Source organism: Gasterosteus aculeatus, chromosome 8, assembly GCF_964276395.1.
Source record: "Gasterosteus aculeatus chromosome 8, fGasAcu3.hap1.1, whole genome shotgun sequence".
Classification (NCBI taxonomy): Eukaryota; Metazoa; Chordata; class Actinopteri; order Perciformes; family Gasterosteidae; genus Gasterosteus; species Gasterosteus aculeatus.
The window spans coordinates 10,811,338-10,955,516 of record NC_135695.1 but is presented as its reverse complement, the minus strand read 5'-3'; the positions used below and the strand labels follow the sequence as shown (position 1 = coordinate 10,955,516).

Sequence of the window (144,179 nt, the reverse complement as noted above, 5' to 3'; positions counted from 1 at the left end):
TCGGGAGTGCCAACCCTTAACCCTCAGCATTGGGCCGTGTGAACGGGACAGATGGATACGTGGACTCACACAGACAGAGACATACATGCGAGAGACCATGGTGGGGCCTGGCGTACCAGACAGACATCTGACACCCTGCCGATCACCAACAACCCCAATCCCCTTTGCCCACTGACCCTCCTCCTCCTCCGGCTTCTTTTGTATCACACAAATGTCCATCATTGTAGGCTGGCTGTGTCCACACAGCACTGCAGCGAGGATCTAAAGACTTTATCTTCAAACCTCCAAATTAAGGGACGATTTGGAAGTTGAAGCTGAGTAATGAAAAAAGAGGCATTTATTTTCTTCCCCCTACTATTCATTGTACAATATGATTACATATGAATATGATAAGTAAAGATGTAATTAGATGCTATAAAAGTTAGTCTTGTGTTGATCAAGATCTATACATCTTTCTATGTTTGGTAAATAATGGTGTTTTGTGCCTTTTTGGACTGGCCAAGTGTTTAGCCTGACAGGGAAATATAATTAACTAAGTAATAAATAGTTAGTAGTTGTAGTATCATTATAGCAATGGTTTAAATAGCAATATTACGTTCATTCTTCTCAAAGCTCTTTTACCAATGAAAGAATTGATCTCATTGAGGAATGAGGTGTCAAAACAATTGAGCTAGTATAAATGGATGAGGCTCATAATCCATCATGTGCAAGTCAACGACACTTCTGAATTTAGAATATTTACAATTTCAGATTTAAAGCCCATGTGAAACAGTACATAGGCAACGGAATGTTGTTCTTGTGATATAAACATCCCTAACCAATGACTGCAAATGAGTTAGCTTACAAACGCTTTCATATTTAATGTATTTTAACACATTATGCTCACTAGGATAGTGTAATATGTGCCAATGAATATTCTTAAATGATCAAAACACATCTACAACATCCAGTCTGGTCTGTACGCTATTAAATGCATCAGTAGTGGTCACCTTCTGAGAAGGGTTAGCAACAAACCCGATGGTGCAGGGACATGTATCTCAATCCGTTGAGGTTTTATGTGGTGTTGGAGCCACTGTGAGCCCTGCGGGGAGGTGCATAGCATCTCTCCATACTTCCGCTATGGCTGGCCATGTTTCCCACCGCTAAAACCTTGACCCTGACACCGGGACAGTCACCGGATCCGGTAATACCGCGACGAGTCATCACATGTTACACAAGCGCTCTCCACGTCCCGCGTGCGATCCCCCATGCCACGTTCCCCGGGGGGGGGGGGGACGCTTACCTGAGCTGTCCATGGTGCTGCAGTCCTCCTCTCTCAGGGAGCCAGCCTTCGGTCCGAGGGTTGACGCTGTGGTGCTCGCGACTGCGCCGCCGCCGCCGCTGCCGCTGCCGCTGCTCCCTCTGCCGACGCCGAAGCTGTCTCCGCCGCTATCGACCAGCTGCAAAGATTCATAGCCATCATAACTAGTCTTTTTCTTGTAGGCCCCTAACAGGCTCATTACCAAAGCGCACAAAAAAAAGAAAAAGGAAAAAAAAATCCGTTAAAGACAAAAGAAGCTGCAAAGACGTAAAGGCTGCGCCGCGCCGTCACCGCGTCGGGCGCCGCACCGCCGCCGCTGCTGCTGCTACTGCCGCTGCTGGGTGCGCCGCATGTCCGAGCAGGAGAGGACGACCCTCCTTTCTCCTCTGTTTTATGGGAAGATAAGTATTTTGCCGGTCGGTCGGTGTCTCCGTCTCTTCCCCCCCCCCCTCTCTCTCTCTCTCTCTCTCTCTCTCTCTCCCCCGCTCTCTCTCGCTCTCTCCCCCTCCCCTCGCCTCCTCTTTCCTCAGCAGCACCGCATTTTACTACGACGCTTCTGTCGCTGCTGCTGCTGCTGCCTGTGGACGTAGACTCTAATCGTCTCATGTTATGCTGCATCTAGCTGTGGCTTCTGTTTCTGTAAAGGAGGATTTGTCATATTAAGAAAGTACAAAAATATGGTACCGTAAGAAAATATGCTTCGGGACTTCGCCTATTGAGCAGCACATAACAATATAATTAACCATCAGGAAGTTAATAGATATGTCATAATGATGGCGATATTAAAATGGATTAAAATAGTTCAACACATTGCTTTCTTGATTCATTGAATGCTAGAAAAGAATGGCCATCACAAGTCTTCAAATTCCTCATAGCACATCTATCATAAAGCGATAATACATTTACATTGATATTACACAGAGATATAAATAATAAATATTTGGTTAACATTATGCATTTGGGCCCTTAAAAGGCTGGCCTTGTCGGTATAAAAGTTCAAATGAGAGGAGTCGTCAGCATTGCATGAAAACAGCGCCATGCTTGACTCAAAGGAAACTGCCACTGCATCAAGGGAAATGTTCTCAGTACTGCAGCAGCCTCGGAATATTAACCGGCTCTTTGTGATTTAATTAAAAGCTTAAAGATTTGTAATCTTAGCTCTAAATGTTGTCTTGTTCGGGTCCCAATATTTTGTTAAATGATCCTGGATTCATGAAGGACAGAACATTGACCATTATATGGCATGCTTCCTTCCTTGGCCTTGTCCCCTGGCAACAGAAACCCTGCATGGTTCTGAAAAGAGGACATGAGCCTGGGAAACTCTTTTAGGGGAGCAAACTGGAGCTCAAAGCACAGCGGGAACGGAATGTCCAAAAGGGAAGGAAAGATACCCCCACCGTCACCGGACATGACGGGTTGCTGCTGCTTTGTTGCCATGAAGCTTCCTGTCCAAACTGTGCCAACCGTGTTGAGGATACAGCAGGTGTGTTAAGGACGTCACAGTTTCTGCCCCGATCAAAGGTTTTCACACAATGCCAAGTCCAAACCCAGGAGGAAAAACTAAATCGAGCTGAGATAAGTTAATGCTGCATGGGTTCATGGACAGAAAAAAAATCAATATAAATCACCATGAAAAATTAAAATGGACATAACCCACTTATTCTTACATTGCATTGAGAAAATAAGTCTAAATAAAATATACAAAATATATAATAATATACATATGGTGGATTTTGAGTTATGATGCCAGTTGTGGCATTCATTTGCATCCCTTATAAGATTCTCAAGAAGCCTTTAGATGCAACGTACAGTGAATTTTCAACTGTTTAATAATTGTGATACAGCATATGGCCTCATGGTAATTAGTTATTACCATCAGTTGTAAGGATGCATTAAGGGTTAATGATTACTCCTCTCGGTTAAAGTAGCATCCAGGAATCTGCTGGACCAGCTGTAAGACTCAATGGAGGAGACAAAGGACTTGAATCAGTGAGACTTTAATACAAGGATTCTTGTTCTGTTTGATAAAAACTGAAACATAAAAGATGATAAAAAGCAACATGTCTTTATAGAGGAACGACAACGTGCATGCTGCCCTGCTCAATAGCAATTACAATGAGTGAAATATTGTAGAGTACTTGAAAATGTAGAGGCCACATCTTTGCTTCGCTAGTTTGTGTAGATCTTGTGTAGAGCTTCAGGCTTTGACCCAGCTTGGACTTGGGGGTAGTTCGACTGATACCTTGTATGTCTTAGAGAAATGACTAGAGTGGAGATGACTTATATTTGTAGTAAAGAAGTTAGCATTGCAGTGGTGCACAGAAAGCTGCACGGGAATTTGGAATTATTGCTGAAACTAAGCCATTTCAAGTTTAGGAATAAAATCGCTTTTAGGGTTTTTAAGCGTCAACGTAATAGGCAGAAATGAAAACGCCACCGCTATGCTATAGATTAACGACACCGTGGTCACATAGGCTGTAATAAAGGATGGCTGGCGTGCTGAAGTTTAGCTACCACATTATTTAAAGTAACTTCAGAGTTTAAGAATTCAGGAAAGGGGCATTTTTACTGAAGTATATTTTTTAGAACAAAACTTTGAAATCTCGGAAGATTGTGTTAACCAAAAAACTTATTTCAGGCATTTTAGCAAAAACTCATGAAACAAAACATTGACGTAAGGATGTGGGTTCAAAACTGAAAATGTTATATCAATCCCACATACTCTTCTGAATTTAATTCCACTTCCATGTTTTGGGTCTCAATCCTGAAGCTTTCTAATATTCAACATTGAAAAAAATAAATAAATAAAAATTACGTAGTTAATGAGAGAATATTGGGAATAAATTACCATTGCCAGTGCATAAAACCTCACGAGCTGTGTTAAGCTGCTCACGTGACCTGCGCGCCATATTGGGGATGTGACGTGCTGAACAAAACAAGAAAGGGGGCTGTGCGCGCAATGTAGAGCCATGATGAAGACGGTGGTCTTGATAACACTGATAATCAATACAACTACCAATACACATCGATCACGTCCAAATAGCCATACTAGTAAATAATAAAGGAAGCTCGTGCCGTCACTAAATCGACCCGCGGACAGGCTGCTGGTGCCTCTCGCGGGTGACCCGATGATGTCATTACTGTAACGACATCATCAGCTGACAGAAAAGCCCCCTAGACGTGAAATCAGTCCAGCCGTTCATCGAAAGCCACAGCACAGCAATGACTATAAAACAGAAAATAATCGACACCTGCTGAACCAAAAATAACCCGACAGATGCCACTCGTGCTGCTCGCGAATTGCACGAGCATCAAAACCACGAAGAGGCCACACGTTTGTGTTTTTAGATAAGGATGTCCCAGCAACATATTTACAGACAAGAGCGTGTTGGTGCTAAAAACATGTGTCCATCTGGCGGGGGAAGGGTGGGGGTGGAGGGGAGGATGTAGTGGAGTAAAGTGCAGTTCCAGAGGCAGCGCAATATTACGTAACATCCATCCACACACGGAGCATGATGCGCTCTCCTTTTCCCCCCCCCCCAGATGTAGGCCACGATATGCGTCTCATCAATCACATCAAATGAAAAGAAACCGATGACATTACCTGACAGACTGCTTTCATTCATCGGATGTTTCCGTCTGGTGTCGTGGTGGAGATGCGCTTTTTGAGACCGGGTTGCGTTTACAGGCAAACCGACCTTTGATTTGTCATGCGCCTCCTGTCAAAGGTCAAAGCATAAAACGTCCTTGCGAGATCCACCCTTCTGCAAGGATTGCCCGGAATCTCCCACGTTAACCTCTCGGTAAATTGACAGAACGACAGACGTTACGGCATCACATTTTGGCACGAGCGCACCAAACAGAGTGATCGGCGGTGGCGATTGGTGGATCTGCAAATGATGCGGCTGCGCGTAAAACGACGTGCAAGGTGCAACGGTCACAGTGGAAACTGCGCCGCTCAGCGAGCTTTGCGCGAGTCGCCTGCACAGCCTCGAAAAAACGTGGAATGGAGCTCAGGGAAAACTGGCTGATTGCTTTGACGGTCCCGCTGCTGCGCGCAGGTGCTGCAGGAGAAAAGAAAACTGCGGTAATCTAGAAAGCAATACTGCTGATGAGTTCCGATTAGAACATAATTGTCGTGGAGATTATAGATTTCTTTTCTTCTTTTTTTAAATTAGGTCACCAAAGGATTTAGGACCGCTGTCCAACGGTAGAGGTCCCCATAACAACAACAACAACAACAGAGACCATATGGCCTGTGAAAACAAACACTGACTGAAATGCAACACCACATTGTGCTGCATTTCAGGGTTTGGTCAGACCTGATCTAAATCTGCTTCGTGGTCACCGGCTATAGTGCTGCACCCTCTGTGGAAGGTAAACACAGCAGATGGGAGCGTAATCCGAGATTCTGATGCACGTGGGGTTTATTTAATAGGTGTTGTGTTGAAGGAGAAGTGTTCACACGTTCCTCCTGCTGCTCCTTGTTTTTCTCACATGATATGAAAGACCAAGGAGCAAAGAAGGGAGGAGCAATGCATTAGTTACTTGCACTGGACTGGAAAGGGAAAAAAGAAAGTCTCTCATAACCAAGGATTTGAATGAATACCCAGATATTCTTTGACGTTTTAATTTAACATGCCATCTTAATTATTTAAAATACCAAGATATTTATCATGTTAGTTTTTCGCCTACACTGCCCTATTGCTAACAGTATCTTCAGACTAGGAAAACACATTGAAAGCTTCTGTTTGCACCCAAGAATGAATGAGCTGTCCTTCTTCCACAAAATAAGATACATACAATAACATAAGACTACACGATTAGTACACACAAAGACACAAAGGCAGCCTTTGGTAAAATTGTTTTATTAATCTGAGAATGTAACACAATCGGGAAACCGAGCATTCAAAATGAGGAAGGAAAATCCCACAACACTGTGGTTACATAACAGCAGTTGGGTGTGGTCCCATGTAACATAGCACTTTTACTCCAAGCCCTTTCATTCGGCCACACAGACTGGCATATCGCGCTCCCCAACATGAAACCAAAGCGTGGATCAGATGCGGCGACAAAGACCCATCACCCCACAGACTCGCCCCATCCACACAAATCCACAGACATCTTGTCCTCTTGTTATTGAAGACAAATGATTAATTTGTATCTTTGGTCTGCCATCTCCCAGGTCTCCAACACCACCCACTTAGACCATAAGGAAACCGAGAACGAGGCTAATTTGTTCATATAATAAATTATTATTTTAAAAAACTTTGAATTTTTGTATTATTTCAAAACCTTTACCAATCACTTGTAAAATGCATTAACACATACATTCAATCAGAAAGACAGATATACACTTCATATGATTAATGCTCCTGAATCATAAAATGTACTGATATTTAACTGACTTAACGTTACAAAAACAGAGCAAAATACTATTTGATTTTGATGATTCAAATCTATAAGCAACCATAAAAATAAAAAAGATATGTAATAGCATAGAATGCGATATATATTCTGTGCATTGGTCTTTATCGCAGCCCGAGAGTGTTGTGGGGTGACTGTGAGTTTTTTTAAAATCTTGTGCAAGTCCAGCAGCTGCGTCCTGCACTGCATGTTATTAGTTGCAGATTGCGTAATATTCTTCAGCATTTCAGTATAGCTGTTTATACAACGCGCAGTGTTTGTTTAATTGATAGATATTTTAGTAAAACAATCACAAACTGGTTTGCAGGTTTGTTGCATTTGTTCCAGCAGACTTGTAGGCATTATATTCAGCATGTTACACAAGACAAGGGTTGGTTTTGCAAGTGAAGGCTGTGGGGATGAACTTGTCATGTGTAATAGCGTTGTTGTTTTTAACCACTTAAACAAAGAGTTGTTGTTTTCATATGCGGTCATTTCACTCCCAAACTGTACAGAGTTCTTTAATCAATAAAGTGACAACTTGATAGTTTACTTGAATATGAAAATCGAAAGTTCCAAGTGTTTGAGTTCATATCAATATTTTACCTATCATACCCATTTTACCTTTCCCCTGTATTGTGTACTTATTTTCTCAATACAATGTATTGTGTATGTATATATATATATATATATATATATATAGGGAGAGAGAGCTCTACAATCAAGCTTCCCTCAACACACATTATTTAAATGTGTGGAACAAAGTGTTGTCTGATGCAGGTACTAAAATTTGGATGAATAGTCAACGTGATCTCCAAAACCTGTTCGTAAAAATGTATACGAAATATTTGACATAGAAATTCGTAACAATACATACGAACTGGCGGTGGTTAACCACGCCCCTTGAGTGAACGTCTCTCCGCCATGTTGGATTCTTGAGTGAACGTCTCTCCGCCATGTTGGATTCTTGAGTGAACGTCTCTCCGCCATGTTGGATTCTTGAGTGAACGTCTCTCCGCCATGTTGGATTTTTTGAGGGGGTTAGGGTTAGTATTGTAAAAATGCAAAATTCAAATGCATGTTGAAATGAAAATGAAATGTTTCAAAATAGTGCATAAATCAACACAATCAATAAAGCTCTAGAATTGCATATAACCGTTCATTTGATAAAAACACCTGGCAACTGAACTACAAATTTGTTTGAAGACTACAGTTTTGTTCGGTGCACTTAAATTTCAACAAGAAGGAAACTAAGAACTGAGGCACACGTGTCAAAACATCAGCCCCACCTGCTAGAAATAAGGTTCTGTTTTCTACTGGGTCTTTTCATTCAGAATGTCAGGGTCTCTGCGTTTGGACGTAATCTGACGGCTGCGTGTGCATCCTTGTGCTGAGGAGGGAATTGATATAAGGCCAAATACGGTCTGTGTCTGTACCGGAGAATGAGTGCAGGATTCCCTGTGACCTGAGAAAAATAAACAAATGAACAGTTAAACATTGTGAAGCATTTCTGGATCACATTTCTGTATTGATTGATTAAATGGCAGAAATTGGCTGACACACATTCCTCTTCCTCGTCAAAAACGGGGCCTACAGTATATGTACACATTGCCACTCAGGATCAGAGATCTTGTTAGCCGCTGATGTGGCAGAATAGACGCACTTTATGAAACTAGGAAATACACAATAGATTTATTTTATGAATTTAATGTTTTGTTATTGATTGACATCTGGGTTTAATTTTAAGTGCAACATTGCTTGTGACTCCGTGACTTTGTTGTAACCAAAGACGATTTATCTGCTGAAACATCTATTTAATTTATTCTGATTTCATATTTAGTGGAAAAACTGACTTCACTGGCTTCACTGGCTATGAAGTGAAGAATGCTAGATGAAATGAAAGTATTTACTGACTTGTACAGGTCCATGACGGGCTTGGCGACATCTTTGTAGTGTCTCAGTCTGGCCATCAGGGCTTCCGGCTTGTCATCATCATGCTGAATCAGTGGCTCCCCGGTGATGTCATCCTTACCCTGATACAACACAAGGTAACACATGCAGTGATGTAAAACAATCCAATTGAAATCTCATGGCAATATGAGTTAAACGCAGTTAAATCCCACTGCATGTAGACACTGCATTGTTGTCCTTTGGAGCTCATGCATTATAAAGATATCAATAACACCACCACACCATCAACATTGCAACAAAAGGAGTAAACTCATAACTCAGAGCATATCTGTGAATGAGAGATTGCCTCAAGACTGTGGTTCAGGACAGAGTTATCAACTCCCCCCCCCCGTATGAGAGCTGGGCAAAGCGGTGTCAAATAGCGAGCCATTGGGGCCCGCACACAGGGACTCACTTGTACTTAAACGCAATGAGAAGGTCAGATGACAACAAAGAGGAGGATAACAACTTCCTTCAGTCATCAGGTAGACATAACTCCATACCTTTAAGTACCAAATGTTAAACTACTAGACGCAAGAAATTTTGACATGTAAAGGGATATATTGATTGTGTATGTCAGACATGCTCTTATGTTGTAAGTACTGTTTTATCCACTTCTATGTATGTAAAGCAACATACATGTTGTTTGTGACTACTACAGACTTACTTAATTTAAGAAACATAACAATTCAAAATGTCTTTTAATTCAACAACGGGGACTTTTGAAGTGAAATAAAAAGCAGCGGGAGTGTTGTTGCTGGTCTGCGAGATGCTAGGCCGATGAATACATCTGGTTCCAATCTCTCCTTTTGACAGGCCTCCAGCCGGCTGCAGCCAAACATTAAATGAATACCAGCTTAAGAATACTACATACATGATCTTGTGAGGAAGAAACTTACCCCCAGGAAAATCAATGGTCACAAAAAACAAAACAAGAAAAGAGCTGAATATTTTAGGGACTGTAACTCTAATGTCTTTTGAAGACTTTTCAGACCTGCACTCGTGGTGGGTTGAAGCCCATGTTGTAGACCCGCCCACTGGCTTGATGGACCCAGCGGGCGCTCAATCTCTCCTTCAGAGTCTCGAAGGGGATGTTGAGGCTGATGACCATGTCCATCTGGCACAGATCGTTCATGGCGTTGGCCTGCGACAGAGTGCGGGGGAAACCTAAAGAGAGAGCAGGTGGAGAAGGAGGAATGTGTCAGCGTCCACCACCAGGAAAACATTTTGTTATAATAATAATAATAACCAAATACATAAAGAAAACATACTCTGCATGAATACTATGCAGTTTCACACTTTCTTACATCCATCAGTTGCTGATAGCAAGTGAACATGCACTCAAGTTGTTTTGATTTGAGATAACCTGTAGAAGTGACACGATAACAATATCATGTTCATGTGAATTAACTTCCCAGAAGAAGAAAAATGAATGCTTTCAGTTACATGAACCACCAGCCGCAACGAGAAGATGAGACGGTCACAGTAGTAGTAGTAGTAATTAGCACTAAACAAAAAGTACAGCTGAGGCCCATTGGAATGTTATTACTTTCAAACAGTATTTGGTTGTAAACCACAGTATTGGGAAGACATGACCACATGTTGATTCTGGAGGAACCTAAGGGAGACATGAATGTCTGCAGCTTATCTGTTGGCAATCACTCCAAAAGCTGTTGAGAAATTTCACCAAACCCAGAGGTGCAAGATATGAAGTCTCCTTCTCACCACCAAGATGTTGTCCGGGAATCATGAACCTCAGTATCAAATGCAACACAAATGATCAAGGAGGGACGATGTAGTACATCTGTTCTAAATATTCTCTGCAATCAAACCGTACGCTTTAAGTCCATTTTCTCTCTTTTGTTTTGGTATGAATGCATTTTGGCTCGTCTTCAATGCATTGCTTCCTTGTGTGTTACACCGGAAGCTGGCAGTCACTTGGTATGTTCCATTGTGTGGTCACGTGAGAGCTGTTAGATGCCTCCAACCACAAAAACATCATGCTGCACGCCGATGAGCGATGGGAAAACACCAGTCAGAGTTTACAAGATTGAAGAGACGGTATATATTTAACTTTTAGACCTGAGATAAATGAAGGCACGCTGTGTGCCCGTGTGTGTGTGTGTGTGTGCGTCTGACCAACCTTGATTTGTTTGCTATTTCTTGTGTGCCCCAAAAAGTATATGTTTACTGATCATGTTTCAAGGTTTAAACGCGTGTGACACCAACTGGTCTGTTTCGTCAATGTTTGGCATCTCTCTTAGCGATTTGGATAATATTTTACTTGCAAGAGAAATAGCTATGTGCTGAGTTTGTCATCTCCGGTTATCTCATATGCAACTCTATACTAAGGAAAGACAGTATTCTGTTTCGTAACATCCTATTATAACACACACCAGCACTGCTATTTTTGTTATTGCACGGTAAAAATGTCAATGATCGTGTATCATGTACACACAAACGTAACGTGTCAATTGTAATAATATGACTATACATGTTATCTCCTCATAGTGACTTGATCTCTACTATAAGGAAATACATATCAACTAGTTTTTTTCCTTAGTAATAAATGTTGGATCAAAGGTCACTTGGCACTCAGAATTATAAGTTGGGAGAACTTATTACACACCTGTTGTTACTAAAGAAAATCTGCTAATCCTCTTTGAAAGATGAAGCTCAACGTATATTGAACCAGGAAGAAAATCTTAATGCTTATTCCAGTCACAATTCTTTTTCCTCACTCCACTCCTCTTGCTGCTTTTGGGCGTTCACTTTTTTTTGTTCATTCATCAATAATTCAGGTTGAGCTCATCAGAAGTCCACTCCTCATGGCATCCAGATCCGCAGCATTCTTCTCCACCCCCGCAAATGATATGACAAGGTTCTATCCACCAGAGGTTATACGCATGTCTCCCCCTTTGGTGCACGTGTCCATGAACATGTATGCTCGCACAGAATCAAGTACCGCCTGATGTAACTGTAAGTTGAAAAACAGAAGAGCGCACGTCCCCTGAAAGCCTGCTGGTACTGTATTCAGCAATAATTATCCACAGATGTAGGACGAAGTAGTACGTACTTTTCCACTTACCTACTCAAAGACACACTGGTTATGGCACTTCGGGGACCATGTTTCTAAGCATGCAGAGGTGTAGAAAATGCCTGCCTGGAGGCTTAAACCCAGTCTGGGGGTTTTGGGGGTGGCAACTGGAGGGGCCAATCAGATTTAAAGGGCTGGAAGTTCCCATTGCTGGACCATGACTCCTCAACCAATAACTATTCCCTCACTACAAATGATGAAGACAATGGATGCGGGCTGCTTTTACGTAATGAAATGTGTACTACAGAATATAGAATAGACGGTGCTCTCTGATAGTAAACAAATTTTCATACCATCCAGCAGCCAGCTTTGGTCAATCAGCTGTTCCAGTCTGGGCAACATCAGTCTGGTCATCACGTGGTCGGGCACCAACATGCTTCTTTCTACATAGGTCCTCACCAGCGCACCTGCCTCTGAAACACATCAGACAGGTTAAGATACAGTCGCCAACGCATGACGGCTTCCCGCTTCCAAAGGTAAAAAGACACACAAATCTATCAGATCTTATGACTCATTTAAAATGACGCTGATTTATAAATCATTTCACTTCCGGAAGGAAAAACGCCTAGTTATTAGATCCAGCAGGTCTCGTCCTTTCAGTGAGGCCAACCGAGAACACGTGATTTTACACGCACTACACTGAGCTCCAATTAAATGATCACTACACGGACTTGGCACGTCCTTAAATGAACTCCAGTTGGGTAGCTAATGAGGAAGTTTAAAATGATGCAATCGATGTAAGTTTGGGGAAACGTTCAATAAAGCCATTGGACGGGACACTCCTCCACAAGATGGCAATCAGATGATGAAAAACGTTTTACCCAATCGTCTCTTATTTTATGGCTTATGGTTTGAATCATGAAAGTTTACTGTCGAACGAACTTCTGCATAACCACTGCGGATCAAACCATCGGCACATCGCACTTTACTCTGCAACCATATTTTTTTATATCTACGATTTTTAGATGGATATTGACATGCAACATTGCAAATAGTGTCTTGGTGTTTGCGGGCAGATGTGTCCTACCTGTATTCGCCGCTATGCTCTCTCTTAGGTAGTGGCCGCTGGACAGATATTGCAGGCCAAAGCTTTGTGCAATCCTCCTGGATATCGTTCCTTTCCCCGATCCCGGTGGACCCATGATAGCAGCTCGGAACAACTTGGCCATGGCTTCCGAAAAAAAAAAAAAAAGACGGCAAATAAAATAATTTCTTTTTAAAACTCTGAGATGGATCGCTTTTAGTGTTTGGTAACGCTTTCCTGTTATGCGCGCGAGGGAAGGAAGTAAATAACCGCCGAATTAAATCCCCCCGATCGAATGTGCGCGTGAGCGACGCAAGTGGTCCAAAGCTCAAAGCGTCTGAATGGGTCTCTCCAACGCAAACGCCTGTGTGTCTGCGGGGGTCTGCGGCTCTCACGGCAGAGCCCACTCTGTGCGCATGTTGGGGCTTTCCTGTGCTATGACTCGGATCAAGTCAAAGCGATCCTTTTTTCCTTTTTTCTTTTTCTCTCTCTCTCTCTCTCTCTCTCTCTCGGTTCTCTTAAGGACACACTGCACCCACCTACGTCTTTACGGACAGAGACTTTTCTCTGCGAATGAATGAGAGAGTCTCAACAACGCCCTATTTTTTTTTTTTTGCACACATCATCCAGAAAAAATGCGGATGGCTGAGTCGCACGAACTTTGCGGGGTAAACTGGTTACTGTAGTTTTTGTTTTACCAGTGACGTGAAAACAACAATATTTGACAAGCAAATGGATGCGACGCGACAAACATCCGTCCAGCTATTTAATGATGTCTATTGATGAGGAGTTGGGAGAAGGTGTATGTAAGCCAAATGTCTATACTTTCTGTACTGGTTCGTTTTTACAGTTTGTTTCAGGAGTTTGATATCCTGCAGGAAATAAGATAATCAAACCTTAAATCCACGTTGAAGCTCGACACATAACGCAGACAAGCAGCCATTCGCAACTTTTATTACATGCTAAAAGTGGCGCGCGCTCGACAGCCACTTTTATATCGCCTATTCCTAAGTGATATTAGCAATGTAAATAGATCATTAAAATAATTTGCGTTATGCAAAAAGTTTCAATTTCCAGACAAATATGCCGCAAATAAAGTACAGTCAATAATGCCAAAAATGTCTTGGATTCCAGCACTCGCTGTCGCCGTCGTCGTTGTACGTCTCCCCCATCGGAGCTTTGCAATACTCGTAATAATGGTTCATGTGGGGGGTTTCATTTTCTACCGCTCTGTACTGCGGGCCGACTGGCGCAGGAATGCACGCGTCGCCGTCATCCCGCGCAACGTTTGCGGACGGGCGGAATCCAGCGAAGTCTACTTGTTGCGATCAGCCGCGCGGCTGCAGAAGCGTCCCGGAGCTGTCAGGCGTTGCGCGCAGCTCCCTCAGACCTCCAGTCCGCGGAGTGACCACACACTAATCCCGCAGACAAACAACTCGGGAGATTAACCTTCTTCGGCCTCGTAAAAGTAGTTTTCGTCTGCGCACCCGGAAGCCTGTTTTTCTTTTTTTTTCTTTTTTATTTCGCGATTATTTTTGTCACATGGCTTTGGAGAATTCAATAACAACAAAAAATGGCGACACTCACGTTGCTCTGTACGGTCTTGCTGCGTCATTAAACATATTCACGTAAACGCGGCGAATCGAACGGGGGAATTGCAGGTAAGTAAGTGTAATACGTGTTATATATCGCATGTGGACTGAATGTAATCGAGAATTAATGATTATAATTCATTGTTACAGCATGGTGTTTGTTTTCGCCCAGAAAAGGGGTGTGTATGCAATGCTGGGCGTTAACGTTTGGCTGCACAATATCCACAGAACATCGCACTTATATTTCGCCTGGCAGCTCATTAAAGAGCATGTTCATCCCAAATAAAGCAGGTATGTCATGATTATGTAACGACACCCATAGCGGCGTTGTTATTGTGTGATTTGGGTAACTTTTGTTTGCGTAGAATACAGCAACAAGCGTTTATCTCAACCATCGACGTTGCACTATTTGAGCCATTTGTGTGTCTGTACCAGTGCCAGTTACCTTCCCAGTTGGTAGGTCATAAGGCGCGCCACTGTTATTTATTAATGGGTTTATGTAATATGCACGCGGTTTCCCCACAGAGTCTCTCGTTACGGTCGTTCATGGCTCCGAATGGCGCGTTCAGTCGTGACTACGTGTTTTCCCGCTGCCATATTTAGTTATTTTCCGCATGTGGGTTTGCTTTCCTGACAGCAGCGGGGTTTTTTCGGCCAGTGTCCTGAGCCACGGGCTAATGGAGTTGTTTTCATGAAGTGAAGGAGGGCGGACTGTCGAGGAGGCGGAGCCGCGACGTCGGCTCGTCGAGACGCCGCTACCGCCAGAAGGGGGCGGAGCCTGCCAGGAGAATCATAACAAGTCTGACGTCACTTGGCCTTGTGGTTTGTATGAATAATATACTGGTCTCTAGCAGCAAAATGGTTTGGTGGAAGAAAAAAAAGGAATAGAAAGTGGATGTCGTTGTTAAAATGGAAATGATGAAAATAATGAGAAAAAAAACTTTCTATGTGGATAAAATAACTAGATCTTATCAAATACACGAGAACAAGCTTCCTTCAATTTACAAGAGCCGTAGTGTTGTTTGAATGATATATTAATAGTGTGGGTGACGTTTCACCATGTCGGCTGATGGACTAAAGTTAGTCATTTTGCACTATAGAATAAATGGTCAAGGCTAGTAATAATATGCAATAGCAAAACCCTTATTGATGTGTGCATGTCAGCTTTCTTCTTGAACTTCCATGACTCACTGCTGAGCCTATTTCTCAGAATCTGGAGTTTTCTATAAACATATCCGCCTCAAACAGCAGCATGTAGTACGAATGACACCTGGATCAGGATTTTATGAGCCTGTGTAAGGATTTGTTCATTTCTGTTCCCTTGATCCAACTACGAAAAATAGTTTACGCTCTGTTCTTTCCTTCTTGAAACTCCACTTGCATATGTTCTAATGAGATACCACCATCTATGATGCAAAAATACAAAAAGCAGATTGTTGTATTCAAACCTGGTGGCCTGGACGGTGGACGATGACTGGAACAAAGATCTGCCAGATTTGTCAGGCTGCCCTGGTTCAGTTATCACAGTGCTGATGCTGTCCCCATCGAAGGTACAGTACTGTGATAACTGAAGGATGGCTGCCAACTTTACACAAGTGCGGTTAATCGAAGCCTAACAAAAACGTGTGAGTATGTTTACAAAAATGTATTTTTTTGTGGAATAGGATATTGTAAAAGTCCATGTTTCTACTTTCAAAATGATTTTGACTCACTGAATCTATCACTGGATTGTGTCATGCACAGTTAAAATCTTTTAAGCTCTAATGTTTATATGAATATAAAAATAATTAACCCCTAGATAAGCATGCACTTCTTTAACTTCTGCTGCACAATACTAAATAAAGGGAACTGTACTTTATTAAAAATGGTATTGTCCTTTATTCATCTTTACCTTATCCAAATCTTATTTATTATTATGATCTTTTGAGATTACACTGAAGACATTGTCATAGCTATTTCAATAGCTTTACTAGCAAAGCTAATTTAGCATTAAAAAAGAAAATCATACAAACTTCAACACATACAAAAGAAAACCTACATTTAGTGTGTCCTTTATTGACCTCCCCCTATAGGAACCTTACAATGCAACATAAGTCCTCACGCTTTATGAATATAAAGTGTGTCTTGAGGTTTGGTCCTAATGAGACTATTAGGACTGATCTGAACTGTTCATCAATGGTATGCAGGCTGAAAGGGAAAGTAGCTCTGAATGGTTGTTCCACACTGTTGTCAGTAGAGAGAGCTAAAGATCTATAAATTGTGTGCTTTGGAGTCTAAATAACATAACTGTTCTTGTAAACCTTGGTTTATGAATATGATGATTACAAAATTAAGTGCTAATTTGTCACTTTGTCACTTATTTCTCCAAGTTCAGTTTTGGTAGCAAAAAAATATTTTGTTTTTGCCAGAATTAAGCAGGGGAGTTGAACATGATTAATTATAGCTATAGTCTCCATTTTATATAAATTGTCATTGTTGCTTTCAAGAACCTTATAGGAACAGTCCAATATGTACAATTGATATGTCACAGTACAAGTGTGCGTTGTGTCTGGTGTCAGCACGTTGTAGTGAATTGTTTTTTCAGAAACTTGTTTTAGATAATACATGCACCCTTTGATTCATGTCTGATAAACCACAGGTCAAAGCACCTGTCCGTAAAATGTTTCACTGAAAGGGTGCATACTGTAGCTGCTGTGGAAATCCCCGGTCATGATACATAATTTGTTTTTGTCTCACTCTAACCTCAATATGTTCAACTCGCCTGGTTTTTTTTGACTCTCTGTGTAGATTGTGGTAAAGCTTACCTTTTTGGTAATACAACTTAAAAGTAAGGTTTACATTTCTTGAACTAACTAACTAACCTGTCTAGATGTGATGGGGGGCATTTAAAACCTCTAAACTGTTGTACATTATATACAGCAAATCTAATGGCAGTGAACTATGGGGAATATCTGGCATACCTCTTTGAAAGTAAGACGGTACATGTTTATTTTCTAATTTTTTTTAATACTCCCAGGCGTCGGAGAAAATGTTAGCAACTAGTTAGCAAATTTGGGTGAAAGAGTAAAATTATACAAAATAATTATACAGAAAAAAAACAAATTAAAGCCATGAAGAGGAATTAGTTTTTGAAATATGTTATTCGTTTCTACCACTGATAACACTACATGAAAGGGCGAACCAGCCCACTGCCTTTACACAAACTTCTTAGACTTTTGTGTCCATGGTTCTTATTTATCTCTTTGTTAAAATGTTCCTCTTAAATAATACACTACGAGCAGTCATACAACAGAATATCATGACGCAGTGTGTTCCATACCTTTAACACTATTAGGATACTGCCAAATACACCATGGCACTCACAGTCTCCACTATGATAATCACATCAAAAGGGCAGTTATGCACATGTACAAGTGATGTGATTATTGCAAACAATGGAAAGAAACTTGTTTTGATGATACATGCACTGTTTGATTCATGTCTGATAAATGGCTATGACTATCAGTTATATGTATAAAGTTGCATAGTATGGAAATAATCTTGTAAATGTCGTCTCAGCCTTGTACTTAAGCACCATACGGAAGAGCGGGTCATCCACTAATGGCCAGTGGTTTGATCCCCCGCTCATTCTGTCTGTGTGTCAAAGGATCCCAAAGACATTTGGGATTCATCTGTGTGCGTTTTGTGTGTGTGTGTGTGTGTGTGTGTGTGTGTGTGTGTGTGCGTGCGTGTATATCTGTGTCTGTTCATGACTATCAAAACCGGTGATCCCTTGAATGGCAGCTTCTTTGAGTTGTCTGAAGACCACCTGGTCAGAACCATGAGTTTTTTAGATATTTGGGATCTGTACACAACCAGAATGGATTTAAAATAAAAAAAAAGAAATGTGCTTAGAGTGCAGACTTTGAGCTTGAATTTGGAACTGGTTCCATTGGCAGACAAACGTGTCCAAGCACTACCTCCACTGTGCTTCACTGATGAGGTGGTATGCTTTGGATCATGAGCAGTTCCTTCTCTCCTCCATACTCTTTTCCCATCATTCCGGTACAAGTCTATCTTTGTATCATTTGTCGAAAGGATTTTTATTTATTTTTTAAATGATTTTTGACAAACTCTTATCTTGTGTTCCTGTTTTTGATGCTCAGCAACAGTTTTAATCTTGCGGGGAACTCTCTGCGGCTACTCTGGTGAATCTTCTCTACATTGTTGACTTTGACACAAATACATCTTCTGGAGAGCGTATTTGATCTGGCCAACTGCTGTGAAGGGGTTTTCTTTATGTGAATAATTCTTTGATCATGAACCACTTTGTTTTTTCTGGTCTTCAGAGAGGTTTTCCTGAGCTCACTGTTGCTTTCTTTGTTATTAAGAACGTACCAACAGTTAATTTGGCTTTTGGATAATTTGGATTTTTTTTACGCCTAATGATGGCGTGCGTCACTTTGGACTTATTGAGACAAATTGAGAGTTGACAGCAACAGGTTTCACATGGAAATCCCACACTCAAAACGAACTCTGGACCTTTATGTGCTCTGATGTAATAAAATAATGAGGGAATAACACGCCATGGATCAGCTGACCAGCCATTTTCCTAAATATTATTTTCCCCTTCAAAGGGGGAGGGACCATGTATAAAATGTATTATGATTCATACACAGTCCCCTAATTGGGAGGTAAATACCCTCACATTCTGCTGACACACTCGCACTGTATCTCATGGAGCATGTTGGCGGTTCGAGCCCCGGCTGCTTCTCCTTCTTCAGGTTTTTGGGGGGCGACGTAGAGACGGTGCGCCGGTGACCGCAGGGTGGGCGGTTCGAGCCCCGGCTGCTCCATCTCCCACGTCGAAGTGTCCCTGAGCAAGACACCTCACCTTTAACTGCTCCCCGGGCGCCTTTCCGGTAGCCCTCTGCTCCCAGTGCGTGGGATGGGTTAAGTGCAGAGAACAATTTCCTGTATGTGTAATATAATACTTGGCAATAAAAATGGCTTCTTCTTCTGAGTCTGCTACTCAAAGCACATCTTCATTGTCATTTCAAACCAAATGTGTACTGTCGAAATGCTGATAATTTGGTCAATCTCCAGTAAATATGTCGAGTTAACATTTAGCGAGTAAGTAAAATCACTCTGGCTGCTACAATAGAAACACACACCGGCATCAAAGAGTTAATGTTTCATTTTGAGTGACGGGTTAAACAGCCAATCAGCAGCCGATTCCTACAGCGGTCCCTTGCGTTGCTTTCGGGAAAGAGGTTGTCACTTGTCAGGAAGGGTTAGCGAGAACGTAGGAGGATTGCGTCTTTGCTCGTACTACCAACCATTGACAAATTCCATTTAATTAATCTAATATTTCTCTACCTTTCGGGGCTGAACATTTTTGGGCTCGGCAACGTTTTGGAATCAAGAAGCCGAGAAACGATCGGCGCTACAACTCGGCCGAGGCGTCTAATGTACTGAACGAAACGGAAGTAACTTGCCAGCTGTCTGGCGAAGCTCTCGAGGTGAGTTACGTTAAATGTCAGTTAACCGCGTACAGACGGTTCTCCACCGAGAAAAATATCTCCCCTGGTTCATTCAACGTACACGCGTTTGTTTTCAGTCGTTCGTTGTTGTTGTTGCCAAGTGGGGAGAATCCGCTGTGGTTTCCCGTGACTTCAGTTGATAGCTAACTAACGTTAGCTGCGTTAACGTTGCTAACACGCTTTACGTCAACGATGTCAACCGACGCTCGTGCGCTTTGGCATAAAAATGCCCGGCGGTCAGTTACGGTGAGGCTGTTTTTATTATCGGATTGGAGTATGTTGATTTTGGTTCACCTTTAAACCAAACTGTCGTTATTCGAAAAATTAATATTTGTGAAATAGTCGCATTGATTGTCTGTAAGGAGGAAAAGTGAAACCTGCTGTGGGACAGGATTTCAATAACACGCCGAGGCCGAGGCTTCGTGTTGTATTGTAAATGCGAATTTAGCCAACAGGAAAAGGAAAATCGTGTGTCACTTTTGTGTCCCACTACTGTAATTTGAGGTTTGACCATTGGTACATTTCTATTTGATTCCATAAACACACTTTTTTACATTTTATTTTCCAGACAGACCTGGCAAATATTTACAGATTCAACTTAATAACTTAATACTTTATTTAGTTATGATTATCCAATAATAACCAGTGGTTATTATTTATCCAATCACAACCATTTAACACACATTTCTAATTTGATGAAACAATGAAGGGATTTAATACACCGATGTAATCTGTTAATTGACTGCTACAAGGCTGTTATTTTATTTTACGGTTGACACCCGTTTCTTAATTTTGTTTATGCCTGAGGAGATCAATGTACATGCTTGTGTTGTGTAAGGTAATTTTTCTTCATAGACTTGTATTTTTGGGTATTTTGGGATTAGTCAGAGGAATTGAACTTTTAAATGCTTCATGATAATGAGATAATAATCGCGCAAAAGTATTCATAGTAGTTCTGTTTTTAAGTTCGGAGGTTTATTACAGTTTAACAAAATGGATTTCCCCATGATGCAATGTTATCAAACATGAAAGAGCATCACATTTATCACTATTTTTTAACATTTCTTGTAATTACTAAGTGCCCTCTGATGCTATTACCTACCAGCCTCATTGTCTGCCCACAATTTCCCCTTCGGGCATATTGGTGATGACACTTGAAATGTAATAAAAATTATAATAATAATAATAATTCTTTGATCATGAACCACTTTGTTTTTTCTGGTCTTCAGAGAGGTTTTCCTGAGCTCACTGTTGCTTTCTTTCTTATTAAGAACGTACCAACAGTTAATTTGGCTTTTGGATAATTTGGATTTTTTTTACGCCTAATGATGGCGTGCGTCACTTTGGACTTATTGAGACAAATTGAGAGTTGACAGCAACAGGTTTCACATGGAAATCCCACACTCAAAACGAACTCTGGACCTTTATGTGCTCACAATTTCCCCTTCGGGCATATTGGTGATGACACTTGAAATGTAATAAAAATTATAAACATTTGATGCTTTTGTTAGATTATGTCTTTCTAACCGGGGTAAAGCTCAAAACTAAATGAAAGTGTAAAGAGCATTGTTAACATCTTGATGCTATTGCCCACTTTTTAATGTATTATTTGAGCGCCGCAATATGGTCACAGCACAAACGCTGCTTTAAAACAGGGGGCAGGCATTTAGACTGGTTGTTCTTATAATAACAAAGTGAATCCACAAGTGAAAGTCTTCTACAAGTTATTAAACAAACATAAAAGCCTGTAACTAAATGGTAGTGAAGTACCATTTAAACACAACCATTATTACATTTGAGTGTCAGGGCTCAGGATCGTTATCTGGGATTCTCGCTCCAACTTTGGAATTTTGGCGCCATAATTGGTGGTTGTCTTTGTGTTCATACAAAATGCTACGCTGTTTAATGCACATGCTTTTGTGGATTTCTTATTCACTTGTGTGGTCGAAAGCCAGAAAATAATATCTGGATGTGATTTTGAGTTCTGTTCAGTGCTCTAGTTTATCCAATGCTTAAATCAAACTGTAACTCAACACAAGTTGGCAATGTATACCTCTTCTTGATGGAGGATGTTTGTGTTAAATATTGAATGTTATATGTGCTATAGGAAGTTTTGAATTAATGAAAGGTTAATTAATGAAAATGACTAAGGTTTTAATGGGGAAAATGAGGCTAATATTCTTTCAGCTCCAAATTTGACTTTGTCTGTAATTTACTCACCAAGAGTCACACAGATGACTCATCGGAAATCTTTTCTCAAGAAATGCAGCTGTACTAAATGAGAAAAAACAGTGATGACCGTAACAGCCCACTGGCCTCGGTGACTACATCCCCAATGATTCTGTAAAATGAAGCTAATGGAATTGACAACAAGCAAAAAACGCCATCGATAAAACCGATGAACCAATGCTCATCTTAGTTAAAATTCTTACGTGTGTGACTTCGTAGTCATGCTGCAGTGTTTCGCTGTGGCTGCTGTCAACACAAGGAGTGTGCACCGCAACACAGCGCGTGACGTGCTGCTTCTGTTACACAGCCGGCGTAGAGGCTCTTTGCTGAGGTCTGCACTGCTCGCTGTCCCTTCCATCCGTCCTTCGTGTGATGTCATCGGCTCGGTTCAGAGGCTGACGTCATCGCTGTGTTCTGTGGCTATGGCACTCTTTAGACATGAGTCATTGAACTCTGCTGATGTTTGCTGAGCTCACAATCACCTTAACCTCTCGGGCACTAGTTTGGGTATCTTAACTACATAGGGATCACCCTGAGGGAGAAGATTATAACATAAGGCAGGGACGCTCATGATTGTTTTAAAGCCATCGGTTAAAAACAGTTTTAAGGCTGTCAGCTAATAATGATAGTCGTACGACTTAGTAGAACATTGGTTGTCTCAAATTCAAGGCAAAGCTTTGGTGCACACGTTATATAATCCCCAAAATGTAAACCCACATCCCCCCGACTCTAAAATGTTTCTTTTTAACCTCACCTGCCAGTGTCTGAATGCCAACTCCGTGGGTGATGGAGCTGAGCAGGCAACTCTGTGGGAAGATGAGGAGGTCCAGTAAAAGGGCCCAACTTTCCTCCTCTCCTACTTCCACTCGGGGCCTGGAGATCCACTTTTACACACCAGATGTGCGCCAGCTGCTGTACTTGAAGGGCTGCTACACCGCGTTGGACCTCTGCGTGGATGCTGCCAAGAAATGCTGTGAGTGACCGACGAGTCGGCTACTTATTGTCTACCCGTGTTGTGAACAGCAGGGGGTCAAGTTCATTTTATTTAGGAGTATTGTCATTTTTGGTTAACAATAATTATATTTCTTAAAATGAAATATTGATATCATGGATGTTAGTAATTTACATGGTACTATAGTGTAAATTATTCGGTGCTTCTTAGAGTACTCATGACCCTCCCTATTATTAATTCCCAACGCATATAGTTGCAGTTTGACTAATTTGCCAAAAAAAGCAACTTCACACACAATACAAAAAGGTAAAAGGGGTTGATTGCATTTAGTTTTTATATTATTATCTTTATGTATATATTGTTCTTGTGAATTTGTTTGGCACAATCCTCCTGATTACAACATATTTGTTTGGTTTGTTATTTAGCAATACAGAATACCCTGGGTATGTTGCAATTCCTACGGCGACGACATAGTGATAACATCCTGTTCTTTACTGTTTTAACATGAATTGCTAAATGTGCCAGATCGTTTTTTAGAACCCAGATAACACTGATATTCACAGAGGCCTGCAAATCAACTGTGCGCTCAATCAATCCCTCGTCTGAATATGAATCTCTTTTTGTTCTTTTCTTCTCCCCTTCACAGCAATCTCTCCCTTGTGCCATAATCTGTTTGCCCTGTATGATGAGGCTACTGGCATGTGGTATCCTCCCAACTATGAAATCAATATCACGGACGAAACCAGTTTCAAGTTGCACTATCGCATGAGGTAAGACTGCATTGGAGTTCCAATCCACGATCATAACATAACAAAGGGCACTGGATGACTACGTTCTTCAAGCACTCACAGGGTTATTAGAGCTCAATTCTCAAAACTTGAAGAATAAGGCGTGTAGCTCTTTAAGAAGGTATTTTGGAAATGGATTAAACCATTATGTAATCTCAGTAAAGGCATGGAATGCAATTGGAAAGGGAAGACTGACAACTTTCTCATTTACAAGCATTTCAAACTGTTGATTAGGAGCTAAGCTTGTCATTACACTCTGATTTTGAGGGTAAAAATGTACTTTATAGGGTTAGTGTCAAGTTAGGAGAGAAAGCAACGTCACATTTGTTACTAAGTGGATGCATTTTCACAGAATCAAATCTTCAGAGATCCGATTCAACACGTTATGCAGCATTTCATGTGAAGGGAGGAGGGCATGACTGGTGTCAAGGCCACTTCCTCTTTCTCTCTGCTCTGCTTTGTCAGTTGCTAGTGGAGAGAAACGCGAGTGTGCATTAAGCCTAACTGACGTGGACCCAGTGTCGATGTTTTTGCATTTCTAAACACTGCATATAAAAAAGGAGACAATAGACAACTTCATGTTGAATTGTTGCACGCAGACAAAGTTCATGTATAAAGCGCGTTGTTTCAATTTTTCTTTCGCTAGAGGCCAAAACCTTATCAATGCAAACTGCATTGATGAGAAATGCAAAAGTTTACTTTTTTATGGCTAGAACCTTCTTCATCCCTTCAATAAAGAATTTCCAAATCCAGTAGCAGTGGATTCCTTGTTTCTTGTAAGGCCACTGTGTACACGCCTTTCAAAGACATTCATACCGTTGCTATTTTACTAACTGGTTTTTGTTCTCTCCATAATTAGGTTTTATTTTAGAAACTGGCATGGCACCACTGAAGGAGAGTCTCCAGTTTGGAGACACTGCCTCAGTAAACTCCGAGGCGGTCTCAGCCCACAGAAAACACCAGAAGGAACTCCCCTACTGGATGCTGCCTCTCTCGACTATCTGTTTGCCCAGGTAAAGGAAATATGAATTACTAATGACCAATCAAGTATAAAGTATATAGGAAGCTTAAATTGTCAATTGACCAAAATATACGACATCCCTCTTCAATTGTTTAAAATAAATGTATGTTATATATGCTGTGTGTGTGTCATATATATATATATATATATATATATATATATATATATATATATATATATCTCTATATATATCTATATATATCTATATATCTCTCTCTATATATATATATATATATATATATATAAAATATGACACATAGGCACACACAACTGTTCAAAAGTTAAAAATAGATCATCTTAAATAAATCAGAAATACACTCAATACATTGTTAATGTGGTAAATTACTATTTTAGGTGGAAACGTCTGTTTTTTAATAAAATATCTACATGCTACAGGTGTATAGAGGCCAATTTCCATCAACTATGCCTCCAGTGTTGTACTGGTACATTGTGTTTTCTAATCGCCTTAGAAGACTAATGGATGATTAGAAAACCCTTGTACAATTAAGTTAGCACAGCTGAAAACAATTATGCTTAAGAAGCTATAAGACTGGCCTTCCTTTGGGCTGATGGAGTATCTGGAGCATCTGTGGCTTTGATTAAACTCTCAAAATGGCCAGAAAAAGAGAACTTTCATGTGAAACTCGCCAGTCTATTCTTGTTCTTAGAAATGAAGGCTATTCCATGGGATAAATTGCGAAGAAACTGAAAATGTCCTGCAGCGATGTGAACTCGTCCCCAGAGAACAGCACGAACAGGCTAGAGTAGAAAGAGAAGGGTGAAGCCCCGGTGCACAACTCAGCAAGAAGACAAGAATGTTAGAAAGTCTCACAGGTCCTCAACCGACAGCGTCTTTAAATGGTACTGACTCTGGGATGCTGGCCTTCTAGGCAGAGTGGCAAAGAAAAAGCCAGATCTGAGACAATAAATATCAATAAATATTGATATGGGCAGAGGAAGATTGGAAAAAAGTGTTCTGGACAGACAAATCCAAGTTTGAGGTTTTCGAATCACACAGAAGAAGAAGAACAAGTGAAAAGATGCTGGAAAAGACATCTGCCAAACACGGTGGAGGTGATGTGGGGCCTCTTTGGTGCTGGTAAAGTGGGAGATTTGTAAAAGGGATTTTAAACAAGGAAGGCTATCATTCCATTTTGCAAGTACTGCCAAGTCAAATTCCTTGTATGTTTGACATATTATGGCAATAAATGTTTCCTGATCCCTGTGGACAGCGCTTCAGCCAATTTTGCTCCTACAACAGGACTTTTTATTATTAAACTATTTAGGGAAGAAGCATGCAGCTGGTATGCTGTCTGTATGGAGAGGCCACAAAGTCTTGACTGTAGGGTACGCAAGAAGTGCCCACCAAGCCAATCCAACTTGTGGGAGGTGCTTCAGGAAGCGTGCAGTGACATTTCTACAGATTATCTCAACAAATTAACAGCTAGAATGCAAAAGGTCTGCAATGCTGTAATTACTGCAAATGGAGCATTCTTTGACTAAAGCATAAGTTTGAAGAACAAAATGAATATTTCAAATAAAAATTATTATTTCTATGAAAAAAAACACGAAATTGTCTGGGTGACCCAAAACTTTTAAAAGGTTGTGTGCATATAAATGATATAATGTGTGTATGTTTGTTCTGCAGGGGCAGCATGATTTTCAGACTGGCCTGGTCCCACTGAGGGCGTCTTCCTCAGAAGCAGAGCAACACGAGATAGAAAATGAGTGTTTGGGCATGGCGGTGCTTGCTATCACTCACTATACCACAAACATGGATATGACCCTTACAACTGCTGCAAATGAAAGCAGGTAATGCATTAGATTTCCTAACAAAGCTGGGATGGTGCTACTTCAGCAGCCTTTTGATTGGGATGTTAAAATAGCCACATTTAAGAAGGATAGTGGCCAGACCTTTCCAATGTCATCCGCCAAATGTATATGACATGTACTTGCTGGTTCTGTGTGTCGCATATCAGATTGGTGCTCAGCCCACATGCTGAAATTCTGATTCTTTTTTTTATTTTGCCTTCAAAACACTTAGAAACGCATAGAAAGTAAAACCAGAGGAATTGTTAATACATTCCCTTCTATTATCTTCATCCCACCAGTTACAAACGCTTCATCCCAGAGTCACTGAACCGCAACATCAAACAGCGCAACTTCTTGACACGCATCCGCATCAACAACGTCTTCAAGAAATTCCTCAGTGAATTCAACCGCCGCACAATAAAGGACAGCAAAATAACCCCGTACGACCTGAAGATCAAGTACCTGGCCACTCTGGAGGGCCTGACCAGCGGCCTGGGCAGCGAGCTGTTTGAGCCCGTCTCGCTGGTTTTAACGCAGGAGGGCGATCTCTGCAATGGAAGTTATGGCTACGGTAAGAATTGATCAACATTATGGAGGGATAGTTATGATTTAGTTCGGAGGCAGTGAGCCAGATTCGTGGCGTGCAACGGCTCAGTCTTTTTTTTTTGTTGGAGTCAATTACAGAAGATTATGATGACAAAGAAATATCTTTTATTTTTTTACCAGGAAAATTCTTGTCAGATTTGATGTAAAAGCAGTAGAGGAAAACTTGCTGAATTGACAATTTTAGATAAAAGATATCGTTGCCACCATTTATGACTTATTTGCAATATATTCAGTTGTATGGTGGTTGTGTGGTTACTTTAGTGTGTTTCTAAAAAAACAACATAGCGTTGTTGACATCCAAAGATACTTAAAACATGGAGGGTGTTTGTGCAGATGGTGAAAACCAAAAGTGAAAGGAACAAGACATGATGCATTCACCCATGTATCACGTATCACAGGCCACACCCTGGATGACTCCAACCAATGTGTGATGTCTTCAAGCGCACACACACACACACACACAGAGCTGGGGGTCAAGATAAACCTACAGTTGCCAATAAGACGTGAAATTTCCAATGATCCATTTGCCTATAGTCCTTGTGTCCTGAAGCAGCTGCATTGATATATTTGGGCTGTACGTGTAACTGTTGATGTTTGCGTGCTGTTTCTAGGTTACAGTAACCAGGGCCAGGAAGAGGTCCAAAAGCCGAACATGAAGACCAGCCATGACATGCACGTCCTGGTTACTGGCACCAACGGCATTTCCTGGAGGAAGAAGCCTGCGACAGTGAGTCAAACTGAACAAGACGGTGTTTGAAATAACCTGCAGTTACAACAACTGTCAAACGTCGTATAAGAGAAAATACCATATTACTTTTTTTTGCAATCTGCAATTCTTCATTCCTATCTGTGTGCTATGGATATGACAAATTGTATCATTATTTTTCTGTTGAAAAACAATGAAACTCTGTTTGAATTAAATATAGTAAATGAAAAATAAATAACTCGTAGCCATAAAATACAAGTTGTTTCCTTTATGAACATTTCTGTTCATATAGTTTAGGAGAGGTACAAACGTAAAGTATGTTAAACTAAGTACAAAGTCACTGAATTGAATCAGAAGTCCTTATACCGGTTTAATATTGCTATATACAGAAAAGACAGTGAAGTGAGTGAGTGGGTCAGAATTAGTATTTTATGATAACATTTGACATTATTGGGAGAACTTTTCCTAAATTGTGTGTGTACATGTTTGTATATCTTTTAAACTAGTCAATGGGGATCAGCAAAGAAAAGGGCAAGTTGAAGAAGGTCAAGTTGGATGGAAAACAGAAAAATGGCAAAAGCATGGAAGCGAATGAAGACTGGGTGGTGTTCTGTGACTTCCATGAGATCACACACACTGTCATCAAAGAGACTATGGTCACTGTCTATAGACAGGACAACAAGAGAATGGTAAGGCACCCGCATCAAAAACACTGTTTAATGTCAAATCTGTTTGGAAAACCTTTTTTGAGCATTGTCTAATGTTTTCTGATTTCAGAAAGCTAAACTACAAAAACAATCCCATCAGCTAAAAAATGTTAAAAGCCATGGGTTAAAGCAGCCTTTGCTCGACACTATATTTATTTCATGCCATATTCCTTTTGAATAATGGTCAATCAATAAGATGTATTTTTTATTTAATAACACATGGCAGCTGCTTTAGACTGCCCTTCTGGAATAGTGTGGCTTAATAAGAGCTCCTGTAGTCATTGTTACCGCTTTCCTCCCTTCTTCTCTGGCTCCCCCCGTCTCATCTCTTTTCAGGAGCTGCATATGGCTTCTAGGGGTGAGGCTCTCTCCTTCGCAGCCCTCGTGGACGGGTACTTCAGGCTGACTGTGGATGCTCACCACTTCCTGTGCAAGGAGGTGGCCCCATCTTCAGTGGTGTTCAACATAAACAACGGCTGTCACGGACCCATCTGGTTTGTACAGTTTTATGTGTTTTCATGCATGTCTCAAAAACACAGTTGTTTATATTCGACCGAGACACCACGGATGTTGCGCGAGCTACGAGTACAAATTGCAGTATTATCCAATATCCAGGAGGGCATAAAAACTAAATGTAGTACTAGCAAGAAGGCAACCAGTGATACTTGCAAAATGTCATAAACCAACCTCCTCAATGCAGAGAAGCAGGTGCGATTAGACGGAGTCAGAATAAAAATGATACATTTTTTATTTTGTGTGAACCTTGAGAGGTCCCTGGTAATCCCAGCTAATTATGCATCTGTAAACGGCAGAATGAGAAGTTAGCTGTGGACGGACACAAAGGTGCACACTCGCTCACCCACGCACACAGACAGGCGAGGAATGGCATTGCCACTGCCCTCATTCGTCACGCTTTCTCCTCCACAGCACGGAGTATGCCACCCACAAACTGCGCCAGGAAGGCCACGAGGAGGGCACCTACATACTGCGCTGGAGCTGCACTGATTACGAGTACATTATCATCACCGTGGTCTGCAATGAGGTAGTGTACACTTCTTCATCAGTTTTTAGGAATCTGCATTCTGTCCGTGCACGGTAATGGCTAGGAAGCCAGTGATGTACTGGAAAAGTTTTCTGTCGATTATTGGCCAGTCAGAGGTCATGACACACGCACACAGAAGAAGCACCAAACCAAATATTGGAGGCTTATTTGTTTTGGCTGGTTGGATTATGACAGGTTGTATGTTTCATGTGTCTGTATGAGAGGAAACATACACACATGCAGAAGGATAACCCACTACGTAATCTTAAGCCTGATTTATGCTTCTGCGTTTTCAGAGCGACGCAGACGCAAGCCCCCCTTGCGTGTCCCTTGCGTCGCTTTTCACACCTCCTTGCGTCCTTGCGTGTGTCGAGCCATTTTTCTAGGCTTGCGTCGAAAGCGATGCAAGCAACGCAAGCCTCCCGCAGCGCACCAGGCTGCGATTGGTCCGCTAACTACGTCCTTTACGGAGTCTCACATTTCCGCTTTCATAGCCCGATACCGCCATTATTAAAACGAAGAATGTTTACGAGAGAACGGATCAGATTGAAGAACTTTTGTCGGAAGAAATGCGCAAATATGACCGCTTATACAAGCCGTCACTGGCGGGTCGTAGAAGCGGGTTGGATTTACGGAGGGAGATCGCCGCAAACGCCGGTTTGCCGGTCGAGAGGTGCGCAAAGTTGTGGAGGAAAATACGGGCGTGTGTCCGCGATGAAAAGCAGCAGTGGCGATGCACGGGGCAATAAAGTCTATGATAAATAAATAAATAGACGTGACTCTCTAGGTCGTCTTCAACAAAAACACGTTACTCCGCCTGTTGTTCTGGCGGTGAATTACTCTGCAACACACGCAGAACCATGAATTGAAACGAGTGTGTCGACGCAACGACGCAGAGGCAAACGCAGAAGCATGCGCTGGCCTTTAGTCACTGTTTATGTTACAGTTTACTGTATGAATGAATACAAGTTAGTGTAATACAGGAGTGACGCAATGTTTTTAGACGAAGAAAACTGTATAGATATGATTTTGGAAACCAAACACCTAACCTCTGTCTTTTGTTTCTAAGATGTTTCCTTCCACTGCTGCTATCTGTTCCTACCTGCTCTTCCCCATTTAATATTCCCAATTCAATCTTTTTCCCTCTTCTTATGTGAAAATATCTTCTTTCCTTCTCTAGGTCATTTGATCTCTCCTTCAGTATAATTTCCCTCTATATTTGATTATTATCATGTTCCAGTTAGAAAACTCTCTCTCTCTACATCCAGATCGACCTGAATGAGTCTCGCCCTGTGCGTCAGTATAAGAACTTCCAGATTGAGGTGGCTTCCAATGGGTTCCGCCTTTACGGCACTGAGACGTTTCGGGCCACTCTCACTGAACTGCTGGAGCACCTTAAGGGCCAAAGCCTTCGCACCGACAACCTCCAGTTCCGGTTGCTGCACTGCTGCCCTCCCCAGCCGAGAGGTAAACTCAAATCTTGCTTAAGTACTACAAATTCACTTGGCGAGAAAAGGCACGGCACGGGGGGAGAGGGAGAGGGAGAGGGAGAGGGAGAGGGAGAGGGGGAGGGAGACGGAGACTGAGACTGTTTTCCTGGCTACCATAGGGTAACTGAAACTGACATAAACAGTCTGTGTGAAATTGTGTCAGTGTAGAAGAAAGTTGTAAATGTGGGTTTCCGGAGCTAAACTAGCACTCTTGTATTTACTTCACTCAGGAAAAGGTGGAGCCGTGTGCGCATGTGTGCCCGTATGTGTTAGCTGTTTATGTTCTTTGAGGCTGTGTGGTTTTTATTATTATCATAAGGCTTGCCTATGAGACTGGCATGCTGTGTTGTTTTCTCAGAAGATGTTCATGTTGAGTTACGCAACCTTCTTGCTAGAATAGTGTAACACTGGTATTCCAACATCCTGAGAATAGTGCACAAACCATTTACATTTAGTTTACTTTAGAGTCCATGCAGGATCTTTAACTGTTGTGAAAATACAACGCAAGTATTTGATGGCAGATGGGGGAGAGAAGGCGCCATGGTTTGGGTTTTTTTTGTGCAGCTGGACTGTGCATATAAGCATGTCTGAATAAGACCATTCTAGCTGAGTGTAAAGCCTAGTTTATGCTTCTGCGTTTTCAGAGCGACGCGTGCCCTTGCGTGTCCCTTGCGTGCCTTTTCACACCTCCGTGCGTCGACCCATTTTTCTAGGCTTGCGTCGAAAGCGCCACAAGCACCACAAGTCTCCTGCAGCGCTGTGATTGGTCTGCTAACTACGTCCTTTACGGAGTCTCACATTTTGGTTTTCATAGCACAATACAGCCATTATTAAAACGAAGAATGTTTTACGAGATAATTAATCAGATTGAAGAGCTTTCGGAAGAAATGCGTAAATATGACCGCTAATTGCTCTGCAACACGCGCACGCCTTTTAGAACCATGAATTGAAACGAGTGCGTCGACACAGCGGTGCGTAAAGACGCAGAAGCATGCGCCAACCTTAAGACTATGATACGCTCCAGGGGTTAAGGAGTGGGTGCAGTGTAGTACGTGGGAGCAGGATGTTTATGTTTCATCATAAAAACTCAGATTGCATTTTACAAACGGGGAATGTAGGGTGAGCTGATTGAGTGAAGATACTCTCTCTCTCCCCCAAAAACCACATGCTGCTGGTTTTGTCACAACATTAAACACCCAGACCCATGCGTACACGCATGCATAGTACGGCAACGGGCACGAAGAAACATTTTTGCTTCATCCTCCCACACAAAGCTCTGTGTGTGTATATACAAGAATACGCTGAATCAGTTTAGCAGCCCGACCTGGATGGCTGTGCACATCATTGCCACATAAACGTGGTAATTCACTTCATCTTTTTTTTTACCACATGTGAAAAAGTTGCCTTTTCCTGGAGTGAATGCAGTGCAGACTATTCTTATCCATCTTAACTTTTGACAGTGTTACAATAATATGACCTAGAACACGACAGTAGCAAGCGCAACATTCTTGTTAAGAGACTATCCAGCACTCACAACCTTCAAGTCTCTGCAGTTTGACTTTAACAAAGAAGAATCTGAAAAAGTCATGCTTTGTAGTTTGCACAACTTCATACAAAACCCCTGGTGTGGCTCTTTTTAAATGTATGTTTTTGCGTTGCAGAGGTTTCCAACCTGCTGGTGGTCACTAAAGATCGAGCACCGGCCACTCAGACACCCATGCAGGAGAGTCAGCTTAGCTTCCATCGCATTCTCAAGGAAGAGATTGAACAGGTACACCCTCTCGGATCTCCATGTCCTGCAATGGTAATGCTTAGAATGGATGTAAAGATGAAGGATACAAAACTCTCTCGAATAAATGAGTTAAATGTAATTCAAAGTTATTATAAATTATTTAGCATGCAATTTAGGGGTAACGTGTGCAACACGTTATGTATGTAAACTATTAGAGATAATTTTATTGTGGCCCTCAATAAAAAAAGTCTATAAAAGAATTAGGAAACGATACAATAAAGTACAGAAAACATACCACGGATGAGCCAACACACAAACCCTCTTTGTGTGGCGCTATCGCTGTCTTGGTGTCAAGCCCAGGCCCAGAAGGTATGGGCCCCCCTTCATTTGCATGAATCCACACTTAATCTTTTCTCTTTTTTTAAATAAAAGGAATCCCTTAAATTTGCATCACTTGTGTAATATATTTTGTATGCCATGAGAACGTCTACCTACCTCTTCATTTTTAATAAGTTTATCCTCCTGGATAATTCCATGTGTCCCATGAAATCACGTAACTTTGAGACTTCTTCTCTGGAAAATATATTTAATAAAGGTTTTGTCCTATTCTTGGATAAATTCTGTAACCCCCCCACCCCACCGTTGTGTTAACCAGGAGGAGCACCTTGGACCAGGCACAAGAACCAACATCTTTTCAGGCACACTGAGGGTGAAGAGTGAGGAGGAGGAGGATGCAGGTTACTCATCCTTCCAGGAGGTGAAGGTGGTCCTGAAGGTGCTGGGCTCTGGACACAGGGACATCTCCCTGGTGAGACACAATCAAATATCTTGCACATCCTGTTCTAATGAGGACTACACCCCTCCTGTAACATCTAACTATACTGAAACTCATTAGGTGTTCGCAGCAAGCTGGTTCCAAATCTTACCGGGCCCCAAACGTTTCTGTAATGTGCTTTGCACTCAGTCATCTTCGTCTTCTGTTGACAGGCGTTCTTTGAAACAGCCAGCATGATGCGACAAGTGTCTCATAAACACATAGTGCTGCTGTATGGAGTGTGTGTTCGTCACCAGGAAAGTAAGTGCATTTTAAGAAGTGCGTGCATGTTTATGCGAGTGTTGGGCCGTTTCATACACCTTTTTGCTTCTTTGTGTGGATCAGACATCATGGTAGAAGAGTTTGTCCAGCCAGGACCACTGGACTTATTTATGAAGAGACAGCAGAGCCCACTGGACACACTGTGGAAGTTCCAGGTGGCCAAGCAGCTGGCCTCAGCTCTCAGCTACTTGGTGGGGAAAACACACACACACAATCTATAGAAATGTAATTGTGTGTTTCATGGCTCCTTGATGAATGAATGAAGGGGGGCCCATACCTTCTGGAACATGTTGAAACCATTTTTATAAACTAATTCTTTGGATTGGCCCTCTTGTGTTCGGAATAATAGATTTGTTTTTCTGTGTGTGTGTGTGACGTTTGTAGGAGGACAAAAAGCTGGTTCATGGGTTTGTGTGTGCCAAAAACATCCTGCTTGCCAGAGACGGCCTGGACGCCGATATGGGAGGGCCCTTCATCAAGCTCAGTGACCCAGGAATACCAATCACTGTACTCACTAGAGAGGGTGAGTGCAAAGTCTTGGCCTCTTTCACATTCTCCCTGGGCTCCTTTCTCTCTCTATCTCTCTGGGTTACTGAAAGTGAAACTTAAATGTGGAAAAGTGAAACTAGTCCCAGTCAGCTTTAAATGATTTCTGTAAAACCAAATTGCTGACTGATAAATTTGGATGCCAAAACTACAGACTTGTTGACACTTGTCAACCTGAGTCTGATGATGATGATGATTGAGCTGCTTCTTCGGACTGTCCTGTCTGAGTTGAATTTCCGATCAAGCTTCTAACAAAGCTGACGTTATCAGCAGAAGGACTGAAATTTGTCACATAATCAATACACATTGCATTGGGCAGATTTCCTCCCTGACTAACTTATTTTGTAAAAGCTAAATCAAGGTTGAGGAAAAATGGCACAATAATAAGGACGTTTCTCAGATTGGACAGTTCCCCTCTAATGGCCGCCTCATGTTTCTGTCTACAAGAGCTGCGAGTTGTGCGATCTAAAATAGTGTGGTTGCGCAGATGGATCTGCAAACCACAGGACAAACTGGAAATGTTTCTCTGCAAGTGTTCACGGCTCCACCCTCCTGGGAATCCTCCTCCCTCTTTTATTCGTTCCCAGAAATCTTAACATTCTTCTCACTTGGCTGATGGACAGAACTTCCAGTTACGCCTCAATGTCCTTATAGATTTTATTGAACAAAAAGTGGGTTACGTGCTGAGAAATCTGCTGGGAGTGTTCTTCCCTTTTCCCGGCAGTCTCTGATTGCTGTCATACCCATTTATTACCGTTTTTCCTTTTTGTCTTTTTCTTGCTCTCAATTATCCCCCTCCAAGGTGCTATTTTGTCTCCATCTTCCCCCTTCACTCCACTCAGCCCCTCCACTGCTTCTTTTCTGCTTTACTCCTCCTCCTCCTCCTCCTCCTCCTCCTAACCATGTGTTCCAATGTGAGTTTGAATGCACTCTCTAACATACACAGCTCAGTTGATGTTATGGATTTGTGGCGCCAAGAAGCCATTGTGGAGGTCAGCCAATCAGTTAGCCTGTCTTCCAGTCAGGCTATATTTCAGCCGTCTGAAGCAGAGGCTTTTTAGAATAGTGGATGCAGTCAGTCAATGTTTTTAAGCCCAATAGCCCGTCGGGGCTGTACTAAATATTTGGTTCTTGGCTGAGAGTATGTTGGATCAGATGCATGAGATTAGCATATGTTTTTTTAAGCAAAATAAACTCATGTAGAGCCTAAATAATACATTACTCAATATTCTGAGACCAATGACCGTGATAAATCAAAGTTGTGAAAAAACTACCAACATTTTTTGTGATGAAGAAGATCATAAGAGTCGACGGTGGCGCATGGGGTAGAGAGGGTGAGCTGGGAACCGCAAGGTTGGTGGCTTGAGCCCCGGCTGCTCCATGTCCCATGTCGAAGTGTCTCTGAGCAAATGTAAAAGCCATAGATTAAAAATGCAATGTAAGTCGCTTTGGATAAAATCGTCAGCTAAACGACCTGTAATGTAATAAGAAGGATTCCTTTTGTAGGACAGCAAGACATTCAATTGCTGCAATATACATATAAGAGAAATAACAATATTGCATAACAGAATTGATTGGTACATCATGATCAGGATAAATAAGTCTGTTATTATATTTCAGTCTGAAGGTGTTTTTGTGTGAGAAGGCCAATGAGAAAAGGTTTTCTTCACTTCACTTCACAAAGTCTGTAAATAACACACGGTGATATATGAGGACTAATACTTCCTCTGAGGACGTCATCGCTCATCTTCACATCGGTTATGTCAAACATCATTGCAATTAATGTATTTGCTTTCTGTTTTTATGAAGACACCAACCAATGTGTACGTACCAGTAATTGATCCACTGTTGCTCAAGCTGACTTTGTTTGCCTCTGCAGAGTGTGTGCGTCGTATCCCATGGATCGCTCCGGAGTGTGTGAAGAGCGCGTCTTCCCTAAGCGTTGCAGCTGACAAGTGGGGCTTTGGTACCACTCTGTGGGAGATCTGTTATGATGGAGAGGTCCCCCTCAAAGACAAGAAACTCACAGAGGTAGAAGCCACACACAGAGACTGAAGGAGGAATTATATAGTCATACATACAACCAAAAAACGTCTTTTGCATCAAATCTAATTGTAATATATAATAATGTAAATGTAATTGTTTTTCTGGATCATAACACATCTATGTTTTTGTCTTTGTGCTGAGCAGAAGGAGATGTTTTATGTAAGCGAGTGCCAACTGGCTACCCCAGAGTGCAAAGAGCTGGCTGAACTGATGACCCACTGCATGACCTACGACCCCAAGAAGAGACCTTTCTTCAGGGCTATCGTCAGAGACATAGACATGCTAGAGGAAAAGAGTATGTATTGTGTGCACTGTACATTCTACAGTGTTGTATGATGTTATGATTTGTTTCTCAACATTTTTAATGTGTGTCACAGCCAGCCGCAACCCAGTAAGTGAGAAAGAGAGAGAGAGAGAGAGAGAGAGAGAGTTGTTTACTCAACTCCGATTATGTTCATGAGGAAGTTCACTCGGTGCGTTCTCTGCCCCTTAGCTGGGCCCCATGGCAGCAAAATAGGCTGCTCTTCCACCTGCTGGATAGAATTGCATACTGTAGTCCGTCTTACTACGGCTTATACCTTATTACCGTGTTTTTATAAAGTCTCTATTTGTAATAATTGTTAATTACTTATTCAGAACGAGTTTAGCTTGCGAATTATTATGCCAACAAAAATGAACCATTTCTGTTCAAACCAGGCAAGCACACAGTTACCTAACCGCATGCAATTCTGTTGAAAATGTTTAAGCTGTCAACCACAAAACACTTCCTATGACGCAAGTCTTCTTATGTTGCGTAAAAGACAAGTTTGACCCGGCATGTTTAATGTAACATTTTTTATTTTTCTATCTCCCAGACCCCTCCATCAAACCTCAGCCTACACCAGACGTGGACCCAACTTTGTTTGAAAAGAGATTCCTTAAGAAGATCAGAGAACTGGGAGAGGTAAACCATTCATGATCAATTCATGTTTTTGTTTTTTTATCTGTGTAATTTTTTTAATTTATGAGAATGATCAAACTGACAATGCTCAGTTAACATGCATTGGTAGATAATTTGAATTGCCATTAAATCAATAGTAGTTTGGTATCTATGGGCTTTTTTTAGGGCTATTAAAAAGTATAATCATCCTTGTGATCCTTCATAACCTAAAATGAGCTGTAGGTATACGTAAAAGAAATATGTCTATCTATGGCAGTGGTTCCCCAACCTTTCCTGTCACGCCTCTATATGATGATATAGGAACATAAAATTCACATGAATTGCATGTGAAGCCCAGGGACTGATATGCCGTGTTATATATTTCTACCTTAACCTTCCTACAGCAGTTAAAAATGTGTCCATCATTGCACATCACGTCCTTATCTCTCTTTCTTGCCCTTTCCTCTCTCCCCCGCTCTGGGGGCGTGGTTGCAACACAATGCATGTCACGTCGGTTCTGCTTAATTTCCTTTTTTTGCAACCATATAATATAGTGCCCTATCTTTACAACTTGTTTGCAATTGTATTTTTTTTATATGTGTATTTCATATAGTTTTACCTGTGTGTGTTTGCCTGCGTGTGACCAGCGCTTGTTCATTAACATCCAAATAACTTCAACACACACTAACACTTCTTGCATGTTCCTCACGGGCAGGGCCACTTTGGAAAGGTGGAGCTGTGTCGCTATGATCCTCGTGGAGATAAAACCGGTGAGCTGGTGGCAGTGAAATCCCTAAAGTCGGAGAACCGTGAGGAGCAGAGCAACAACCTCTCGCGGGAGATCGACATCCTGAAAGCACTCTACCACGAAAACATTGTCAAATACAAAGGCATCTGCCAAGAGGAAGGTAAGATGGAAGGAGTGCACGCACAAAAATGACATTTTATTTTGTTTAGTTGAAGGCAAATGGAAACCCATTTACAGGTTCACTTCAGTCACTCACCACTGCTTCGGTATTGTCACACAACTAACCATTTGTACCAAAAATTATGCTTTGGTGGATTGATTTTCAAATCAATAGGGTAAAACCGCAGGAAAGAACAAATCTCTAAATTGGAGTAGCAAACCCTAATTAGCACCTAAAGTAAACATATTTTATTCTGTACCCCTTTCATTTGTTTGTTCATTCTAGAGATCATGCACAGCTCTAATAATGGTACGAGAAACAATGAACCACCCTTAAAAAAAGGTTAGCAACCCTTACACAGCAGCAACTTTCGTTAAACGGCCTCTTAATATTTTTATATAATCCCATTATTTATGTAAAAGCTCTGTGACTTCAGTGTCAGGGTAATTATGGTAAGGTATTGTTTAAATACTACAAAATGAAAAAGTGATACAGGTGCTAAAAGAGTGCTTTATTTGATATCGATCATGTGAATGAGCATTCAATTGTGTACATTTTTATCAGATGCCGCGGCGTGCACTAAAGTCCTAAACCTTTTGGTGGTATCTTGGCCTGCCAATTATGTATATTTATTGATGCGCGCAGAAGATGTAAATTTGATGTATAAATTGAGCTATATTAATAAAGTTTGAATGATTGAATGTGTACTGAGGGTCCCCCTAATAGCAATACAGAAGAGGCTCAAACTGTGGTTGGCATGCATTACACGCCACACACAACTTCTCCGTATATATTCAAGCACAATCGATGCTGATGAGTTTGTCTGCCTCTGATCTGATCATTTGTAGGTTGTCAGGCCAATAAGCTGATCATGGAGTACCTTCCACTGGGCAGTTTGAAGGATTATCTACCCAGGAACAAAAACAAGACCAGCCTGAAGACCTTACTCAGCTACTCTGTCCAGATATGCGAGGTACCACAGTTTGTTTCCTCTGACCACCATACAGTTAAATAAAATGGTGAACCCCTTCCTGTTTGGATCATCGTTGCACAGGGCCTTTTCAAAACTCTGGTCGGATGTGAACAGATCAATTTCATCTGGAACTTTCCAATGGTTATTGTTAATGGTTGTTGTTGTTTTTTTCAGGGAATGGATTATTTGGGATCGCGAAATTACATTCACAGAGACCTGGCTGCCCGAAATGTTTTGGTGGAAAGCGAGAGGACGGTGAAGATCGGAGATTTTGGCCTCACCAAAAGTATCAAAGACAACGAGGGTTATTACACCGTCAAAGATGAGAATGAGAGCCCGGTTTTCTGGTGAGTCAGAGAGGGGATGAATGTTAGAAAACGCTAAATTCTATCTAACTGAGAACTTATTGTTAAGAGAGACTTTGTGAAGCACTGAGAGAATAAAAAGGGGAGGAGCCAGTAAATTGAATGCGTGAATGAGGACACAGACGCTGTGCAGGAGAAATATAGAAAACATTGCAAACCATTCAAGCTACTGGTAATGAGATTTTATTCCTTTTCATCGTCACAACATAGAAAAGAGTTGAATAGTTTGCCTTTTCTTCTTCAGCCACAAAGAGTTTTTCTCATTGGCTTTTAAAGCAAACGTACACTACTGCTGCTACTCAGTGTTTCCCCTACCATCAGTACGTTTACAGTTCTCACCCATTATTATACCCCCACCCCAGTCGGTCCATCCATACGTAGCCCCCCCCCCCCCCCTCCCCCACCCCCACCCACCTAACTCCCCACCCGCCGGTCTGTCTGCCCACAACCCCACATTGTTTTTATGACTTATTATGACACAATGTATTATGACTCACTTTAAGTACTACGCTTTTATAAAATACTGTGGGCCTATTAGGACTTCTTATAGATGTTTTATAACATACACTAGTATCACTTTTAATTTATTTTTTTTAATGACCCATTCAAACATGGCTTTTGTGACATATTATATTTCTTATTTTTTTCAAGGTATGCGCCCGAGTGTCTGACCCACTGCAAGTTCTACCTTGCCTCAGACGTTTGGTCCTTTGGTGTGACGATGTATGAACTCATCACCTACTGCGATACGTCCAAGAGCCCAATGCAGGTCCTTATTTTTATAGATACTCCCGCACTGATGTTCAACCGATGCTTCTAATGAGTAGTATGTATTTTAGGAAGCTTAATACGTGGTCTTGCGGTAATAAATTCATTCATCTGTCTATCAAAGCATTAGACATACGCACACAAAAGGATTTGTATGGAGCATATTGTCGGTCCTTGACGTTGACAGATCAACATACGCTGAGAGCTTAGTTTATAATTAGTAATTAAAGTCCATGTTAAAAAGGAGACCAGTTAAAATATGCGAAAGAAGCTAAAAGGTATTACATTTTAACCCCAGTAACTGCATGACTTTGTATATGAGTTTTTTTCTGGATTTTATTGTTGTGTTCAGGAATAGTAAAGCCAGTATATATTATTGGATATTGTTAATCTTGAACCCTTCCTTGTTTTACCCACGCAGCTCTTCCATGGTATGATTGGTCGATCTCAGGGCCAGATGACCATCATCAGATTGGTAAAGGCGTTGGCAGAAGGAAAAAGGTTGCCCCGTCCGCTGGAGGGCTGCCCCGAGCCTGTAAGTCGCTTCCCTGAAGGATCTGGAATATTGCTAGTAATACTGGCAATCCTACAGTATTAGGTTTTGCATTCTATGAGTAGATTATTCATTTAGGCTTATAGTATTTGTTGAACCTGCCACATTAGTTTTATTAGTCATAAAATCAGCTACATTCCTGTCGGGCCGCTGACCAAATGTTTAGCTACAACGATCTAGTCAAATACTTCTACCTGTTGTCTAACACAATTCCCGGCCCACAGGTGTACGAGCTGATGCGCAAGTGCTGGGAGAACGCACCCGAAAATAGAATCTCCTTCAAGAACCTGGTGGACGAGCTGACCAGGATGCAGCAACGCCTCCAACCACAAAACAGCCTTTAAACTCCCTGCTTTGTTCACTGGGAATGACATTGGCTTGCAGACTCTGGACCAAATGTGAATGGCAAAACTGAGAACTTCAGATCAGTATCTGCTTGTGAAGCATGATTGTACTGTGGGATCAAAGCTCCACACCAAGCATTGCTCCCGCAAACTCGCATACACCTTCCACAACCACGGCAAGACTTTCCGTCATGTTTGTATTTCTCCGTTTTGTTTTTAACTAGTCTTATATTTCCTGATTTCAGTTGAGTATTTTGTCCTATTGAATCTCGTTGCCTTTGCCCATGTTAAATGTGATCTGCTGGTTGTACTGTGTCCAGGGGATTTAACTGCAGGGCCAGACATGTCCCACTCACACTGACGGCCACTATTATCATTTGCTCCAAAGGCCTTTCAGATGGTGTGAGGTTGATTCGGCTCTCACTGATGGACCTTTTGAAGGCGGGAGAGCAGAGAAAGAACGGTTTAATGCCTGCTCAAACAGTTAAGGCGCTGTTTGCCATTTGAGTGGCCCATGTGATGGATCGTATTTGATAAGATCTTGGATGGATGGATACAAATGGAGTCTTTTTACTTTCTAATTTTCTTTAGCCCAATTTTCTGTTGATGTATTTAGAGATGCTGTCAGCCAGCGAGCAGTAGGAAACGTTCCCTTTCACTGTTATTTGATCGAGCTGAAAGGCCAAACATTCTTTGATTATAGCTTCCACATTTTGAGATACTTCTGCTGGACGAGCAATTTCTAGACATTGCATTTTAGATCTGGCACAGGTAGGTTTCAACGGAAAGTAATACAGATTAAGAACAGATTACTAGGCGTTGCGAAGTGACCAGACTCCAATGAGAATACGGACTGCGTAAAAGAACAGAAAATCTGCTTTCTTTTCTGTCAGTTTTTTCTAATCATGAGATTTCTCCCCTAGTCAAATGTCCTGGGATCATCTCTGCACTTTTAGAGTCCTCTCATAGTTTGAGGTGATTTTAGTTTATAAACTCTAATCGAGTACGGTTCTTTAAATGTACCGAATATTTTATGGAGAACTAAATGCAACAAATTAGTCTTCTATATCAAATATACAGCACTTAATAACTTGTTAGTTGAGGGAAGAATTAAGATGTACCACTGAGATCCACCTGGGGGCAGTAAGGAGTCACTTTTGTTCTCTTAACGCTTAATGCTATGCTAAATATAAAAATTGCCATTATTGCTTATTGTGAATGGAATAACAAATATGATACACAGGCTTTGAAGTAAGATGCTGATGGCTTTTTACCTTGTTTTTTCAGTGACTGTTGCTATTGTGTGTGTGCATTTTATTTGTAACGTTTTTTTAATTTCAATATGCCAGAACATTTATGAAAGTTATGAGTATGCTAAATGGTTTGAGCAGAGGGTTTTTTCTTTTTGAATTCAGTACATGTGAGTCACATTTTTGTTGTTCATGTAAACATAACTTTTTTGCATTATAATTGGATGTAAAAGACAATTCCTTCTGCTCAACAAAATAAATATATATTTTTCAAAAAACAAGATAAAATTTGACTTATGGAAGGTAAGTATCCTTAAATACATCATGAAAAATAAATAAAAATCAGTGTATGTGGTGTTCCTTCTGTCACTCACTCGGTCCAAATGCAAATGAATAACTTAATTTTACTATACAACTTTTAGGACTTTTTATAATATACCATCACGATTCTTTCCTACATTCTACGAAATAAGTTTTATCCTATGACTACGTACTATACCTTTTTACTTTTAAAATATATAAACATCTGCAATACTGACTGATTACTTTTGAATCCCTTTTTATAAAAATGCACACACTTGAAAACTACATTTTTTTTAAAATAACACATTTGACGATAGTATGACTTTTTACTTTTTAAACATAATAGACTATGACCATTTTACGATTCTTATTTTGAATATAGTATTTTTTTCTGACATTTCCCCACATACGTTGACTTCATTTGCCTGGATGCAAAGAGCCCCGCAAAGACCTGCTAAATGAAATAAGAAAATAATGCAGCTGCAACATGTACTGTAACCATGACAACGTCAAAACAATTTGGGTTATTATTTATATTGCTGTGATTTAAGGGTGGCGTGGTGGTTAGCACTGTCGCCTCACAGCAAGAAGGTCCTGGGTTTGACGCCCAGTGGCCTTTCTGTGTGGAGTCTGCATGTTCTCCCCGTGTCTGCGTGGGTTCTCTCCGGGTTCTCCGGCTTCCTCCCACAGTCCAAAGACATGTTAATTGGGGACTCTAAATTGCCCGTAGATGTGTGAATGGTTGTGTGTCTCTGTGTTAGCCCTGCGATTGGCTGGCGACCAATCCAGGGTGTACCCTGTTGGACTCCAGCCCCCCCGCGACCCTGTGTGCGGGATAAGCGGTTTGACGATGGATGCTGTGATTTAAACATCCTTCAGGATCTTTCCTCACAAGATTCGGTCATTTAAAATAAGCTATATTGATTATATTCAGCACCATTTATGTACATTTTATTTGTAATGTCTTTCTGGTAATGTGGGTAATATGTTATTGTGTGAAATCATTTGAGCACAGGCTTTTTAGATCAGTCAATACGAGTTGTAAAATGACTCATGAATTATCACATAACTGGATGGTTTTACTCCGAGTGTTAGCGGAGGAAAAGAGTAGTGTAAAGACGACAAAGCTGCGCTGCAGTGCACTTTTTATTTAGGAATGTAAAAGACAATTCCTTCTGCTCAAAACAAGAAAATAAATATATATTTTTCAAAAATAAGACATAACTATGAATTATGAAGAGTCAAAGTATCCATGAATACACAATGAAAGAAAATAAGCAAATCGATGTTCATATTTCATCTTTGTCAGTCCAAAATGCCTTATATTACCAACTAATGAAAGCAGTTTTATATGTTACAGTTGTAAATACGCATGCTAGAATTTCCCTAGAAATACCTTATTCACAGTAAAACAATAGCAATGTCATTGTGTATAAACTTTTTTGCAAAATCTACAGTATATTTCAGGTCAGAAACAAAATGCACATACTCTTTGAAAGGAAGAAGCTTGACTAATTTAGAAATATCTAGAGCCATTAATATGTGTCAAAATCAGATACTTCAGTATTGCAATGCCTTGTGATCAGTGCGCACCCCCCTCACACACACACACGATTTTCTCGTCCGTTAGTGAACGCTCAAAAAATAAAAACTATTATGTCGAAATATTTCCATCAACGACTAAATACCAACAAAAAATAAGCTAATGTTGAATTCAAACGCTGACTGGTGAAGATTATCAGCGTAAAAACAGATTTAACAACCGCCCCCCCCCGCTAGTATTTTTATACTATCACACTGAGAATGTTGGTGGCAGTTTAGAGATAGTGTTGCAACTGTGCAAAATTGTCTAATAAGTGAATACTAAGTCCTTTGTTTAAAATACACACATTGGAGACTTGAGTCAGACATGTAAATGATCCTTTGGGACTTGAAGCACGAGTACAAAATGTCAATCAACTAAAGAGTAGTATTTAAAAGAAAAGGTTACCTATATGAACACTTCTGTTCCGTTACACAATACAAACAAAACCACCTATAGGGACCATGTAGACCTTTGTCTACATGCCACTTTCTGTGCACACAACATGTCCAGGTTTCTGACAAGAAGGAAACTTTAGTATTTATATCCTGCACTGGTTTGACCTTCTAAATTCTCCAAATTCAGATTATAAAAAAGATGCAATTCATCTGATCAGTGTGAAGCTCTCTTGATCCATTGCTCCTACAATCAATTTTCAACAAACAAATCCCAAATCAATGAAGGGATAATACTGATGAGTCTATCAAACGCTTGATTTACATTCTTCAGTGTTACAGATCTTCATTGTTGTACAATATATAAAACACATGAGCCGTACTGTGATCGATATCCACTGGAGCACCAAATGTGTTTTAATCCACATCGGTAAACTGTCCAATACAAATCTGTTAAGGAAGTACCGTAACAAGCTTTATATCTGAGACCGGATGAATGTCGTCAGTAGAACAAATGGGGTTTGGGCTGAAAACGGTCAGAAAGAAAGGAACACACATTTTTTGGCAGGTGTTGACAAATCACATTAAAAGAACAAAGTATCATCCTTATCCTTCCACTGGGGTTTGTGTGTGGAAGCTCTACAGGTACTTGCAACATGCAGGAGTCTGGCAGACCTGACCGATATACCGAATACCGATAGCAGACATAAGAGGGGAATGACGCAAAGAAGAATAAAAAAGTCCCTACAGGCTGAGAGCCGCTGGAGTTGTTTTCCCGCCTTCCTCTCTTTACACCCAGTACCTGCCAAGAGCAGATTTTGAAAGGTGCTGCACCGACAGAAACACACAAACAATTAGTAGCTCGCACACAAACAAATCACCAGTTGAACAACAGGTTCAACCCAACGAGAAAGCAAAGGAAAACTATTGCAGGAAGACGAGGAAGTGTGAGAGAGGACAAAAACTACAATTTCGTTGTGTGAGCGGTTCTGGCTGAAATTCAGTCCAGCAAAACAATATTTGTTTTCTTATTCACTTTAAATATGTGGCGGTTTTCTTCGAAAAATCTGAAAAATGAGTTTGTCATTTTAGGAACTAAACTTGACCCCAACACGTCCAACGGTAAAATACAGGCTGGATTCTACATCTGGACATTCTTCTGTCAGAGACACAAAGACAAATGGCAGCAGCTAATGGGCGGCTTTCTAACCCATTTCACACCTGTTGAGTTACAGGTTTTACATGGGCAGCACATGAACAGGATTCGGGGTTGAGACAAACTGGATTGATTCTTCAAGGAGGTCCTAAAGCATCCGCTACATTACTGGTTCCCGTGTTTAGGTATGTGCTCCTTTGTATTCTTAAATCTATATGACACACACACACACACACACACACACACACACACACACACACCCCTTCCAATCCAACGGAGGCTTCAGACATTCAATCAGTCGAGGGGAAAGCGTCTCATGAAACGTGACTGTGGTTAACTTGGATTCGGGGGGTATTTTCAATATAAAAGTTAAATGGCCTCTTCAGCACAGAAGACAACTTGTAGAGTCTCTTCCTCCTCCTTTTTAACCAAACTGAGAAATGAACTGCATCGCTAACCTTTCCCAAAAACGGGAATAATTTACTGATTCAGGAAAGAATCATCAACCAACCGACAGGTGCGGTGTTGGTGTGACACCGCAAAGAAGATTTGAAAGAATTAGAGAACTAATAAGAGAACTACAACTCAAACCAAAATATGGTTTGATGCTGCATTAAATCAAATGCATGTTGAGTGTGCTTATATATTATATGTTGTCTTTTATTTGACTGACAATGTGATCAGGATAAATTGGCAACATTTTCCAGGATATGAATTCAATTTATAAATGTGATTTTACTGAACTGGTTGGAGGAATTTAAAGTGCATTTTCAAATAGGAATTCAGTTGCAACAACAAATGTAAAAAAAAAAAAGTAAAAAAAAAAAGAAAATTGGAATAGATATTTGCAATATTTTTAGGTGGGAATTTGGAGTAACTTATAGAAATATATCAATTTACACATTTAAACAGATGTGTTGTTTGTTTTGATGTGTAAACATAGATTTTAATAACATTTTGTGGGTCTAAAGGAGAAAAAAAACTCTCCAAAATAGCAACATTTTGAACTAACACCACAAGTCCCAGTCAGAATCAATACAGGAAACATTCAGACCAGTTAGTGAGAAGTGAGAAGAACAAATTAAATTTAAAAACTAAAACAACATGTAAGCTCATGATATATGAAAGAAAAGCAGGGATGTAGAAGTAAAAACAACAGTTATAAGCTAAAGATTAATATATTTTGTGATTTGTATAAAATAAAGGTTCTAGGATCAGTGGGATAAAAGAACAAAAAGGGGGAAAAAGCATTATGATTATTATCTACATGGTGCACAAATAAACTTTGATCAGCAGCAACCTGATTCTTTCACTGCTTGTATTTTCTCTTTGTATTCTCATCGTCACCCGGACGTGTAATTGGATCAAGAGCCAACGGCAAAAAGAGTCAAAGAGGAACAAAGAGTAGAGGGATGTTAGGTATTGCCCTTAAGTTTTACATTTAGCATTATATATATATTATATAACATTCACTATAACTACCGTATTAGGAACCTTAGTTATTGCCGGTTTGTGCACATAGAAAAACCGATGACCATGCGGTTATACTGTATGAAAATACAAGTTCATTTGCTTCCTTTTGTAAATGACGTGTAATTAAGTCCGCAGCCTTTGCTCTAATAAAAGAAAACAAAACCTCAAAAGATGTCCATTTTCACAAGGAATATAAAATCAAGGTGCAGTAATTCTACGGTGTTCATCACACATTCAACGGTAGCATCACACAGTGGCTTTTTATAGTAGCAAGGGATGAGCAAGAAACAGCATTGCACAAGTTTTTGATGTTAAAGATCCTATAAATAAATAATTAAATAATATTGCGTCCCTATCGGATACTACAAACCAACAGTGTACAGTAAAGACAAATCTCAATATAGTGCCAGTATACAAACGCATACGTTACCGTTCAGAATGGACATAGCCCTAATATTTAAATGGCTTAAATGTTAAAAACTAAACCACCCAACTACATTTAAGTCAACAGTTTGATTCAATATTCATTAATTGCCTTAGATTATAATTATATTAGGTTACAAATATATAACGGTATAGAATAACAGATACAAATCGGACAATAAAAGATTTTTGTGTCATATTAGAGCCGGAGAAGGTCCGTCCAATGAGATATTGTCTGTTACGCATGGCTTAATATATTGTGTATGACACACTGTGTTTACACCAGCCTTTTTATTTCCCATCCGCTCTTTATAAAGAGGAGTCCATTCACAGAGGGAAGCTATTGTAAAGTCACCACAATTAAGGGATTTGATTGGTTCAGGCCCTTTTTCGTACCTGATATGCTCCCAAACCTTGGGATTGAAATGGCTGACACTTCCTACAGAAACAAAACATCAAGACGCATAAACATAAACACACACACACACACACACACACACACACACACACACACACACACACACTACCTCACTAAAGAAGAAACCTGGACAATGCCAGGAAAGGAGAAAAGACACTGAAGCGGGACACAAACCGATGTCAGTTTGACTGACTAATCAAAGCGTTAGAAAGGAGACAGAGAGCAAGACACCTGACCAGGTCCCCCGGCTGCAGATACAAATGCAGCTTATACATACACATACAGTATAATTTAGTTTATATTAGATTAGAAAACATTTATAAGATAATATTAGTTGATTACAGTTGACATATTGACTGAGAAACGACAGTTTAAGTTAAAGAGTTAAGGCTTGAATGGGACAAAAGCAACGCTGTCATTGTGCGCGTGTGTGTGTGTGTGTGTGTGTGTGTGTGTGTGTGTGTGTGTGTAAATAGGTGCACTATGGCTTGCTTTCATTTGAGCCATATGCAACCCCAAATGATATTAAACTCCACACTAAACTGAGTAGGGAAGCCATAGAAAGGCCACTAGAGGGAGCTGTGACATCCAGTGGATGCTGTGTGTGCGCCTGCCTCCACGAGCTGTAGGCTTTCAGGTGTTTTGGTTCATACTAGAGCCTCTTCCTCTTAAAGTAGTCAGCGTACTGCCCTCCAAGGCCCTGGGAGTGCTGCCCGATGTAGGCGCCATCTGATGATGTCACTTCCTGCACTGCCAGCTGAGGGTACTCCCTCTTGTGGCCCCTCGTCTGGTTCTGACGAGACAGAGGAGAGAAGAGAGGGATCAGTTAAAGGTGAAGAAACAGCTGAAACTGAAAATTTCATACAACATCTTGGACCAAATTATATTCACCACTCAGTGTTTGTACCTCAAACCGGTTTCTACCTTAAACCTTTCAAATAAAATGTAGGGAAGTAAGTAATTGACAAATAGGTATTAAGCAAAGTAAAAGATGTACCCGAGTAGTTGAACTTACCACGGAGGTATTTGCATTACAGCGTGTATTTGCCCTACTTACATAGTAGTAGGTGTTCCAGTCCGTGGCGGCAGTGGGTGTGTGCGTGACGGCGCTCGCCGTGGCCGCCGCCGGGTGCGGCGCCCCGAGGAAGCCGGGCATCAACGGCAGGGCGCCGTAGGCCGGCAGCACAGCGGCAGCCGGCAGGACGGCCGGAGGGGCGGAGCCGTTGCTGACCGCGTGCAGAGAGACGCCGAGAGGCTTACACGCCTCTGCTTCCTGAAAGACACACACACACACACTTACATTGAAGTACACAATAAAGAAAAAACATTACCTAAAACCCTTATTTTAAAGTAAATGTATTTGACAAATTCAAACCCACATTCTTTTATTCATTCACATCTTCTCTCTGGGCCTCGTACACGGGTATTATGACACATACTGTCTATGGGTTCAGTCCCTCTCCTGCTGTCCTCAGTATGTGTTTCTTGAGGACAAACAGCCAACACTAAATCCTACAGTCGGAAGTCAGAAAGCCATTGTGTCCTTTTCTCCACCAACACTGAGCCAAGTCGACCAGAATGCAATGCGGCCGCATCTTGAAGCCCTTCTCACACACACGCACACACAGGCTGCAGGAGGTGATAAGCCCGGTGCTGGTTGCTCAGGCTGTGTGGACACGTCTGCTTTGTCTAGTGATGCATTCCCTCTAAACGTCCTCAGTGTCTCCAGTGGGACAAAGTGCATCTCAGGTCACGTAAACTCTCTGCAGGACACAATGTTTTACTTGTTTTAAGGAGCTTTTGGTTTTTGTATGAATTAAGTGTGATGAGTGAAATGCTCTGCTTATTGTTTGAAAAACGTCCTTTGTTAATTCCAAACAACTTCATTAATTTGAGTGACAAATGATCAATTTCCATCCACTTTCCGACCCTCCTGGCACACGCTGGGCTTCAATGTCGTCATCATACACAAATGCAGATGCTCATCACTTGACATGTTGGCATGTGAGATCTGTTTGAAGGTTAAGACTTGTCCCCGGGGGTTTAGGTTCTAATGGTGTCCTGGTTGTGTTTTAATTTGTGTGTGTGTGTGTGTGTGTGTGTACCTTGCTGGCATAGGCTTGGTTTGCAGGTGCAGGCTGGGAGTAGTACTGAGCGACCGCCTGCATGTAGGAACTGTAATCGGCGTAGGTCGACACGGGAGGAGCCTAAAACACAACGAGGTGAATTAACTAATTCTGTGGCAAATTAAGTCTTCTGTAGTAGTAGGAAAACCGTATATTTCTATCTAAAGATCCAATGATTTGTTTATATGTATTACACATTAAAAATATAAAGTTTGTGATAATAAATTTAGTAAATTACTCCTCATTTATACCTTCACTAATAGTTAGAAGACATTCTAAGCTGTCTTTCCCATCTGAGGATCTACACAGAAAAGTTGACCAAACTGCTACTTTTTGGTAAAAAAAAACACCAAAAGTAGCTTTGCCCTTAGAGATGAGTGCGAGCGTTACCTGCGCGTGCTCCTTGGCGTAGTCTGTGGCAGCGCTGTCCTGTGAAGCAGCAGTGGCGTAGGTGTGGGCTTGTGCTTGATAGTGCTGGTACCACTGCTGCATGGCCTCCTACGATACACAAATCAGATGCACGCAGATGGATGTTTGCTCGACAATATTCTTGTCATTGCAGATTTTTATTTGTCTTGCTTTGGAATGAAATAACTTTTCTTCTTGCCAACGCCTCATTGCTGTTCTCTTTGTCTCGTCCTCCCAGACAAAATTAAACACACTTTTTTATAGTGATTTAATTCGGATTCATTTGTTTGCATGAGTAGATCGTAATTAACATTTGAAATTGGGTTTGCATCCCGCTGCAAATATCAGATGTGTCACTGACTGCTGGAGGAGGCTGCAGCTACAGCCGAGGAGAAATGCAGACCAACAGCCAGTAGGGAGGCTTTACGACTCCTTCACAGTGGAGTGTTTAGAGAGACGAGGGAACCGGGACAGACGGAAAGACACAGTGCCAAGTTCTCTCTCATACCGTCTGTCCAAATATACATACTAATTCTCATCTCTTCCACCACCCTGCCTCCCATAGCTACAGCTCACTGCATCTCTCCTCCACCCGTCTCCATCTATCCACTCGTTATCTGCTGGGCTATAACTGGACTGCTTCACTGGGATCGCTGTTTATCGTGTCTGTGTGAGCGTTGGTACCTGTGAGTAGGCCTGGTTGTACTGGCTGTAGTCAGTGGAGGTGTCGGCGCTGTACTGGGCGGTGGTTGTAGCCGCCGTGCTGTGGGAGAAGGAGCCGGAGCCCTGGGAGACGACGGGAGCAACCGAGCTGCCGTACATCCCGGAGGGAGGATGCCCTCCCTGCACTTTACTCCCCACTGACCCTGAGCAAACAGCGCACAGCGAGTCGGAGGGGGTCAAATCACACTAACGAACACATCGACGTGGTAAAATATCTCAAAGATGCTCACCTTGCAGCACCACCCCCGGCATCACACTGGCCAGGTTCAGATAAGGATTGGAGGGCAGTCTGACTTCTTTAGGAGGGTCGCCCAGAAGGGAGCCCTGACCGCCGCTTACCTGTCCAAAGACAAACACATTCCAATGGTATTATTCAAGTTTTAACGGCCAAAGAAACAAAAAAACACTGCTGTGTTTGTGTAGGTTTCACAAAAGTTGAATTACTGGACGGTCAACCTCTTAATCCCTCCTATCCTCACTCTGAATTTGTGTTAAGATTTCAGCTGGCTTTGCAAAAATGACAAAACCTTAGGCTATGCAACTGAAAAAAGTACATTTTCCCAACCACACAAACATTGACGTGCGGATTTTAATGTTAATATTCGCATGAACTGCAGAGGAGGCTGTGCAACCCCGAGAGTATTGCACTGTTTAATTACACTTTCCCTCCATTAAAGACACTTAAAAGAAGACAGCGCCGGGACTGATATCAGTTCCCTCTAGAACTTTAGCCCTGTGATTATCTTTGTACAATTAGTTATAACGGATTATGATGTTAGCTTAGCAACTTTATATTTAAAACAGGCTGTGAAGGAGCAGAAAGGCAGACTGTCAGTCGGTGTGTGGAGAAAGGTGGTGAGGAGGTGAGGTAGACAACTCATACTGTGGGACAGAAGTGCATTATGGGAAATGCCCAAAGGCAGAGCAGTTGAGGGACGGAGGCTGTGTTATGAGGCTAAATCAGGAATAAATAATTGTTCACAAGAGACAGACGGGTAGAAAGATCTGTTGACATTATTGTGTTTCCTAGAAAATTGCAAAAGATGTTTATGTTTACACAACATTTGTTGGTGCACACAACCCATTAAGAGGAAATAGAAATACATATTTAAAAAAAGTCATTAACATGAATATGTCCACTAAAACTTCACTTTAATTATTGGACAAACTATTCTAGCAATACAATAAATACTCATGAAAGAACATAAACAAACAAAAACAAAACTGGTGCGGCTGCTAACCTCTTTGCATGTAGCTTTAACCTCACTGTTTAAGTAGCCATCATGAGTCTATTCAAGCCTACAATTGGTAAATAGACTGTACTTGTATAGTGCATTAACTCTTCACGTCATCATTCACACACTGATGACGGCAGCTTCCCGCGCACGCGCGCGCGCACGCACGCACGCACGCACGCACGCACGCACACACACACACACACACACACACACACACACACACACACACACACACACACACACACACACACACACACACACACACACACACACACACACACACACACACACACACACACACACACACACACCAGCAGTAACCTGCGTTCACGCGCAGTAGTCACAGCTACAGGAGCAACGTCGGGGGTTAAATGTCTTGCTCGTGGACGCATTGCCACGCGGGTCAGCAGGACCTAGAATGCAACCTTCAATCGTCTGATTGGAGGACGCACGCGCTCTCCGCTCACCCCACAGTTGCCCGCACAAGACCAAAAAAAAACAGTGGTGTCAGCAAGAGACGCCATTTTCATGAAACTAAAAAAAAACATAATCATCAAATGTGCAACCTTGTGGACAGCTTTCCATAAACAGGAGAGTTCTATTAGTCACAAGTGTGTGTGTGTGTGTGTGTGTGTGTGTGTGTGTGGAGCTCACCATGCTAGCCAGGGGGCATCCATCGCTGCTGTTATGATGGCCCAGTGACGTATAAATTCCTCCGGGGGGTTTAGGTGGAGGCGGCCCGAGGCCTGAATTACTGATACCCAGGGAGTAGCCCTGTCCCTGCGGATGGGAGCTCATTAAGGTGCCTGGAGGAGCCGGCTGCCTGTCACAGGAGGCAGAGGAGGAGGCCGAATGGTTTGTGGAGAGAGAGTGGGTGCTGTTTGGTTCTCCGGCTCCGCCTCGACCGTGGAGGTACGGCACCACACCTGCCGCAGATACCACCGCTGTGGCATTGTGGGTAGAGGGCTGGGGCACCGCCTCGTGTCCCAACTCTGTAAGAGGAGGGAAAAGGGAATGAAATCAGTAGACAGGGACTGAAGAGAAAGACAACAGGAAGGGAAGCTACAGGATAAAAACAAGACGCGCCGAGGCTAGGGAAACAAAACTAAAGAGAAAATATGAAAAATATAGAAAGAAGAAAAAGCAGCACAAAATATGGCAGCAAAAAGGAAAAATCAAATGAAGGGAAACAAAAGCAAGGAGAAGAGACAAAACCTGCAAATTGTGACCATCATTAGCTTGACTGAAGACCGAAATCACTCGCGCTCAGCCCGACCGTCTCTCAAGAGCCAGTTACATTGTTTGAAAATGGTGTAGTTACTCGTACGGCGTCACTTATTATGTTTACTTATACGTTACTTCACACTTCCATTACTTCACTCACTCCAGGCTTTAATAAACAAATATCTACACTCACATAAGCAAAAAATACAGATAAATACATAAAAACACAATTTAAAGAGGCAGACACAGTTAAAGGTGTACACACAATCACATTTAATATATATCCAATAATGCTGTGACAAATGGCCTCAACAGCACAATAAGATCAGCTCTAACAAGCCTGAAGCGAACAATACCAGTAGACACATCAGCAGTAAGAATCCAACACACACACACACACACACACACACACACACAATCAAAGAGGCAGACAAACACTTCAGCCCACTTATTCACACCGCTAGAGTCTGCGATATATCATTCCCAATTTAAACAACACAGCCTCTTTCAGACGGAGATTTGAATTGTAAATATACTTCATATTTCAGACCAACGCAGAGGTGCACGCTGAATCTACACGTGCACGCACTGGTGCAACCGATCGCATGATCCTCCAAGCTGAGATAAACGTTAGTAAAGCATCAATGTGAAGCGTCTTTATTGACATAACTGTATGTGCCACCTGTCCCCATAAAGAGAGGAACGTGCTGCTTTGTCTTACAGCATAAAATACAAACAAGGTGCAGTTATCAGAACCGATTGGGTTCTATTACAACGACTAAAGAACGGGAGGTGAACTAAGGTGAACGCATCATTACAAATACCACACTGTGCTCTGATTAATTTGCATTAAGGACATTTGACGACGCTCAGCCCGGCTCACCGGGAGGCGAATCTCCCAGGAGGCCTTTGCCGAGCTGCATCAGGCCCGGATGCCGCAGAGACAAAGCTTTCTGCATCAGCAGCCTGGACGGGTCCCCGAGCAGACTGGAGACCTGTGGAGGAGAGAAAGAGATACGTAATATGGAGGTTACGCAAAGACAAAAGGAGGAAAAAAAGGAAAAGGTTCAAGTATCGTGCAAATTGTAATTACGTTAAATGTTAACAATATACATCATGTTTTCTGCTTCTAAAATCATTCTCCTCTGCATTACAACACATTTTATTTGGAGAGACATTAAAATTGATCAGGTAAACAATGAAAATGAAAAGTGGGGGATGATGGAGGGCAAAAACAACTGTCTTACACTGCTGATGCGTTTGTCTTTGATGTGAAGAAGCTGCTGCTGTGCGAGCTGCATATGCAAGAGGTTCTGGAGGACTAGTCCATTACCCAGCATAGCATTCTGCAAGGTAAAGACGAAGACATCATTGTAACAAACACATCAACACACACACACACACACACACACACACACGCGCACACGCGCACACACGCGTGTCAGGACCTGGTGCACTTTTCCCAGCGTGAGCAGCGCTGTGGTGAGAGACGGTCTGAGGAACGGCAGGCTGGTGTGACGCCCGTACTTCCCTAAACACACAAACAACAAATGAAAACATCCACCAGTGCTTCTCTCCCTCTCTGATATTCATTTAGTATTTCATATTTCAAATCGTCTTCTCAACCAGCTTAAGGATTATGCGAGCGATGGTGGCGCATGGAGTAGAGAGGGTCCGCTAGGAACCACGGGGTTGGCGGTTCGAACCCCGGCTGCTCCATGTCCCTGAGCAAGACACTTGACCTCTAACTGCTCCCTGGGCCCAATGTAAACACCATGGGTAAAATGCAACGTAAGTCGCTTTGGATAAAAGCGTCAGCTATATGACCTGTAATGTAATTATGCAGACAACCAAACAATCGGTTAATTAAAGCGCACTTCAAAACATAAATTCTGTCTGATAAAAAGGAAAAGTAAAGCAATATCGGGGTATTATGTTGGTACAAAGCAAACTTTCTCCCCTCATAACTTTCTCCAAGTTTAAACCTAATTTTGAAGTTGAAGACACGGTTGGAAAGAGGCTCACGCAAACAAAAAGACGGCAGAAAAATAAAACAAACTGTCTGTCTTTATTAAAGTGTACCGACAGTTTCCTGAAACATAAAAAAAAAGAGACTCAAGCTTCAGCCTCTAACTGCTTGTAGGAGCGGTCAGTAAATCAACGCTCCTTTTACTGCACAACAGCAATAGGAACTCATGAAATGAAACTCAAAACTCGCTTTAGCCGTAGCCCAAACACACACCCGGCTGTACCGAGGACACGTCTAAATGTAGGTAACGCCCCCTGACGTCATTTCAGCAACGCAATATCAACAGAATTGCATTACGATCAGCATAATTTAATGCGTAGGCGGTAGCATGATTAGGATTAAGTCACTTGGATAGGGTATAATACCGGTTTAAGATATAATCTGAAACATTAATTTAATAGAAAAAAGCGTGAATAGATTTTGTTTGATAGACGGATATATTTGTGCACATTTAACACGTTGTAATAAGCTGTTTTTGTGATTCTACCCTACATCGATGCACAAAGAGTCCACACACACACACACACACACACACACACACACACACACACACACACACACACACACACACACACACACACACACACACACACACACACACACACACACTTTTGGCTTTTGGATCAGTGTGCATTTCCAGGGGGCTGCTTGTAATAGATGTGGAAGCCAATACTAATGGTAGCTTCTTCCAGACTAGGTAGAGAAAGTTTAACATTTAATCAAGGACCTAATTTTAGACTTTAATATTGTGGGCTTTGCTCCTCCTCCCCATCTTCTCCCCTTCCTGTTCTCATTTGGTCCACTAACATCAAATGATTTCATTTTAATACCTGATTAGCCATTTATCAAATAATGAAGCCGTTGACGAGGTGATTACAGTACGTAGGAGAGACAGGCTTTCACACTGCCTTTTTTTATTATTATCCGAGACTACTTAAAGGACAAGTTGATATATAATGTGCAGTACAGGTTATTTTGATATAATATAACAATGTCAACGTGAAAGTTCAAGTTGCATGTTACTAATGGAGCTTCACCAGCTGCAAATACAATTTATTATCAATTACCTCCCAAAAAAAACACAATTTACACTTTATTTACACTAACTTTCCTTCTGCGCTTTCAAGTTAAATTTCACAGCCATCTTCTGCAGATATTACATAAGAGCCATCACACGGTTTCTCCCCCTGCTGCTATTTTAATGTACAGGTGCTTATTGCTTTTTTTTAAACCAGACCTTTATCTTTAAAGACTGACTTCTGCTATGGCAGTCTGATTTCTGTCAACCCTCCTCTCCATTGCACACTTCATTCGGCTCGAGGTGAAGTTGGTCAGGGCGGGCTTGCATTTGAAAAGTCAGCAGAACCTGCAGGCATAAAATGCTGGCCCGGCTGCTTCTGGCTTCTTCAAGAACCTTCACACCGGAGAGATTCGATTCTGCTTCCAGTTGGCTTCCAGTTGGCTACCTGCTCGCGTTGACTCCAAGGGAGGGAAGTTTGAGGGAAGACATGCTTTGTACTCATACCTCCTCTTTTCCCCGTGTGGTACGGCCTCATAAGGATCTGCAGGGCAGCAGGGTTGGTCATACTGGTCAGCAGCTGGGCCAGGTTGGGTTCCGGTAGCAGACCTTTCCTGTTACTCAGAATCTAGAGAACCAAAAATAGAAGCGCGTTCAGGAGTTAGAGACGGAAAGAGGAGACTGTGCGTGTGTTTTTGAGTGTGAACAGGGTGTAAAGTTTTGATCTCGTCGTCCCTGATGGTCGTACTAATCCTTGCACTAGTTTACATCAGCAGGAGATGCCTGCAATGTCCACAGAGGGACATCTATCTGGGAGACAAAAGGGGGGGGAAAAGCACCGAAACATAATAAATCTCATGGAAAGACGTACTACAGGGCACATCCCCAAATAATGAAATCACTCATTAAGCTCCGAAATATAATTGAAGGGACTCAAACTAAATCCTGCTGAATTAGACCGCGTCAAATCAAATCAGCAAATCGGCGATGGCAGCGCAGCGGCCGCGCTCGCTGTCTGGCCCGAAGACACGGCTATTTAAAACGACACGAGCAGGGTGGTGATATTTCCTCCCGGTCCGCCCCCGAGCTTCAGCGCCACTTCGGCTCGAGTCAACCTTGTTTCCTGCCTGTCACATCCTGGAGGGAGAGTATCACTGGCGACGACGGAGAGGGTCCGACTCCAGCCTGTCAGCCGTCAGCAGGAGGGTTTGCTGCACAAATACAGCGTGTGCATTTGTGTGTTGTAGCAGGGGAAACTGGTGTGTGTGTGTGTGTGTGTGTGTGTGTGTGTGCGTGCAAGCATGTGTGAATGGGCTGGTTTTAAGTAAGGCCAGTCGTAGCTGACAGCGTCTTTCAAGAGGAAGAGTGGGGAGGTGGTGGAGGAGGAGGAGGAGAGCTGTGTTGTTTCTTTTCTTTCTGCCGGAGAAAAACGTCAGCATGCATCAGTATGTTCTGCTACTGACACACATTCCCGCCACACACCCACACATTTACGCACGCCGGGGAGGTAAGGGGAGCTGAGAAGAAGGAAAGGCAAGAAGAGAAGGCGAGAAATGTCGCGGAAGGAGAGGGATGGAGGGAAGAGGAAGGAGGAGGAGGCCCGTCTGGTTTCATATTAAATGAAAAACAGCCTGAGAGAAGAACAGTAGCCAGGAGGTCCTGATCTCCTTCTGAAGGTCCCATGTTTCCTACGTTTCCTTTTTCCCACTGCAGAAATGCACTGCAATAATCGTAAAAATAGCCTCGGGGTTGTATCGTAAATGTTTTCTGTCCCCTCCATCCCATTTGTGTCCCTTGCTGAACCAACTCCCCCCCCCCCCCCCCCCCCCCTTTTAGTTTATGTACTCCTTCCTCCTCAGGTCTGCCACGTCTTCCTCAGCTCATTTATTGAGACACACATTTTTCTCTCAATGCCTTTTCATCCTCTTCGAAACCAGATCAGACTCTGTGGCCGTCACGGCTCTCCTTTTTTCAACCTGTACATTTTCATCACAAGGCCAAGACCTCTATTAGTGCAGCTAATATTTCTTGTTCTGCAACAGCCGGGAAGGAAACCTCACATTCAGAATAAACTGACAATTGGTTGGATGCATGATTTCATTTTCTGAATGAGTAAATTAAAGTACATCTGTCAGAATCAGTGTTGCAGTTTGGGTCTACAAACTACAAACTCTTCAAGCCGTCGCCTCCCACAACCTCAATTAGCCTAATCTGAAATAGTGATCACGTAATGAGAATAAAGCTCTCCTATAAGAAACTCATAATGAACCATAAACTTGCAGTTGATGTATAAGAAAAGTCAAAGCTTTCTGTGTGACAGCAGTAATATTGTATTATAAGTTGTTTCTAGTCTGTTAAATGTCCTAAACAAAGCTGTGTGCCATTGTGTGTCATTATTAACACTGGGTTAATACACTGTACTCAATGTAAAGCCCTATTAAAGCAAACACATATACATTTTAAAATAATCTCAGTAGAAGACGATTGAAAATTGAGTTCATGTAAATACTATGCCAAGCAGTTTGTTAAAAGAATGAATAAAACCTTTAACAAGAGAGCATTTACCAGTCTATTTGTCCACTGACAACCATTATCAACAGTCTGATCAGCTGGTGAAAATACTGTACATTTAGTCAAGCACCAGTTTCTCTCTGAACAACCACTACTCTGCAGAGACTATGAGGCAGAAGAGTGCGAATGCATCCAGCCATTTAGCTTTTGGTGCTCTAATGTAAGACAGCCACGTGTTTAAATGAAATTAGAAACTAGCATGTTTCTCAGGCTTCGGTCAGTCTCACTCCTTTGCTTAAACAAGAACAGACAAGCGCATCACTACTCAATCCATTGGGTTTGCATGTGAGTGGCGTACTGCGCTGTGTGGTTGGTTTATTTTAGGCAGTTGGAGCCTCATCAGTCTACAGAACTGTAATTATCATGCAAGTGTCTCTCTCTGCTGCCACGGTGCAGTGTGGGAGGGATAACACAGCTTCAAAGACCATTTCAGCCATAGGATATATGGATATGGATATTTGAACTGAAGATGTGCAATAACCGGGTGCCACTGCTTGTTTGGTTCTTTATGTGTTACTTAGACGTACGATGTTTTGCTGCTCCTCGTTATGGACCTCAAGCTTTGCGGACTTTGTTTCTACAGAGAAATGTCATGTTGTCAATGCTCATTGCTTGGTACTCACCATACCCTGGGCGGCGATGAGTGCAGCCAGGGTGCTTCTCCCAGAGGTGCCGGGCGTACAGAGTGACAGACGGATCTCCTGTCCTCCCACCAGCGTTCGGTCCATCTCGATCAGCGACGCCTCCGCCTGCTCCGCGCTCTCATACTCCACCACACCGAAACCTCGGACCGGGCTGCCCTCATCCTGAGCCAGCTGCAACACAACGGCGTTAAGATGGCGCTGCAAGTGAGTTCTGACAGTCAGAGATCGGAGAAACGTAAACGTTTTATTTAACCAACGCGATTATTCATGTTTCTGCAGCAGCTCTGTGATTGAATAAAACTTTATTCAAACGTCCAGTTTTATTTTCTTTACTTCTGCAAGTTGTTTCATTTTACTCAGATGTTTTTCCTGCTCTATCGTTTAGTAGAATAACTACGACTGTCTCGGACCAGTTGGAGGTTTGGACTGCGAACCAGTTCTGTATTCACGTTTTCTAGAACCAGGGCTTTTGGTTTTCCAACATAGTCCAGGGAAGATGTGGGTTAAGTGATCTGAATAAAAGTGACTGTGAATGTGTGTGTCAGTCAAGTGATAAACTGTCCCCTGCAACCCAGAGCAGAAGACGTAGTTACAGATATGCAGATAATGAGAACTGCCTCGCTGGAGATGCTCATATTAGGGAGCAAGCAGGGAAAATGAAAACGCAGAATAATCTGTTGGTGCCAGCAGTTCAAAAACAAGAACTGTGCCAAATGCAAAACATCACATGGAGTGTTTGGAAGGAAATGGATATCTTTGTCTCATCAAAGATGGATTTCATTTTTCCTTTCATAAGTCCTTACTTATGACACTAAACCCCAACATCTATTGCCCATTTCTACTTTCAGGTCTCCCGTTATCTGCAGGAACAAAAAAAAAGTTAAGAGCTTTTTGAACGTGGTGAGGGCTTTCTCTTTAACATGCAACAAGACACTTATAATTCTTATGATTTAATATAAGATGCATGTTGCTTATGCTTGTTTTTCCCCTCACAACAATGAATGAAATGCCTGGAAATATTACTCTCATTTTTAAATTGTCAGAAGAAACAAATCAGGTCCCTGCAAACCGCTGCGACTACAATGATTATACCATTTATCTGGAAAGTTAACTGGTGGCCTGGTGTGTTATATATGGATTAAATTGCAAAATCTGCCCCAGAGCAGAGAGCGTGTGTGTGTGTGTGTGTGTGTGTGTGTGTGTGTGTGTGTGGGGGGGGGGGTTTGTGTGTGTTTCAGACAGTAACGTGCTTATTGTGGAGCTCGTCTTAGTCTTAAAACGATATCATTCCTCTTGCTCTTCACTGCTTCAGTGTGTAGCACACACACACACCACAAATTTACTATTGTGTGTAAAAGTAACCAAAATATGGACTGGAGTAATCCAAATAATGTAATCCTGATATCAATTTGGAGACCATATCCAGTAAACATTATGGAAAGCTGATGATTTTGAAGGTAAATGGTCAATAAAATGGATTTTCCCCGGTCAGACAAACTGCTGACCAGCAACAATAATTCAGAAACGGAAAACACTTTTCTGTCAAGGAGGTTCAGTCATTCCAGTGTGTGAGGAGCTAAATAATGCAGGCAGGCTAATAGCTAATGGCTGATGTTGGATAATCACAGTGGCTAGAAGCTAATGGCGTACGTACTATTTCACCGAGTGCTGCTAGTGACTGACAAGAAATACTGCAAAAATACACAAGCAGTGCCTGATTTAGCTAAACTTTCAACGGATACGAGCACTTTTTGGAACTGTAATCTGGTGCTCAGATTTAGGCAACCTGAGCAAATGTATTTAAATTCAATTGATGTTTAATGGCTTGATAAATGCAATTGAAGGATTTGGTTGTAAACAATGTAAGATACACTGAGCATTTAGAGTAAAGCTAGATGCACAAATTGTCCCAAATCATTCCACAGCTAATGATAGATTATTGCAGATAAAACAGCCATTTTGATCATGGACAACCGATAAAAACCTCAGAACAGAAACATCGAAGATATGTTGATGGAAATTATAATCATTTTTACCCAAGAACTAATAAATGCTGCACTTATTATGATCAGTGTAATTCATTTTTAGTCTGTTTGGAAGTCAGATTCTTCAATATATTGAAAGCGGATCCTTCATAAGGATGCTAGAAATACAATTAATTACAATTTCATGATAGATTAATTTACTAATTACTTTTAAAATGTATTTGGTCTACAGAATATTGGAAAATAACTAATCTGCAAATGTACATGTTTTGTTCAATCAGCCTACAATCCAAATATATTCTACGTAATTATCGTAAGTAGGCTACCACAGGACTTTTTATACTTTGCCATAATGACGGTTGATTAGTTTTAGATTGCAATTAAACATGATAAAACTTAATTAATCACATATGCAGCAAAATCATCAGAAACTTTCATTGTAAAAAAAGGACAGATTACGAATCAGTGGGAGACAAATGTATTTGGACTTTCTCAGCCTGAGAGCGGATGCGCGCTTTCCATCAGTGCTCAGTCGAGTTCCACTTTCTCCCTCCACCCCTCCTTCACCCGTCTGCCGTTCCCTCTGGTCTGAACAGAGGACGGACGGATGGAGGGAAGGAGGAAGAAAAATGGATCAACGTGCTGAGGAGCAGGTCGATAGGCCATTATCATCAGCATACATTAAGCAAACTGTATGGGATCTGAACCACTTTCGACGGATGGAAGAAGAGGAGAGTGTGAGATTGAGGAGACGACAGTGAGAAAGATGGAGAGAAAGGAAGGAGAAAAACATCAGTGATTGATGAAGGGAGAGAAGATATGAGCAGGGAAAACAAAGAAAAACATGCTAATCATTTGTTGTGTAAGTGGTCTGGATTGGAAGTGGGTACACTGTAAAAATAAATGATATATCAAATTGGATTGTGCGCGAATGACATTCAGGATACCATAAACTATGAGTGTTTACGTTAATGCGCGAGTAATAATGTGAAGACTGAGCGAGAAAATCGCTTCAGAAATCTTTATAAGAAACAGCTCTGTAAATTTAAAATAGGCCTGCGTGCAGCGTATAGGAGCCTTGCGTATATGACAGCCGTGATTTGGGTTCATGTGTATCTGAAAGACAAAGTAAAGTAGCTTTGACACCATTAACACAAATAAGACAGCTGCAAAGAGAAGTGTCGTGCACATTCTCAGTCAGCTCTGAAGAGCTGCTAATGAGTGTTTCTTCATCTTCTCACAGCACTGTCTGAAATTGCATGAGGTTGCATGAAAATAACAATGTTACAATGAAAAATGTTTCAACCCCTTTTGGAATGTTGACTTTTTTTATGTCTTGCCATAATGCCTGACGGGTGCTTTGCCTTGTCCTCAAGGTATGATTTAGAAAACATTAAGAGTAATTAACCTAAATTGTAACGGCCCATTATCAGTCCAATAAACAGAATGAAATTTGTCCTGTTTTGGCAAACAGGTTGGCAAAATTGGAATAAACAATTAAACTAATCCACCGCAAATTAAGGTTGACGTCATAGTGAGTAAATCACAGCAGCTTTTTGTGTCATTATGCAATTTGTCCAAAGTGAGTAGCGTATGCTATGTATAAATATGACAAATAAGTACGTCATTACTGTGATTTTGACATTTTCTAAAGAGCTGTTATCAGGCTTCCACTGTGTGGAAATGTCACGTTAAAAGTAACATCAGAATCATTTTTTCCATCATGATAAACTTCGCAAAAGATCAAAAGCTCACATATAATAAAACCTCTAAAATCCTGGTACGTTAAGTTGGAAAGTTTTACATTCAGATGTAAAAGCTCCCCCGAGCTCATCGTCATTTGATTTGCCTGTCTCAAGTCACCTCACGTCATCCAAATAATTCCATTTTCTGACATCAGCAAGTACAACTGGTTATACAGAAGAAATAAGAAATAGAACGTTTTCCCCCTCAATGTATTTTGTACAGTAAACTCTGTATCTATGCATATGTGTGTGTGTGTGTGGTGTGTGTGAGCCAAAAAGAAACCAAAGATGCTAAGCTAGTTATCAGGGTTCTTGACAGCTCTTGACCTCGAGTCGTGGTCCCCGGCTAAGAGATGCTGACCGATGCCCCGGCAGGGTTGGTGCGGGTGTCTTTAAGGGTCTGAACAGCCACATCAACTGTCTGAACTGAGTGACGAGGTCACGAGATCACCGTCACGGCCTACTGTGGAGAAAGGTACGTGACCCATCGCAAATAACCCGTTAAATGTTGTGTCTTGTTTGTACATGCAAACAAAAAAACGGTACAGGCCCTTATTTCTTTCATGAGAAATCCAGAAATGCAGCCTGATGAAACAAAATGTTACGTGAACGCATCGTATCTCCTTACGTTTCTCTTAGAACTTCATCCAAGTGCTGTAACAGAGACACAACGGATGCGTAATGCTATCCACGGAGACCCTGTCCTATTTGGGGACAGTCATGAGGGTAGCTTATGTGCTGCTTTCAGGAAGGTCCGTAGTGTGTGGATGAGGGAGACAGAGAGAGAAAATACACTCACCGCATCCAGCAGTGACGGGGATTAATAATGGTAGTAAATTTACAGTGCAGTGTTTTGTTCCTCTTGCTCTCATCGGCACATGGAACGCCGTGATCAGTAACCAGGTAACCAGTGTTTATCATTATATATATATACACACACACACACGCACACACACACACACACACACTTCTCCGTGCTCATGTAAACCTCATATTCACAATATGATGCTAACAGGTATAATCCTCATGAATGGCTTGTTGTCCATGAACACAGTGAGGGACCCGTTTAATTGCACAGATCTTTGTGAAGAGCCCCAAAGGATGCGCGCGTGTGTGTGTGTGTGTGTGTGTGTGAGAGAGGTAAAAACTGAGTTGGTGAAAGTGTGATTATATAGAAAGAACTATGGGGGATAAAACAATCAACCATTAGTCTTGAGATTATAAACATTAATGTTCTGTTGCTTCTGAAATAAACAATTCAACTGCATTGTCAAAAAGTGTGGTAGTTTATCAATTTCTAGTCAGTGTTTCATAATCCTGCAGTATTTTTTCAAAGTAACAAGAAATATCGATGATTCCTCCCTTATTCTGTTCCACTAGCTTCTGAGAGAAACATTGTATTGCTCAGCCAAAGTGATGCCTTTTGACTGTGCTTGTCATTTAAAACCTGTTGCCATCAGCTGGACATTACTGCCCTGCTGTTTTTATTAATGGCTGCTTCACATTATTAAATGGAATAATTATTTATGTTTGGTGCATCATGGTATATATATATTAGCATGTATCTTGTTAGGGTTATGTTATAAGCTGCTATAAACTGTTGCATATACCGGTAGTTGTTGATACAGAACATATTTGAAACAACAAAACCAATAAATGTGGGTTTTCTTACACTGTGAGAATCATTGTGCGAACACATGACATGAACAAGCTATTTAGCCGTAAGAGTAACTGGTTGTTGACTAAAAGTTGATGGTTGCTTTCATGAATTTGTCTCTATACCTTTAACATCCATCACACTCCTCTAAATCCTTTTGCAGATACAGATAATTAGTGACCAAATGTGTTCTTAGTTTTCTGCTTGTCAGCAGTTATCATTAAATCACCCAATATGCAAACAATCTCTTAACGCGACTGATGAGTCTCCCTCCCTCCCCCGTTCCCCTCCAGCTCTCCACCCCCCTCCGTCTCCACCCGTCGCCCCATTAGTGGTGACACTGTCGGCCCTCTCCTCCCTCGCTCCGTCTTCTCTCAAATAGGTCTGACATTCTCAGCACTGTCCTCTCCTTCCCATCCCTCCATACTGTCTCCCATCCGGCTGTCCCTCTATTATGGTTGACATTCTATCCCCTTTCCTCGCTCCATCCCTCCTTGAGGACCTAAACTAAAGTGCTGCCCGGAGGGTCCTTACGTGGGTAGCAGAATTATAGCGCCCGGGGCCAAGGACACAGGTTAAATGCACTCCGCACAGAACAAAAAGTAACAAGACGGCTGAGGTCCGTGTGCACAGAGGAGGAATGGCTCTTCTGTATGACAAACTGCATTTGACGCCAGCAAGGTACGAGACAATAATAGAAGAAGAAAAAATGTATTTGCAGCAAACAAAGGAGCAAGAGTTCTACCATGCAAAAGGGTCTGCATGGTTTTCATCAAACCGGGGATGTTGCACCTTGATCTCTGGATGCACAGATATATCAAACAGATTAAAGCGGCATAAGCAGAGTGCGCCCCTTATAACAGAGCTGGCCCAACAGGAGTGTCCCACCGAGTATCAGAGCAGAGCAGCTGAGAGACGTGCACGTAGAGTGTGTCCAATGAATACAAAACAGCAGTTATGATTAAAATGGCAGCGCAGCCCTCTCCCACACAGGCGTGGTTAAATAATACCCCGGTGACTCATTTAAGGCTACCGTGGATGTTTTTATATCCCTGTATATGTTGTTTTAGAGAACATCCTTTTCATTGATGGGTTTCAGAAGCCGTGTGCAGAAACACACACGCACATATTTGCAAGCACATAGCGTACAAAAAACAACGCTGAACCATAGGTCAAAGCCTGCTGGCTCTGCAACAGTGAAGCAACATGAGCTAAACACCCACAAAGCATCATGGGACCAGGATGATGTGGGTGTATTGATTTCTATGTGGGAGGGGAGGGGGGGGGGGCAAAGAGGTGGAGCTAAAACTGGAAATGCAGCAGATGACAAATACCCATTGAGTGATGTCTAAATAGGAAGGTGGGGGTGCTGTGGACGTAATGGGGCAGGGCGGTCTATAACTCAGCTGACCTGAAACCCAGCAGAGTGCACGGAGGGAGCTGAAGGGTGGAGCTGGCGTCATGACTCACCATGGAAACCGTTGCTTGGCGATACTGTGAGATTGGCCAATGGAGACCCTGAATTTCATACCGGCGCATCTCACCTGGAGGCCTGGTTGGTTCGTGTGTGTGGAATTTCTAAGCGGCATAGCGGTTTTAAGCACTTTGGGGGAATTAGTCAGACCTGATCAATGAATATAAGTTTCTTTTAGAGTGTCTGCCACAACATGGGGCTCTAAGAAAGACAGAACCTGTACCTTAAACTTTGGTTTCACAGCGCAGACATTTCAATGAGCGCGGACCTCTCTGATCGATCCGTTTGCGCAACTAATCTTATGAGGAGTGAAAAGGAAAAGCCCCAGTGTCATTTTGTCGAGACCGTTATTATGATCACACATACACACACCTGGCAGAAGACCGGTTTGTAGGTTTCCGAGAAGAGCTGGGTGAGTTCTTCAGAGTCGCAGAGATCCAGCGGCAGCCGGTTTATGCACAGACACTTTGAGTGCAGGTTCTCCTCTTGGCTCAGCTGATTGACGTCCATCCACTGCACCATCAACGAGCGATCGTCCTGCACAACCACAGCAGGGGGTCGGATTCTCAACACCCAGAACTCGCTTTCCACTCAGACATGTATAAGTACCCATTAGGTTCCTCATTTATTTTGAGAAAATGACAGTGAATGTAACTTGTGATGATACATTCCCCCTCTTGGCTGGAAAGTGTTTATTTTGAAAGCTCATCAGCCCTTAAAGCTGCACACTTCCCTCTACAGTTTTGCTTTAATGATTGAGCCAATCTAAAAGGCAAGGTCAGACTATCTTTGGTAAATACAAGTAAAGTATGCTGCACTAAAATTAGACGAGATGTTTGTTGTTCAGCGTTTCCACCTTCAGATCATTTTATGTTCATATTTTGTACCAAACAAAAGTCATCTGGCAGAACCAGTATTTATTTTGATTATCTGATCTCTTTATGGTTTCGCTTACAAGTTCATGCCTGGTTTTGTGTAAATAAGTAACTAAAAGTGAGTATGTGACTAAAAACAGCTTTGTTTGTTTTGTGAACTGGTCTGTGTTGGCCAGTAGTGTAATCCAAAGAATCAAATCCTTTGTTACAATAAATTACCGTAAAAGAATGTGGGGTAATAATTGAGATCACGTATACTGTGGTCAAATCGCGCCAATTGAAGTCAATTCAATTAAAGTTTAGTCCTGATGCAACTTTGCGCTTTGACAGATCCTTTTCCCCAAAGATATTTCAGTCTTACAGATAGAAATTAAGCAATTACATGAAATAATCAAACAGGACAAGATAATCCTAATAACCGCCCCGACATACCAGAGGTCGGCCCAGCAGCTCAGAACGGGCCCGTGAGGCAGAATCCTTCTTCATGTATTCAACAAACCCGTATCCTTTGGAGTGGCCCGTCAGCTCGCTGTACACCAGGAAGGAGCGCTCGATATTCCCGTAGGCGCGCACCAGCTCCTCAAACTGCTGCGCGGTGAAGGTGTGGGGGAGGTTGGTGAGGCAGAGCAGGGAGTCGGTGGGCTGCAGCGTGACGTTGATCAGGCGTCCCCGGACAGAGCTATGGTGGAGGGAGCGGATGGCATCCTGAGCCTGGTCCCCGTTCAGCAAAGTCACAAAAGCTGGAGGAGGGGACATTATGGAGACGGCGACGAGGAGAAAAGACGCACAAGAGACGAGAACGGACCCAAAGAAAGAGACGCACGGACATAACGGACGTGTGAAAGGCGAGCAGACACAGACAAACGTGAACATACATTTAAAAAAAACAGTATGTGGAGATGCAGGATGGAGACAAAATGCATGCAACAAAAAAAACAAAAAACTCACGTGAAAAGTGAGGAAAATAAATGACAGGCCGAATGTGAGTGACAAAAAAAATAGGGGGATCAAAGTTTGGGGACAAAGAAACCAAATTGACAGACGGACAGTAATAAAGACAGACAGACACACAGAGAGAAAGACAACACATTAGCTAGAAAGCCAATAGGGAGCCACTGTGTGGGGGAATCCACTGACACACACATAAACACCTCGTCTAGTTGGAAAAAGGATATATGTATCAGGGAAACAATAATACTAAATATACAGGCAATTAGAACAAAAGACCATTCCTATGTCAGTTATAATATTTATTGATATCACAGGCGTAAAATCTCTCTCTCATCCAATCACTGAGTCTCATGTTTGTTTTCTCTTTCCAGAATATCAACCTCTCTTCCTTTCCTGAAACAGTCCACTGTGTTTTAAAGAATATTCATTTTGGTCCAACTAATCAAATAAAATGTATAAAATTACTGCCCACAAAAATTTGAGTATGGACAAGGCTTTGATATTTATTAGTAAGTTTGTCGTGAAAAACCCTCAATCTTAAACAGCCTTCAGGATTCATGGACTGTGAAATGAGGTGTTAATAATGTATGTGCAGCGTGTAGCTACAACCTAATGTGTGTAACAAAAAAAGGTCCGTTAAGGTTTGTGTTGCAAATCTTGCATATTGAAAAGCAAGAAAACTACTAAATTTGTTTAAATGATATAAAAAAAACATGATCACAGAATCATTGATTTCAATAACAGTTGGGAAAATACAAGTAAAACGGAAAGGTGAAGGAGACTTCACACTGAGCGAAGTACAACGTTTCTGCTGCCCCACTGGAACTGCTCAAGAGGCTTTCTGACAGAATTAATTTGCATTGTAAACATGGGCATAAGTTCAGTTAAAACACACGCGCATATACATAAAAATGACAACCTCAGATGTCCAGTGTAACCACAATGATGAAGTTAAAATGCTTCGTGATGAGCAACTTCTTTCAAAACCGACTGAATTACAAAACATCTCGGAATAAAGATTAGGAGATGAGAATAAATATTCATAGTACAGGGGAAATATACCAGGCGAATTTCCACGCTGACCAAACAACTCTTTAATTTCAATGTTTGCTCTGTGAGCCTCGGACGCGACTGTTTATCGAAGATCCAAACTCACCTGCTGCTATTCTGAACCTCAAGTCCTGCACGTGGTACATTAGGATGTAACCATTGTTCCCACCAGCTCCCATCATCACGTGTGTGTTTTAGAAACAACTAACACAAAGATTATACATGTTGTTGCCTTTTATGAAGCCAATGATTATCCAATTCTACCACTTTAAACCCAAACTATAAGCCAATGTCATTCTATAGGCAAATTAATGTACGTTCAAGCGTTTGTGTCTGCTGCGTTCAGGTGCACACGCTCCGCGGGCGAAATGGAAAAGACCCCCAGAAACCACCAGACCCGAAATAACGATTGAGGTACGACTTGATTTATAAACGTTGGCTCCTGTTCCTGCGCACACACTCTTTGAAAACAGACTTAAGAGCCGTTTGTGAGATTTCCTCACTCGGGTGCATATGAGGAGCAGACAGGCGATCTGGCAGTGGCTTAAAAACATCTAACACAGTACGACGCCAATGACCTGCACGAACATCCCCTCTTCCATTTCACTTCAAAGCTACAATCTGTATCTAGAAAAACAAACAATTCCTCAACAGAGATGTTTGAAATGATTTTGTCTGGAAAGTAGTAACACATTATAAAATATATGCAGGCAACGATGACTCATAAGCGCTGGAGCGTTGGATGGAAAATATTAGAAATCTCTCCTGACCTCCCTGTACCTTTGCTTGCGTTTACTGCATCTGCATCGATCTCTCCATTTTTTGCCCTCTCTTCTCAGCTTCCTGCTCGCTCACTCCGGTATTTCTTCCCATCTACTGGCTTAGTTGTCCGTCATTCCTTTGCGCTCTCTCACTACTTCACCAGTTTCCCCTTCTCCATTTCTATGTTCTTCTATCCGTGTTCAGATGCCGCCTCCACCCAAATCAATGACTTCTAACCCGCTGACACACACTCTGTAATGGCTCTCCTACACTAACATGAGAGCCTAATCTGGTTTAACCCACTGAGTACGACGCCTAACAGATAGAATCACATTCTGCCCATTCTCTCTCTCTCTCTCCCTCTACAAAGTGCTGCCTGCGAGCGGGAGGAGGGTGACGACAAATCCAGCTCAATACTTTCTCAAGCAGTGAAAAGGCAAAGTCCATGATGCTAAAACATCTTACAAAACCATATAATAATAATTCACAGCTTGGCAATCGTTAACTGGGTTTCCATTTAGAAAAGCGCGTACGTCTTAATTATGGGTTTGAACATGCCGATTGCATGTTCCTGTGAGGAGCAGAGGCAAAGAGAAGACAAATCATTTAGTTGAAATCACCTCGAAGGCTGCAATTCTGCTGCCACGTTCCCTGTTGAAAGAGCTAATTAAAAACAGGGCAGTTCCGGGCGCAGCGCTGTGTGGAAAGTGATCCCGCTGCTTCATCTCGGCCCCGAGGAGAGCAGAGGTGCCAAAAGTATTCACATTTATTACTCAAGTAGAAGTACAGATACTAGGGTTTAAAAAGACTCCTGTAGAAGTTGAAGTACCAACTAAAGCTTTTTACTTAAGTAAAAGTATAAAAGTACTGGTTTCAAAACTACTTAAAGTATAAAAGTAATGTAAGGACAAACTCTTAATGCGTAACCTCGCTCGCACAACACGTCAGTCCGTTACAATGTGATCAGAAGGTGCCTACAGATCACGTGACCTGCCGTTGGGATGAAACAACAACAACAACAACAAATGTATCAGACTTAAACAGATAAAACCACAACCCAGCGGTCGGTTATCAGTATTTTCAGGCTTCATGAACAAATACAGAATCCCTTTGTGTTCATTTCCAAAGCCGCATTAAGACGCACATCACTTTATTTAATACGCCACTTGCAAGTCGCTGTGTTGTGCCAGACTCTCAATAAAACATTTAGGACAAACCCACGGTCACAAAGTCACTCATTTAACGTTACATGGACTCTGCGTGAGGAAGAGGAGGAAGAGGAGGAGGGTCCATGTCGCTAAATACCAACTTTCCACCGACCACTTTTCCCACCCGCTCCGATCTGCCGGCGCATCGCGGAGAAAACCAATCGGGTGTCTGGATGCTAAATGTTTATACTTCTCATCCAACCACAATCAAATTCACTGTCCGGATGGCGCCATTCATCTAGATGGGTTCTTTTTGTGTTTGTGTTTGTGAACTGCGACAAGCCGGAAGTAACAAGACAAGACAAGTTTTTAAAATGTAAGGAGTAGAAAGTACAGATATTTGCGTTAAAATGTAAGGAGTAGAAGTAAAAAGTTGTCTGAAAAATAAATACTCCAGTATAGATACCCAAAATTTCTACTTACAGTAACGAAGTATTTGTACTTTACTTGTATCGTTACTTGACACCTCTGGAGGAGAGTCACAGGAATAAAAAGCTCAGTGGACTAACAGGAATCAGAATATTCAGATAATCCATAGGTAATTGCTTTCTTGGTAACTCTTTTATCTCTACTTAGGTTTAAAAATGTTGTTTTGTCACGTTAAGATGGACCCCGTTTTTAGGGATGTGAAATGTAGGAGGGTCTACACCTCCACCAAAATGATTAGAACTGAAATCTATACGAGGGATTCAAGGATGCCCTTTTTACTGGGTTATTTCTTCATCAATGCCAGCGATACTTAATAGTAATGAACAGATGGGGCCTGTTAACAAGGTGGTGTCAGACTGACGTTATATCGCAGTTATTAGTTTACAACTTAAATAAATGTTAATTAATATTGTTCCCAACATAACTTATAATACATAACTTAACACTGGCGTCAGACTAATTTAGAACATTTATGGTAATTAAACCCACAAATAATGAATGTAATGTCATAGTTCAGTATTTTAAATCTATAAAAGACAATCTCAGTCATCATGAAACCTTCTTGAGTTGTCGGTTCTCTCAATTCTTAACCTATTTGTTACCTATTCCAACTACATCCGTTATAACCTAAAAGCGTTAAAAGCGTCAGCTAAATGACATGTAATGTAATATCAACAGGGTAAACATCTAATCTGTGGCACATTTCTTATGATATTCAATAAATTAGGTCGACCCTGGAGAGAGAATTTTCAGAGCTAATTTAGATTTTTTTTTTTATGAGACCTTGACAAGTAAAATTCTAAATTATAATCCAAGAGCAACATTACAAAAAAAAAAGAAATTGAAAAAATGATGCCATCCATTTCAGCCTTCCTCTGTGCGAAAGGTCAGAAGTTGCTTGAGCAATGATGTCGACGATTTCAGTTTACTCAAGAGATGAAAGGAAGATCGTAGCAAACCAAGCAGCCGAGGACAGTTTAGAAATTCCATCATCATCGCAGTTTCAACCGAAACTAAAAGGGAATAATATCTGTGTGTTTGAGCAAAGGCTGACAGGCCGTGAAGGATGAGCTCTCCATAGCTGCTCTTTCCTCATCTCTGACAAGCAAAAAGATTTCACAAATAATGTACAGGTAAAAACCCAAACAGCAAATATAAACACGCGGCGCAAATGAGCTTTGAGGCAGCCGCCATTGTGCCTCGTGTTTCTGTGGCACCAACAGGCCCTCGTCCTCGTTGGCGTCTCTGTGGCTTTATATTCCTCCCGGCCGCTCTGCTACAGCATCTACATGAGTAAACACTTCCGACGAGCTGCATCCTCCCCTCTCATCCTCCGTTGCTCTCTCGAGCGCTCCTCTCATCCTTGGAGCCTTTTGTCTTTTAACACATCGGCCTTTCCTTCCTCTCCATTATCACCTCTTCTTCCTCCCCCTTCTTCCCCTCCTCCTCCTGATTCTGCTCCCATTCTCCCGTCTATTTCATTGTTTCCATCAATCAGTCCTCCCACCAATCCTGCCGTCACCACACTCACCACTTCCACTGCAGTCTTTAGATGCACATTGGGGCTTAATTATTTCTCAGCTCAATAGATTTGAATTATCATTATTTAAGAAATATGCCTTACTTTTGACTTGTGCAATACTGCGCCAGACCAGGTCCTTTAGTTTTCTACTATCTCAACTTGAATGAGTGTTGTGGATGGTGTGATTCTGACGGGCCTGAACCTGCCTACAAGCACCACTCATTGTTCCCCATCAGGTCCTGTAGGACTTCCCAGCATTGGTGGCTGCTCATGCAAGTGGACAGGCTGCTATCAATTCACAATTATTTAATATTACAGTCACTGTGTTTAAGTGGACATACGTGCAGAAAGACTGAAGTATTTTTTAATTGTAATCATCGTTGTGACTGATTTATTTTCCACCTCCAGCCTCATTTAAGCTCAAAACGGTTCAAGCTTGGACTCGTCTTATTGTGAAGAGGTATCTGCAGCTTACACTGTAGGTCACATGGGTTTGGGTTCAATCAAGTGAGGAGTTCCACGTCCTCCCAGCTTAAATTACAAAGTTGTCAAAACTGACGTTAAAAATGTCTCATCTGAGTCTGACGTCTGTGAGAAACTCTTAAACCTGATGTCGAATTGGTCGCTGCTATAATGAATTCAGTTTAACTACCTAGAGTCCAGCCTGTGTGTAAAATAATAAAAAACGGAGGAAACGGACGAGGGTGGAGCACGATGCAGGCACGCGGGGAGCAAGAAATGCGGACGCTTGAATGAAACATAAATGTAGTAGATGCCAAATGTAACCAAATCCTAAAGTCAGTTAAAATTGTAAAGAAAAAAGAGGATATTAACATTAAGAAGTAGTGACTTGATTATCATATTCTTCTGGAAAATTCTTGTTTTTTCCCAAAATGTGTGATTATGTTGGATGTTATCAGCCGTGGCATTTAAAATGCTACAGTGAAGCACGTGTGGTTGGTGGGTGTTTGATGTGGACGGACAGACGGACGAGGAAACGGAGGGATGAGACGCACAAGAGGCAGTCGTGTGTGGATCCACCACTCAGCGGCTCTTCATGCGGCCGCCCACTCACCCACCCACAGTTGCATTGTTCACTCGCCACTCTGGTCCCTCAACATCTCACTGGAAAGATGGCTGCTGCATCATCCGACATATTCAATGTTGTGAGCTTTTATACACTGTTGTATTCAAATAAATGCTAGCGAGGAAAAAAATGTCAAAGAAAATTGGCTACTACGTCTGCAGATTGAAGAAACTATTTGCCACAAACACTTTGTGAAAAACAGTGAAATGAATTGTTAGTGCTTCCTAATCCCGCCTGTGCCAGCTATTGGGACACTAATTCAACCGTTCACCTCCTTAACGTCCCGCCATTCTACACGGAGCATTTACTCTCCTACTTTGTTTCCTTCTCTTCTTTGACAGTGAGTAAAAAAATGAATCAAAAAAATTATTAATCACCTAATTATCTAAATGAAAAACAAATCTTACAACACAAAACTGCAGGTTGAAAAACAGATGTGTCAGTATGAGCAGACGCCAAATCTACTAATTATCACTAATAACCTTTGACGGATTAAACACTGAATAAACACACACATAAAAAGGAAAGCACAGGCGAAAAACGTGAAAGATGATATCACAAACTTACATATTCAGTCAACCTAACAGCCGGAGCTACAGGGTAACAGGGTGTGTGCAGCCCAGTGTGTGAGAGTGCGTGTTGGGTTTGAACAAAGATAACAACCCCATCTCGCTGCCGACGCCAATGCTGATTTACATTTAGTGATTCACAAGGTGACAGATGGACGGATGATGACAGAGAGTGGGAAAAAGAGAAGAGGGGAAAAGGGAGAGAGTGTGAGACAAGCTGCTGTCCCAGGAAGCAATTAAAAGGACTCGGACTCTGTCAGGCTGGAAAACGGAGAAGCGAAATAGTGGCTTTGAGTCTCAAAATGCTTCTGTTAGCAGAAGTGACACAAATAGAAGAATACCCGTTCTGATGTTTTTGGAATATGTTCGCCGACACGAGTGGTGCTGAGAAAGCAGTCGCGCAGCAGTGCAAGTGCAGCCGTCCAGACGTCAAACCACTAACAGCCAAGTTAAATCACTTCAGCAGCATCATTACCAAAGAAAGACAACAACAGCAGCGCAAATTCATTCATCTTAGTGGGGGGAGATGAAAGAAATCGCTTATTGGGGTAAACACAAAAGGACATAGCACTGAAACTGTTTTAGTGGCAAAACCACACGTCAGACAGTTCATATGATGTGTGGTGCGACTTTGCAGGACCACTGAACCTGTACTCATCGCTCCGCTTGTGCACTTCATCCTCCTGCGTTGCACACAAACACACTAACACAAAGCGACGGGCCAGCGAGCTCTATGGAAGCACGTGTTGTCTTCATTACTGGACAGTGAACACAAAAGAGCCTCCGTTGAAAGGGCCGGGATTCCCATGATAAACCACCGCCATTGTATTCCCAGATCCCTGGTTCCGCAGCACAGTCAAATTAGCACACATGCCTCTGGAGCTCGTGTGGAAGCGGCCGGGTCACTGAGGCTGGTTGGCAGGCTGGCTGAGTGGTTGTGTGGTCGGATCGATTGATGGACGGACTGCGGGTGCACATTGTGCGTAAACGTGTGCATCTGTGTGCCGGTCAAGATACCCGTGTGGTTTGTTGTCTGTGGTCTCAATTGAGAGCAGAAGACACCTGAAACCGAAACAAGCCTCACACTTCTCACTATATCCATCATGATACGGCTGTGCATTTTTCATTGTTTCATTTATCTCTGACAATTGTTCCTGAAAAAAAAGAGATTTATTGAGAAGCCAAACATATTTTCTACAGCACAGTGGCTATAAATAAAAAGGTTGATTAAATATGAAGACTGCCTTGGGTCATTTCAAATAATGGCTGTAGAAATGGATCATGTGAGATAGAATCTAAGAATAAGAAATAAAACATTTGAACCCAGTAATCTGAATTTACATGTTTTTTTGTTTGGCCTCTTCTGATATGGTTTAATAATGACAGACATCATTCATTAAAGGCCTCCGGTGAGTTGAATCATTTGAGATGTGAAGGCTAAAATTATAACTAGAGTCGGAGTCGGATACTCTGCGCCGCTAACGAGATTTTACCCACCGCTCGAAACCCCACGAGATAGTGATGTGTGTATGGAGACAGATAATGACTGGTGCTTCGGTTTTTTTAAACATGGGCCACGAGCCAGCTAACAAGCTGCTGGTAAAGTGCCTCCAGTTTGCTGATGGTGAAGCAATAGTTTGAGAAAGGAAGGAAGCAAAGGGGGAAAGGGACCGAGGGACAAAGGGCACTACTGCCAAAGTACGGACTGGGGATTAGATACTTTATTAAAGCGTGTCTCAGATGAAACAAACTAAATGCCAAGATCTCAGTGTTAACTGAGGTGATGGTACTCGAATGTGTGTGTTCAGAGGACGGGTGTTTATGGGAAAATCATCATGAAGCAGCAGCCCGAAGCAAAGCCGTAAATGGAGACGGAGTTTTATGCGCGCGCACACGCACACGCACACACAGGCAGTACACACCCCCGACCGACACGTAAACAGTCCCATCGGTATGGCCTAATAAGTCCAACGGTGGAGGCCAGCTCGGCGGGCTGATGCAGTCATGAGGTGCAGACGCATGCCAAAGCCTCTCTGAGCAGTATTCTTCAATTAGAGCAAAGGTCCGAGACGAGCCAAGAGAGGTCCCGCCAGCTAAACAACACAAAGAGTGAGAACGCAACGGAGTATTACAAGACACATCGAGGACGGCAGTTTTTTCCACGGTAATCTTTTTTCCGTTACACCCAGAAAGTCCAATTAGGGCAAAAGCAGAGAAAAGAAATGTGTAATGTGGCATAATTACCACAGGGTCAATCACTTATGTGTCCCTAGTCCCTCCTTTAGTGAAATTAACACCTTTCTCACCTGACGGAAAACAACTTCACAACGCAGTCACACAAACAAAGTCTTGACAGAGCCAAGTAAGGTCAGAACGTTTACTTGCACTAACTTGCACCCTCACCCACCAAAACTCTGAACCACACACAATTGGTTGGTGGTTGAAATGTTTCTTTCAATGCTAAGAACTAGGAAATAAACTGACTTAAGAATTTTATAATATATAGTTATATAGTTCTATCTTTTAAATTCTTAAATGTACATAATACGTATTAATTATTTGAATACTGATCAATCCAATGCTCAGAGAGAAAAGGGTCAAACAAGAAACTATCCAGCCGGGATATGGTGGAATAACTAATACAAAATAACACAGTTTTCCATTAAAATGTGCAACAGGGTTGTGTATGTGAAGTAATTCCTGTCTCTTATTAGGTCTCATAAACACTAACGTGAAAATGAAACGGGTGTAAAAACAGCAGCCCGGTCTTCTCCCCGTTATTATAGACTTGACAGCTGGAATCCCCAAACACAGACAAACGTTACCTTTTCAGAACAAACAGACACTCACACTCCCAAGTGGCATCCAGGATGTCTGCTGCATGCTTGACTGTTTTTGTGCGTTTGTGGGAAACTCTCAGCTCAGGTGATGTGTGTGCATTTCACACCAGTTATAATAACCTCTCTGCACACAATGAAACCACAATAAATCCTCTCAGTTATGCTCATATGGCCTAAAAAAACATCTTTTATATTGGCTCAGTTCATTTCGCAGAGTTTATGTTTATTAATAACATATTGAAGATTCCGCAGTAATCTAGGCATTGATTGTGACCATCTATAAATTATGAAAATAATAAAAACAATAATTCCACATTAGGACAATTATTTTCAAATAAAACATTAAACCCATAAACTTGAACCCATCTGAGGACAATACAACCGTGTGTGAGAAGTTCCACTTTCACTTCTTTCATAGGACTATTATTTTATTATGTTTTTATTACAGAACAGACGGATATGAAACAAATTGAATAATTTAAGCCAGTTTAAACCGATAGAAACTGTGGTCTGCCTTAAAATGACAAAGCATGGCTTCTATTGAGTACTGTGATGAAACATCTGATCAACAAATGTACTCTTAATTCCAAGTGCATTTTTATAATTCCACTCTGCAGTGAAAAGTGACCTGTTGATGCCATCTGCTATTTAAGATACACATTACATTTATGTCAGTTATGTACTGCAAAATAGATGAACAGATTACCTAGATGTGCTAAAGCAAATTCAATGCAGAACATGAGCTAAATATTGATTACGTTCCATCTGTTCGTCCTCTTCCAATTCCAATCTCCTATTAATCCATCTAGCCTAAGAACCTCCCTAGTTATGGATTAGCGTCTGATCTTCATACGAGGGGGTTGAACAATGAGCAAATGTTCCAAGACAAGGACTCTCTTTCACTACCTGCTGATTTTAAGCATATTATTTTAGATTGTCCTAGTTAATTTCATTAGGAATGTCCTTCTTCCTTCTAAAGTCTTATATAAAAGTGCCTTATGGGTGCATTTTGTGTCAAGAACAGAAAGATGTGTGATGTTATTCTTAAATGCCAACAGGGGATTCCTTTCATCACAGTTTCTGTTGATATGAGGTACCACGTAGTTTATTTAATCCCCATAATGAATCAGTGGTGTTTCTAGTGAGAAGAGAAGGCTGTTTATGTGTGTGTGCGCGAGCAAAAGAAGCAATAAATAACATTTGAAGTGTTCACTCTACAAAACAAGCCATCCAGACTAGAACATCCTGGATTCTAAGCCTCTGTAGTGTCCGGTCGGGCTTTTCAGGGTTCGTGTTCTGTTTCACAGACTCATCAAGCAACAATCTCCATCCCATAATCCAGTAAAACAAAAGGAGGACGTTCAGAAAACCCCTCAGTGGTGAGAAGCAGTGAGCGACACAAGCAGAAGCCTTTGAGACATGAAAGTAACAAGAACAACCAAGTGGAGAAATTCCCTCTCGTTAAGACTTTTCGAAAATAACAGAAAACATCAAAGAACATTTTCAACATAATCTCCCAATTTTCTATTTCACTATAAATTGCCATATATATATATATATATATATATATATTGTAATAATTCACGAAATGTAAATTCACTTTCCTCCCCCACACTGAAACAATGTCACAATACTCCTGAGTCTGTGGCTCTCCGTATGCAATGGACACATAATTCACACCGCGCTCAGTTTGCCGTTCTGAATTCACCATTTCAGCTCATTCAGAGGCCACACTTCAAACTGCCTCAACTGCTGCAAACACGCAGAAGGAATGTCTTTATTTTCCAAAGTTGCGAGACTTTGAGAGGCAGGAAGGGTGAAAGGGTGACAGAGAGAAAAGAGACGGCGGGAGAGACGAAGGAGAGCAGTGAGTCACACTGTAAACACTTGGCTGGAGGGATGTTACCCAGATGCTGTGCAAACTGTTCAATGGTAAACAAGTTCATTCTGACCGCTGTGTCTCACACACACACACACAGAAACGACCAACACTTCTCATAAACGCACAGGATACACAGCTTTACATTTGTTATCACACACACAATGAACACACACTCCGTTGAATCACACGGTGAGGTTAAATAGAGGTCTGTGTGTTGTGAAAGGCTAGAGAGGTTTGATATCAACCCTCCACATCTCCAACTAAACTAGTCGGAAATCACACACACACACACACACACACACACACACACACACACACACACACACACACACACACACACACACACACACACACACACACACACACACACACACACACCCTCGACTGTTCAGGCGAACATTTTCCAAAGTACATTAAAAAGAGGTGCTATTCAAATGCGGTCCAATTACAACTCATGACGTACAGTGTGATGGTATGTTTGCGTACTGGTTTAGTAACCAGTAAGCTGTCCCAATGGGTTTGTTGGCAGAAATGTTGTGAGGACCGTGGAGCCGGATTCCCGTCGCACATCTCAGCGAAACGCACAACACAGCCGTCTGATTGGTGGAGCGCCGCGGCTGCTGGTCCAACGAGGGCCCGTGTTTCATCCTGCTCTCGTCTGTTCGTCCAAACCCCGTTAACCTCTAAGACATGCTGGTGCTTTGACAGGTCAGCTGTACACGGCTCCTACTGCTTTCCAGCAGCATTAAGTTCCAGGTGCTTGGCTGACTGCATGGACTAAATATAGGCACTGTGCAGGACGTTTCCCTGGAAAGGGACACGCATTAGGGCCCAGGGTCTCTGTGTGCCTGTGTGTGTGTACATGACTGACTTCTTGTGTTTCCGTGCGTATCAGAACCTAAACGTACTCAGAATGTGAGTAGGATGTGTGAGTCTGTGCACAATGTACTTGTGTTACATTAGATTTGACAAGCTACGCACCCGTCAACTGTAACATGTCCTCCATTTTATCTCAAGAAAAATGCTGCCAATCAAATGCTTTGAGAAACATAAGTGCTCTATTTAACAGACAATTAGACTGAGACCATGACCGTCATCATGACAGTCTGCGAATGCTTAAATTAATCGGCAATTTTGAAAATCACTTCTTCCCACCAGCTAGTTTGTTTTTAGCAGGCATCACTGCAGACACCCTCCATCCTTAGACTCTCCATGCAAATTAGAAAGTCGCTCCGAAAATCCCCTCAACAGAAGAGATAAACTGTAGACATTTTGCAGAGTGTGATCCTGTCTCCTGCGCTCAGTCACCAGTTGATTAGGTGCATCTAGCTAAAAGTAATGCAGTCCTAATACAACAGATTTGGCAAAAAAAACTCCCTTCATGGAGGTTATAATTAGTCGAAACAGCTTTCCAGCTTCGTAGACATTTCGGAGGCTGTAATTGTAACAAACTACAATTTTTAAAATATCAAAATGATCCTAGATAATCCAGCATTTACAGCAAGTACAGGCTGCATCAGTACCTATTCGATTGTCGAGTATTTCATCTTCACATTTAAGCAAGTTGGATTTCCATTTGTTTGACTCAATTCAGAGACCAATCAGTATCAATAACAAACTAACAAGTCAACTATAAATGGAGATTTGTCACCTAACTGCATTTTATACATTGCAGAAATTTTAAACAAAAAAAAGAAAACTGTCCTGAATGTAATGAGTAATGAAACGTGTTGATCACTGATGTCACAGTGTGACCTCTGCACTATTTCTACAGCGTGTAAAACAAGTGCTTCAGTCATGCAAACACCACCTCACTGCTTTCCATATCACTATAAATACAGCGTTGTAATGATACATACCACATAGCTGCTTGAGCTCAATAGGTGCTCTTGTACTTGTTTATCTTTGTAGGAAGCAGTCAGGGTTTCACTTGAGGACATTTGGGATTGGACATTTCTATTCGTTACCTGGCTGGTTTAGGGTAGGTATTAGGTCAAATGTATGGTACATGCTTTTGTTTGGATGGTTAAAAGGTTACGGATAAGGTATTGTGAGGGTGCACAGATATAAGAGTTTGTTTGATTGTCTGGTGGGAGTCTTACCGGTGCCTTTGTTGCGGTCCACGAAGCAGTATTTCAGCTCATATTCCTTCAGAATCTCATGGACTTCCTGCAAAGAGAAATAAAAAGAGAAACACAAGACTTGAGCCGAGAGATCAACAAGAGGCCGGATCTACAGCGCATTATCAAACCTAAACCAAAATGTATTGAACACAAATGGCACAAGATGTTAAAGTAATGTCTTCAAATGGGCATTTACACCGACGTAAAATTAGGCCGTCAGTTTCATTGCAGTGAATCAAGTAATCTGTTAACAATTTTGCCAATACTTGATTGATATGATAAAAAAAAAAATGGTCAGCAAATACAATTCTGTAGTAACTCAGCGGAGGTAAGTCAGTATCTCATGACGGAACTCGTTATCATTAACAAACCAGCTGTTTTACATCCGTAAGAATATTCAAATATTCACATTTTGAATTTCTGTAAACCTTATGGAAATAGATTTATTCGTCAATCACAGCGACAAGACCTTGTTTTTCAACTCTTGAGAAAAGCATTTTTCTTCACAGTAAACTGATCAGACACTTCTCTGCGTGTGTTTTTTTTTGTCTCCTGTCAGGTTCATAATCACCTTTTTGAATGTATCCTTAAAAGTATATTGTAGTCCGAGAGATCCTCCCACCTTATTTGAGTGGCTCCACTGCGAACGCCTCATGGGTTTCACTGTTACACAGAGTCTCTACTGCATACAGGCCGGCCACAGCTTGGCAGCGAGTTGTATTATTTCAGATACGCTCCTGTGAAACGAGTAACCTTGTGGATCTGCTCGCAGTCAAAACCTGTCCAACAATTCCGGGTCCGACGGGAGCACAGTGTAGGCGTTAGAACGCAGCGGTGAGCAACAAAAATAAATAAATAAATGAATAAAATCAACAACCGCAGCGCTGCAACCATCCACGGGCCGAGCTCTTAACTCTGACGCTGAAAAGGCCACTTCAGCATGAAGCAATTAGTGTGAAGTGGCACCAGAGACGAGACTGTACGATGCTCACAGTCACAATGTTTTACCCAACTCTGAATTCACCATCTGTATGAAATAAAGACACTCCTTATTTTGTCCTTTCCACTTCTTTGTCTTATTATTTTACCGTTCAATTCCATTTAAAACATTTTAAATACAGTAATCACATGCAAGTATCTTTTTCAGTTTAATGGATGGTAACGGGACCTTAAACGGGACCCTGTGTGGATAAAATGACAATGGAAGTGAATCTTTCACTGATTTTGGAGGATCTGGTTGCCGTGTATTGTCAGATAATGTTGTCGAAACTCTCTGCTTTTTCCAGTTTCATTTAATGTCGGCCATATTCTCCCGCTTCTATTCAAAGAATTAAAAAAACAAATGATACAATATATATAATAGAAAACATATCCAATCCCATTTATTTTTTATTTTTATTTCTCTCCGGCACCGATGCGGCTCAGTTATGAACACAGTGAGCAGGAATGTGCCGGATCAGTGAAGGCCATGCGAGGAAGCCCACGCAGAGGGTCAAGCTCACCCGCCCTCACATGTAGAGCAGAGCAACACAATGCAGGTTTCTAGAAAGGGGGAGGGGGGGGACTTTGTATTCACTACCATCTGACATAAAAAGGTACCAGACGAAAGGACATCTTAATTTCCCGAGTGCGTGAAATAAGGAGCTTAGAAGACGAGAAACAAAAACGGAACATGGGGGAATCAAGTAAAGCAGCGTGCAAGAAATAAAAACAAATAATTTTCTTCCTGCTTCTGAAAGGGAGTCCTAGCAGTACTAAACGGGTCGCACACAGTGACTTAGCAGAGCACTTTGTGGATGTCCGACCTCGGTTGAATTATGTCATTATGTCAGGGGTCACACTCTCTCCCTTTCTCTCTCTGTGGTGGCGTTTCATTACTCGTCCACATGCCATTCTGTACTTAGATCGGGCTGAACGTTTGTTACGCGCGGCTCTGGCTGATGACAAGACGCTCAAAGACTATTTTTAGGAGTCCAAAACGGTCCAGCCTCGCTTCTCAGCCAAACAATTTACCAGTTGAGCGCCGCACGTTTTTATGATTTCTTACATATTTAAAAAAAGACACCCGTCTCCCCATTGCGAGTCTTTATGCCCGACAGGGATTACATGGAAATGGTGGAGATGGTGCTGTTGTGCAGCTGCAGCACCCGTGTGCAGATGTGACGAAAAAAAATGGAAATACGAGACTGAACGCTTGGTCACCAGTGGAAGCCGATCCGTTACAAACCATAGGCTTTGATTTCCAGTGTGGATCTTGTGTCCACATAAGGAATAAGTGAGTACTCGACTGGGTTCAATGCTACGCCAAAAGTGACCCCCCCCCCCCCCCCCCCCAAACCTGTTGTTATTTAATATCAAGCCACTGCTGCAGCTGACTAACGCTCACACTAAATGCACTTTGTAGATATGATACAGAAAGCATTCCCCTTCTTTTCCCTCTTACTCTAATCTCTTTTTTTTGGACTGTGCACTAATAATCACGTGCAACCATGAAGGCTTCTCTTCGCACCTCATTCAAACATTGAAGTCTCTGCCAAACTATTGACTGTATTTTCATTGAAATCCAGCTTTCTGTTTGAAGAAAAATAAAAGACACAGCTACTCGAACATACGATTGTGGACACGCGGACATGTCCAAGCCCAAACGCTACACAACCAGCACACACCTAAAGATGAGCACCTCTCCCCTTTAAATGTCACAGGTGAGTGTAGATTACACTTTCAGTGAACTCTCAACTGTCCTTTCAGAACCAGCTCTACTCTGAATTTCCTATAAATAAAGAGCAAACCAAATACAAATAGCCTTTGGATTCTTCAGTCCGTCAGCCTGTTTGCCAGTTTAGATATTTTTAATTCCTCTGTGGCACTTTGTAAGTCTCTCTAACGGACTCGTGTGCAGTGGAAAGTGTACAAGGTGATGCAAACTGAAGGTGAGAGGAAAGAGTGACAGAGGAACATGTGTTTACACCTGTTGACGTTTAGGGGACAAACACAAACTGCATGGCCTCCTTACCAGCAGTGACTGTGTCCTTGACCCACTGATGCACTGAAATGTGCCACAGAGGGGGACGCGAACAGAATGCCTCACACATCACCACAACTATTGGTGTCGCAAGAGCACAATTTTCATGACTCACATTTGGTAATACAAGCACTGCATTAATGCCAATGCTTTTAGTAGTACTGTACTTTTATAAGCAGAGTAAGCTGCTGCCGTCTGGGAGGGAAACACAGTTTAAGAATGTGCTACTTATTCATTGCAAAAATATTTTTTCCCTACTTGGTCCACGCCAGGCTTTGTGTGTGTGACACAGGTGGCTCAAACCATGCAGAGCACTGAATGCCTCCCAGGAGAGCTGAAAATGTATGCATCTTTGCATATTGACAAGAGATGAACAAACATACAGACAAGTGCAGAGATCTCTTTTTCTGTTGGTCCGGTCTCTCTCAGGCACATCCCAAGAGGTGTCACACCTTAAGCCTAACAACCTCGGTCTGCTCTGGTGGGATCCCTTGTTTTGTTTTTTTATTGATCTTCGGTTCACTTCCTTCATCTTTCTCAACCTTCGCCCTGTCCTTGGGCTTCCCATCAATCTCATTTCTCTTTTCCCTCAGAATTTTTTACGCAACTACAAATGATTTGAAATTAAGTTAGAAATGTTTGGTTGGTGTAGCCTTTCAGCTCAATTCAATTTATATAAGAAAAGAAAGTTTAGGAATTACATCAATTTTTTAACAGTCATCCACAATTTTAGAGGCTCATAAATAATCGAAAAATTGTTTGGCAGACAGTTTCATGGTCCGGTGAATTTAGGCAGCTACAGTGTACGTCTGGCACAAGCATCCGAGCAGTTTTTCACATTTCTGAAAAAAAAAAAATAGTTTAAGCTCGGCGCTGATACGCGGGTGGAGCTGCGGTGCGAGAAGCTCACAAGTCGTCATCATGTGTGATTGACTCGACCATACAAAAACACGTCTTTCTCTTTATGACTTAACGCTTAAATAAACACGATACTGTATGTGGCAGATATCACATTTGCATTTGGTGTGGGAGGTTGGGAGGTGTCCATCGGGCCGTTTAATCACAGAGCAGCAGGTGAGGGGACAGAACCGGTGGGCTGAGGGAAGCAGGTGGCTCGCCCCAAAGGCAGGACTCATTTTGCCGTCACCCTGTGTGACCCCCACCTCCCTCCGCCCACAGCAACACGTCTACGTGGGGCTGAGGGCCCCGAAGCCACGGGCCTCACTGGGAAGGCAGTCAGTCTTCACACATCAACAGAGACATGCAGACAACGGACATGTCAAAACACAATTTTTACAATATTTGGCATTTTTGATTGCAGTAACCAACTTGTTAGGCGTGCAACATGATACAAAGTCAAATGAATTAAATTAAAGTGCAACCACAATAGGACTGTAGACAACCAAATATATTGTTATTTCTACAGCCAATCGACCAGAAGGTGTGAAGTATTTGAGGGCGAGAATTTTCCCTCCGTATGAGATGAAGTGTTAAATATTATCGTCCACATAAAATAACCTATAAGCTGTTGAAGAAACATTTTTCATTGGCATTATCATCCATTTTGGGCATGTTGAAGTACTTTTGCATCAATCTCTGCCAATCTGCAACCGCAGGGATGTGTGGAGACTGGCAGAGAAGCTCGGAGACAAAAAAGATAAATGGCCTGTTTGTTGTTATTCATACGCGTTGTAACATGTTGCATTTTGACAGGTGGACTTTATTAATAAATGCAAGTAAAGTTCTCTTTTTGTATTGTGCTTACTATAGGGACATTTGTATTCTTTTTTTTAACCTGACAGAATGGCAGATCCCATTGCTCCCCATTGGTAGAATATAAATATGAAATTGATTTATAAAAATAACCCTTTGACGTGTGGGAGGATGGATGGGTTCATGCTGATAACTGGCTCTGCCACCGGCATCTCACTGGATGAAACTGAAATCCATCAGACTGAGCAATGAGCCCTTTCTGCTCCCTAATCATTGCTTGCTATAGTTGCTGTATGCTTTTACGTTCATGGGTAAGAAGTGGGACTCGGAAAGGCCTCCTCTTGTATTCTGTTTGACCTCTTTTATCAACGGATCCAATGACAGGAGTTTACGTTCATATATAGTCCAACATCAATTACAATAAGCGTCTTCTGTGTAATCATCAGGTTCCCCGTGTGTATCAAACCATAATCATCTGTTTTTCTGCTGCTGCATCAACGGATCCTGAGCTCCAGTCAAAAGGAAGCCAGCAGGATCCGGAACAGCTACTACATCGCACTGACCTCGCTGTCACATGTCAGCAGCCATGATTACTCTTTAGTAGTCTACATGAAAGTGTATCTCTGGTTCAACAAAGACTTTTTCTGCACCATTATGTACCGTGTATGAAAATAAGCCTCCGGATCTAAATCTCCAGATCTGGAGTTTATCCACATCACGTCTCCTCCTCTCTGCCATCGCATAGGAGCCACAGGAGGTCACGAGTACAGCTCATCATCGAACCCAAAAGAAGGGCTGCATCAGCCTACTGGTCTGTCCGGGTTGCAGTAATGAGTCAAACAAGTGTGTCTTGAATGCCTGCAGCATAATTGGGGCACCAACATCTGGGAAATTTGAGGTAATGCCAGTGAACGGTGACACACACACACACACACACACACACACACACACACACACACACACACACACACACACACACACACACACACACACACACACACAGTATGTAAAGGGAGAGGAGGAAGTGGGTGGATAGAAACAGCTCTGGCACACGCTGCTTTGTGACATTTACATGTATCCGTGTTTACCTGTGCACATGCAAACACCCCTGTACACGCACACACACAAACACACAGCTGTTCTAAGTACATACAAACATCCACATGTTGCAGAACTTGTGTGTGTTTCTGAGATAATAATTCAGACTCATCAGAAGTCCTTGGAAGCGAACACAACAAATGCAATATTATTTTACCCTGCAAAGCATCTGCAAATATGCTTTCACACAACGTCCTATAGGGTTTGTTTAAACATCACTCTCTTTTTTTATTAATTCCAAGTTGAGTCGGAGATGAAGGCGAGAATTTTGCCTTCACCCCAGCTGTGCACCAAGACCTTGGGCCGGCTTCCCCAACTTGGAAAATGTACATTATTTAGTCACTTGAAAGTGTTGGAGCCTTTCACCACACTCAACTCTTCTGTCTTCCCGTCTCATTGCACGATTTTCTCCGTTCTCTCTGGGACGAGGGGGGTCAGAGGGGCCGTATATTAAACACAGTGAGCCATCGTCTCTTGACACACACACACACACACACACATAAGTCCAATCTACGACACGGCGTTCGCTAATGGGGCAGCGGGTATGAGAGGAATGGGAGAGGGAGCCGGATGGGCGAGTCCATCAGACAAGTTATACGAGACAGTGAAGAGGACTTGAATCTATAACCTTATGGGAGACACTGTAAGGTAACACAACACTGCCAAACCTTACATTTAAGAAGCTGGATTGTTGTGAGGGTTTCCTATCAATGTCATTTTTAATCTTCCTGGCCATCAAATAATCATTGAATTATAGATACATAAGCTGAGGCTACAGGACCTGGGTCGTCACTCAGCAGCTCTGGAGCCTTTCCAGCAGATACCACAGCGGCAATTGGCACATTCACTGCAAGATCAACAACAACATTTGATGGTAACAGTATTTTAAAAGGTTTGTCAAATCACTCCTCAGCCACATGGCTGAAACGCCTGCACAGATACACTGTTGAAGCTTACGTATTGTGACTGCCAGTCGATGGGCAGGATCCTTTGGATGGATACCTTCATGCTCGTGTTGAGCGGAGCTTCACCCGACTGCTCCGCTCAAGCTCACAAAACACATCACACTGCTTCTGACCCGCCAATAAGGAGGGAGATTCAGAGCAGGACAGAGAGAGAGAATAGTGTCCGTCCCTTCTATTCTTCTGCAGAGGGACCGTTGATTCTCCTTAAAAAAAAATACAACCGTCAAATCTACTCATGACAAACGCTTTTTCAAATGTTGCAACAGTTGCACTGCACACTTCTTCAATTAAGGGTTGGAATAGCTGCGAGCAGGCCGTGGACCGACTGCCGGGACACTACCGACCACAGCAGCGCCTGGAAGCCCGCCTGAGCTTAATTGTCGAGGAGCCCGGGCTACTGAAAGCTATTTTATTGAGTTTCTTCTCGAGGTTGACAGGGGTAATAAAGATACTGATAAGGACTGAGAGCATCCTTGTTGTTGTACACTGTAGGGTCATTTATGGATATGTCTTTTCCGCACAAACGGGATTTGTTGATTGTCAGGTGAAAGAAAGCTAGGATAAATCAAACTTTCCACCACGTAATATTCACGTTCTCTATGGAAAAAATATATATTATCAAGACAATTAAAACCCCAAAAGGCTCCCTGAGGGCCACATTCATACCAAACCAGGCGTTGCTGCCAAAACACCAGTCCTCCCATTCTTTCAAGTGGGTTGTTAATTTAGCTGTGGCGTCGGGGACTAAAAGAATTCTGCATTCTACGTCAGTTTCAGTACTTTTGGAGAAACGGAAGTCGTGCAGTGGCCCTTTTGTGTGGACCCAAAGACGCCCACGGGACGAAGGGGCGGCGTGCAGACGACGCTTTTAGTCACTCAATCCGAGCACCCGAGGCCGGGATCCTGGTTAGTTGTTGGAATGCATTAACGATGCATTCCAAGTATTGTTCTTCGAATCTTTATTTCCGACTTATTAGTTGGAATGCTTTAAGCATTCCAAGTATTGTTCTTCTAATCTTTATTTAGTTGGAATGCTTTAAGCATTCCAAGTATTGTTCTTCTAATCTTTATTTCAACTTATTCTTATTCTATTTCTTCCGTGCCACCTTTCAACTGCTTCCCATTTTCAGCTATTTAAACCGTTCAAATATTAAAATATTCAGCTCCTTTCTGGCTTGAGGGCTATGTATGTTCAGCTTTCTACCTCTTAAGCTTGAATTTATATAAATCAGTAATCATGAATATTTCGTCTAATGGTTTTCCTATGGAGATCGTGTTTAAATCCTCTTCAACTTCTTCAACTTTCAGATTTTTCAGCTTCGCAAATCTTTCAGCTACAGACACCATTTCAACTCTCAAATGTTCACACAAGTCTCAACTATTTTATGAAAAAAACTGCTTCTTCATATCTATTGTACTTTTTTTATAATCACTGATTATGTTTCACTAGTTCTTCGCTCCGTTTCTGACTTTTACATGAGTGTGTATTGCGTCTGCTAGAGGCGGGACCTCGCAGGCTAGAGTGTGGGGCATCGCAGAAATCTGGTTAAAAAAATATGGAACTTCTGTCCTTGCAGCCAAAGTATACACTCTAGAGGCTTCATTTCTTCAGATTAATGAGGGTATGGTTGTGCTGATTGGATTAATGTGTTCATGGAATCCCAGAGTTTTTTAGTTTTGGCGCAAGGAGTGTTTGAGTGACACAACCTCTGCCAAAAGCCCCATAGGCTCCAATACAAATCTGCCGACATATTTCTCACAAAAATCCACAAGGTACACGTTTTGTAAACGGCCATAGGAGCCGTATTTATTACCGGACAGACATAAAAACACATCCACGCGTTCGGTAGAGTCTTGGGTCTCATACAAACGCCGTATTTTTTAGATAGCTGTTATAGTTTTTCGCTGGTTCCCATTTGTCTGAGGTGTGGATTCTGTGTAACTTGCTGCCATGTCTCCCCTTTTGCAGCCGCACAGGTGCGGCGTTGTCGTGGTTACGAGCACTCACACGCCGCAGGATCTGTCTGTGACTCACAGCTGCTCCTTGTGACGTGATTAGTGGAGTCACATGACGCAGCTATGCTTTCTGTCAACAGACCAATATGATAAAGACACTGGCCCCCCCTCCCCCCTCCACCCTGACCTCTCACTGTTTATCACTCAGTCAGTCAGTATGTCTGTCTATCTCTCCTCTCTCTCTCTCTCCCTCTATCTCTTCCTCACCACCCCTCCCTTCCTCACCCTCTCACCCTCCCTCCCTCTATCTACACCCCCCCACCCCACCCAATCCAATAATTTCAAAACAAAAGCCCCATGGAGGGAATTTTTACTGTAATGTTTGTGATGAGGCCTATTAATTAAAAACTTCTTAGTTTGAATAACAAACATTCTGTCTCCCAACCCCCCCTCACCCAATTCCATCATTACAAACTAAAAGCCTCAATGATTATCTGTACCTTAACCATGAAGCGGTTTTGTTGAAATACGCATTGCTCTTTCAAATACTACTATAACCACTACGAATATTACCAGTACTTCTAGTAGAACTACAACTGATACTTCTACTACCATACTACTAGTATTTCTACTGCTATTAATACAACTACTACTAATGTTATTAAAAATACTACTATGGCTAATAGTATCAGTATTCCAGCTGTTTCTACTGCTATTGATACTAAACCGACTTCTACTGCTAGTACTAATACCCAAATTACAACTAACATTACTACAAACAATTTTAAACCTCTTTTTATTCATCTCAGCTTTTGTTATTTCTGTACTTTTTAAAATTCATTTAAGCTCCTGCAACTTCTGTTTTGCAATATTTCACATTTATTTCAGCTGTTTTCATTTCTGCTTTTTCAGCAAATCTATTGAAATTCCTTTCAGCTTCTCCCATTTCTGTATTTTCAACTATTTCAAATTAATTTCAGCTTTTCTAATATCTTTTATTTCAGCAAATGTATTCAAATTCCCTTCAACTTTCTGTATTTTCAGCTATTTTCAAATATTCAGCAAATGTACTCAAATTCCCTTCAACTTTCTGTATTTTCAGCTATTTTTAAATATTCAGCAAATGTATTCAAATTCCCTTCAACTTTCTGTATTTTCAGCTATTTTTAAATATTCAGTGCAGCTTTCAGCTTTTTGCATTCCAACGCATTTTCAGCAGGAAATGCTTTTTCTAGTTCAACTTATTCTTATTCTATTTCTTCCGTGCCACCTTTCAACTGCTTCCCATTTTCAGCTATTTAAACCGTTCAAATATTAAAATATTCAGCTCCTTTCTGGCTTGAGGGCTATGTATGTTCAGCTTTCTACCTCTTAAGCTTGAATTTATATAAATCAGTAATCATGAATATTTCGTCTAATGGTTTTCCTATGGAGATCGTGTTTAAATCCTCTTCAACTTCTTCAACTTTCAGATTTTTCAGCTTCGCAAATCTTTCAGCTACAGACACCATTTCAACTCTCAAATGTTCACACAAGTCTCAACTATTTTATGAAAAAAACTGCTTCTTCATATCTATTGTACTTTTTTTATAATCACTGATTATGTTTCACTAGTTCTTCGCTCCGTTTCTGACTTTTACATGAGTGTGTATTGCGTCTGCTAGAGGCGGGACCTCGCAGGCTAGAGTGTGGGGCATCGCAGGAATCTGGTTAAAAAAATATGGAACTTCTGTCCTTGCAGCCAAAGTATACACTCTAGAGGCTTCATTTCTTCAGATTAATGAGGGTATGGTTGTGCTGATTGGATTAATGTGTTCATGGAATCCCAGAGTTTTTTAGTTTTGGCGCAAGGAGTGTTTGAGTGACACAACCTCTGCCAAAAGCCCCATAGGCTCCAATACAAATCTGCCGACATATTTCTCACAAAAATCCACAAGGTACACGTTTTGTAAACGGCCATAGGAGCCGTATTTATTACCGGACAGACATAAAAACACATCCACGCGTTCGGTAGAGTCTTGGGTCTCATACAAACGCCGTATTTTTTAGATAGCTGTTATAGTTTTTCGCTGGTTCCCATTTGTCTGAGGTGTGGATTCTGTGTAACTTGCTGCCATGTCTCCCCTTTTGCAGCCGCACAGGTGCGGCGTTGTCGTGGTTACGAGCACTCACACGCCGCAGGATCTGTCTGTGACTCACAGCTGCTCCTTGTGACGTGATTAGTGGAGTCACATGACGCAGCTATGCTTTCTGTCAACAGACCAATATGATAAAGACACTGGCCCCCCCTCCCCCCTCCACCCTGACCTCTCACTGTTTATCACTCAGTCAGTCAGTATGTCTGTCTATCTCTCCTCTCTCTCTCTCTCCCTCTATCTCTTCCTCACCACCCCTCCCTTCCTCACCCTCTCACCCTCCCTCCCTCTATCTACACCCCCCCACCCCACCCAATCCAATAATTTCAAAACAAAAGCCCCATGGAGGGAATTTTTACTGTAATGTTTGTGATGAGGCCTATTAATTAAAAACTTCTTAGTTTGAATAACAAACATTCTGTCTCCCAACCCCCCCTCACCCAATTCCATCATTACAAACTAAAAGCCTCAATGATTATCTGTACCTTAACCATGAAGCGGTTTTGTTGAAATACGCATTGCTCTTTCAAATACTACTATAACCACTACGAATATTACCAGTACTTCTAGTAGAACTACAACTGATACTTCTACTACCATACTACTAGTATTTCTACTGCTATTAATACAACTACTACTAATGTTATTAAAAATACTACTATGGCTAATAGTATCAGTATTCCAGCTGTTTCTACTGCTATTGATACTAAACCGACTTCTACTGCTAGTACTAATACCCAAATTACAACTAACATTACTACAAACAATTTTAAACCTCTTTTTATTCATCTCAGCTTTTGTTATTTCTGTACTTTTTAAAATTCATTTAAGCTCCTGCAACTTCTGTTTTGCAATATTTCACATTTATTTCAGCTGTTTTCATTTCTGCTTTTTCAGCAAATCTATTGAAATTCCTTTCAGCTTCTCCCATTTCTGTATTTTCAACTATTTCAAATTAATTTCAGCTTTTCTAATATCTTTTATTTCAGCAAATGTATTCAAATTCCCTTCAACTTTCTGTATTTTCAGCTATTTTCAAATATTCAGCAAATGTACTCAAATTCCCTTCAACTTTCTGTATTTTCAGCTATTTTTAAATATTCAGCAAATGTATTCAAATTCCCTTCAACTTTCTGTATTTTCAGCTATTTTTAAATATTCAGTGCAGCTTTCAGCTTTTTGCATTCCAACGCATTTTCAGCAGGAAATGCTTTTTCTAGTTATTGTTGGAATGCATTAACGATGCATTCCAAGTATTGTTCTTCGAATCTTTATTAGTTGGAATGCTTTAAGCATTCCAAGTATTGTTCTTCTAATCTTTATTAGTTGGAATGCTTTAAGCATTCCAAGTATTGTTCTTCTAATCTTTATTTCAACTTATTCTTATTCTATTTCTTCCGTGCCACCTTTCAACTGCTTCCCATTTTCAGCTATTTAAACCGTTCAAATTTTAAAATATTCAGCTTATTTCTGGCTTGAGGGCTATGTATGTTCAGCTTTCTACCTCTTAAGCTTGAATTTATATAAATCAGTAATCATGAATATTTCGTCTAATGGTTTTCCTATGGAGATCGTGTTTAAATCCTCTTCAACTTCTTCAACTTTCAGATTTTTCAGCTTCGCAAATCTTTCAGCTACAGACACCATTTCAACTCTCAAATGTTCACACAAGTCTCAACTATTTTATGAAAAAAACTGCTTCTTCATATCTATTGTACTTTTTTTATAATGAATGATTATGTTTCACTAGTTCTTCGCTCCGTTTCTGACTTTTACATGAGTGTGTATTGCGTCTGCTAGAGGCGGGACCTCGCAGGCTAGAGTGTGGGGCATCGCAGGAATCTGGTTAAAAAAATATGGAACTTCTGTCCTTGCAGCCAAAGTATACACCCTAGAGGCTTCATTTCTTCAGATTAATGAGGGTATGGTTGTGCTGATTGGATTAATGTGTTCATGGAATCCCAGAGTTTTTTAGTTTTGGCGCAAGGTGTGTTTGAGTGACACAACCTCTGCCAAAAGCCCCATAGGCTCCAATACAAATCTGCCGACATATTTCTCACAAAAATCCACAAGGTACACGTTCTGTCAACGGCCATAGGAGCCGTATTTATTACCGGACAGACATAAAACGCACATCCACGCGTTCGGTAGAGTCTTGGGTCTCATACAAACGCCGTATTTTTTAGATAGCTGTTATAGTTTTGCGCTGGTTCCCATTTGTGTGAGGTGTGGATTCTGTGTAACTTGCTGCCATGTCTCTGTCTTTTGCAGCAGATCGTTAATGATCACAGGTGCGCCGTTGTCGTGGTTACGAGCACTCACACGGCTGCAAGATCTGTCTGTGGCTCACAGCTGCTTATATGACCTGATTAGTGGAGTCACATGACGCAGCTATGCTTTCTGTCAACAGACCAATATGATAAAGACACTCGCCCCCCCTCCCCCCTCCACCCTGACCTCTTCTCACTGTTTATCACTCAGTCAGTCAGTATGTCTGTCTATTTCTCCTCTCTCTCTCTCTCTCTCCCTCTATCTCTTCCTCACCACCCCTCCCTTCCTCACCCTCTCACCCTCCCTCCCTCTATCTACACCCCCCCACCCCACCCAATCCAATAATTTCAAAATAAAAGCCCCATGGAGGGAATTTTTACTGTAATGTTTGTGATGAGGCCTATTAATTAAAAACTTCTTAGTTTGAATAACAAACATTCTGTTTCCCAACCCCCCTCACCCAATTCCATCATTACAAACTAAAAGCTTCAATGATTATCTGTACCTTAACCATGAAGCGGTTTCGTTGAAATACGCATTGCTCTTTCAAATACTACTATAACCACTACGAATATTACTAGTACTTCTAGTAGAACTACAACTGATACTTCTACTACCATACTACTAGTATTTCTACTGCTATTAATACAACTACTACTAATGTTATTAAAAATACTACTATGGCTAATAGTATCAGTATTCCAGCTGTTTCTACTGCTATTGATACTAAACCGACTTCTACTGCTAGTACTAATACCCAAATTACAACTAACATTACTACAAACAATTTTAAACCTCTTTTTATTCATCTCAGCTTTTGTTATTTCTGTACTTTTTAAAATTCATTTAAGCTCCTGCAACTTCTGTTTTGCAATATTTCACATTTATTTCAGCTGTTTTCATTTCTGCTTTTTCAGCAAATCTATTGAAATTCCTTTCAGCTTCTCCCATTTCTGTATTTTCAGCTATTTCAAATTAATTTCAGCTTTTCTAATATCTTTTATTTCAGCAAATGTATTCAAATTCCCTTCGAGTTTCTGTATTTTCAGCTATTTTTAAATATTCAGCAAATGTACTCAAATTCCCTTCAACTTTCTGTATTTTCAGCTATTTTTAAATATTCAGCAAATGTATTCAACTTCCCTTCAACTTTCTGTATTTTCAGCTATTTTTAAATATTCAGTGCAGCTTTCAGCTTTTTGCATTCCAACGCATTTTCAGCAGGAAATGCCTTTTCTAGTTGTTGGAATGCATTAACGATGCATTCCAAGTATTGTTCTTCGAATCTTTATTTCAACTTCTTCTATTTCTTCCGCGGCACCTTTCAACTCCTTCACACTTTCAGCTATTAAAACCGTTCAAATATTAAAATGTTCAGCTCCTTTCTGGCTTGAGGGCTATGACTTTTCAGCTTTCTACCTCTTATGCTTGAATTTATATAAATCAATAATCATTAATATTTTAACATGGTTTTCAAATGGAGTTTGTATTCAAATCCTCCTAAACTTCTTCAACTCTCAGATTTTTCAGCTTCGCAAATCTTTCAGCTACAGACACCATTTAAACTTTCAAATGTTGACACAAGTCTTAACTATTTTATGAAAAAAACTGCTTCTTGATATCTATTGTACTTTTTTCATAATCACTGATTATGTTTCACTAGTTCTTCGCTCCGTTTCTGACTTTTACATGAGTGTGTATTGCGTCTGCTAGAGTGGAGAGCTCGCGGGCTAGAGTGTGGGGCATCGCAGGAATCTGGTTAAAAAAAGATGGAACTTCTGTCCTTGCAGCCAAAGTATACACTCTAGAGGCTTAATTTCTTCAGATTAATGAGGGTATGGTTGTGCTGATTGGATTAATGCGTTCATGGAATCCCAGAGTTTTTTAGTTTTGGCGCAAGGAGTGTTTGAGTGACACAACCTCTGCCAAAAGCCCCATAGGCTCCAATACAAATCTGCCGACATATTTCTCACAAAAATCCACAAGGTACACGTTTTGTAAACGGCCATAGGAGCCGTATTTATTACCGGACAGACATAAAAACACATCCACGCGTTCGGTAGAGTCTTGGGTCTCATACAAACGCCGTATTTTTTAGATAGCTGTTATAGTTTTGCGCTGGTTCTCATTTGTTTGAGGTGTGGATTCTGTGTAACTTGCTGTTCTGTGTCTGCCCTCTTGCAGCCGCACAGGTGCGGCGTTGTCGTGGTTACGAGCACTCACATGCTGCAGGATCTGTCTGTGGCTCACAGCTGCTCCTTGTGACCTGATTAGTGGAGTCACATGACGCAGCTATGCTTTCTGTCAACAGACCAATATGATAAAGACACTCGCCCCCCCTCCCCCCTCCACCCTGACCTCTGCTCACTGTTAATCACTCAGTCAGTATGTCTGTCTATTTCTCCTCCTCTCTCTCTCCCTCTATCTCTTCCTCACCACCCCTCCCTTCCTCACCCTCTCACCCTCCCTCCCTCTATCTACACCCCCCCACCCCACCCAATCCAATAATTTCAAAATAAAAGCCCCATGGAGGGAATTTTTACTGTAATGTTTGTGATGAGGCCTATTAATTAAAAACTTCTTAGTTTGAATAACAAACATTCTGTCTCCCAACCCCCCCTCACCCAATTCCATCATTACAAACTAAAAGCCTCAATGATTATCTGTACCTTAACCATGAAGTGGTTTCGTTGAAATACGCATTGCTCTTTCAAATACTACTATAACCACTACGAATATTACTAGTACTTCTAGTAGAACTACAACTGATACTTCTACTACCATACTACTAGTATTTCTACTGCTATTAATACAACTACTACTAATGTTATTAAAAATACTACTATGGCTAATAGTATCAGTATTCCAGCTGTTTCTACTGCTATTGATACTAAACCGACTTCTACTGCTAGTACTAATACCCAAATTACAACTAACATTACTACAAACAATTTTAAACCTCTTTTTATTCATCTCAGCTTTTGTTATTTCTGTACTTTTTAAAATTCATTTAAGCTCCTGCAACTTCTGTTTTGCAATATTTCACATTTATTTCAGCTGTTTTCATTTCTGCTTTTTCAGCAAATCTATTGAAATTCCTTTCAGCTTCTCCCATTTCTGTATTTTCAACTATTTCAAATTAATTTCAGCTTTTCTAATATCTTTTATTTCAGCAAATGTATTCAAATTCCCTTCAACTTTCTGTATTTTCAGCTATTTTTAAATATTCAGCAAATGTATTCAAATTCCCTTCAACTTTCTGTATTTTCAGCTATTTTTAAATATTCAGTGCAGCTTTCAGCTTTTTGCATTCCAACGCATTTTCAGCAGGAAATGCTTTTTCTAGTTATTGTTGGAATGCATTAACGATGCATTCCAAGTATTGTTCTTCGAATCTTTATTCTTCAGCTTCTTCTTCTATTTCTTCCGCGGCACCTTTCAACTCCTTCACACTTTCAGCTATTAAAACCGTTCAAATATTAAAATGTTCAGCTCCTTTCTGGCTTGAGGGCTATGACTTTTCAGCTTTCTACCTCTTATGCTTGAATTTATATAAATCAATAATCATTAATATTTTAACATGGTTTTCAAATGGAGTTTGCTTTCAAATCCTCCTAAACTTCTTCAACTTTCAGATTTTTCAGCTTCGCAAATCTTTCAGCTACAGACACCATTTAAACTTTCAAATGTTGACACAGGTCTAAACTATTTTATGAAAAAAACTGCTTGTGGATATCTATTGTACTTTTTTCATAATCACTGATTATGTTTCACTAGTTTTTCGCTCCGTTTCTGACTTTTACATGAGTGTGTATTGCGTCTGCTACAGTGGAGAGCTCGACGGCTAGAGTGTGGGGCATCGCAGGAATCTGGTTAAAAAAATATGGAACTTCTGTCCTTGCAGCCAAAGTATACACTCTAGAGGCTTCATTTCTTCAGATTAATGAGGGTATGGTTGTGCTGATTGGATTAATGTGTTCATGGAATCCCAGAGTTTTTTAGTTTTGGCGCAAGGAGTGTTTGAGTGACACAACCTCTGCCAAAAGCCCCATAGGCTCCAATACAAATCTGCCGACATATTTCTCACAAAAATCCACAAGGTACACGTTCTGTCAACGGCCATAGGAGCCGTATTCATTACCGGACAGACATAAAAACACATCCACGCGTTCGGTAGAGTCTTGGGTCTCATACAAACGCCGTATTTTTTAGATAGCTGTTATAGTTTTGAGCTGGTTCTCATTTGTTTGAGGTGTGGATTCTGTGTAACTCGCTGTCCTGTGTCTGCACTTTTGCAGCCGCACAGGTGCGTCGTTGTCGTGGTTACGAGCACTCACACGCTGCAGGATCTGTCTGTGGCTCACAGCTGCTCCTTGTGACCTGATTAGTGGAGTCACATGACGCAGCTATGCTTTCTGTCAACAGACCAATATGATAAAGACACTAGCCCCCCTCCCCCCTCCACCCTGACCTCTACTTACTGTTAATCACTGTCAGTCAGTCAGTCAGTCTAATTCTCCTCCCCTCTCCCTCTCTTCCTCACCACCATTCCCTTCCTCACCCTCTCACCCTCCCTCCCTCTATCTACACCCCCCCACCCCACCCAATCCAATAGGTGCGCCGTTGCCGTGGTTACTCGTAAACACGCTGCAGTATCTCTGTGTGTGACTCACAGCTGCTCCAATGACGTGATTAGTGGAGTCACATGACGCAGCTATGCTTTCTGTCAACAGACCAATATGATAAAGACACTAGCCCCCCCTCCCCCCTCCCCCCTGACCTCTACTTACTGTTAATCACTCTCAGTCAGTCAGTCAGTCTAATTCTCCTCCCCTCTCCCTCTCTTCCTCACCACCATTCCCTTCCTCACCCTCTCACCCTCCCTCCCTCTATCTACACCCCCCCACCCCACCCAATGCAATAGGTGCGCCGTTGCCGTGGTTACTCGTAAACACGCTGCAGTATCTCTGTGTGTGACTCACAGCTGCTCCAATGACGTGATTAGTGGAGTCACATGACGCAGCTATGCTTTCTGTCAACAGACCAATATAATAAAGACACTGGCCCCCCCTCCCCCCTCCACCCTGACCTCTGCTCACTGTTAATCACTCTCAGTCAGTATGTCTGTCTATTTCTCCTCTCTCTCTCTCTCCCTCTATCTCTTCCTCACCACCCCTCCCTTCCTCACCCTCTCACCCTCCCTCCCTCTATCTACTCCCCCCCACCCCACCCAATCCAATAATTTCAAAATAAAAGCCCCATGGAGGGAATTTTTACTGTAATGTCTGTGATGAGGCCTATTAATTAAAAACTTTTAAGTGTGAATAACAAACATTCTGTCTCCCACTACGAATATTACTCGTACTTCTAGTACTACAACTGATACTTCTACTACCATACTACTAGTATTTCTACTGCTATTAATACTACAACTACTACTAATGTTATTACAAATACTACTATGGCTAATAGTATTCCAGCTGTTTCTACTGCTATTGATACTAAACCTACTATTACTGCTTATACTGCTAGTACTACTAATACCACAATTATAACTAATACTACTACTAATATTACTACAAACAATTTTAAACAAATTTAAGCTCCTGCAACTTCTGTTTTTAGAAAATCTATTGAAATTCAGCTTCCCCACTTCCTGTATTTTCAGCAGTTCTTTAAAATAATTTCAGCTATTCTTATGCCTCTATCAACAGCAATTTTTTAATATTCATTTCTGTATTTTTTTGCAATATTTCAAATTTATTTCAGCTGTTTTCATTTCTGCTTTTTCAGCAAATCTATTGATTCCTTTCAGCTTCTCCCATTTCTGTATTTTCAGCAATTTCAAATTCATTTCAGCTTTTCAGCAAATGTATTCAAATTCCCTTCAACTTTCTGTATTTTCAGCTATTTTCAAATATTCAGTGCAGCTTTCAGCTTTTTGCATTCCAACGCATTTTCAGCAGGAAATGCCTTTTCTAGTTTCAACTTATTCTTATTCTATTTCTTCCGTGCCACCTTTCAACTGCTTCCCATTTTCAGCTATTTAAACCGTTCAAATATTAAAATATTCAGCTCCTTTCTGGCTTGAGGGCTATGTATGTTCAGCTTTCTACCTCTTAAGCTTGAATTTATATAAATCAGTAATCATGAATATTTCGTCTAATGGTTTTCCTATGGAGATCGTGTTTAAATCCTCTTCAACTTCTTCAACTTTCAGATTTTTCAGCTTCGCAAATCTTTCAGCTACAGACACCATTTCAACTCTCAAATGTTCACACAAGTCTCAACTATTTTATGAAAAAAACTGCTTCTTCATATCTATTGTACTTTTTTTATAATCACTGATTATGTTTCACTAGTTCTTCGCTCCGTTTCTGACTTTTACATGAGTGTGTATTGCGTCTGCTAGAGGCGGGACCTCGCAGGCTAGAGTGTGGGGCATCGCAGGAATCTGGTTAAAAAAATATGGAACTTCTGTCCTTGCAGCCAAAGTATACACTCTAGAGGCTTCATTTCTTCAGATTAATGAGGGTATGGTTGTGCTGATTGGATTAATGTGTTCATGGAATCCCAGAGTTTTTTAGTTTTGGCGCAAGGAGTGTTTGAGTGACACAACCTCTGCCAAAAGCCCCATAGGCTCCAATACAAATCTGCCGACATATTTCTCACAAAAATCCACAAGGTACACGTTTTGTAAACGGCCATAGGAGCCGTATTTATTACCGGACAGACATAAAAACACATCCACGCGTTCGGTAGAGTCTTGGGTCTCATACAAACGCCGTATTTTTTAGATAGCTGTTATAGTTTTTCGCTGGTTCCCATTTGTCTGAGGTGTGGATTCTGTGTAACTTGCTGCCATGTCTCCCCTTTTGCAGCCGCACAGGTGCGGCGTTGTCGTGGTTACGAGCACTCACACGCTGCAGGATCTGTCTGTGACTCACAGCTGCTCCTTGTGACCTGATTAGTGGAGTCACATGACGCAGCTATGCTTTCTGTCAACAGACCAATATGATAAAGACACTGGCCCCCCCTCCCCCCTCCACCCTGACCTCTTCTCACTGTTAATCACTCAGTCAGTCAGTATGTCTGTCTATTTCTCCTCCTCTCTCTCTCCCTCTATCTCTTCCTCACCACCCCTCCATTCCTCACCCTCTCACCCTCCCTCCCTCTATCTACACCCCCCCACCCCACCCAATCCAATAATTTCAAAATAAAAGCCCCATGGAGGGAATTTTTACTGTAATGTTTGTGATGAGGCCTATTAATTAAAAACTTCTTAGTTTGAATAACAAACATTCTGTCTCCCAACCCCCCCTCACCCAATTCCATCATTACAAACTAAAAGCCTCAATGATTATCTGTACCTTAACCATGAAGCGGTTTCGTTGAAATACGCATTGCTCTTTCAAATACTATAACCACTATGAATATTACTAGTACTTCTAGTAGAACTACAACTGATACTTCTACTACCATACTACTAGTATTTCTACTGCTATTAATACAACTACTACTAATGTTATTAAAAATACTACTATGGCTAATAGTATCAGTATTCCAGCTGTTTCTACTGCTATTGATACTAAACCGACTTCTACTGCTAGTACTAATACCCAAATTACAACTAACATTACTACAAACAATTTTAAACCTCTTTTTATTCATCTCAGCTTTTGTTATTTCTGTACTTTTTAAAATTCATTTAAGCTCCTGCAACTTCTGTTTTGCAATATTTCACATTTATTTCAGCTGTTTTCATTTCTGCTTTTTCAGCAAATCTATTGAAATTCCTTTCAGCTTCTCCCATTTCTGTATTTTCAACTATTTCAAATTAATTTCAGCTTTTCTAATATCGTTTATTTCAGCAAATGTATTCAAATTCCCTTCAACTTTCTGTATTTTCAGCTATTTTTAAATATTCAGCAAATGTACTCAAATTCCCTTCAACTTTCTGTATTTTCAGCTATTTTTAAATATTCAGCAAATGTATTCAAATTCCCTTCAACTTTCTGTATTTTCAGCTATTTTTAAATATTCAGTGCAGCTTTCAGCTTTTTGCATTCCAACGCATTTTCAGCAGGAAATGCTTTTTCTAGTTCTTCAGCTTCTTCTTCTATTTCTTCCGCGGCACCTTTCAACTCCTTCACACTTTCAGCTATTTAAACCGTTCAAATATTAAAATGTTCAGCTCCTTTCTGGCTTGAGGGCTATGACTTTTCAGCTTTCTACCTCTTATGCTTGAATTTATATAAATCAATAATCATTAATATTTTAACATGGTTTTCAAATGGAGTTTGCTTTTCAAATCCTCTTCAACTTCTTCAACTTTCAGATTTTTCAGCTTCGCCAATCTTTCAGCTACAGACACCATTTCAACTCTCAAATGTTCACACAAGTCTCAACTATTTTATGAAAAAAACTGCTTCTTGATATCTATTGTACTTTTTTCATAATCACTGATTATGTTTCACTAGTTTTTCGCTCCGTTTCTGACTTTTACATGAGTGTGTATTGCGTCTGCTAGAGGCGGGGCCTCGCAGGCTAGAGTGTGGGGCATCGCAGGAATCTGGTTTAAAAAGTATGGAACTTCTGTCCTTGCAGCCAAAGTATACACTCTAGAGGCTTCATTTCTTCAGATTAATGAGGGTATGGTTGTGCTGATTGGATTAATGTGTTCATGGAATCCCAGAGTTTTTTAGTTTTGGCGCAAGGAGTGTTTGAGTGACACAACCTCTGCCAAAAGCCCCATAGGCTCCAATACAAATCTGCCGACATATTTCTCACAAAAATCCACAAGGTACACGTTTTGTAAACGGCCATAGGAGCCGTATTTATTACCGGACAGACATAAAACGCACATCCACGCGTTCGGTAGAGTCTTGGGTCTCATACAAACGCCGTATTTTTTAGATAGCTGTTATAGTTTTGCGCTGGTTCTCATTTGTTTGAGGTGTGGATTCTGTGTAACTCGCTGTCCTGTGTCTGCCCCTTTGCAGCCGCACAGGTGCGGCGTTGTCGTGGTTACGAGCACTCACACGCTGCAGGATCTGTCTGTGGCTCACAGCTGCTCCTTGTGACCTGATTAGTGGAGTCACATGACGCAGCTATGCTTTCTGTCAACAGACCAATATGATAAAGACACTCGCCCCCCCTCCCCCCTCCACCCTGACCTCTACTTACTGTTAATCACTCTCAGTCAGTCAGTCAGTCTAATTCTCCTCCCCTCTCCCTCTCTTCCTCACCACCATTCCCTTCCTCACCCTCTCACCCTCCCTCCCTCTATCTACACCCCCCCACCCCACCCAATGCAATAGGTGCGCCGTTGCCGTGGTTACTCGTAAACACGCTGCAGTATCTCTGTGTGTGACTCACAGCTGCTTCTATGACGTGATTAGTGGAGTCACATGACGCAGCTATGCTTTCTGTCAACAGACCAATATGATAAAGACACTCGCCCCCCCTCCCCCCTCCCCCCTCCACCCTGACCTCTTCTCACTGTTAATCACTCAGTCAGTCAGTATGTCTATTTCTCCTCCTCTCCCTCTATCTCTTCCTCACCACCCCTCCCTTCCTCACCCTCTCACCCTCCCTCCCTCTATCTACACCCCCCCAACCCACCCAATCCAATAATTTCAAAATAAAAGCCACATGGAGGGAATTTTTACTGTAATGTTTGTGATGAGGCCTATTAATTAAAAACTTCTTAGTTTGAATAACAAACATTCTGTCTCCCACTACGAATATTACTCGTACTTCTAGTACTACAACTGATACTTCTACTACCATACTACTAGTATTTCTACTGCTATTAATACTACAACTACTACTAATGTTATTACAAATACGACTATGGCTAATAGTATTACAGCTGTTTCTACTGCTATTGATACTAAACCTACTATTACTGCTAGTACTACTAATACCACAATTATAACTAATACTACTACTAATATTACTACAAACAATTTTAAACAAATTTAAGCTCCTGCAACTTCTGTTTTTAGAAAATCTATTGAAATTCAGCTTCCCCACTTCCTGTATTTTCAGCAGTTCTTTAAAATAATTTCAGCTATTCTTATGCCTCTATCAACAGCAATTTTTTAATATTCATTTCTGTATTTTTTTGCAATATTTCAAATTTATTTCAGCTGTTTTCATTTCTGCTTTTTCAGCAAATCTATTGAAATTCCTTTCAGCTTCTCCCATTTCTGTATTTTCAGCAATTTCAAATTCATTTCAGCTTTTCAGCAAATGTATTCAAATTCCCTTCAACTTTCTGTATTTTCAGCTATTTTTAAATATTCAGTGCAGCTTTCAGCTTTTTGCATTCCAACGCATTTTCAGCAGGAAATGCCTTTTCTAGTTATTATTCTATTTCTTCCGCGCGACCTTTCAACTCCTTCACATTTTCAGCTATTTAAACCGTTCAAATATTAAAATGTTCAGCTCCTTTCTGGCTTTAAGGCTATGACTTTTCAGCTTTCTACCACTTATGCTTGAATTTATATAAATCAATAATCATAAATATTTTAACATGGTTTTCCAATGGAAATTGTTTTCAAATCCTCCTTAAACTTCTTCAACTTTCAGACTTTTCAGCTTCCCCAATCTTTCAGCTACAGACACCATTTAAACTTTCAAATGTTGACACAAGTCTCAACTATTTTATGAAAAAAACTGCTTCTTGATATCTATTGTACTTTTTTCATAATCACTGATTATGTTTCACTAGTTCTTCGCTCCGTTTCTGACTTTTACATGAGTGTGTATTGCGTCTGCTAGAGTGGAGAGCTCGCGGGCTAGAGTGTGGGGCATCGCAGGAATCTGGTTAAAAAAATATGGAACTTTTGTCCTTGCAGCCAAAGTATACACTCTAGAGGCTTCATTTCTTCAGATTAATGAGGGTATGGTTGTGCTGATTGGATTAATGTGTTCATGGAATCCCAGAGTTCTTTAGTTTTGGCGCAAGGTGTGTTTGAGTGACACAACCTCTGCCAAAAGCCCCATAGGCTCCAATACAAATCTGCCGACATATTTCTCACAAAAATCCACAAGGTACACGTTCTGTCAACGGCCATAGGAGCCGTATTTATTACCGGACAGACATAAAAAGCACATCCACGCGTTCGGTAGAGTCTTGGGTCTCATACAAACGCCGTATTTTTTAGATAGCTGTTATAGTTTTGCGCTGGTTCTCATTTGTTTGAGGTGTGGATTCTGTGTAACTTGCTGTTCTGTGTCTGCCCTCTTGCAGCCGCACAGGTGCGGCGTTGTCGTGGTTACGAGCACTCACACGCTGCAGGATCTGTCTGTGGCTCACAGCTGCTCGCTCCTATGACCTGATTAGTGGAGTCACATGACGCAGCTATGCTTTCTGTCAACAGACCAATATGATAAAGACACTCGCCCCCCCTCCCCCCTCCACCCTGACCTCTGCTCACTGTTAATCACTCTCAGTCAGTATGTCTGTCCATTTCTCCTCCTCTCTCTCTCCCTCTATCTCTTCCTCACCACCCCTCCCTTCCTCACCCTCTCACCCTCCCTCCCTCTATCTACTCCCCCCCACACCACCCAATCCAATAATTTCAAAATAAAAGCCCCATGGAGGGAATTTTTACTGTAATGTCTGTGATGAGGCCTATTAATTAAAAACTTTTAAGTGTGAATAACAAACATTCTGTCTCCCACTACGAATATTACTCGTACTTCTAGTACTACAACTGATACTTCTACTACCATACTACTAGTATTTCTACTGCTATTAATACTAAAACTACTACTAATGTTATTACAAATACTACTATGGCTAATAGTATTCCAGCTGTTTCTACTGCTATTGATACTAAACCTACTATTACTGCTTATACTGCTAGTACTACTAATACCACGATTATAACTAATACTACTACTAATATTACTACAAACAATTTTAAACAAATTTAAGCTCCTGCAACTTCTGTTTTTAGAAAATCTATTGAAATTCAGCTTCCCCACTTCCTGTATTTTCAGCAGTTCTTTAAAATAATTTCAGCTATTCTTATGCCTCTATCAACAGCAATTTTTTAATATTCATTTCTGTATTTTTTTGCAATATTTCAAATTTATTTCAGCTGTTTTCATTTCTGCTTTTTCAGCAAATCTATTGATTCCTTTCAGCTTCTCCCATTTCTGTATTTTCAGCAATTTCAAATTCATTTCAGCTTTTCAGCAAATGTATTCAAATTCCCTTCAACTTCCCTTCTGTTTTTAGAAAATCTATTGAAATTCAGCTTCCCCACTTCCTGTATTTTCAGCAGTTCTTTAAAATAATTTCAGCTATTCTTATGCCTCTATCAACAGCAATTTTTCACTATTCATTTCTGTATTTTTTTGCAATATTTCAAATTTATTTCAGCTGTTTTCATTTCTGCTTTTTCAGCAAATCTATTGAAATTCCTTTCAGCTTCTCCCATTTCTGTATTTTCAGCAATTTCAAATTCATTTCAGCTTTTCTAATATCTATAATTTCAGCAAATGTATTCAAATTCCCTTCAACTTTCTGTATTTTCAGCTATTTTAAAAAGTTCATTTCAGCTTTCAGCTTTTTGCATTCCAACGCATTTTCAGCAGGAAATGCATTTTCTAGTTATTATTCTATTTCTTCCGCGCGACCTTTCAACTCCTTCACATTTTCAGCTATTTAAACCGTTCAAATATTAAAATGTTCAGCTCCTTTCTGGCTTTAAGGCTATGACTTTTCAGCTTTCTACCACTTATGCTTGAATTTATATAAATCAATAATCATAAATATTTTAACATGGTTTTCCAATGGAAATTGTTTTCAAATCCTCCTTAAACTTCTTCAACTTTCAGACTATTCAGCTTCCCCAATCTTTCAGCTACAGACACCATTTAAACTTTCAAATGTTGACACAAGTCTCAACTATTTTATGAAAAAAACTGCTTCTTGATATCTATTGTACTTTTTTCATAATCACTGATTATGTTTCACTAGTTCTTCGCTCTGTTTCTGACTTTTACATGAGTGTGTATTGCGTCTGCTAGAGTGGAGAGCTCGACGGCTAGAGTGTGGGGCATCGCAGGAATCTGGTTAAAAAAATATGGAACTTTTGTCCTTGCAGCCAAAGTATACACTCTAGAGGCTTCATTTCTTCAGATTAATGAGGGTATGGTTGTGCTGATTGGATTAATGTGTTCATGGAATCCCAGAGTTCTTTAGTTTTGGCGCAAGGTGTGTTTGAGTGACACAACCTCTGCCAAAAGCCCCATAGGCTCCAATACAAATCTGCCGACATATTTCTCACAAAAATCCACAAGGTACACGTTTTGTAAACGGCCATAGGAGCCGTATTTATTACCGGACAGACATAAAAAGCACATCCACGCGTTCGGTAGAGTCTTGGGTCTCATACAAACGCCGTATTTTTTAGATAGCTGTTATAGTTTTGCGCTGGTTCCCATTTGTTTGAGGTGTGGATTCTGTGTAACTCGCTGTCCTGTGTCTGCCCTCTTGCAGCCGCACAGGTGCGCCGTTGTCGTGGTTACGAGCACTCACACGCTGCAGGATCTGTCTGTGACTCACAGCTGCTCCTTGTGACCTGATTAGTGGAGTCACATGACGCAGCTATGCTTTCTGTCAACAGACCAATATGATAAAGACACTCGCCCCCCTCCCCCCTCCACCCTGACCTCTGCTCACTGTTAATCACTCTCAGTCAGTCAGTCTGTCTAATTCTCCTCCCCTCTCCCTCTCTATCTCTTCCTCACCACCCCTCCATTCCTCACCCTCTCACCCTCCCTCCCTCTATCTACACCCCCCCACCCAATCCAATAATTTCAAAATAAAAGCCCCATGGAGGGAATTTTTACTGTAATGTTAGTGATGAGGCCTATTAATTAAAAACTTCTTAGTTTGAATAACAAACATTCTGTCTCCCAACCCCCCCTCACCCAATTCCATCATTACAAACTAAAAGCCTCAATGATTATCTGTACCTTAACCATGAAGCGGTTTCGTTGAAATACGCATTGCTCTTTCAAATACTACTATAACCACTACGAATATTACTAGTACCTCAGTAGAACTACAACTGATACTTCTACTACCATACTACTAGTATTTCTACTGCTATTAATACAACTACTACTAATGTTATTAAAAATACTACTATGGCTAATAGTATCAGTATTCCAGCTGTTTCTACTGCTATTGATACTAAACCGACTTCTACTGCTAGTACTAATACCCAAATTACAACTAACATTACTACAAACAATTTTAAACCTCTTTTTATTCATCTCAGCTTTTGTTATTTCTGTACTTTTTAAAATTCATTTAAGCTCCTGAGACTTCTGTTTTGCAATATTTCACATTTATTTCAGCTGTTTTCATTTCTGCTTTTTCAGCAAATCTATTGAAATTCCTTTCAGCTTCTCCCATTTCTGTATTTTCAGCTATTTCAAATTAATTTCAGCTTTTCTAATATCTTTTATTTCAGCAAATGTATTCAAATTCCCTTCAACTTTCTGTATTTTCAGCTATTTTTAAATATTCAGCAAATGTACTCAAATTCCCTTCAACTTTCTGTATTTTCAGCTATTTTTAAATATTCAGCAAATGTACTCAAATTCCCTTCAACTTTCTGTATTTTCAGCTTTTTTTAAATATTCAGCAAATGTATTCAAATTCCCTTAAACTTTCTGTATTTTCAGCTATTTTTAAATATTCAGTGCAGCTTTCAGCTTTTTGCATTCCAACGCATTTTCAGCAGGAAATGCCTTTTCTAGTTATTGTTGGAATGCATTAACGATGCATTCCAAGTATTGTTCTTCGAATCTTTATTGTTGGAATGCATTAACGATGCATTCCAAGTATTGTTCTTCGAATCTTTATTGTTGGAATGCATTAACGATGCATTCCAAGTATTGTTCTTCGAATCTTTATTTCTTCATCTTCAACTTCTTCTATTTCTTCCGCGCCACCTTTCAACTCCTTCACACTTTCAGCTATTAAAACCGTTCAAATATTAAAATGTTCAGCTCCTTTCTGGCTTGAGGGCTATGACTTTTCAGCTTTCTACCTCTTATGCTTGAATTTATATAAATCAATAATCATTAATATTTTAACATGGTTTTCAAATGGAGTTTGCTTTTCAAATCCTCTTCAACTTCTTCAACTTTCAGATTTTTCAGCTTCGCCAATCTTTCAGCTACAGACACCATTTCAACTCTCAAATGTTGACACAAGTCTCAACTATTTTATGAAAAAAACTGCTTCTTGATATCTATTGTACTTTTTTCATAATCACTGATTATGTTTCACTAGTTCTTCGCTCCGTTTCTGACTTTTACATGAGTGTGTATTGCGTCTGCTAGAGTGGAGAGCTCGAGGCTAGAGTGTGGGGCATCGCAGGAATCTGGTTAAAAAAATATGGAACTTTTGTCCTTGCAGCCAAAGTATACACTCTAGAGGCTTCATTTCTTCAGATTAATGAGGGTATGGTTGTGCTGATTGGATTAATGTGTTCATGGAATCCCAGAGTTCTTTAGTTTTGGCGCAAGGTGTGTTTGAGTGACACAACCTCTGCCAAAAGCCCCATAGGCTCCAATACAAATCTGCCGACATATTTCTCACAAAAATCCACAAGGTACACGTTTTGTAAACGGCCATAGGAGCCGTATTTATTACCGGACAGACATAAAAACACATCCACGCGTTCGGTAGAGTCTTGGGTCTCATACAAACGCCGTATTTTTTAGATAGCTGTTATAGTTTTGCGCTGGTTCCCATTTGTTTGAGGTGTGGATTCTGTGTAACTTGCTGCCATGTCTCTGTCTTTTGCAGTAGATCGTTAATGATCACAGGTGCGCCGTTGTCGTGGTTACGAGCACTCACGCTGCAGGATCTGTCTGTGGCTCACAGCTGCTCCTTGTGACCTGATTAGTGGAGTCACATGACGCAGCTATGCTTTCTGTCAACAGACCAATATGATAAAGACACTGGCCCCCCCTCCCCCCTCCACCCTGACCTCTGCTCACTGTTAATCACTCTCAGTCAGTATGTCTGTCTATTTCTCCTCTCTCTCTCTCTCCCTCTATCTCTTCCTCACCACCCCTCCCTTCCTCACCCTCTCACCCTCCCTCCCTCTATCTACTCCCCCCCACCCCACCCAATCCAATAATTTCAAAATAAAAGCCCCATGGAGGGAATTTTTACTGTAATGTCTGTGATGAGGCCTATTAATTAAAAACTTTTAAGTGTGAATAACAAACATTCTGTCTCCCACTACGAATATTACTCGTACTTCTAGTACTACAACTGATACTTCTACTACCATACTACTAGTATTTCTACTGCTATTAATACTACAACTACTACTAATGTTATTACAAATACTACTATGGCTAATAGTATTCCAGCTGTTTCTACTGCTATTGATACTAAACCTACTATTACTGCTTATACTGCTAGTACTACTAATACTACTACTAATATTACTACAAACAATTTTAAACAAATTTAAGCTCCTGCAACTTCTGTTTTTAGAAAATCTATTGAAATTCAGCTTCCCCACTTCCTGTATTTTCAGCAGTTCTTTAAAATAATTTCAGCTATTCTTATGCCTCTATCAACAGCAATTTTTTTAATATTCATTTCTGTATTTTTTTGCAATATTTCAAATTTATTTCAGCTGTTTTCATTTCTGCTTTTTCAGCAAATCTATTGATTCCTTTCAGCTTCTCCCATTTCTGTATTTTCAGCAATTTCAAATTCATTTCAGCTTTTCAGCAAATGTATTCAAATTCCCTTCAACTTTCTGTATTTTCAGCTATTTTCAAATATTCAGTGCAGCTTTCAGCTTTTTGCATTCCAACGCATTTTCAGCAGGAAATGCCTTTTCTAGTTCTTCATCTTCTATTTCTTCCGCGGCACCTTTCAACTCCTTCACACTTTCAGCTATTAAAACCGTTCAAATATTAAAATGTTCAGCTCCTTTCTGGCTTGAGGGCTATGACTTTTCAGCTTTCTACCTCTTATGCTTGAATTTATATAAATCAATAATCATTAATATTTTAACATGGTTTTCAAATGGAGTTTGCTTTCAAATCCTCCTAAACTTCTTCAACTTTCAGATTTTTCAGCTTCGCAAATCTTTCAGCTACAGACACCATTTCAACTTTCAAATGTTGACACAAGTCTTAACTATTTTATGAAAAAAACTGCTTCTTGATATCTATTGTACTTTTTTCATAATCACTGATTATGTTTCACTAGTTCTTCGCTCCGTTTCTGACTTTTACATGAGTGTGTATTGCGTCTGCTTGAGTGGAGAGCTCGAGGCTAGAGTGTGGGGCAGCGCAGAAATCTGGTTAAAAAAGTATGGAACTTCTGTCCTTGCAGCCAAAGTATACACTCTAGAGGCTTCATTTCTTCAGATTAATGAGGGTATGGTTGTGCTGATTGGATTAATGTGTTCATGGAATCCCAGAGTTTTTTAGTTTTGGCGCAAGGAGTGTTTGAGTGACACAACCTCTGCCAAAAGCCCCATAGGCTCCAATACAAATCTGCCGACATATTTCTCACAAAAATCCACAAGGTACACGTTCTGTCAACGGCCATAGGAGCCGTATTTATTACCGGACAGACATAAAAACACATCCACGCGTTCGGTAGAGTCTTGGGTCTCATACAAACGCCGTATTTTTTAGATAGCTGTTATAGTTTTGCGCTGGTTCTCATTTGTTTGAGGTGTGGATTCTGTGTAACTTGCTGCCATGTCTCTGCATTTTGCAGCCGCACAGGTGCGGCGTTGTCGTGGTTACGAGCACTCACACGCTGCAGGATCTGTCTGTGGCTCACAGCTGCTCCTTGTGACCTGATTAGTGGAGTCACATGACGCAGCTATGCTTTCTGTCAACAGACCAATATGATAAAGACACTCGCCCCCCCTCCCCCCTCCACCCTGACCTCTACTTACTGTTAATCACTGTCAGTCAGTCAGTCAGTCTAATTCTCCTCCCCTCTCCCTCTCTTCCTCACCACCATTCCCTTCCTCACCCTCTCACCCTCCCTCCCTCTATCTACACCCCCCCACCCCACCCAATCCAATAGGTGCGCCGTTGCCGTGGTTACTCGTAAACACGCTGCAGTATCTCTGTGTGTGACTCACAGCTGCTCCAATGACCTGATTAGTGAAGTCACATGACGCAGCTATGCTTTCTGTCAACAGACCAATATGATAAAGACACTCGCCCCCCCCTCCCCCCTCCACCCTGACCTCTTCTCACTGTTAATCACTCAGTCAGTCAGTATGTCTGTCTATTTCTCCTCCTCTCTCTCTCCCTCTATCTCTTCCTCACCACCCCTCCCTTCCTCACCCTCTCACCCTCCCTCCCTCTATCTACACCCCCCCACCCCACCCAATCCAATAATTTCAAAATAAAAGCCCCATGGAGGGAATTTTTACTGTAATGTTTGTGATGAGGCCTATTAATTAAAAACTTCTTAGTTTGAATAACAAACATTCTGTCTCCCACTACGAATATTACTCGTACTTCTAGTACTACAACTGATACTTCTACTACCGTACTACTAGTATTTCTACTGCTATTAATACTACAACTACTACTAATGTTATTACAAATACTACTATGGCTAATAGTATTACAGCTGTTTCTACTGCTATTGATACTAAACCTACTATTGCTGCTTATACTGCTAGTACTACTAATACCACAATTATAACTAATACTACTACTAATATTACTACAAACAATTTTAAACAAATTTAAGCTCCTGCAACTTCTGTTTTTAGAAAATCTATTGAAATTCAGCTTCCCCACTTCCTGTATTTTCAGCAGTTCTTTAAAATAATTTCAGCTATTCTTATGCCTCTATCAACAGCAATTTTTTAATATTCATTTCTGTATTTTTTTGCAATATTTCAAATTTATTTCAGCTGTTTTCATTTCTGCTTTTTCAGCAAATCTATTGAAATTCCTTTCAGCTTCTCCCATTTCTGTATTTTCAGCAATTTCAAATTCATTTCAGCTTTTCAGCAAATGTATTCAAATTCCCTTCAACTTTCTGTATTTTCAGCTATTTTTAAATATTCAGTGCAGCTTTCAGCTTTTTGCATTCCAACGCATTTTCAGCAGGAAATGCCTTTTCTAGTTCATCTTGTACACGGAGAATCGGGACATGAAGCTAAAAAAGATCCTACTTTTGAGTATGAAGTTAGTTTAATGTAATATTTGTTGGAATGCATTAACGATGCATTCCAAGTATTGTTCTTCGAATCTTTATTAGTTGGAATGCTTTAAGCATTCCAAGTATTGTTCTTCTAATCTTTATTAGTTGGAATGCTTTAAGCATTCCAAGTATTGTTCTTCTAATCTTTATTTCAACTTATTCTTATTCTATTTCTTCCGTGCCACCTTTCAACTGCTTCCCATTTTCAGCTATTTAAACCGTTCAAATATTAAAATATTCAGCTCCTTTCTGGCTTGAGGGCTATGTATGTTCAGCTTTCTACCTCTTAAGCTTGAATTTATATAAATCAGTAATCATGAATATTTCGTCTAATGGTTTTCCTATGGAGATCGTGTTTAAATCCTCTTCAACTTCTTCAACTTTCAGATTTTTCAGCTTCGCAAATCTTTCAGCTACAGACACCATTTCAACTCTCAAATGTTCACACAAGTCTCAACTATTTTATGAAAAAAACTGCTTCTTCATATCTATTGTACTTTTTTTATAATCACTGATTATGTTTCACTAGTTCTTCGCTCCGTTTCTGACTTTTACATGAGTGTGTATTGCGTCTGCTAGAGGCGGGACCTTGCAGGCTAGAGTGTGGGGCATCGCAGGAATCTGGTTAAAAAAATATGGAACTTCTGTCCTTGCAGCCAAAGTATACACTCTAGAGGCTTCATTTCTTCAGATTAATGAGGGTATGGTTGTGCTGATTGGATTAATGTGTTCATGGAATCCCAGAGTTTTTTAGTTTTGGCGCAAGGAGTGTTTGAGTGACACAACCTCTGCCAAAAGCCCCATAGGCTCCAATACAAATCTGCCGACATATTTCTCACAAAAATCCACAAGGTACACGTTTTGTAAACGGCCATAGGAGCCGTATTTATTACCGGACAGACATAAAAACACATCCACGCGTTCGGTAGAGTCTTGGGTCTCATACAAACGCCGTATTTTTTAGATAGCTGTTATAGTTTTTCGCTGGTTCCCATTTGTCTGAGGTGTGGATTCTGTGTAACTTGCTGCCATGTCTGCCCTCTTGCAGCCGCACAGGTGCGGCGTTGTCGTGGTTACGAGCACTCACACGCCGCAGGATCTGTCTGTGACTCACAGCTGCTCCTATGACCTGATTAGTGGAGTCACATGACGCAGCTATGCTTTCTGTCAACAGACCAATATGATAAAGACACTCGCCCCCCCCCCCCCCCCCCCCCCTCCACCCTGACCTCTTCTCACTGTTAATCACTCAGTCAGTCAGTATGTCTGTCTATTTCTCCTCCTCTCTCTCTCCCTCTATCTCTTCCTCACCACCCCTCCCTTCCTCACCCTCTCACCCTCCCTCCCTCTATCTACACCCCCCCACCCCACCCAATCCAATAATTTCAAAATAAAAGCCCCATGGAGGGAATTTTTACTGTAATGTTTGTGATGAGGCCTATTAATTAAAAACTTCTTAGTTTGAATAACAAACATTCTGTCTCCCAACCCCCCCTCACCCAATTCCATCATTACAAACTAAAAGCCTCAATGATTATCTGTACCTTAACCATGAAGCGGTTTTGTTGAAATACGCATTGCTCTTTCAAATACTACTATAACCACTACGAATATTACCAGTACTTCTAGTAGAACTACAACTGATACTTCTACTACCATACTACTAGTATTTCTACTGCTATTAATACAACTACTACTAATGTTATTAAAAATACTACTATGGCTAATAGTATCAGTATTCCAGCTGTTTCTACTGCTATTGATACTAAACCGACTTCTACTGCTAGTACTAATACCCAAATTACAACTAACATTACTACAAACAATTTTAAACCTCTTTTTATTCATCTCAGCTTTTGTTATTTCTGTACTTTTTAAAATTCATTTAAGCTCCTGCAACTTCTGTTTTGCAATATTTCACATTTATTTCAGCTGTTTTCATTTCTGCTTTTTCAGCAAATCTATTGAAATTCCTTTCAGCTTCTCCCATTTCTGTATTTTCAACTATTTCAAATTAATTTCAGCTTTTCTAATATCTTTTATTTCAGCAAATGTATTCAAATTCCCTTCAACTTTCTGTATTTTCAGCTATTTTTAAATATTCAGCAAATGTACTCAAATTCCCTTCAACTTTCTGTATTTTCAGCTATTTTTAAATATTCAGCAAATGTATTCAAATTCCCTTCAACTTTCTGTATTTTCAGCTATTTTTAAATATTCAGTGCAGCTTTCAGCTTTTTGCATTCCAACGCATTTTCAGCAGGAAATGCTTTTTCTAGTTAGTTGGAATGCTTTAAGCATTCCAAGTATTGTTCTTCTAATCTTTATTAGTTGGAATGCTTTAAGCATTCCAAGTATTGTTCTTCTAATCTTTATTGTTGGAATGCATTGAGATGCATTCCAAGTATTGTTCTTCGAATCTTTATTCTTCATCTTCTATTTCTTCCGCGGCACCTTTCAACTCCTTCACACTTTCAGCTATTAAAACCGTTCAAATATTAAAATGTTCAGCTCCTTTCTGGCTTGAGGGCTATGACTTTTCAGCTTTCTACCTCTTATGCTTGAATTTATATAAATCAATAATCATTAATATTTTAACATGGTTTTCAAATGGAGTTTGCTTTCAAATCCTCCTAAACTTCTTCAACTTTCAGATTTTTCAGCTTCGCAAATCTTTCAGCTACAGACACCATTTAAACTTTCAAATGTTGACACAGGTCTAAACTATTTTATGAAAAAAACTGCTTGTGGATATCTATTGTACTTTTTTCATAATCACTGATTATGTTTCACTAGTTTTTCGCTCCGTTTCTGACTTTTACATGAGTGTGTATTGCGTCTGCTACAGTGGAGAGCTCGACGGCTAGAGTGTGGGGCATCGCAGGAATCTGGTTAAAAAAATATGGAACTTCTGTCCTTGCAGCCAAAGTATACACTCTAGAGGCTTCATTTCTTCAGATTAATGAGGGTATGGTTGTGCTGATTGGATTAATGTGTTCATGGAATCCCAGAGTTTTTTAGTTTTGGCGCAAGGAGTGTTTGAGTGACACAACCTCTGCCAAAAGCCCCATAGGCTCCAATACAAATCTGCCGACATATTTCTCACAAAAATCCACAAGGTACACGTTCTGTCAACGGCCATAGGAGCCGTATTCATTACCGGACAGACATAAAAACACATCCACGCGTTCGGTAGAGTCTTGGGTCTCATACAAACGCCGTATTTTTTAGATAGCTGTTATAGTTTTGCGCTGGTTCTCATTTGTTTGAGGTGTGGATTCTGTGTAACTCGCTGTCCTGTGTCTGCACTTTTGCAGCCGCACAGGTGCGCCGTTGTCGTGGTTACGAGCACTCACACGCTGCAGGATCTGTCTGTGGCTCACAGCTGCTCGCTCCTATGACCTGATTAGTGGAGTCACATGACGCAGCTATGCTTTCTGTCAACAGACCAATATGATAAAGACACTCGCCCCCCCTCCCCCCTCCACCCTGACCTCTACTTACTGTTAATCACTGTCAGTCAGTCAGTCAGTCTAATTCTCCTCCCCTCTCCCTCTCTTCCTCACCACCATTCCCTTCCTCACCCTCTCACCCTCCCTCCCTCTATCTACACCCCCCCACCCCACCCAATCCAATAGGTGCGCCGTTGCCGTGGTTACTCGTAAACACGCTGCAGTATCTCTGTGTGTGACTCACAGCTGCTCCAATGACGTGATTAGTGGAGTCACATGACGCAGCTATGCTTTCTGTCAACAGACCAATATGATAAAGACACTAGCCCCCCCTCCCCCCTCCCCCCTGACCTCTACTTACTGTTAATCACTCTCAGTCAGTCAGTCAGTCTAATTCTCCTCCCCTCTCCCTCTCTTCCTCACCACCATTCCCTTCCTCACCCTCTCACCCTCCCTCCCTCTATCTACACCCCCCCACCCCACCCAATGCAATAGGTGCGCCGTTGCCGTGGTTACTCGTAAACACGCTGCAGTATCTCTGTGTGTGACTCACAGCTGCTCCAATGACGTGATTAGTGGAGTCACATGACGCAGCTATGCTTTCTGTCAACAGACCAATATGATAAAGACACTCGCCCCCCCTCCCCCCTCCACCCTGACCTCTTCTCACTGTTAATCACTCAGTCAGTCAGTATGTCTGTCTATTTCTCCTCCTCTCTCTCTCCCTCTATCTCTTCCTCACCAACCCTCCCTTCCTCACCCTCTCACCCTCCCTCCCTCTATCTACACCCCCCCAACCCACCCAATCCAATAATTTCAAAATAAAAGCCACATGGAGGGAATTTTTACTGTAATGTTTGTGATGAGGCCTATTAATTAAAAACTTCTTAGTTTGAATAACAAACATTCTGTCTCCCACTACGAATATTACTCGTACTTCTAGTACTACAACTGATACTTCTACTACCATACTACTAGTATTTCTACTGCTATTAATACTACAACTACTACTAATGTTATTACAAATACGACTATGGCTAATAGTATTACAGCTGTTTCTACTGCTATTGATACTAAACCTACTATTACTGCTAGTACTACTAATACCACAATTATAACTAATACTACTACTAATATTACTACAAACAATTTTAAACAAATTTAAGCTCCTGCAACTTCTGTTTTTAGAAAATCTATTGAAATTCAGCTTCCCCACTTCCTGTATTTTCAGCAGTTCTTTAAAATAATTTCAGCTATTCTTATGCCTCTATCAACAGCAATTTTTCAATATTCATTTCTGTATTTTTTTGCAATATTTCAAATTTATTTCAGCTGTTTTCATTTCTGCTTTTTCAGCAAATCTATTGAAATTCCTTTCAGCTTCTCCCATTTCTGTATTTTCAGCAATTTCAAATTCATTTCAGCTTTTCTAATATCTATAATTTCAGCAAATGTATTCAAATTCCCTTCAACTTTCTGTATTTTCAGCTATTTTAAAAAGTTCATTTCAGCTTTCAGCTTTTTGCATTCCAACGCATTTTCAGCAGGAAATGCATTTTCTAGTTTCAACTTATTCTTATTCTATTTCTTCCGTGCCACCTTTCAACTGCTTCCCATTTTCAGCTATTTAAACCGTTCAAATATTAAAATATTCAGCTCCTTTCTGGCTTGAGGGCTATGTATGTTCAGCTTTCTACCTCTTAAGCTTGAATTTATATAAATCAGTAATCATGAATATTTCGTCTAATGGTTTTCCTATGGAGATCGTGTTTAAATCCTCTTCAACTTCTTCAACTTTCAGATTTTTCAGCTTCGCAAATCTTTCAGCTACAGACACCATTTCAACTCTCAAATGTTCACACAAGTCTCAACTATTTTATGAAAAAAACTGCTTCTTCATATCTATTGTACTTTTTTTATAATCACTGATTATGTTTCACTAGTTCTTCGCTCCGTTTCTGACTTTTACATGAGTGTGTATTGCGTCTGCTAGAGGCGGGACCTCGCAGGCTAGAGTGTGGGGCATCGCAGAAATCTGGTTAAAAAAATATGGAACTTCTGTCCTTGCAGCCAAAGTATACACTCTAGAGGCTTCATTTCTTCAGATTAATGAGGGTATGGTTGTGCTGATTGGATTAATGTGTTCATGGAATCCCAGAGTTTTTTAGTTTTGGCGCAAGGAGTGTTTGAGTGACACAACCTCTGCCAAAAGCCCCATAGGCTCCAATACAAATCTGCCGACATATTTCTCACAAAAATCCACAAGGTACACGTTTTGTAAACGGCCATAGGAGCCGTATTTATTACCGGACAGACATAAAAACACATCCACGCGTTCGGTAGAGTCTTGGGTCTCATACAAACGCCGTATTTTTTAGATAGCTGTTATAGTTTTTCGCTGGTTCCCATTTGTCTGAGGTGTGGATTCTGTGTAACTTGCTGCCATGTCTCCCCTTTTGCAGCCGCACAGGTGCGGCGTTGTCGTGGTTACGAGCACTCACACGCCGCAGGATCTGTCTGTGACTCACAGCTGCTCCTTGTGACGTGATTAGTGGAGTCACATGACGCAGCTATGCTTTCTGTCAACAGACCAATATGATAAAGACACTGGCCCCCCCTCCCCCCTCCACCCTGACCTCTCACTGTTTATCACTCAGTCAGTCAGTATGTCTGTCTATCTCTCCTCTCTCTCTCTCTCCCTCTATCTCTTCCTCACCACCCCTCCCTTCCTCACCCTCTCACCCTCCCTCCCTCTATCTACACCCCCCCACCCCACCCAATCCAATAATTTCAAAACAAAAGCCCCATGGAGGGAATTTTTACTGTAATGTTTGTGATGAGGCCTATTAATTAAAAACTTCTTAGTTTGAATAACAAACATTCTGTCTCCCAACCCCCCCTCACCCAATTCCATCATTACAAACTAAAAGCCTCAATGATTATCTGTACCTTAACCATGAAGCGGTTTTGTTGAAATACGCATTGCTCTTTCAAATACTACTATAACCACTACGAATATTACCAGTACTTCTAGTAGAACTACAACTGATACTTCTACTACCATACTACTAGTATTTCTACTGCTATTAATACAACTACTACTAATGTTATTAAAAATACTACTATGGCTAATAGTATCAGTATTCCAGCTGTTTCTACTGCTATTGATACTAAACCGACTTCTACTGCTAGTACTAATACCCAAATTACAACTAACATTACTACAAACAATTTTAAACCTCTTTTTATTCATCTCAGCTTTTGTTATTTCTGTACTTTTTAAAATTCATTTAAGCTCCTGCAACTTCTGTTTTGCAATATTTCACATTTATTTCAGCTGTTTTCATTTCTGCTTTTTCAGCAAATCTATTGAAATTCCTTTCAGCTTCTCCCATTTCTGTATTTTCAACTATTTCAAATTAATTTCAGCTTTTCTAATATCTTTTATTTCAGCAAATGTATTCAAATTCCCTTCAACTTTCTGTATTTTCAGCTATTTTCAAATATTCAGCAAATGTACTCAAATTCCCTTCAACTTTCTGTATTTTCAGCTATTTTTAAATATTCAGCAAATGTATTCAAATTCCCTTCAACTTTCTGTATTTTCAGCTATTTTTAAATATTCAGTGCAGCTTTCAGCTTTTTGCATTCCAACGCATTTTCAGCAGGAAATGCTTTTTCTAGTTAGTTGGAATGCTTTAAGCATTCCAAGTATTGTTCTTCTAATCTTTATTTCAACTTATTCTTATTCTATTTCTTCCGTGCCACCTTTCAACTGCTTCCCATTTTCAGCTATTTAAACCGTTCAAATATTAAAATATTCAGCTCCTTTCTGGCTTGAGGGCTATGTATGTTCAGCTTTCTACCTCTTAAGCTTGAATTTATATAAATCAGTAATCATGAATATTTCGTCTAATGGTTTTCCTATGGAGATCGTGTTTAAATCCTCTTCAACTTCTTCAACTTTCAGATTTTTCAGCTTCGCAAATCTTTCAGCTACAGACACCATTTCAACTCTCAAATGTTCACACAAGTCTCAACTATTTTATGAAAAAAACTGCTTCTTCATATCTATTGTACTTTTTTTATAATCACTGATTATGTTTCACTAGTTCTTCGCTCCGTTTCTGACTTTTACATGAGTGTGTATTGCGTCTGCTAGAGGCGGGACCTCGCAGGCTAGAGTGTGGGGCATCGCAGGAATCTGGTTAAAAAAATATGGAACTTCTGTCCTTGCAGCCAAAGTATACACTCTAGAGGCTTCATTTCTTCAGATTAATGAGGGTATGGTTGTGCTGATTGGATTAATGTGTTCATGGAATCCCAGAGTTTTTTAGTTTTGGCGCAAGGAGTGTTTGAGTGACACAACCTCTGCCAAAAGCCCCATAGGCTCCAATACAAATCTGCCGACATATTTCTCACAAAAATCCACAAGGTACACGTTTTGTAAACGGCCATAGGAGCCGTATTTATTACCGGACAGACATAAAAACACATCCACGCGTTCGGTAGAGTCTTGGGTCTCATACAAACGCCGTATTTTTTAGATAGCTGTTATAGTTTTGCGCTGGTTCCCATTTGTTTGAGGTGTGGATTCTGTGTAACTTGCTGTTCTGTGTCTGCCTTTTGCAGCCGCTCGTTAATGAGCACAGGTGCGCCGTTGTCGTGGTTACGAGCACTCACACGCTGCAGGATCTGTCTGTGGCTCACAGCTGCTCCTTGTGACCTGATTAGTGGAGTCACATGACGCAGCTATGCTTTCTGTCAACAGACCAATATGATAAAGACACTGGCCCCCCCTCCCCCCTCCACCCTGACCTCTCACTGTTTATCACTCAGTCAGTCAGTATGTCTGTCTATCTCTCCTCTCTCTCTCTCTCCCTCTATCTCTTCCTCACCACCCCTCCCTTCCTCACCCTCTCACCCTCCCTCCCTCTATCTACACCCCCCCACCCCACCCAATCCAATAATTTCAAAACAAAAGCCCCATGGAGGGAATTTTTACTGTAATGTTTGTGATGAGGCCTATTAATTAAAAACTTCTTAGTTTGAATAACAAACATTCTGTCTCCCAACCCCCCCTCACCCAATTCCATCATTACAAACTAAAAGCCTCAATGATTATCTGTACCTTAACCATGAAGCGGTTTTGTTGAAATACGCATTGCTCTTTCAAATACTACTATAACCACTACGAATATTACCAGTACTTCTAGTAGAACTACAACTGATACTTCTACTACCATACTACTAGTATTTCTACTGCTATTAATACAACTACTACTAATGTTATTAAAAATACTACTATGGCTAATAGTATCAGTATTCCAGCTGTTTCTACTGCTATTGATACTAAACCGACTTCTACTGCTAGTACTAATACCCAAATTACAACTAACATTACTACAAACAATTTTAAACCTCTTTTTATTCATCTCAGCTTTTGTTATTTCTGTACTTTTTAAAATTCATTTAAGCTCCTGCAACTTCTGTTTTGCAATATTTCACATTTATTTCAGCTGTTTTCATTTCTGCTTTTTCAGCAAATCTATTGAAATTCCTTTCAGCTTCTCCCATTTCTGTATTTTCAACTATTTCAAATTAATTTCAGCTTTTCTAATATCTTTTATTTCAGCAAATGTATTCAAATTCCCTTCAACTTTCTGTATTTTCAGCTATTTTCAAATATTCAGCAAATGTACTCAAATTCCCTTCAACTTTCTGTATTTTCAGCTATTTTTAAATATTCAGCAAATGTATTCAAATTCCCTTCAACTTTCTGTATTTTCAGCTATTTTTAAATATTCAGTGCAGCTTTCAGCTTTTTGCATTCCAACGCATTTTCAGCAGGAAATGCTTTTTCTAGTTTCAACTTATTCTTATTCTATTTCTTCCGTGCCACCTTTCAACTGCTTCCCATTTTCAGCTATTTAAACCGTTCAAATATTAAAATATTCAGCTCCTTTCTGGCTTGAGGGCTATGTATGTTCAGCTTTCTACCTCTTAAGCTTGAATTTATATAAATCAGTAATCATGAATATTTCGTCTAATGGTTTTCCTATGGAGATCGTGTTTAAATCCTCTTCAACTTCTTCAACTTTCAGATTTTTCAGCTTCGCAAATCTTTCAGCTACAGACACCATTTCAACTCTCAAATGTTCACACAAGTCTCAACTATTTTATGAAAAAAACTGCTTCTTCATATCTATTGTACTTTTTTTATAATCACTGATTATGTTTCACTAGTTCTTCGCTCCGTTTCTGACTTTTACATGAGTGTGTATTGCGTCTGCTAGAGGCGGGACCTCGCAGGCTAGAGTGTGGGGCATCGCAGGAATCTGGTTAAAAAAATATGGAACTTCTGTCCTTGCAGCCAAAGTATACACTCTAGAGGCTTCATTTCTTCAGATTAATGAGGGTATGGTTGTGCTGATTGGATTAATGTGTTCATGGAATCCCAGAGTTTTTTAGTTTTGGCGCAAGGAGTGTTTGAGTGACACAACCTCTGCCAAAAGCCCCATAGGCTCCAATACAAATCTGCCGACATATTTCTCACAAAAATCCACAAGGTACACGTTTTGTAAACGGCCATAGGAGCCGTATTTATTACCGGACAGACATAAAAACACATCCACGCGTTCGGTAGAGTCTTGGGTCTCATACAAACGCCGTATTTTTTAGATAGCTGTTATAGTTTTTCGCTGGTTCCCATTTGTCTGAGGTGTGGATTCTGTGTAACTTGCTGCCATGTCTCCCCTTTTGCAGCCGCACAGGTGCGGCGTTGTCGTGGTTACGAGCACTCACACGCCGCAGGATCTGTCTGTGACTCACAGCTGCTCCTTGTGACGTGATTAGTGGAGTCACATGACGCAGCTATGCTTTCTGTCAACAGACCAATATGATAAAGACACTGGCCCCCCCTCCCCCCTCCACCCTGACCTCTCACTGTTTATCACTCAGTCAGTCAGTATGTCTGTCTATCTCTCCTCTCTCTCTCTCTCCCTCTATCTCTTCCTCACCACCCCTCCCTTCCTCACCCTCTCACCCTCCCTCCCTCTATCTACACCCCCCCACCCCACCCAATCCAATAATTTCAAAACAAAAGCCCCATGGAGGGAATTTTTACTGTAATGTTTGTGATGAGGCCTATTAATTAAAAACTTCTTAGTTTGAATAACAAACATTCTGTCTCCCAACCCCCCCTCACCCAATTCCATCATTACAAACTAAAAGCCTCAATGATTATCTGTACCTTAACCATGAAGCGGTTTTGTTGAAATACGCATTGCTCTTTCAAATACTACTATAACCACTACGAATATTACCAGTACTTCTAGTAGAACTACAACTGATACTTCTACTACCATACTACTAGTATTTCTACTGCTATTAATACAACTACTACTAATGTTATTAAAAATACTACTATGGCTAATAGTATCAGTATTCCAGCTGTTTCTACTGCTATTGATACTAAACCGACTTCTACTGCTAGTACTAATACCCAAATTACAACTAACATTACTACAAACAATTTTAAACCTCTTTTTATTCATCTCAGCTTTTGTTATTTCTGTACTTTTTAAAATTCATTTAAGCTCCTGCAACTTCTGTTTTGCAATATTTCACATTTATTTCAGCTGTTTTCATTTCTGCTTTTTCAGCAAATCTATTGAAATTCCTTTCAGCTTCTCCCATTTCTGTATTTTCAACTATTTCAAATTAATTTCAGCTTTTCTAATATCTTTTATTTCAGCAAATGTATTCAAATTCCCTTCAACTTTCTGTATTTTCAGCTATTTTCAAATATTCAGCAAATGTACTCAAATTCCCTTCAACTTTCTGTATTTTCAGCTATTTTTAAATATTCAGCAAATGTATTCAAATTCCCTTCAACTTTCTGTATTTTCAGCTATTTTTAAATATTCAGTGCAGCTTTCAGCTTTTTGCATTCCAACGCATTTTCAGCAGGAAATGCTTTTTCTAGTTTCAACTTATTCTTATTCTATTTCTTCCGTGCCACCTTTCAACTGCTTCCCATTTTCAGCTATTTAAACCGTTCAAATTTTAAAATATTCAGCTTATTTCTGGCTTGAGGGCTATGTATGTTCAGCTTTCTACCTCTTAAGCTTGAATTTATATAAATCAGTAATCATGAATATTTCGTCTAATGGTTTTCCTATGGAGATCGTGTTTAAATCCTCTTCAACTTCTTCAACTTTCAGATTTTTCAGCTTCGCAAATCTTTCAGCTACAGACACCATTTCAACTCTCAAATGTTCACACAAGTCTCAACTATTTTATGAAAAAAACTGCTTCTTCATATCTATTGTACTTTTTTTATAATGAATGATTATGTTTCACTAGTTCTTCGCTCCGTTTCTGACTTTTACATGAGTGTGTATTGCGTCTGCTAGAGGCGGGACCTCGCAGGCTAGAGTGTGGGGCATCGCAGGAATCTGGTTAAAAAAATATGGAACTTCTGTCCTTGCAGCCAAAGTATACACCCTAGAGGCTTCATTTCTTCAGATTAATGAGGGTATGGTTGTGCTGATTGGATTAATGTGTTCATGGAATCCCAGAGTTTTTTAGTTTTGGCGCAAGGTGTGTTTGAGTGACACAACCTCTGCCAAAAGCCCCATAGGCTCCAATACAAATCTGCCGACATATTTCTCACAAAAATCCACAAGGTACACGTTCTGTCAACGGCCATAGGAGCCGTATTTATTACCGGACAGACATAAAACGCACATCCACGCGTTCGGTAGAGTCTTGGGTCTCATACAAACGCCGTATTTTTTAGATAGCTGTTATAGTTTTGCGCTGGTTCCCATTTGTGTGAGGTGTGGATTCTGTGTAACTTGCTGCCATGTCTCTGTCTTTTGCAGCAGATCGTTAATGATCACAGGTGCGCCGTTGTCGTGGTTACGAGCACTCACACGGCTGCAAGATCTGTCTGTGGCTCACAGCTGCTTATATGACCTGATTAGTGGAGTCACATGACGCAGCTATGCTTTCTGTCAACAGACCAATATGATAAAGACACTCGCCCCCCCTCCCCCCTCCACCCTGACCTCTTCTCACTGTTTATCACTCAGTCAGTCAGTATGTCTGTCTATTTCTCCTCTCTCTCTCTCTCTCTCCCTCTATCTCTTCCTCACCACCCCTCCCTTCCTCACCCTCTCACCCTCCCTCCCTCTATCTACACCCCCCCACCCCACCCAATCCAATAATTTCAAAATAAAAGCCCCATGGAGGGAATTTTTACTGTAATGTTTGTGATGAGGCCTATTAATTAAAAACTTCTTAGTTTGAATAACAAACATTCTGTTTCCCAACCCCCCTCACCCAATTCCATCATTACAAACTAAAAGCTTCAATGATTATCTGTACCTTAACCATGAAGCGGTTTCGTTGAAATACGCATTGCTCTTTCAAATACTACTATAACCACTACGAATATTACTAGTACTTCTAGTAGAACTACAACTGATACTTCTACTACCATACTACTAGTATTTCTACTGCTATTAATACAACTACTACTAATGTTATTAAAAATACTACTATGGCTAATAGTATCAGTATTCCAGCTGTTTCTACTGCTATTGATACTAAACCGACTTCTACTGCTAGTACTAATACCCAAATTACAACTAACATTACTACAAACAATTTTAAACCTCTTTTTATTCATCTCAGCTTTTGTTATTTCTGTACTTTTTAAAATTCATTTAAGCTCCTGCAACTTCTGTTTTGCAATATTTCACATTTATTTCAGCTGTTTTCATTTCTGCTTTTTCAGCAAATCTATTGAAATTCCTTTCAGCTTCTCCCATTTCTGTATTTTCAGCTATTTCAAATTAATTTCAGCTTTTCTAATATCTTTTATTTCAGCAAATGTATTCAAATTCCCTTCAACTTTCTGTATTTTCAGCTATTTTTAAATATTCAGCAAATGTACTCAAATTCCCTTCAACTTTCTGTATTTTCAGCTATTTTTAAATATTCAGCAAATGTATTCAAATTCCCTTCAACTTTCTGTATTTTCAGCTATTTTTAAATATTCAGTGCAGCTTTCAGCTTTTTGCATTCCAACGCATTTTCAGCAGGAAATGCTTTTTCTAGTTCTTCAACTTCATCTTCTTCTATTTCTTCCGCGGCACCTTTCAACTCCTTCACACTTTCAGCTATTAAAATCCTTCAAATATTAAAATGTTCAGCTCCTTTCTGGCTTGAGGGCTATGACTTTTCAGCTTTCTACCTCTTAAGCTTGAATTTATATAAATCAATAATCACTAATATTTAAACATGGTTTTCAAATGGAGATTGTTTTCAAATCGTCCTTAAACTTCTTCAACTTTCAGATATTTCAGCTCCGCCAATCTTTCAGCTACAGACACCATTTCAACTTTCAAATGTTGACACAGGTCTCAACTATTTTATGAAAAAAACTGCTTCTTGATATCTATTGTACTTTTTTCATAATCACTGATTATGTTTCACTAGTTTTTCGCTCCGTTTCTGACTTTTACATGAGTGTGTATTGCGTCTGCTAGAGTGGAGAGCTCCAGGGCTAGAGTGTGGGGCATCGCAGGAATCTGGTTAAAAAAAGATGGAACTTCTGTCCTTGCAGCCAAAGTATACACTCTAGAGGCTTCATTTCTTCAGATTAATGAGGGTATGGTTGTGCTGATTGGATTAATGTGTTCATGGAATCCCAGAGTTTTTTAGTTTTGGCGCAAGGAGTGTTTGAGTGACACAACCTCTGCCAAAAGCCCCATAGGCTCCAATACAAATCTGCCGACATATTTCTCACAAAAATCCACAAGGTACACGTTTTGTAAACGGCCATATGAGCCGTATTTATTACCGGACAGACATAAAAAGCACATCCACGCGTTCGGTAGAGTCTTGGGTCTCAAACAAACGCCGTATTTTTTAGATAGCTGTTATAGTTTTGCGCTGGTTCTCATTTGTTTGAGGTGTGGATTCTGTGTAACTCGCTGCCATGTCTCTGCATTTTGCAGCCGTTAATGATCACAGGTGCGCCGTTGTCGTGGTTACGAGCACTCACACGCTGCAGGATCTGTCTGTGGCTCACAGCTGCTCCTTGTGACCTGATTAGTGGAGTCACATGACGCAGCTATGCTTTCTGTCAACAGACCAATATGATAAAGACACTCGCCCCCCCTCCCCCCTCCACCCTGACCTATTCTCACTGTTAATCAGCCAGTCTGTCTGTCTATTTCTCCTCCTCTCTCTCTCCCTCTATCTCTTCCTCACCACCCCTCCCCCCTCCCCCCTGACCTCTACTTACTGTTAATCACTCTCAGTCAGTCAGTCAGTCTAATTCTCCTCCCCTCTCCCTCTCTTCCTCACCACCATTCCCTTCCTCACCCTCTCACCCTCCCTCCCTCTATCTACACCCCCCCACCCCACCCAATGCAATAGGTGCGCCGTTGCCGTGGTTACTCGTAAACACGCTGCAGTATCTCTGTGTGTGACTCACAGCTGCTCCAATGACGTGATTAGTGGAGTCACATGACGCAGCTATGCTTTCTGTCAACAGACCAATATGATAAAGACACTCGCCCCCCCTCCCCCCTCCACCCTGACCTCTTCTCACTGTTAATCACTCAGTCAGTCAGTATGTCTGTCTATTTCTCCTCCTCTCTCTCTCCCTCTATCTCTTCCTCACCAACCCTCCCTTCCTCACCCTCTCACCCTCCCTCCCTCTATCTACACCCCCCCAACCCACCCAATCCAATAATTTCAAAATAAAAGCCACATGGAGGGAATTTTTACTGTAATGTTTGTGATGAGGCCTATTAATTAAAAACTTCTTAGTTTGAATAACAAACATTCTGTCTCCCACTACGAATATTACTCGTACTTCTAGTACTACAACTGATACTTCTACTACCATACTACTAGTATTTCTACTGCTATTAATACTACAACTACTACTAATGTTATTACAAATACGACTATGGCTAATAGTATTACAGCTGTTTCTACTGCTATTGATACTAAACCTACTATTACTGCTAGTACTACTAATACCACAATTATAACTAATACTACTACTAATATTACTACAAACAATTTTAAACAAATTTAAGCTCCTGCAACTTCTGTTTTTAGAAAATCTATTGAAATTCAGCTTCCCCACTTCCTGTATTTTCAGCAGTTCTTTAAAATAATTTCAGCTATTCTTATGCCTCTATCAACAGCAATTTTTCAATATTCATTTCTGTATTTTTTTGCAATATTTCAAATTTATTTCAGCTGTTTTCATTTCTGCTTTTTCAGCAAATCTATTGAAATTCCTTTCAGCTTCTCCCATTTCTGTATTTTCAGCAATTTCAAATTCATTTCAGCTTTTCTAATATCTATAATTTCAGCAAATGTATTCAAATTCCCTTCAACTTTCTGTATTTTCAGCTATTTTAAAAAGTTCATTTCAGCTTTCAGCTTTTTGCATTCCAACGCATTTTCAGCAGGAAATGCATTTTCTAGTTTCAACTTATTCTTATTCTATTTCTTCCGTGCCACCTTTCAACTGCTTCCCATTTTCAGCTATTTAAACCGTTCAAATATTAAAATATTCAGCTCCTTTCTGGCTTGAGGGCTATGTATGTTCAGCTTTCTACCTCTTAAGCTTGAATTTATATAAATCAGTAATCATGAATATTTCGTCTAATGGTTTTCCTATGGAGATCGTGTTTAAATCCTCTTCAACTTCTTCAACTTTCAGATTTTTCAGCTTCGCAAATCTTTCAGCTACAGACACCATTTCAACTCTCAAATGTTCACACAAGTCTCAACTATTTTATGAAAAAAACTGCTTCTTCATATCTATTGTACTTTTTTTATAATCACTGATTATGTTTCACTAGTTCTTCGCTCCGTTTCTGACTTTTACATGAGTGTGTATTGCGTCTGCTAGAGGCGGGACCTCGCAGGCTAGAGTGTGGGGCATCGCAGAAATCTGGTTAAAAAAATATGGAACTTCTGTCCTTGCAGCCAAAGTATACACTCTAGAGGCTTCATTTCTTCAGATTAATGAGGGTATGGTTGTGCTGATTGGATTAATGTGTTCATGGAATCCCAGAGTTTTTTAGTTTTGGCGCAAGGAGTGTTTGAGTGACACAACCTCTGCCAAAAGCCCCATAGGCTCCAATACAAATCTGCCGACATATTTCTCACAAAAATCCACAAGGTACACGTTTTGTAAACGGCCATAGGAGCCGTATTTATTACCGGACAGACATAAAAACACATCCACGCGTTCGGTAGAGTCTTGGGTCTCATACAAACGCCGTATTTTTTAGATAGCTGTTATAGTTTTTCGCTGGTTCCCATTTGTCTGAGGTGTGGATTCTGTGTAACTTGCTGCCATGTCTCCCCTTTTGCAGCCGCACAGGTGCGGCGTTGTCGTGGTTACGAGCACTCACACGCCGCAGGATCTGTCTGTGACTCACAGCTGCTCCTTGTGACGTGATTAGTGGAGTCACATGACGCAGCTATGCTTTCTGTCAACAGACCAATATGATAAAGACACTGGCCCCCCCTCCCCCCTCCACCCTGACCTCTCACTGTTTATCACTCAGTCAGTCAGTATGTCTGTCTATCTCTCCTCTCTCTCTCTCTCCCTCTATCTCTTCCTCACCACCCCTCCCTTCCTCACCCTCTCACCCTCCCTCCCTCTATCTACACCCCCCCACCCCACCCAATCCAATAATTTCAAAACAAAAGCCCCATGGAGGGAATTTTTACTGTAATGTTTGTGATGAGGCCTATTAATTAAAAACTTCTTAGTTTGAATAACAAACATTCTGTCTCCCAACCCCCCCTCACCCAATTCCATCATTACAAACTAAAAGCCTCAATGATTATCTGTACCTTAACCATGAAGCGGTTTTGTTGAAATACGCATTGCTCTTTCAAATACTACTATAACCACTACGAATATTACCAGTACTTCTAGTAGAACTACAACTGATACTTCTACTACCATACTACTAGTATTTCTACTGCTATTAATACAACTACTACTAATGTTATTAAAAATACTACTATGGCTAATAGTATCAGTATTCCAGCTGTTTCTACTGCTATTGATACTAAACCGACTTCTACTGCTAGTACTAATACCCAAATTACAACTAACATTACTACAAACAATTTTAAACCTCTTTTTATTCATCTCAGCTTTTGTTATTTCTGTACTTTTTAAAATTCATTTAAGCTCCTGCAACTTCTGTTTTGCAATATTTCACATTTATTTCAGCTGTTTTCATTTCTGCTTTTTCAGCAAATCTATTGAAATTCCTTTCAGCTTCTCCCATTTCTGTATTTTCAACTATTTCAAATTAATTTCAGCTTTTCTAATATCTTTTATTTCAGCAAATGTATTCAAATTCCCTTCAACTTTCTGTATTTTCAGCTATTTTCAAATATTCAGCAAATGTACTCAAATTCCCTTCAACTTTCTGTATTTTCAGCTATTTTTAAATATTCAGCAAATGTATTCAAATTCCCTTCAACTTTCTGTATTTTCAGCTATTTTTAAATATTCAGTGCAGCTTTCAGCTTTTTGCATTCCAACGCATTTTCAGCAGGAAATGCTTTTTCTAGTTTCTTCATCTTCAACTTCTATTTCTTCCGCGCCACCTTTCAACTCCTTCACACTTTCAGCTATTAAAATCCTTCAAATATTAAAATGTTCAGCTTCTTTCTGGCTTGAGGGCTATGACTTTTCAGCTTTCTACCTCTTAAGCTTGAATTTATATAAATCAATAATCGTTAATATTTTAACATGGTTTTCAAATGGAGTTTGCTTTTCAAATCCTCTTCAACTTCTTCAACTTTCAGATTTTTCAGCTTCGCAAATCTTTCAGCTACAGACACCATTTCAACTCTCAAATGTTCACACAAGTCTCAACTATTTTATGAAAAAAACTGCTTCTTGATATCTATTGTACTTTTTTCATTATCACTGATTATGTTTCACTAGTTTTTCGCTCCGTTTCTGACTTTTACATGAGTGTGTATTGCGTCTGCTAGAGTGGAGAGCTCGCGGGCTAGAGGCTGAAGCAGCGCAGAAATCTGGTTAAAAAAGTATGGAACTTCTGTCCTTGCAGCCAAAGTATACACTCTAGAGGCTTAATTTCTTCAGATTAATGAGGGTATGGTTGTGCTGATTGGATTAATGTGTTCGTGGAATCCCAGAGTTTTTTAGTTTTGGCGCAAGGAGTGTTTGAGTGACACAACCTCTGCCAAAAGCCCCATAGGCTCCAATACAAATCTGCCGACATATTTCTCACAAAAATCCACAAGGTACACGTTCTGTCAACGGCCATAGGAGCCGTATTTATTACCGGACAGACATAAAAAGCACATCCACGCGTTCGGTAGAGTCTTGGGTCTCATACAAACGCCGTATTTTTTAGATAGCTGTTATAGTTTTTCGCTGGTTCCCATTTGTCTGAGGTGTGGATTCTGTGTAACTTGCTGCCATGTCTCCCCTTTTGCAGCCGCACAGGTGCGCCGTTGTCGTGGTTACGAGCACTCACACGCTGCAGGATCTGTCTGTGGCTCACAGCTGCTCCTTGTGACCTGATTAGTGGAGTCACATGACGCAGCTATGCTTTCTGTCAACAGACCAATATGATAAAGACACTCGCCCCCCCTCCCCCCTCCACCCTGACCTCTGCTCACTGTTAATCACTCAGTCAGTCAGTCAGTCTGTCTAATTCTCCTCCCCTCTCCCTCTCTCTCTTCCTCACCACCATTCCCTTCCTCACCCTCTCACCCTCCCTCCCTCTATCTACACCCCCCCACCCCACCCAATCCAATAGGTGCGCCGTTGTCGTGGTTACTCGCTCACACGCTGCAGGATCTCTGTCTGTGGCTCAAAGCTGCTCCTATGACCTGATTAGTGGAGTCACATGACGCAGCTATGCTTTCTGTCAACAGACCAATATGATAAAGACACTCGCCCCCCCTCCCCCTCCACCCTGACCTCTTCTCACTGTTTATCACTCAGTCAGTCAGTATGTCTGTCTATTTCTCCTCTCTCTCTCTCTCCCTCTATCTCTTCCTCAACACCCCTCCCTTCCTCACCCTCTCACCCTCCCTCCCTCTATCTACACCCCCCCACCCCACCCAATCCAATAGGTGCGCCGTTGTCGTGGTTACTCGCTCACACGCTGCAGGATCTATGTCTGTGGCTCAAAGCTGCTCCTATGACCTGATTAGTGGAGTCACATGACGCAGCTATGCTTTCTGTCAACAGACCAATATGATAAAGACACTCGCCCCCCCTCCCCCCTCCACCCTGACCTCTTCTCACTGTTAATCACTCAGTCAGTCAGTATGTCTGTCTATTTCTCCTCTCTCTCTCTCCCTCTATCTCTTCCTCACCACCCCTCCCTTCCTCACCCTCTCACCCTCCCTCCCTCTATCTACACCCCCCCACCCAATCCATTAGGTGCGCCGTTGTCGTGGTTACTCGCTCACACGCTGCAGGATCTGTCTGTGGCTCAAAGCTGCTCCTATGACCTGATTAGTGGAGTCACATGACGCAGCTATGCTTTCTGTCAACAGACCAATATGATAAAGACACTCGCCCCCCCTCCCCCCTCCACCCTGACCTCTTCTCACTGTTAATCACTCAGTCAGTCAGTATGTCTGTCTATTTCTCCTCCTCTCTCTCTCCCTCTATCTCTTCCTCACCACCCCTCCCTTCCTCACCCTCTCACCCTCCCTCCCTCTATCTACACCCCTTCACCCTACCCAATCCAATAATTTCAAAATAAAAGCCCCATGGAGGGAATTTTTACTGTAATGTTTGTGATGAGGCCTATTAATTAAAAACTTCTTAGTTTGAATAACAAACATTCTTTCTCCCAACCCCCCCTCACCCAATTCCACCATTACAAACTAAAAGCCTCAATGATTATCTGTACCTTAACCATGAAGTGGTTTCGTTGAAATGCGCATTGCTCTTTCAAATACTACTATAACCACTACGAATATTACAAGTACTTCTAGTAGAACTACAACTGATACTTCTACTACCATACTACTAGTATTTCTACTGCTATTAATACAACTACTACTAATGTTATTAAAAATACTACTATGGCTAATAGTATCAGTATTCCAGCTGTTTCTACTGCTATTGATACTAAACCGACTTCTACTGCTAGTACTAATACCCAAATTACAACTAACATTACTACAAACAATTTTAAACCTCTTTTTATTCATCTCAGCTTTTGTTATTTTCTGTACTTTTTAAAATTCATTTAAGCTCCTGCAACTTCTGTTTTGCAATATTTCACATTTATTTCAGCTGTTTTCATTTCTGCTTTTTCAGCAAATCTATTGAAATTCCTTTCAGCTTCTCCCATTTCTGTATTTTCAACTATTTCAAATTAATTTCAGCTTTTCTAATATCTTTTATTTCAGCAAATGTATTCAAATTCCCTTCAACTTTCTGTATTTTCAGCTATTTTCAAATATTCAGCAAATGTACTCAAATTCCCTTCAACTTTCTGTATTTTCAGCTATTTTTAAATATTCAGCAAATGTATTCAAATTCCCTTCAACTTTCTGTATTTTCAGCTATTTTTAAATATTCAGTGCAGCTTTCAGCTTTTTGCATTCCAACGCATTTTCAGCAGGAAATGCCTTTTCTAGTTGTTGGAATGCATTGAGATGCATTCCAAGTATTGTTCTTCGAATCTTTATTCTTCATCTTCTATTTCTTCCGCGGCACCTTTCAACTCCTTCACACTTTCAGCTATTAAAACCGTTCAAATATTAAAATGTTCAGCTCCTTTCTGGCTTGAGGGCTATGACTTTTCAGCTTTCTACCTCTTATGCTTGAATTTATATAAATCAATAATCATTAATATTTTAACATGGTTTTCAAATGGAGTTTGCTTTCAAATCCTCCTAAACTTCTTCAACTTTCAGATTTTTCAGCTTCGCAAATCTTTCAGCTACAGACACCATTTAAACTTTCAAATGTTGACACAGGTCTAAACTATTTTATGAAAAAAACTGCTTGTGGATATCTATTGTACTTTTTTCATAATCACTGATTATGTTTCACTAGTTTTTCGCTCCGTTTCTGACTTTTACATGAGTGTGTATTGCGTCTGCTACAGTGGAGAGCTCGACGGCTAGAGTGTGGGGCATCGCAGGAATCTGGTTAAAAAAATATGGAACTTCTGTCCTTGCAGCCAAAGTATACACTCTAGAGGCTTCATTTCTTCAGATTAATGAGGGTATGGTTGTGCTGATTGGATTAATGTGTTCATGGAATCCCAGAGTTTTTTAGTTTTGGCGCAAGGAGTGTTTGAGTGACACAACCTCTGCCAAAAGCCCCATAGGCTCCAATACAAATCTGCCGACATATTTCTCACAAAAATCCACAAGGTACACGTTCTGTCAACGGCCATAGGAGCCGTATTCATTACCGGACAGACATAAAAACACATCCACGCGTTCGGTAGAGTCTTGGGTCTCATACAAACGCCGTATTTTTTAGATAGCTGTTATAGTTTTGAGCTGGTTCTCATTTGTTTGAGGTGTGGATTCTGTGTAACTCGCTGTCCTGTGTCTGCACTTTTGCAGCCGCACAGGTGCGTCGTTGTCGTGGTTACGAGCACTCACACGCTGCAGGATCTGTCTGTGGCTCACAGCTGCTCCTTGTGACCTGATTAGTGGAGTCACATGACGCAGCTATGCTTTCTGTCAACAGACCAATATGATAAAGACACTCGCCCCCCCTCCCCCCTCCACCCTGACCTCTACTTACTGTTAATCACTGTCAGTCAGTCAGTCAGTCTAATTCTCCTCCCCTCTCCCTCTCTTCCTCACCACCATTCCCTTCCTCACCCTCTCACCCTCCCTCCCTCTATCTACACCCCCCCACCCCACCCAATCCAATAGGTGCGCCGTTGCCGTGGTTACTCGTAAACACGCTGCAGTATCTCTGTGTGTGACTCACAGCTGCTCCAATGACGTGATTAGTGGAGTCACATGACGCAGCTATGCTTTCTGTCAACAGACCAATATGATAAAGACACTCGCCCCCCCTCCCCCCTCCCCCCTCCACCCTGACCTCTTCTTACTGTTAATCACTCAGTCAGTCAGTATGTCTGTCTATTTCTCCTCCTCTCTCTCTCCCTCTATCTCTTCCTCACCACCCCTCCCTTCCTCACCCTCTCACCCTCCCTCCCTCTATCTACACCCCCCCAACCCACCCAATCCAATCATTTCAAAATAAAAGCCACATGGAGGGAATTTTTACTGTAATGTTTGTGATGAGGCCTATTAATTAAAAACTTCTTAGTTTGAATAACAAACATTCTGTCTCCCACTACGAATATTACTCGTACTTCTAGTACTACAACTGATACTTCTACTACCATACTACTAGTATTTCTACTGCTATTAATACTACAACTACTACTAATGTTATTACAAATACGACTATGGCTAATAGTATTACAGCTGTTTCTACTGCTATTGATACTAAACCTACTATTACTGCTAGTACTACTAATACCACAATTATAACTAATACTACTACTAATATTACTACAAACAATTTTAAACAAATTTAAGCTCCTGCAACTTCTGTTTTTAGAAAATCTATTGAAATTCAGCTTCCCCACTTCCTGTATTTTCAGCAGTTCTTTAAAATAATTTCAGCTATTCTTATGCCTCTATCAACAGCAATTTTTCACTATTCATTTCTGTATTTTTTTGCAATATTTCAAATTTATTTCAGCTGTTTTCATTTCTGCTTTTTCAGCAAATCTATTGAAATTCCTTTCAGCTTCTCCCATTTCTGTATTTTCAGCAATTTCAAATTCATTTCAGCTTTTCTAATATCTATAATTTCAGCAAATGTATTCAAATTCCCTTCAACTTTCTGTATTTTCAGCTATTTTAAAAAGTTCATTTCAGCTTTCAGCTTTTTGCATTCCAACGCATTTTCAGCAGGAAATGCATTTTCTAGTTCAAATTACTGTCGAGGCTGACAACATGGCATCCAACGTACCAGCAGCGTCGAGCCTTTTAAGGGACTCACGCCGCCACAGAACCGTGTGATAATCTGTATAAATGCAGCGTAACGCACAAACAGCAGGCCCAGGTTCTCCTTGGCAGTTGGTCTCTTTCTAAGAATGTACTGAGCATGTAGTGTAAGAACTCGCGTATTACAAAAATAAACTGCAACAGCCTTAAGTAGATGAAATAGTAATAACTGCAACAATAATTAAATAAAACAAGTGGCACGAGGGATTTATTTCATTGTCCGGAACACTTTCCTTTCAGCAAAGGAGCTGGTAAAATGTCAGTTTCTTATTGTACACGTTGGATATTAAAATGTATGCTGAGGGAACGACGCAGAAGCAGAACAACAACAGATGTTACATTAACTGATAATGGAAAAAGCATCTACGCATTTAATTGCACCATTTTTCCCACAACTGCTCAATGCGGTGAAAATATCCAATTATCTAGTGGCAGTTGCAAATGTGAATAAATTATATTGCCAAACATCATATTGAAGGTTGACTTCGGAAAAAGTGCATTGATAACTTGTGTTAACAGGTAAACGTGAAGGACAAAAAGCAGGAGACTTCATCCGTCTCTCGTCTCGCTGCAAAGAAAGAACTCATCAGCCCTTTGAGCAGGTGCAGGTGCGCAGGACGTTTAAAAGTCAATTCAGATCACAAAACATCAGGAAAACGATTTAGGTTAATGGGTTTACGTAGAAAACATCCGTTTTAAGATGTGCGATTGGGCTTGACTGAGCATTTAGGTTGGAAGAGGACAGTAAAGGCACGTGGCTGCGTAATAAATTAGACACCAGCTTATTTGTTTGAACGCCAATAGAAAAACAAACAGCTGGTTGGCCAAAAGCCTTTGGATCACCAGGAACCTGTAACTTTAAAGACAAGTTCTTTTTAGACGCGTGGCTTCTAATAAATAATGTCCTGCAGAGCGAAACAAAACGCAGCCAACACTTTGAAAGTGCGCCGGTGCGACGCACTACTTTGCGGCGCACTTATTTCCCCAAAGTAACGCGTACCTGGTTGGTGGTGTCGGGCGGAAGGTTCTTAATGAGGATTTTCCTCCTGTTGCTCAGCTCCTGGCGAGTTCTGGCGAGCCTCCTCTCGATCTCCTCCGGCTCCAGGTCCGGCAGGTCCCGGAAGCTCATCTCCGGGTCGCAGGGCTTCGCCGCCGCCGCCGCCGCCGCCTCCTCATCCCCCGGGTGCCGGCTCTCCGGGCTGTTCATCTCCGGGGAAAGTGCGCTCTCCCCGGCTAGAGGAGCGGGGACGACCGGCGGCTGGATGGATGGCGCTGCCGCCATCTTGAGTGGCTGAGTGAAAAGTGTGAAGAGAGGGAGAGAGGGAGGGAGAGAAAGCGAGAGAGGGGGGGAGAGCAGGTGGAAGGCGGGTCTGAAAGAGAGAAAGGTTAAACATCTCGCACAAAACTCCTTTATTGCTGAAAAGTATTTATTTTTCTTTGATTTAAATATTCTCTGGAGGTGTCATCAACCTGCAGAATCACCGTGTGTTTTGATTCACTGCTGCTTATTTTGTTTGGTTGGACGTGATGTTTTGGGATTAATCACATCACTGTTAGTGGAAGAATAAAGACCACGTTAAACATACCTCTTTTTATACCATTTGTTATAAAGGATCCGGCAGAGAATAAATAAATCTCCATGCAAAACTTTTTTTAAAGAAAATTGATTTCATTATATCCTTTATTAATTTTTTTAGGTTAAATAGGGACAGCGCAGTTGGTAATAGTTCACATGGGTCGTCTGTTTGCCGAATAGAAAGAAGACAACCAAGATGCACTAGTGTTTTTCTATATATGTAAACTGTATTTTTGGCCTCCAATGGAGAATATCTCCAAACCAGCGTAGCTTTCCCGTTTACCCCCCATTAATAGAACCACGAATCGCTGCCTGCCTTTCTACCCAAGTCATCCATTGGATGCCAACCGTTCCCGCTCGCCTTCCCGCCGTGGGTGGAAAGCTGCTCCTGGCAAACACAAATGGAGCAGCTGAGCTCCCTGCCGAGTCCTCACAATGCCTACGTAGCTTCCGCAGGCTGCATGAGTCGCTGACAGACGCGCACACACACACACACTCGTAGGACGCATTCACACTCGTGCAGGCCCACAAACATGTCAGCAACACATCAACCCACCGGAGGAAATATTTAGAATGATTACGCCGCGGCCCGTAAGAGACGGTGAAATCAACCGCCATCATCCGGCCTCCATGTTCTCTCTTTCTTCGCCATCTGCGTGAAGTGTTTCTTGGCAGATTGGAGTCCAGACAATCACAGTTGTCAGTGGGTGAAAATTATCTCATGTTGCCAAGCGGCTGAACCGGTGGAACTCGCGCACACCTCGACTGTAAATGGGCCGTTTGTATGAACGCTGCAATCGAGTTCACACTTCAAGTCCACTCAAGAGCGGGGAGTCCGTGCAGAGAAAAGGGCATCTCCTGACATTTCAAACAGAGGGAGTAGAGGATGAACCGCATATTTTTTCATATTTCCTGTGAAAGATTCAACACGTGCATCAGCTTGATTCTGCTCAGTATTACGTGAGCTAAACACTCTTACTGCATATCAAACTCTCCTTCAACATGATGAAACACACACGAAGGACGTGTTTTCCTCCAGAAGGCGATGATACTGGCTTTCCAGTTGTAACGATGACAGATGAGCTCACTATGTGAGTTTTTTAATCAATTAGCTGCTCTTCAGAAAATAAATCTTGTAGTATTTGGATAACTGCTTCACCCTTAGCGGGTAGCAGGGGGGCTGGAGTCCATCCCAGCTGGCGTTGGGAGGGAGACGGGATACAAACCGCACGGGTCGCCAGTCCATCGCAAGTTTGCCTCACATTCTCATGTTGGGGAACTTGCTGTTGTGTGAAGTACATTGAATGATCATCTTTGTAGGGTCTGGGGAATTTTTGAACATTTAAAAAAAAAAAAAACTGTTTCTTGATTAAACTAGAACAGTCGGGGCTTAATTTGATTCCTAGTACAGCAGGATATCTTGTTTTACTCTTATGATTCTGTCCTTATCATAATACTGACTCGTCCTGTACACATGCGAGACACTTTTTTCCGTCCAATTGCAATCAGCTGAAACAAAGACTTTGTTTCTTGCACTTGAAAGGCATTCAGGTGAAGTCAGCAGTCAGACAGATGACAGGCGACAGGGGACATGACTCATTGAGCAGAGGTTCTCTGACTATACAGCGAGGACTCGCCTGACACTTGCCTGATTTTGGGGATGCATGAATTACTCCGCTAAGTGCTAATAAAACTTTTCATTAGAGAACTTTTCTTTCAGTCCCACTGGCACAAATGCATTCCATATAACACAGACACACTCTACACACACACATTAACTCAAGTAAGCCTACAGTTACTGTACCTCTCAAAGCATAATACCCGTCAAACCCCGTAATAGTGAAGGGAAAGAGAGATGTTAGTCCCTCTCCATCTAAAAACACAAGAGCCCTGCTGGCGCTCCAGCGTGTCAGCCAGTGATTCACGGCCTTTTGGAGTGGGTGGGTGGGTGTAGCGAGGAGGAGGAGAAGCGCTCGCCGCTGCTCGCTGGGACTGAGTGTGAGTGCGTGGGTGGGCAGAGTGGCTGAACGGGCGAAGCAGCCACCTGAGATCAGCTCCGTAGGCGTGAGGACGGGAGGAGAGGGAGAGGGGGGGGGGCTGAACCCTAAATGGTTCAGTGCGCGTGGGAGTTGACGGTGAGCACCTACAAAAAGGGGGGGGGGGGGGTATGATTGGTGCATTGGGACCATGGATGCCTCGCTCCTGCACTTGGGTCTGGAGGTATAAAAGTGGACTGGAGCCTCTGCTCTGCACTTACAAACGACCACCACTCTGGTGACAGCTTCCTTTCCCGTATCATGGAGATTAAGGGAGGTGTGACCTACTAATAAGAGCTGACCTGGACACACTGGACGATATGCACAAGAGGTCCCTTCCCAATTCTTGTCCTAATTACAGCGGTCATAAGCAGACCTCCTCGCCACTGCGTCAGGGAAGCTACTTGCTGTGCACAGCAGTTAAATCTGGAGCAAGGAAGGTGCCAGTATTCCATTCTTTTCATAAACCTGGAGCCATATGGAGGCTCTCATTAGATGTTATGGATGAAGTTAACGTGGAAGGAGAACCGTATCGGTGTACAGTACCGTTGAGCAGATCATTGAGAATTTCATCCTTTGGAAGATTCTTTGTTTCTAGCAAAACGCGTGATTTACTTTTAAGCCCTTTGGAATTGCTTACATGCAAGACTCGAGGTGATCAGTGTCGAGATGGATTTGGGAAATTGGGACTCCGGACAGCACGGAACATGCTGCTGGTGCATGTCTGCTGTACCATTTGGCAGAGCGGAGAGTGACTGAAATGACCTGAGGGAGCTTGGACACCGAGCGCGGTGCTCTAATTCACAGCGATTCCCTGGCAGGGAGAAGCAGACAGCTTGACAGGAAGAGGCAGAGTACGCGAGACGGAGTGACGGTGAGAAAGAGGGAAATAAGGTTTTGTCTGTGTGGAATGGATCAATGCTGAACAACGGCTCATGGCGGACAGGGAGGCTGATAGAAACAAGGGCAAAGAAGTCCGGCCCTCCGTCGGCGCTGCTGCACTACCTCCATGTTGGTTTTCAGTAAACACCCTTCTGTTGTCACGTCCCACCTCAAGGGGAAACTATCCGTTTGGTTGCATCACATTAGTGCAGCCACTCTTAAATAAGCAGTGATGCATCACGTCGGACACCAAACCTTTATTTACCATTTATGTTTATTAATACAAATAAACATGGTTATTTCAAGCAGACAATTTATTGAACCGTATATTTTTTTTGTAGTATTTTATTATGATATATTCATATGGTTTTATTGAAACTTTACCAGAAGTTCTATATTAATATATATAATTTTATAGATTTTTTGGGGGGGCGGTCTTAATCATGAGCCATCTGGGGTTGGGGTGGAAATGTGAATATTTTAAATAATGCGAGGACCATTTGTTAATAAAATAATATAAAATAATGATTTTTAATAAAAACTGTTACAGGAGTATGTGAATGCAGCTGATTTGCTTTAATAACCTCCAGAATAGGAAATTAATTTGACTAAAAAAAGATCCATAAAACAATTAAAACACAACCTATTCACCTATTCCCCCCCAACCAAACTCAAGCAGACTGGTATCATTTTCAACATTACGACGTTGTGACACGGTGTCTCTACACAATGGTTCTCCAAGGCCCCCTGGCAGGAAATGCTGTATGTACAGAAAGGCTTCATAAATAACTGATGGGGTCTTCCAGGCAGCATGTACCACTATTCACCCACAAATGGCAACACAGCGAAACACCCCCTCCCCCCGTTGAGCCAAGAGCCGCCTGTCTGGCCTTCAGCCGGAAATGCCACATTTCTTAAAGAAAGAAAAGTTGCGTTCACCAAGATAGCGGCTAATACTCTCCGACATTTTACCTTCAACAAAAAGCATAAACCTTTGCATATAAAACATACTGGACATGCAAAAGATCACAGCGGTTAACATTAGTTTCTGGGTCGG

General features: G+C 41.2%; 4 protein-coding genes and 1 long non-coding RNA gene across 22 annotated transcripts in view; 2 read left to right on the top strand and 3 right to left on the bottom strand.

Moving 5' to 3' along the window:
• dnajc6 (DnaJ (Hsp40) homolog, subfamily C, member 6) overlaps positions 1-5,287 on the bottom strand; it is a 27,005-nt gene extending 21,718 nt beyond the window's left edge. For 12 of the 17 annotated variants that reach the window (XM_078108133.1, XM_078108134.1, XM_078108135.1 and 9 more), the window contains exon 1: positions 1,283-1,828. In XM_078108133.1, the coding sequence (XP_077964259.1) occupies positions 1,283-1,499 (217 nt within the window). In that variant the 5' untranslated portion in view covers positions 1,500-1,828. Of the gene's footprint in view, positions 1-1,282; positions 1,829-4,904 lie in introns of those variants that run through there. The other 5 variants (XM_078108140.1, XM_078108141.1, XM_078108142.1 and 2 more) reach the window with 1 other exon arrangement.
• An 865-nt stretch (positions 5,288-6,152) lies between these two features.
• On the bottom strand, positions 6,153-15,126 carry ak4 (adenylate kinase 4). 2 transcript variants are annotated; one of them, XM_078108150.1, is made up of 6 exons: positions 14,815-15,126; positions 12,781-12,924; positions 12,047-12,166; positions 9,651-9,823; positions 8,621-8,739; positions 6,153-8,171 (listed from the first exon to the last, which is right to left on the bottom strand). In XM_078108150.1, exons 2-6 carry the CDS (start codon positions 12,920-12,922, stop codon positions 8,045-8,047), a joined length of 681 nt encoding a protein of 226 aa, XP_077964276.1. In that variant the 5' UTR covers positions 12,923-12,924; positions 14,815-15,126; the 3' UTR covers positions 6,153-8,044. The 2 variants fall into 2 exon arrangements, with proteins under 2 accessions (XP_077964276.1, XP_040040504.1); XM_040184570.2 differs by lacking the exon at positions 14,815-15,126 and adding an exon at positions 14,365-14,511.
• On the top strand, positions 14,123-16,234 carry LOC144411438 (uncharacterized). Its single transcript, XR_013468593.1, has 3 exons — positions 14,123-14,438; positions 14,520-14,660; positions 15,007-16,234. It is a non-coding gene; the product is annotated as an uncharacterized LOC144411438 (long non-coding RNA).
• Positions 16,235-19,589: 3,355 nt separating this feature from the next.
• Positions 19,590-43,097, top strand: jak1 (Janus kinase 1). The gene is made up of 25 exons (XM_040184563.2): positions 19,590-19,870; positions 22,882-23,093; positions 23,719-23,842; positions 24,720-24,873; positions 26,530-26,693; positions 26,993-27,264; positions 27,911-28,026; positions 28,512-28,694; positions 29,049-29,206; positions 29,640-29,754; positions 31,023-31,221; positions 32,906-33,015; positions 33,632-33,784; positions 33,964-34,051; positions 34,136-34,263; positions 34,457-34,595; positions 36,498-36,649; positions 36,809-36,959; positions 37,519-37,607; positions 38,299-38,491; positions 39,340-39,464; positions 39,639-39,811; positions 40,481-40,598; positions 41,019-41,132; positions 41,375-43,097. Exons 2-25 carry the CDS (start codon positions 22,889-22,891, stop codon positions 41,492-41,494), a joined length of 3,543 nt encoding a protein of 1,180 aa, XP_040040497.2. The 5' UTR covers positions 19,590-19,870; positions 22,882-22,888; the 3' UTR covers positions 41,495-43,097.
• Positions 43,098-49,014: 5,917 nt separating this feature from the next.
• raver2 (ribonucleoprotein, PTB-binding 2) lies at positions 49,015-139,940 on the bottom strand. The gene is made up of 16 exons (XM_040184046.2): positions 139,629-139,940; positions 82,614-82,680; positions 68,644-68,951; positions 67,709-67,873; positions 60,455-60,646; positions 57,768-57,888; positions 55,662-55,744; positions 55,461-55,559; positions 55,097-55,208; positions 53,644-53,981; positions 51,982-52,090; positions 51,713-51,894; positions 51,011-51,118; positions 50,600-50,701; positions 49,552-49,767; positions 49,015-49,287 (listed from the first exon to the last, which is right to left on the bottom strand). Exons 1-16 carry the CDS (start codon positions 139,908-139,910, stop codon positions 49,147-49,149), a joined length of 2,625 nt encoding a protein of 874 aa, XP_040039980.2. The 5' UTR covers positions 139,911-139,940; the 3' UTR covers positions 49,015-49,146.
• Positions 139,941-144,179: the final 4,239 nt, after the last annotated feature.

Coding starts and splice junctions, on each gene's coding strand:
- ak4 (XM_040184570.2), bottom strand. CDS start 14,392: ATGACGCAGCAAGACCGTACAGAGCAAC. Junction 12,925..14,364: donor GCAAGACCGTACAGAGCAAC/GTGAGTGTCGCC, acceptor TTTTTTCGGAAG/CCATGGCCAAGTTGTTCCGA. Junction 9,824..12,046: donor CCAAAGCTGGCTGCTGGATG/GTATGAAAATTT, acceptor CTCTCTCTTTAG/GTTTCCCCCGCACTCTGTCG.
- jak1 (XM_040184563.2), top strand. CDS start 22,889: ATGCCAACTCCGTGGGTGATGGAGCTGAGCAGGCAACTCTGTGGGAAG. Junction 34,052..34,135: donor GTGTGTTCGTCACCAGGAAA/GTAAGTGCATTT, acceptor TGTGTGGATCAG/ACATCATGGTAGAAGAGTTT. Junction 41,133..41,374: donor TGGAGGGCTGCCCCGAGCCT/GTAAGTCGCTTC, acceptor CCCGGCCCACAG/GTGTACGAGCTGATGCGCAA.
- raver2 (XM_040184046.2), bottom strand. CDS start 139,910: ATGGCGGCAGCGCCATCCATCCAGCCGCCGGTCGTCCCCGCTCCTCTA. Junction 53,982..55,096: donor CCTGGGAGATTCGCCTCCCG/GTGAGCCGGGCT, acceptor CTCCTCTTACAG/AGTTGGGACACGAGGCGGTG. Junction 51,119..51,712: donor ACAACCAGGCCTACTCACAG/GTACCAACGCTC, acceptor TGTGTATCGTAG/GAGGCCATGCAGCAGTGGTA.